The 129,090-nt window shown below is 43.1% G+C and overlaps 7 protein-coding genes and 2 pseudogenes across 7 annotated transcripts in view; 3 read left to right on the top strand and 6 right to left on the bottom strand.

Moving 5' to 3' along the window:
* The window catches only part of LOC139472796 (mucin-5AC-like), a 16,124-nt gene extending 15,970 nt beyond the window's left edge, over nucleotides 1-154 (top strand). Inside the window, exon 10 of the mRNA XM_071255264.1 lies at nucleotides 1-154. This exon is cut by the window's left edge and continues 613 nt beyond it. The gene's annotated coding sequence lies outside the window, so the exon portion shown is untranslated.
* An 11,521-nt stretch (nucleotides 155-11,675) lies between these two features.
* LOC139472791 (fasciclin-2-like) lies at nucleotides 11,676-55,268 on the bottom strand (annotated as a pseudogene).
* On the bottom strand, nucleotides 26,731-27,342 carry LOC139472858 (ATP-dependent RNA helicase glh-2-like). The gene has a single exon (XM_071255326.1). It carries the CDS (start codon nucleotides 27,340-27,342, stop codon nucleotides 26,731-26,733), a length of 612 nt encoding a protein of 203 aa, XP_071111427.1.
* LOC139472882 (uncharacterized) lies at nucleotides 28,927-30,277 on the bottom strand. The gene is made up of 2 exons (XM_071255349.1): nucleotides 29,757-30,277; nucleotides 28,927-29,637 (listed from the first exon to the last, which is right to left on the bottom strand). The coding sequence occupies exons 1-2, from the start codon at nucleotides 30,248-30,250 to the stop codon at nucleotides 29,127-29,129; spliced, it is 1,005 nt and encodes a 334-aa protein (XP_071111450.1). The 5' UTR covers nucleotides 30,251-30,277; the 3' UTR covers nucleotides 28,927-29,126.
* On the bottom strand, nucleotides 38,418-39,649 carry LOC139472706 (uncharacterized; annotated as a pseudogene).
* Nucleotides 55,269-67,548: 12,280 nt separating the features above from the next.
* On the top strand, nucleotides 67,549-67,899 carry LOC139472588 (merozoite surface protein CMZ-8-like). The gene has a single exon (XM_071255051.1). It carries the CDS (start codon nucleotides 67,549-67,551, stop codon nucleotides 67,897-67,899), a length of 351 nt encoding a protein of 116 aa, XP_071111152.1.
* Nucleotides 67,900-89,577: 21,678 nt separating this feature from the next.
* On the bottom strand, nucleotides 89,578-90,034 carry LOC139472589 (caldesmon-like). Its single transcript, XM_071255052.1, has 2 exons — nucleotides 89,814-90,034; nucleotides 89,578-89,749 (listed from the first exon to the last, which is right to left on the bottom strand). Exons 1-2 carry the CDS (start codon nucleotides 90,032-90,034, stop codon nucleotides 89,578-89,580), a joined length of 393 nt encoding a protein of 130 aa, XP_071111153.1.
* A 1,961-nt stretch (nucleotides 90,035-91,995) lies between these two features.
* On the bottom strand, nucleotides 91,996-96,890 carry LOC139472590 (uro-adherence factor A-like). The gene is made up of 12 exons (XM_071255053.1): nucleotides 96,774-96,890; nucleotides 96,058-96,476; nucleotides 95,786-95,954; nucleotides 95,522-95,746; nucleotides 94,954-95,367; nucleotides 94,727-94,839; nucleotides 94,283-94,545; nucleotides 94,044-94,237; nucleotides 93,737-93,928; nucleotides 93,322-93,698; nucleotides 92,673-93,075; nucleotides 91,996-92,463 (listed from the first exon to the last, which is right to left on the bottom strand). Exons 1-12 carry the CDS (start codon nucleotides 96,888-96,890, stop codon nucleotides 91,996-91,998), a joined length of 3,354 nt encoding a protein of 1,117 aa, XP_071111154.1.
* Nucleotides 96,891-104,041: 7,151 nt separating this feature from the next.
* Nucleotides 104,042-107,970, top strand: LOC139472591 (uncharacterized). The gene is made up of 3 exons (XM_071255054.1): nucleotides 104,042-104,800; nucleotides 105,149-107,510; nucleotides 107,879-107,970. Exons 1-3 carry the CDS (start codon nucleotides 104,042-104,044, stop codon nucleotides 107,968-107,970), a joined length of 3,213 nt encoding a protein of 1,070 aa, XP_071111155.1.
* The last annotated feature ends 21,120 nt before the right edge of the window (nucleotides 107,971-129,090 follow it).

A 129,090-nucleotide genomic window follows, 5' to 3' on the forward strand; every position in this document is an offset into this window, starting at 1 on the left:
AACATTTTACCATGAGACACTCCACTTGTACACACTCATTCATTGTCCACAAAATGAGCAAATATGAAGGATTCCTGATGTCACCTGAGACAAAATTAATCTACAGATACAAGATATGATTTCTGTATCATTTTTAGCTATTTTTCTTAGTTCCATTGTCCATGTTACTTTAATATTTCCATGTTATATATTTCCAGATGATGTATATTTGGAAGTATATTTTGTTTATGTAATTTGTCTTATAATCGGATATATTGCTATGTGTAAGTAATGTTAGTGGTTGTTGTAGATATATTTATTCTGTGAGTCTAATGGTATCACTGCGGTTAAAATTATGGCAAGCAGCGAATCCAGCTATCCAAAATGGGTTTGTACTAGAAATAGAGTTATCTACCTTTGTTTATTTGCCCATGAACTTTAGCAGGCTTTATCGTTGGGGAAGTTTCAGGATGGGACAGTTCCTACGGCTTGCTGTATACGTATAAGAGTGACAAGAGTGACCTTGAATAATCATTTTACCAAGTGCAGCTGGATACCTCTTTGTCATCAAGTAAGATCCAAACTCTTTCCTGGATTCCAGAACGACAATAAGCCTCTTTTGCGATATTCAACAGTGACAATAGTCTGAACATTCGTAAGCGCACTAACATATATACTACTACCTATTTTTGTACCTCTTGGATTGTCAGCCTAAAAGTGTGTTTTTAAATGTAATATAATGTTTCTTATATATCCTGTGTGGTCATTTACTGCGTTTACAACTTATTTTTTAGGAACGAGTTTCCAGCTTTTACTCAACGTTCTTACGTGGAGTGAGTGAGTATGGTTTTACGACGCTTTTAACAAAATTCCAGCGGTTTCAAGCAGAGGACACCAGAAATGGGCTTCACACAATGTACCCATGCCAGGATTCGAACCCGGGGCTTAGGCGTGACGAGTGAACGCTTTAACCACTGGGCTACTCGACCGCCCCTTTCAATTTGGAAGTCACCTCGTAAGAGTGTCCACGCATCTACGCCAGCAACTATGAAACCAAGCCCCGTGTTAAAAACGTTATATAGTCAAATTAAAAACTTCCCATTTTTAAAAGTAATCCCATATATGATATACAACGGACATATGTATCGGGGAAGGTAATTTTTAATCATTAATAATCAAAAAAGGATTTTTATTGACGGTGGTTACCATAATTTGTTCCAAGCACCTACGGTATTCGGTAATAACTTCGGGCTTTCCTCCCACATTAAGCTGACACGCCATGATATAACTGGAATACTGTTAAAAGCGGCGTTAAACCAGACTCACTCACTCACTCCCGTCTGCAACATGCCGATGGCACGTTCACGTTGCACATTTGAAAGGCGTGGCATGACAAATGGCCGTAAAGACTTTTGTTTTCTTGTTTTTGTTTTTTTGTCAATGACTGCTTACAAGTATGGCTGAAAAGGCGTGCGGTATTATGGCCACGTGACCAGTTGCACGTGAAAAACCACTTTTGCGACTATAGTGCTGTGCACATGATTTTGATCGGTTCACCTGCACAAAAGCGGGTGCTATCTGAAGACAATACGTGGCCATTACTGTTTAGTTACATAATAAGGGCCCCAAATGATAACTGGCCAAAATGTTAAAATTTTAGGATTGGGAAGTTTTATAATTTGGTTCAGTATAGTTGCTTGTCGGACCCTTAGCTGGAGTTGTATCCGTAACGAAAGTTCTCTTTTCTCCTGTAATTAGTCATACACAACTGTCTTTTTTACCACACTTGCTCAAAAGTTTCTTCATCAGAGTTACAACAGTCAACTTTTAAAAAAGTGTAATGGTAGACGTGAAGGAAATATCCAAATTTGACCCATCAGTGTGTTCGATGCAATTCTCCTGGTTGACCTGTAGCATGTGTTCCTGTGTTTGTTCAGGTGAACAATTGACTTGTCTTTGCATGTGTTTGTGACAGGTGCCACCGGTGGGGCGGGGTATGAGTACTCTCACCTTTTTGTGAAAACCTGGAGTCATCACTATTTGATAGTGAATCATAAACACATATTCATAAAATAGTCAGAATTGTACAATGGAAGACAGATCGTTCTCATGAATATCTGAAGGGTTTTGTCGCTTATATTTAATAAAGAGGGCAGGCATCTACCCAGACAATTCTTGTATAAGAACTGATTCACATTTTAGAAATGAGAATAAAAAGCTACAATCCTTAATCAGAATCTGTTTTTAATCTTTGCAAGAAAAGACATGAAGTGTTTAGTGAGTGAGTGAGTGAGTGAGTTATTATTTAACGTCACATGGGCAATATTTCAGCCATATCGTGACGAGAAGTTACATTTATGATACATTTATGATACATTTATGATACATTTATGAAACATATATTTAGACTGAATAAAAAGCTGTCAACGAAGGACAGTAGAATAACTAGACTATCACAGACTTGATTTAAAACTAGTTGAGAATAGTAAAAGGCAGTAAGCATTAATGAACACCACAATATAAAAATGGGCTAGAAATCGTCAGCAACTGAAGGGAGATCACCATACTTGGGACCATGGGGACTTACAGTACTTTTGCTTCCTACATGGACCCCGGCAGGATTTATATCATCCCTTCAGTCACTGGCGAAAGTGTACCAGTTAAGCCTTAGATTAAAATAACGAAGATACTACGTTTAAAAGCCTAGTGTGCAGAAAAATACCTCGAATGATATGGGACTTACATACCCTCTTAGGGGGACAATGATTTTACGCTACTTCAATCCCCCTCAAGGGTACAGCCACTAACAATCTTTTGCATCAGATCACGGATGTAAGATCTAATGACAGGTTTAAAATCAGTGTATGGGATCAGAAGTGGTGTCACATATTGGTTGAGTGCTGCCTTTGCAGCAGCATCAGCCATTGTGTTACCAATGATACCAACATGGCTTGGTAACCAACGAAAGACGATGTCATATTGGCCAGTAGCAAGATCATTTATTAATTCGAGAATCTGGATTAAAAGTGGATGTTTGGGTAACATATTTTTAATCGCCTGAAGGCATGAAAGTGAATCAGAAAAAATAATAAATTGTTTATGTTTAGATTGATGACTGATATATTTTAGTGCTGTGAAAATGGCATGTGCTTCTGCTGTAAATATGGAACTGTTATCAGGTAATCGTGAAGATATTGTTCTGGATCCAATGACAGTGGCACTAGCAACTGCGCCACCATCCTTGGATCCATCTGTAAATATAGATTTATAAGTGTCGTAAGTGTTTCTTAGTTGAAGTTATTCTTGTTGGTAAATTAATTGGTTAGTATCTGATTTCTTTAGTTTTGTTAATGTCAGGTCTACTTCTGGCTTTACCATCTGCCAAGGAGGAGATGAGAAAAATTTAGTAGGAGCTATATCTTGGAGTTTAATATCAGAAGCTGATTTTATTCTGATTCCGAGTGGTGGAGTGAGAGTTGATTTCTTATTGTAAAGATCCTCGTAGAGAGGATTGTATATGCATTCAAAAGCTGGATTGGACTGATTAGAATATAATTTAGTGATGTATTGTAAAGATAATTTTAAACGGCGTTGTTTAAGAGAAGGCTCATCTGCTTCTACATAGAGACTGTGAATGGGAGACGTTCTAAAGGCTCCAAGGCAAAGCCTCAGACACTGATGATGGATGGTATCGAGTTTTTGTAAGTTACTTTTTCAGGCTCCACCATATATGATGGAGCCATAATCAATTTTTGAACGGATTAGTTACCTGTATAAGTGTAGGAGGGTTGTTTGATCCCCTCCCCACTTTGAATTAGAAACAACTTTCAATAAGTCGAGTGCCTGCAGACATTTAGCTTTTAGGTATTTAATATGTGGGAGGAAAGTTAAATGGTTATCAAAAATAAGTCCCATGAACTTTGCCTCTTTCACCACTTTGATAGGGGTGCCATTTAGAAATAGCTCAGGGTATTCATGCGGTTTATATTTCCTGCAAAAATGTATGTAGTTAGTTTTTGATTTGGAAAATTTAAACCCGTTCTCTAGACACCACTTGTGAATTTTATTGAGACATAATTGTAATTGCCTTTCTATTGTGTGCATATTTTTACCACGACAAGCTATGTTAAAATAATCCACAAAAAGTGAACCATCAACTGAATCAGTTAAAACTTTTGACAAACTGTTAATTTTTATACTGAATAAAGTGACAGACAAAATACTGCCTTGTGGGACACCCTGATCCTGATTATAATGATCAGACAGGGTTGTACCCACTCGGACTTGAAATTGCCTGTCTGTTAAAAACTGTGATATGAAATGAGGCAGACGGCCTCTTAATCCAAAATCATGAAGATCTTTTTAAATACCATGTTTCCATGTTGTATCGTAAGCTTTTTCTAAATCGAAAAACATCGATACAGCATGTTGCCTATTTACAATGTACCACACTAATCAATTATTTACCATGCGTTGCATCGTTTTACAAACACAGCTAGTTAGAGAGATAGGTTGGTAATTTGATGGATCAGAATGATCCTGCCCAGGTTTGGGTATTGGTATAACAATGGCATTATGCCATGAAGGCCGAAACGTCCCTGATGTCCAAATGTCATCGAATATAGTCAACAAAGTTTCAAGGCATGATTCGGGTAAGTTTTTCAGTAGCTGGTAATGAATATTATCAGCGCCTGCTGCTGTATCATGAGCTTGCCCTAAGGCAGTATGTAGCTCATGTAGTGAAAATACCTCATTGTAATCTTCACCATTATCAGATGTAAAATTTACTTTTTTCTTTTCCTGTTGGAGCTGATATTTTTGAAATTCAGGAACGTAATTTGAGGAAGACGAGTGTTGAGACAAAGTTTTCCCAAGTCTATTGGCAATATCAGATTTATCTGTTAGCAAAGTATCGCCATCCTTGAGATGGTTTACTGTAGAATTTGATCCCTTGCCTTTAATCTTTTTTATCATGTTCCATACCTTGGACATAGGGGTACGAGAGTTAATTTTTGAGTCATAATTCTGCCAGGATTGGCGTTTATTTTGTTTGAATAGACGTCTCGCCTGAGCATTTGAAATTTTGACGGTGTTCAAGTTATGGACAGTAGGATGTTTACGGAAGTATTTCTCTGCCTTCTTACGACATTTCCTAGCGTGTTTGCAAGTGTCATCAAACCACGGTTTACGAACACGTGGGTTGATCGAGGACTTAGGTATTGATTCATCAGCAATTTCATTCAGTTGATCTGAGAACAACTGAATTGGGTCAATAACATTCTGAAAAGACGTAGGTTGTAATTTATCTTTGCATAAAGATTGAAATAAAAGCCAATCAGCCTTCACAAAATTCCATCGAGGTGAAGGTGGATCATCAGTGGGATGAATGGGTTTAAGCACCATGGGGAAATGGTCACTCCCACATAGGTCATCGTGGACTGACCATGAGAATTCATTTAACAAAACTGAATCCGTCAAAGACAGATCTAATGATGAATACGTACCAGTTGCAGGGTGTAAGTAGGTGTCCGAGTCATCATTAAAGATGCATAGGTCATTATCAGAAACAAAATCCTCGATTACTTTTCCCTTTTGATTAATGATAGAACCTCCCCATAAAAGATCACCCATGATGAGACAGGGCTTTGGGAGCTGGTCGTATAAGTTTTGGAGATCATTACGCTGAAGATTTGAGGATGGAGGAATGTTTAAGGAGCAAAGTGTGAAGGCAATATGCAGTGAAAGTCTAACTGCAACTGCTTGCATATTCGTGTCAAGCGGAAAAGGACTGTGAACAACTCCCCGCCGCACCAAAATAGAAGCTCCTCCAGTAGCTTTATCTCCCGGAGGAGAGAAGGAATGATACGAACTATACTGCCTTAAATCAAATTTGTCGGTTGTTTTAAGGTACATTTCTTGTAAAGAAATTGCTGATGGACAAATATCCGTTGATAATAATTGCAGTTCGTTAAAATTGTGCCTAAATCCTCGGCAATTCGATTGAATTAGATTCGAATGATTCATGGTGGTTCTACCAGAGATCGTTCACGTAAACGTGAAGAGGAGTCACCACTTTTGTGGTGTGAAGATGGGGTGACATCCATCTCAAGAGGGTCAAAGAAATTATGAACATCTATAGATGTGTCAGTGAGAGTGGGGATCTTAGTTGTGATATTTCTGGTTTGTTTTTTCTTTTGTTTTTTCGCCATTTCAGTTGATGGTTTGTTGGTAGCTGGTATTTCAGGAGTGGGTGTAGATGGGGCCACAACCTGACAGAATGAGTTGTTTGACTGTCACGTGATGTAGTCATAGGCAGCGGGTGTTCAGAATGTGTCCACGTCAAGTCGGTCTGACATTCTATAGATCGACTGGTTGAAGGGCGGCAGCAGCATAAGATTGTTTGGATGAAGGTGTCCGGCTATCATAGAGTTTTTTTGCATCAAAGTAACTGATGTTGTTATGACATTTGATTGTCAAAATGTCTTTTTCACGTGTCCTAAAAGGGCAGGATTTAGATGACGCTACATGTTGACCCTTATAATTTGTACATTTCAGGTCTGCTGTACAGCCTGAACCATCATGATTTTCAACACAACGGTGGCAAACAGTCGGACGATCACATGATTTGGAGCCGTGGCCAAACTTTTGACATTTGTAACATCGGAGTGGATTGGGGACATACACCTCCACTCCGATGTTAACATAGCCTGCCTTAATAGATTGTGGAATTGTTGGAAGAGAAAAGGAGAACAAATAAGTATTTGTTGGAACAATATTTTCACCATCTTTTCTATTGAAACGTTTCACTGATGTGACACTTTGTCCTTTAAGTTCTTCCAAAATGTCTTCTTTTGACATTTCTGCCAGGCAACGAGCTATGTCGCGGATGATCCCCGACTCGAATTCAACGTTCTTTGTTCAGAAACAACAACTTCTGTGTTTGCAAAGCTAGTACATTTTAAAAGATTAATAGCCTGCTGTCTCCATGCACACTCCACCAAAAGAGAGCCGCTCCGGAGCCGTGAAACATTCTTCACCTCGCCACAGATAATTTTAATGGCTTTAGATATGGCAAAAGGATTGATTTTCAAAGGTAGTTGATTACGTGATTCCACTACGATAAACCGAGCCCAAGAATTTGAAGTTTGTGAAATAGAAGCATCGTCATCAGATGAGAAAAACTCAGCTTCCAGACGTCTCTTCTTGTCATTGCGGTTTGAACCAGATATATAGTGAGCCATGATGAAATTAATGTATTTAGCACCCCTGCTCCCCACCCACCATGGAGTGCTACAAAGAGCGATGTTTTCCTGCACCGGATCTCCAAAATGGAAACATCAGGGATACAGAGGTGTTATACTCCAGTAAAAACAACATGAATAGCTGTATTTGTCTAACAAATAAAATGCCAGGCTGGTTCGGCCCATGAAAAGAAATTGAACACATACAGAACTCAGAGGTCGAAAGTACCAGATTGGCCCATGAGCGACCGCCTTCTGGCATAAGACTCTAGGCAAATTATTCAATCCAAAATTGAGAATACACACAAGATATGGACGGCCAAGACCAAAATATACAGTGAAATACAACACATGTGGGCATACACAATATTACACACAGGGCCTGGCATGACCAGCCGATTGATAAGACCGGGCCCATCTTACCACCCGTCTAGGCGAAGTAAGGGTCGAGGTAGTGTGTTGGGCAAAGGAACACAGTTCCAGGAACCAGTGCCCTCAACTAACAGACTCCCGTCCTCCGCCGACACAGGGACGCAACCCACGGCAAACTGGCTGCACACTTTGGTCGCCTCTTACAACCAGCAATGGGGTGCTTTGGAAATATTCTACCCCGGTTCCACACCGGGGAAGAGCTTTTAGCGCTACCCAGCACTCACCACGAGGAGGTTGCTCTTTACGAGTGCCTGAAGAGTTTAGAATTTGAAAAGGCAAGTTGGTAATTAACATGTTCGTGCCGTTGAGTTTGAAATATAAGTACACACTATATCCTCCAGTAGACACAATGTGTTCAGATCTGAGCAGAGGTGGTAGAGTTTCAAGTTGCAAAATTACATTCCACTAACATGCTCTCTGCTCGTCCTATACAAAGAGGGCTAGGATAGTGCATCTTCCAGATAGGTAAGGGGAGATCATAGCGTGAAGCACTAACCAATGTGTGACATTGTAGTCTCTGGTTATGTACATAAGCCTACCACTAGCACTATTGCCAATTCCATTATTCTATCCCATTCTTCGAATCAGATACACGTCGTCCTACAGTGTGGAATGTAGAATCTTAGAATCTTGGGGGGGCGGGGGGGGGGGGGGGGTGAAGGAACCGCTGGTCCTTTGTGGGAAGGAGAGAAAAACACTGATCCTCACAACTGGTGTTCAGCCCTGCCTACACGACACCACCCCATATGGCTCGACCCCCTGCATTGAATTCGTTTCCTGTGTACACAGTGTATGTGTTAACACACATTGTAAAGCTATCAGTTTTCTCTTTAAACTGGCTTAAAGAGAGTCTCATGTAAAGGTTATGGATATGAGGTGAGGTAGGATTCAATGGTCAACGTTGCGTTCAAGGTCATATACTGAAAACTATCGATATTTATCGACACCAGCATTTGAGGGGGTGCTCTTCTCAGATAAGAGCCGTTACAGTATCTCAGCAGCAAAAAGAGTATGACGACGCCATGGGGAACCTTATTTGGATGCGTGTGTGGTTGATAGAGAATCGTTGTTGTTCGAGCATCATGGTGTGGGGTGGAATTGGTCTTGCAAAGAGGGTCGGCCCTGTGGGCTTCCAGAACATCGGTCCTGGGAGAGGCAATGGTGTCACAGCAGCTCGGTACACTGATGAAGTCTTGAGACCACACGCCATACCTCATTGGCACGTCGCCGCATCCACGATTTTCAGCATGATAATGCCCGTGGTCACACTGTGAGAGCAACAAGAGACTTCCTCCAGCAGAATGGCATCTGAACCATGCAGTGGCCTGCCCTCAGTCCCGATTTAAATCTCATTGAGCACTTATGGGACGAGATTCAAAGACAGCTGAATGACATCCGACCAAGGCCGACGACTGCAGCTAAGCTGCTTCAGGCGTTCCTCAGAGTGTGGGCTCAAGTGCCCATAGCCTTCATCAACCGCCTCATTCATTCCATATATTGACGTTGCACGGCAGTCATCAATGCACATTGTGGACACACGACATACTGACTTGTGATGCCATTTTCTCAGAGAATAGTGTTGTGTTTCATTTTAAGAACATTTGACACTTTAATTTCCACTTTGATGATCAGTTTTGCCAAGTTTTATCTGTTTAATATGTCTCAAAGTATGTTTACAGTGTTTGGACAAATAGGGTTTCTTATATATCTATCCATGGTGACGTTTCTTTTGCGGTTTAGTATAATTTCTAACCCGAATCTGTGCGGGGATTTCCATGTTGTCAGAATGGTTGGTTGGTTGGTTTGACGTTTAACGCCGCACTCAGCAATATTCCTGCTAAATGACGGCGGTCTGTGTATAATCGAGTCTGGACCAGACAATCCAGTGATTGACATCATGAGCTTCGATCCACGCAATTGGGATCGATGACATGTATGAACCACCCGTTAGTCGCCTTTTACTTGTGAGAATGGACTCCTCCATGTATGACATATTTGGATAAGACAAGAACGTATGAAGGGCTGTTGTACATGTGGCTTGTCCGCATACGTAAAGATTTGTAACATATTGTACTGATGATTAGACAACAGAAGTGGTTTTGTCATGATGATAAAGGCACCACGTGTCAGCTGTTGCAGAAACGGTGAGACAATCGGGGGATTGTAAATATTCACCATTTCTACAACAGCTGACACGTTTTGTCCTTTTTCCTGTTAATGAAGGACATTTTTATATTCACAGGAAGTATTTGCGATAAGTGGAATGGGACGTCTCCCGTGAAGATCTGGGGTAGAATCTGTCTTCAGCAACCCATGCTTGCTGTAAAAGGCGACTACACTTATAAAAGGCGACTTAGGGGGTCGGGTCGTCAGGCTCGCTGACTTGGTTGATGCATATTACATCCCTATTGCGTAGATCGATGCTCTTGATGTCAATCACTGGATTGTCTGGTCAAGACTCGATTTTTGTACAGACAGCCGTCATATAGCTGGAATATTGCTGAGTGCGGCGTTAAACAACAAACAAACTGGACTTGGACGTGAATTATTTTCCCCACAAAAGGCGCATGTGCTCCGACGTGCCTACTGTTATTCGGGTATCGATCGTACATGAATTCAGTCCTCACTAGTCTAAAAGAACTAGAACATTAAAGTTTCCATAACATTCTATCACCGTCCGCGCTATGCTGTTACGGAAGTTTACACACCACGCTAGTATCTAAATATAGTAACTTACTGACGACAGATCACTGCAGTAGACATCACTGGTCATGTCCAACTAGTCCACAACTCATTTCTGACAAGCTAGTTGTGTCATTGAAACACTTGATTTATTCTTGTCAGAAATATTAAGTCCTGCAGGTTACTCATAATCGCCAGATGCATTTATATATATATATAGATATTAACATCTGTACATCCATTGCACAGACTACGTTCTGTGGAGTAAATCTTCAACATCAACCACGTGTGTATCTGAGGCAAAGTTATCGATATGTGTACATTTACATATACAGTTCTGTAGCTGAATAATGATCACATTTGTGTTGAGAAGAGTCCCCTTTCCTGAAAAGCATTTCATGCCATTGTTATCCCACACTGGTTCTGTCATTCCAAATGCCCAGTTCAAAGGTATCACCACTTCTATCACTTGATAAGAACAAGATATTTTGTCCACTGTTTGCAGTGTCAGGCCAAATTTTCAAAAAAATGTTCCAAGTAATTTCATCAGATGCTAGAAAATTGAAATGTTCCATCTGAACTGATGATTTACATGTTCGCTTCAAGATCACTTTGCTCTTCACTTGGGTGTGCTGGACACTGGATGCCATCTATCAGGTTGTGACTGTATCCGGTTCCGCAACACATGAGATGCAGTATATATTCAGTATGCATGGTACGAGGGGTGACTGAATAGTTCTGTGCCTAACTGTGATGGACTGCATTTATTGAGTTGGTAGCTAATTGTTTTCAACATAATTCTCTCAGAGGTCTGGATACCACTATTGTAGACGGCGGGTTCCTTCAGGAAATGAAAAAAGTCTAATTGTCATTGGTTAGCTAGGGAATGTCAATGGTGGCATGGTAGTGAGATACTTATATACATACCTGGTACTCTCTGTATTCTCTTGTCGCCAATCGCGAATGTTCCTCCGATCTCGGATTAAACCCAGCCACAACACTACACTAAGGGTTTATCAGTTGCCCTGAAGAGAGAAAATACAATGTTGGTAAAAGAGTTGGTAAAAATGTCACCTTCGGGATCAGTCATTTTCCTCCATACAAAGTTTCTTCGGTCATTTGTTTTTTAAAACCTGGTGAGCAGTCAGCTCGCAAAAGCCTAAGCATCTGCTGGAGATCATTTTCGTTAAAAACTCTAGCTAACAGTCAGTCTGAACGGACATCATGGCGTCATAGTGTTTCTAGAGGTGAATGCTGCATTAAACAAGATACAAGCACTGCCAATATGTTCAAGTTCAACTGGGCGGTGTCAAGTCAGAGATTTCATGTTTGCCTTTATTGTCAATGTTGTTCCCAGCCTCCATAAACTAAGACATCCAGCGTCCCAATGAAGAATGCGGTCCAAACTCCTGGGGCAAACACAGGACACAGTACAACTGATAACAATGATACATTGAAAGAAATTAAATATCATAAAGTGAAACGGGTAAAGCATGACAAAGTGAAATGGTTAAAGCATGATATATTGAAACGGACAGGTCATAACATAGTGAAACAGATAAAGCATGATATATTGAAACGGTCAAAACATAACATAGTGAAACAGATAAAGCATGATATATTGAAACGGTCAAAACATAACATAGTGAAACAGATAAAGCATGATATATTGAAACGGACAAAACATAACACAGTGAAACGGATAAAACATGATAAAGTGACACGGATAAAGCATGATATAGCGACACGGGTAGGCATAACATAGTGGAATGGATATGCATGACAGTGAAGTTGATAAAACATGACTTAATGAAACGGATAAAACATGACAACGTGAAGCTGATGAATTATGACACAAAGGAATAGATTAAACATGAGTCAGGGGAACACATAAAACATCACACACTCAAAGTGATAAAACATAATACATTTTCAGCATGTTTTTCGTTAGTACAAATTCCAATTTCCCCCAACTATGTAGATCACCATGTCACGGCATACTTCACTGTTTTGAGTTGCTCTGGTATAACATGACTTACAAGCTGACTTTTTGACAGAACAACATCGCCTCTAATGCATTAATGTGTCTGCATAGTTCGCAAATGTTTCACCGATAAAATAATTATAGATTAAACTCTTTTAGTTGAAATCAAAATATCAAAGGCATACTAACTTTTGATAATTTTTATAAAGTCTTATAGTTTCGCCTGGTGAAAAAAGCACACACTCAAAGTGATAAAACATAATACATTTTCAGCATGTTTTTCGTTAGTACAAATTCCAATTTCCCCCAACTATGTAGATCACCATGTCACGGCATACTTCACTGTTTTGAGTTGCTCTGGTATAACATGACTTACAAGCTGACTTTTTGACAGAACAACATCGCCTCTAATGCATTAATGTGTCTGCATAGTTCGCAAATGTTTCACCGATAAAATAATTATAGATTAAACTCTTTTAGTTGAAATCAAAATATCAAAGGCATACTAACTTTTGATAATTTTTATAAAGTCTTATAGTTTCGCCTGGTGAAAAAAGCAAACGTTCAATATATCAACGCAATTACAGAAAATATCATCCTTGTTGGGCATAAAAATTCTGCTTTGAAATGTCAACATTTTTTTCAAAATATCAAAATGTTGAAGCTCAAAGCCATCGTAATGTTTTGTCTTTGGTGGGAATTGGAATGACTATTGGTTATCCTGCCTAAACGACCTCGTCAGGACCAGTCACACAAGTGGTGAACACCGACAGCATCGATTCATGCCACAGACTACATGTTGTACCAACTGACATTTAATCATCTTTCACAACAAACATCGGGAGTAAAGGACATATACTTATAAACCGTGCAAGGAAAAGATACGAGACATCTTCACTGAGCCAGAAATGAGAATCCTTCATATGTGGAACTTGCTGATAGAGACAGAAGATGTACACATGATATCGAACAAAACAAACAAATAAAGCTTCCCACTTATCATGGGCTCAGAGCCCTTGGACGATAAAGTCCACACACTTGGACTTAGGAAGATCCTGGGGGAAATGGTATATGGAATGGCTAATGACTTAGCATAATTCCAGCAACACGAGCTAGGCAGATGACGTCGCAATACTCCTTTTAATAAGGTAGGGAAGCTTATGGAGGATGTGAAGAGAGACGGTGAGATGAGAGTTCGTCAAGAGACTCCAGAGAGAACTACAGTAAACAGACGAGACAGAAGGGGTACACATGGAGAGACGGGGAGATGAGAGCTTGTCAAGCGACTCCAGAGAGAACTACAGTAAACAGACGAGACAGAAGGGGTACACATGGAGATACGGTGAGATGAGAGCTCGTCAAGCGACTCCAGAGAGAACTACAGCAAACAGACGAGACAGAAGGGATAGCCAGGACATCAGAACACAAGGACATGAACGGTAAGGTTAACACACAGAACTTCTGAGTTTCTGGGACAGGACAGAAACCCGCCAGAGGTGAGACGAGACTGAGCGTGATCGTAGGATGCCTCAGATAGATCGGACAGACTTTATTGATGATTGTAAATATGAGAATAGAACGTCGTTCTTTGCGAATGTATCGGGAATGATGTCGGTACCTCTCTGTTTACATAAACCCATTCTACTTTACCAGCATAACATAAGCATGGATGAATGATATGGACATACGTTTATAGTGCCAGGATTCAAAATTTGGATCAACGAAGCTGAAAAAATTTCGTACTTTGGTAGACTTTTGTGACGATGGTCATATAAGGATTGGGAGAGACATGTATGGCAGAATCTGATTTTTTAGAGCAAAATGATGTCCTTGCATGTCTCGAAGGACACGTGTTATGGGTTCCTTTTCGACAATTTCAACCTAACATAATTTGGATGGATATATTTTTGAATAATTTGGTAAGAGATTACTAGATTTGTGTAGTATAGTGAATATGTGGTGGATAATGTTAATGGCTCCTCTGAGGTGTTTAGTATGTGCCTGTCCGTGAAATTGGCCTCTAAATCCACAAACAGAGAATCATCGGGTGCTGGAAACTTTCTATTCAGGCTATGAATCCAAACACACATAGAACCATGGGGTGCTTGGGACCCACACAGCGTATGCAGTCACTCAGAGAGGCTGGGATGGGGTGATGGGGACCAACTGGGTGTTACCATGAAGACTTTCCCTGGTACTTACACTCAACGATAACGTTGCCATCCTTCTCATCAGTTCCAGCCACATTGGAGGCGGTACATGTGTAGTTGTTGGTGTGCTCTGGTTGCAATCTGGTGAACGTGAGTGTCGCGGCCGTAACTTGAATTGGAGGCTTTACTTCAATGCGTTCTTCAATGGTGAAGACTCTCACTACCTTAATTCAACAAAGTGATATGCACTTCGATGTTAATGGATTTTGACTCTCATGTTCAGTCATTCAGTGCTTGACTAGTTCCAGATTAAATGTGTTCTAGCCCCGACGATTATGTCGAAAACATGGAGTTGGTTCAATACACATAGAAGCAGAACATCCTTACACATGAATACTCGATGACCTGGACCTACAATGAAGGTCGCTAAAAACCTATCCATTCAATGCCATACCATTACACATGTAAGGTTTTCACAATGGTTTGCATAAAAGGGTCTTCCAGAGACAATGTCAAATTACTTTACAAATGACCTTCATTGCGACGTTGGCCTGATACGTAAATCACTAACAACCTGATCCGAACGTGGCCTGCTCTGAGGAAGACACATACCAAATTTCATTGACATGCAGTAAACGCATACTGCCTTAAAGCTTAAATAAATATTTCCTGGGGCCATGACAGATAGGAGGATCTTGATCCTTATCAAAAACATTTCACAGTGGTATAAAGGAGATATATACTAGAAAGACACAAGCAGTAACACTGTAAATATCTGACAGAGGTGTGGGGCCGACTTCCATACAAAATTAATAAAAAAATGAATGAATCATTTTTGCCTGGTTTTGGATTCATTTGTGTGCATTTTGACAGGCTTGGGTCGTCGGCTGCGACGTCAATGGGGTCAAGGTCACAGAGTATCGCCACAACTGCGATTGAGACACGTTTTGTTTAGTGACTTGTCACGTTTCATGCTTCGCCGTGCGGATGGTAGACGTTGTGTTTACAGGCATCGAAGGGAACGTTATGCGCGAAACTGCATACAGGAACTAGACAGATTTGGTGGTGGTAGTGTGATGTTGTGGGCATCAATCTCCTACACTGGCGGAACAGATTTGGTATAAGTTCTGGGAAATCTATCGGCACAACGTTACACGGATGGTATTCTTCAGCCACACGTCCTTCACTTTATGTAACAAGTGAACGTCATTTTCCAACAAGACAGCGCACTATCTTACACGGCAAGACTGACAACAGGCTTTTTGAGGAATCACAACATCCAGGTCCTGCCATGGCCCTCCAGGTCTCCAGACTTAAACCTAAATGAACATATATGGGATGCACTGCATGAACGTCTGCAAGCACATCAGCAGCAACTACAGAACCCCCGACAGTTGGCACAAGCACTGCTGGCAGTGTGGCTGAACATTCCCCCAGGCCACAATTCGGGATCTGTTTGCTTCCCTGGCTGATGATTCCAGTCTGATAAAACTCTAATGATGGCCATACGAGATAATGAGAACAGATAACCTTCACCTTGAAAATCTACTGTTCCATGTGTGTCATATGGAACGTGAGTCAATGACAATGGTACCTGCCTAATTTGAAAAAAATGGATTACCATATTTTGATGATATATATATATAATATAATATGAAATCACTTTTGGGTTTCTTGTTTTGCAGAGTATATATGATATGATCCAAGTCCGGGATAAAAACTTGAAACAACCTTAAAGCTTATTCATTTGCAAAGCCTTGCTTTAATATCCTGAGACAATAACAACACCATCAAGCTAACAACAGGTTTACACTTGAGTCTTTTCGACATGATGTTGTAGTACTTGACTGTCCACTAACAACAACAATTTAACAACTGTATGACTCACCGGACTGTCGAACATGGGGATGTCGGAGCCCTTGACTCTCCATGTGACCATCGGGGCTGGGTCTCCCCTGGCAACACACACAAGTTCCACGGCATTGCCCTCTCGCTCAGTCTTGTTAATGATAGGGTCAATAATAGGTGGCACTGTAAAGAGAACAGCACACGTTGATATCTTGTGACCAAAGTTAAATCAACATGGATAATGTGGGAATTAAAGCGACAAGACCCTTTCCATATCTAATAAAAATATCTGCATAAAGCAGAGTCGATTGTACAATTCCGACTATATCATGAGCATGTGTTTATGAATCACTATCAAATGGTAATGATACCAGGTGTTCGCGAAAAAAGTTTATCCTGTTCCAGTGGTGGCACCCGTCACAAACACATGCAAAGGCAAGTCAATTGTTTGACTAAAAAATACAGGAACATATGGTACAAGTCACAATAGGGAATTGCACGGACATAATTTTGTCACTGATGCGTCAAATATGAATATGTGTCCACATGTCTACAATAAAACTTTTTGATAGGTTTACTCAGGTCTTGAATGTTGTAATGTTGATTAAACAACTCCTGAGCAAGAGTCTCTTGAACTTCTTTGAAATCCTGGCAGAAGGGCATGTTCGATTGTATCTCAAAAGTTGCGAAATGTAAACACTAAAGGCTGGAGCTGCTGGAATATTGCTCGACATGAAGGGAAAGTTGAAGTCATCCCTTGTGGGGAGTGTTTTGACACTCTATGCATAGATCTAAAAATGAAACTGATGAGGCGGTCACACTGGTCTCCTTTATTTCTAGTTCAGGTGGGTAAATCAGAGAAAAGGAATTGGCTATTTGATTGTTATTGAACGATATCAGATCATCGATAATATCTGAAGCTTTAGTTTAACATCTTGGCCAAATTGCCTTGTTTTGACTTTGCCAATCCAAACAGAAATTCCGATTCATTTGCATAAAGAAACAGATCCACAAGAAGGGGAGCACAGTTGGTGTCCATGGGAATGCCTGTATCTTGCCTCAATGTCTTACCCCAAAACTTTACATCGATGTTATCACTGAGGAAGTCAAGCATTTCACATATTGCTTTCTCAGTAAACTTCAGATGGCATTTGCTTTCATTTTTCACAAATTGTCCTTGACCTCTGAATATACATACGGAACTGTATCTGTGTTCACCACGTTTTGTAACATAGGCCCCATGGATCAAGGAATAGAGTATTTCGTTTAGTTTGTCATGTGGGATAGTGGTGTACAAAGCTGAAAAATCAAACGTTTGACAGACTGAAACTTCTTTTCTGAGATTGTTAAAAGTCAAACAAATCCTTTGAGGTTTTGAGAATCCACGTGGCATTAATTCCACACAAATACTGTCTGTGAATATAAAGAAAGTCCTTCCTTGATTGTATTAAGGATTATGGTAAGTCTTTGAGACAGAGCTTTGGTGGTGTACACCCCAGACATACACAAATAATAAGGACGTTGGTTCGTCCATACACTACCCAGACTCTAACAGTTCACGTGGCATTAAAAAAACCCTCTTAGTTTGCCTGACGTACGTGTTTCCCGATTTTAACACTCACCAATGCTGTCGATGAAGACAGACTTGGACACATTTCCACCTTGGTTATGGGCGACACAGGAGTACGTCCCCTCATCGGTGTTCTGGAGGTGCTCGATCATCAGGATCCCTTCGGTTCGATCCACATCATTTAGGGCCGCCATCTTATATCTCTCCCCCGACAGGGTTGTGTTGTCCTGTAATGAGTCGAGGATTAGGCCCCATCTAATACTTATATAATAATTTAATGTGTTTTGTCACACTTCATATCCTGTCTGTAAAGACTAAATCAATTTGCTGACGCACAGCGATATTCCTCATAACCTCTACGATATATAATATTCTTACCTCTGTGTGAATGCATGTGATTTCATATATTACAAAGGGCATGGTTCTGCAAAAACTGGCTCCCACAGGAGATATCGCTTGGGTGAGATCAAGTGATATCTATACTGTATACTTTGCAGACCATTGTGATGTCATTGGTTTCCATGACGTCACAATCAAATGACATCACTAATGGCTCTGCTACTGAAGCTGTTAGCAGTACTTTTTACACTTAAGACCCGGCTTATTACTTTCTACAAACTGAAAAAGTTGGAAGAATGATGTTGGATGATAAATAAAATCTCACCCTCGTGTCTTTTGATACAAAATATATCAACACTCGTTGATAAAAGTGGAAAAAATCCTCGGCAAGCCTCGGAGTTTTACCACCTTTATCAACTCGTGTTGATATATTTGATATCAAAAGACACGAGGGTGATATTCTCTATATAGCATACAATCTGATAACGTTTTGCATGGTCTGACAAGAACGACATTTGGACTTCACAATTCAAGATACAACCAGCGCCAGGTGAATGGGATCCCAAACACAAGTACCCCACCTTCTGGAAGATTAATGATGGGTACGGACTGCCTTTTGCGCTGCAAGTCATCACGAACTTGGTGCCGACAATGGGATCATTCACAATAGCGGGGACTTCCAGAGACAGTGGGGCTGGAATATAGATGCAAGTTAAAAAACTAAGACACTGCTGAGTTGTGTTTCAAGCCACAAAGACCAACTGGTTAATCTTCAGAGGGGGATGAGAGAGGAATGGGATGCAAATCCTAGGACAATTTTTTCAGGACATTTATCCTGTCCAGCACGTATTTCTGTATCTAAAATATACGGCAACAATTTATTATTTGCATACAATGATGATAAAAGGAAAACAAGAAATTCAGGTTTGGGAGTCTGGTCTCCATATTAGTCAGTCGGGAAAGGGAGAATTTTTTTTTTTCCTCTAGAAGAAAAGCTCTGGATAGTTTGTGGCATGTTTCTCGCAGGTCAAAACATTAATCAAAGCATGATAGTTCATGATACGAAAATACTTAAGTGCAGATATAATGGAAATCATGATGATGACACAAACACAGAGAACGTATAAAATAGTTCATCATCTTTACAAACAAATTAAGAATGGACGCAATAATCTCCACAGTGCGTCCCTTTGGACGCAAAAGGGTGGGTTGTTGAAACGATTACAACAATTCATCTATTATTTCTGCTCTCATAAGGAATACAGTCAATGTCTGTACAGGCTACCGTATTCGACGTAATAAGCGTCCAGGGCGCTCTCAAAATTAGAAATAGGCTAGGGGGCTCTTATTAGAATTTCATTTTAGTGAAAGTTGAAAGATAAATTTCGTGGTTTATGCTGACTGCCTGAAATGTTTATATACGGCAGATATATTTTTTCCAGAATTTAATTGCCCATACTTAAGGGTGCATATAACCCACGAGTGCGTATTATACGCGAATAAAAACGTCTTGTGTACATTGATCAATTGGAAGGGTCGCTAATTGTGATTGTTCACTAGCCAATATATTGGCAAATATCGCCGTGGGCGCTTATAAGAGCGGGTTGAATACGGTATGTCAACTTTCCTCTTAAGCCATACCTTTTGATTCCAACAAAGAAAAAAATCCATAACCTGTAGAATGATCATAATGCATCATACAGCCACGAGAAACGCCAATCACTGCAACATTATGTATCAGGTTTCAACTCACGGTAGACCAGTGTCTTGGCAGAGATTTTTGCCTTGGCTCCATAGCCCACGCTGTTGCGAGCCCTCACCCTGATGTTGTATTTAACCTTGGCTCCAAGATAATCGATGAAGAGCTGAGTTTGCAATTCCTCGGAGTTTGCATCTGACGAATACAGAACACATTAGACTGATGAAACATGACAGGGTTAAACAACACTCCATTAGAATTAAATGAAACTATGTCTGTGGAAAAGAGGAAAATATTTTTCTTTGTTTTGGGCTTCACCCTATCTTCATGGAATCAATAAAGTTTCACTTTCTGACAGTTACCTTTCTTTTGATATTGTCCTTAACATCTTCTTCAGCGTGATACACAAGCATGTAGTCTTAACCTTATCTTAAGGCTTCGCCCTATCTTAATGGAATTAATAAGTTTCACTTTCTGACAGATACCCGTCTTTGGATCTTGTCCTTAACATCGTCTTGAGCGTAATACACAATCATGTAGTCTTAACCTCATCTTAAGGCTTCACCTTATTTTAATGGAATTAATCAACTTTTTCACTTACTAACAGGTACCCACATTTTGAACTTGTTCTTAACATCGTCTTGAGCGTAATACACAATCCTGTAGTCAATGATGGGAGGCCCACCAGTTTCTTGACTTTTAGTAATCAGCAGACGGAAGCTCCTGGGGGTCACCATATCAACTGAAATACTCGGGGCCGATGGCTTCACTGAAATTTTAACAGTATCATCAACTAAATGGACAATGTCTGCAATGTCAAAATAATTACTGTCCTGCCTGAGGGAACACACAATCTTGGGGGCTAGGATTTAAGCTAGAGGCAGAATACAGTCTCGCTTCCTGCTTTAGAACATGAATTTTCTACTGCACAATTTTGTTCACAAATCATTTTGCCAGGATATGCAGTATATCAGGTGAACAATTAAGTTTGGTCTGTAAAACCTGAGCCAAAATTACATTTTCCAGCATTTTCTAAAAAAGCCTTTTTTAAATAAATATTAAAAAATATATTCAAGTCTGTTTGAGCTTATTGGACCAACCAGCCTGCTTCAAGTTGATGTCCTTTTCGGACACGCCAAGGTTGTTCTCAGCCACACACGTGAACTTCCCAAATATGGTGTTTTTATTTTCAACACTCACCGAAACCTGAAGGATAAACAATACAATGATGATAGGGGGAGGAGGGAGGAGAGGGTTTGGTCTAGAGCTAAACAACATATAACAAAATATACGTTTTCACAAAAGCTTTGATGTCCTAGGCCTGTAATCGATTCTATTTGGGCAACGTTTAAAGCAAATATTTTTTTAATCACCTTCAGGAGCACATTAAATGTTTCTTAAAACATGGGTATTTGTGTTCACATATACTGCATGCATTGCGCAAAATACAGCTTAGCAGCTTTAGATACAACCCGATAAGAATCAGGTGGAGGATTCTTCACTTCTCATTTGTAAAACCTATCCTTGTGGACGGAAATCAAAGAAAACCGCTGTTGTTTCCTAAGTCCGCTGTGGACCTGGGGACAATGGAACGATGAGACAAGGCATTCCCAAACACCTCCAGAATGCTGATCATCTGATCGTATCTCCGCAACGATCTGATATTAAAGATGGGGCCATCAGTGCTGCAGTGTCAGGGAGTCTTCACATTCGAGGTTGCGCGTCCTGGGAGAAGTCCCATTCGCTGTCTGGGCTGCGTGTAGAAGGGGCACGGGCTCTGATCTGATGATGAGCCTATCCCGCCTGACTGTGTCAGGATCACCAAAACCCTCTTTGCTGCATTTTGTTTAATTTAATATGTAAATAATAACAACATTAATAATAATATACTGCACGGTGATCATGACCAACAACAGGGCTACCCGTATAAATACCTCTAGAATGCTGATCATCTTTCGATTTCCTTGCTTTAAGCTGATACTGAAGAATGGTCCATCGGTGATGATGGCGTCGTTGTACTTCCAAAAGATGACAGCGAGAGGTACAGCATTGGCAACACACGTGATCTCCGACTTGTGGTTTACCCAGCCGTAGATTGACGAGTACGGGGTGTCCGCAAAGTTGGGCTTAACTAAGGCAAACACATATCATTTCAGGACATTGTGGAGATGAAAAACATGTCCACATATATACACCTGGAAAAAATGAAGCACCCCTTGAAAAGTTTAATTAATGTCGCGGGGCGGTCGGGTAGCCTGGTGGTTAAAGCGTTCGCTCGTCACGCCGAAGGCCCGGGTTCGATTCCAGACATGGGTACAATGTGTGAAGCCCATTTCTGGTGTCCCCCGCCGTGATATTGCCGGAATATTGCTAAAAGTGGCGTAAAACCATACTCACTCACTCACTAATTTATGTCGCGCGAACTCGGTTGATATTGGAAGATCCCTTGACCCCCATGAGACAAGATCGCAGCCAACCGAAACACATTTGGAGCGTTGGATGCAAGACAGAGATGTTTGACCCTCAGTAGACAATATACGGGAACTGAAACACGCGTGGCACCGTGAATAGCAGCACCTGCACGAGTAATGCATCAGGCGTCTCACTGGAGTGAGTGAGTACTGTTTTATGCCGCTGTTAGCAATATTCCAGCAATATCACGGCGGGGGACACCAGAAATGGGCTTCACGAATTGTACCTGTGTGGGGAATCGAACCCGGGTCTTCGGCGTGACGAGTGAACGCTTTAAGCACAAGGCTACCCCACCGTCCCACGTTTCACTGGAGGAATGAGGCAGAGGTGGTCATCCGGCACGTGTCCGCTATACTCTCTATTGACATTGGCTTGGGTGTCATTTGTAGCAATTATATACAAACCACAGCTATGTAGGACACCCTGCTGTTTGATAAAAAAAGTCACGTACCAATTTTGACCATAACACATAATGAAATATGGATTGCACTTTCTAAAATGTCAACATTTTTGTCTTTATAATTTATCGACTCTTCCAGCCAATAGTACATCTTTAGGTTTTTATCGGTTTTAGGCAAGCAAAAAGGTTTAAAGATATCATGACCAAATTGTCAGAGGGTGCTCAACTTTTTTCCAGGTGCAAATATTTGTCTACCAATCCATGCAAACAACATACACACACAGTGTACTTAGGCTTAACATATCACACTGAAAGTGGATTGTAAGTGATTGTCTAACCAAGCAATATTTACTGTTTAAGTTTCCTTATACAACTAAAACGGTTAGACCACGCCCACTAAGTGACTGTTTCTTGATTGGCTGACAATAGAATTGGCGTGGCATGTGTTGTATTGGTGTCTACATTTTTGTGAAGCTGATATTGTTGACGCAAATGTTTTGGGGTTAATAGCGATGTAAAGGTTATAAAATGGTGTGCACTTTCTGCATGAATCCGCTACACATGGTGGCGTTTGCTTGGAGTACACAAACAGAAAGACGGGAATTGGTGCTGGGACCAAAGGGGTGTTAACATGACAGCACGATATAGGAGGCATGGCCTACACAGAGTAGGTACAAACAGAAAGACGGGAATTGGTGCTGGGACCAAAGGGGTGTTAACATGACAGCACGATAGAGGAGGCATGGCCTACACAGAGTAGGTACAAACAGAAAGACGGGAATTGGTGCTGGGACCAAAGGGGTGTTAACATGACAGCACGATAGAGGAGGCATGGCCTACACAGAGTAGGTACAAACAGAAAGACGGGAATTGGTGCTGGGACCAAAGGGGTGTTAACATGACAGCACGATAGAGGAGGCATGGCCTACACAGAGTAGGTACAAACAGAAAGACGGGAATTGGTGCTGGGACCAAAGGGGTGTTAACATGACAGCACGATAAAGGAAGCATGGCCTACACAGAGTAGGTACAAACAGAAAGACGGGAATAGGTGCTGGGACCAAAGGGGTGTTAACATGACAGCACGATAGAGGAGGCATGGCCTACACAGAGTAGGTACAAACAGAAAGACGGGAATTGGTGCTGGGACCAAAGGGGTGTTAACATGACAGCACGATAGAGGAGGCATGGCCTACACAGAGTAGGTACAAACAGAAAGACGGGAATTGGTGCTGGGACCAAAGGGGTGTTAACATGACAGCACGATAGAGGAGGCATGGCCTACACACAGTAGGTACAAACAGAAAGACGGGAATAGGTGCTGGGACCAAAGGGGTGTTAACATGACAGCACGATAGAGGAAGCATGGCCTACACAGAGTAGGTACAAACAGAAAGACGGGAATTGGTGCTGGGACCAAAGGGGTGTTAACATGACAGCACGATATAGGAGGCATGGCCTACACATAGTAGGTACAAACAGAAAGACGGGAATTGGTGCTGGGACCAAAGGGGTGTTAACATGACAGCACGATATAGGAGGCATGGCCTACACAGAGTAGGTACAAACAGAAAGACGGGAATTGGTGCTGGGACCAAAGGGGTGTTAACATGACAGCACGATAGAGGAAGCATGGCCTACACAGAGTAGGTACAAACAGAAAGACGGGAATTGGTGCAGGGACCAAAGGGGTGTTAACATGACAGCACGATATAGGAAGCATGGCCTACACACAGTAGGTACAAACAGAAAGACGGACGTAGGTGCTGGGACCAAAGGGGTGTTAACATGACAGCACGATATAGGAGGCATGGCCTACACATAGTAGGTACAAACAGAAAGACGGGAATTGGTGCTGGGACCAAAGGGGTGTTAACATGACAGCACGATATAGGAAGCATGGCCTACACATAGTAGGTACAAACAGAAAGACGGACGTAGTTGCTGGGACCAAAGGGGTGTTAACATGACAGCACGATAGAGGAGGCATGGCCTACACACAGTAGGTACAAACAGAAAGACGGGAATAGGTGCTGGGGACCAAAGGGGTGTTAACATGACAGCACGATAGAGGAGGCATGGCCTACACACAGTAGGTACAAACAGAAAGACGGGAATAGGTGCTGGGGACCAAAGGGGTGTTAACATGACAGCACGATAGAGGAGGCATGGCCTACACAGAGTAGGTACAAACAGAAAGACGGACGTAGGTGCTTGGGACCAAAGGGGTGTTAACATGACAGCACGATAGAGGAGGCATGGCCTACACAAAGTAGGTACAAACAGAAAGACGGGAATTGGTGCTGGGGACCAAAGGGGTGTTAACATGACAGCACGATACAGGAAGCATGGCCTACACATAGTAGGTACAAACAGAAAGACGGGAATTGGTGCTGGGGACCAAAGGGGTGTTAACATGACAGCACGATATAGGAAGCATGGCTTACACATAGTAGGTACAAACAGAAAGACGGGCATGGGTGCTGGGGACCAAAGGGGTGTTAACATGACAGCACGGGACAGGAAGCATGGCCTACACATAGTAGGTACAAACAGAAAGACGGGCATGGGTGCTGGGGACCAAAGGGGTGTTAACATGACAGCACGGGACAGGAAGCATGGCCTACACACAGTAGGTACAAACAGAAAGACGGGCATGGGTGCTGGGGACCAAAGGGGTGTTAACATGACAGCACGATGCAGGAAGCATGGCCTACACACAGTAGGTACAAACAGAAAGACGGGCATGGGTGCTGGGGACCAAAGGGGTGTTAACATGACAGCTCGATACAGGAAGCATGGCCTACAAAGCAGGTACAAACAGAAGGACAAGCAGAGTGACTGGCATGGTTGGGTGGATCATGAAAGCAAGACCTGCTGCTTACACTGAACGACAACGTTGCCATCCTTCTCCACAGTTCCAGCCTCATTGGAGGCGGTACACGTGTAGTTATTGGCGTGCTTTTGTTCCAGTCTGCCGAACTTGAGTTTCACTGTCTTAACCTGAACCAAAGGCAGTTTTTCGTGTTGATATTCAATTGTGATGTCCTACAACAGAAATATACATTGCTTCCTTAATATGAAACTTAACATTATGCTAACAATATTATCAGTATCATGTAGTTTGCAAGTGACGACTGCACGCTCAACTCTCAACTAAATACACAGCAACAACAACAACGAAAGTCCAGCAACTCAAGTGATTGCCTGATTTGGTGGTGCTCGAGCGCTCAACTCACCACTAAAGACAGCTGAAACAATTCAAGTGAGTAGTAAAGTACATCTGTACAGAACCACCTCAGGATTCTGGAACCACTCAGGATTCTGGAACCACTCAGGATTCTGGAACGAAGATGGCGGCACATCCGTTTCCGGTCACGTGACCTGCGCAGTGCATGATGGGTACCTGCGCGTGCCTCCAAGATGGCGTCGCTTCCGTTTCCGGTGGCGTGCGCCTCCAAGAGGGCGTCACTTCCGTGTCCGGTGGCGCACGCCTTCAAGAGGGCGTTGCCTCCGTTTCTGGGGAGAAGGAGGGGGAGGGGGGGGAAACCCGGAGAAGCGCCCGTAAAAGGTGAACGGGATCAAACATCGTTTGTTGCGGTTGTGGTTGTTCTAAACATAGACGGGGTGGCGGTGGTGAAGGGAGGGAGGGAGGGAGGGTGGTGGTGGTGGTGGTGGTGGTGAAGGGAGGGAGGGAGGGAGGAAAGGAGGAGGAGACGGGTTCATGGTGTGGGTTGGAGGGTCATCAAAGCAAAGGAGGAAAGTTGTCTTTCGGGAGAGATGGGTGGCCCTGAAAAGGGCCGTTGGAAAACAAACTGGAAACTGGAAACTGGAAACGACAGGAAACGGCAGGAACACTGGAACACTGGAACACTGGAAAAACTGCAAACGATGGGACACTGGTAAAAAACAGTGGGGTAGCATGGCCCATGCGTTAGTCACTTTGTTCAGATGATCTATCTTCTTCATCCTCTACTTCCATCTCATCCTCGGACTGAAGGTGTCGTCGGCGCTTTGAAGCGTGCTTTCTTGAGAGGCTTCTGACCCGTTTTCTTTTCTCTACAAGAGGTGTGATGCCCGCACGGAGTTGTGCGAGGCATTCATTTAGGTCGAGGACATCGACGTGCACGTCTTCGATGAGATGAACCACTTGTGTCACGGGTGTCACGGGTGTCACGGGTGCCACGGATGCCACGGGTGTCGACGTAGACGGTGTTGCTAACGTTTTCTTTCGACTGGGTTCTGGGCAATCTGCAGCGAAATGACCCAGGGCTTGACAGTTGTAACAGCGGTCCAGGCGATGGGGAGTCTTCTTTTGACTGGGTTCTGGGCAATCTGCAGCGAAATGACCCATGGCTTCACAGTTGTAACAGGGACCCAGGTTCCGATTCTCCTGCTTCTCTTGACTGTTCATCTTCGGACAGACATAGTGACGGTGACCTTGAGTGTCACACTCGAGGCATGTCACTTCAGGGCAGTACAGGTAACTGTGACTGTCGGTCTGGCACTTCATACAACTGTATCGAGCTGACATGATGGATTTCATAGAATGCAGTGTGTGTGTGTGTGTGAGTGGCTTCGCTCTTGTTTTGTTTTTATAGGAGAGCCACTGACACCCTACTTCCTGATTGGTTCCCCAGGCAGCGCCCCCGATTGGATCGTTTCGGTGCCTGGTCTGCACCTCGGTTTTCCAAAACGGACCGACCCCTGTGTTTCTTTTCCATAGGAAATGGATTTTACCATGGGAGAGAAAGCACAACCCCGGTTCGACCATTCAGAGTCCCGCATGACCCGAGCACGGTCTCTGATTGGTCGACAACCCAGGCTTCGGATTGGTCCAATTTCGATCCGGTTTTTTTATCGGGGTGTGCATTTCGATCCTGTTTTGTTTTTCTTCATCCTACAGACCACAGAACACGACTATGGGTTTTTAAAAAAATTTAATCCCCTCGCTCACATGAACCAACACCACAAAACAAAAAGTCACAGGATTAGGGGGGGCGTCCCTGTGATTTTTGTGAACACGAGGGTATGAACGTCTGTACACTTTGAAAAAAGAAACTTTGTCACTTGGGGTGAACAAGACACTCGACTCTTCTCTTCCGTGCTTCTTGGGACACCAAACGTCTGTATTTTTCGTTCACTTCTCCATCAGGACAAAACACACACAAGTATTTTCAGGGGACTTTGGCGTGCTTCAGATGTTCTTTCCAGGGTTAGTCTGTGGCTTCCCATTGGCGGAGTGCCACACCGCAGCAATAACAGGTCACATAGTCACCTTGTCCTGGATAGAAATAGCCAGTCATGGCCATGTCATACGGGGTCTGGGTCATCTGTTTAGGCCACGTTTTAAAAGACCTCAGACGTTCTTGAAATGATTCATAGTGAGGATGAGAAGGATGACACAGGGTGTAAGAAGGAAAAGGTCCCTCCAGAATGTCACTGAGTCGCCACGTGTCGTCCCTAAAGAGGGGACGTTTTCTCGCTTCTTGTTCTCTCGCCTTTTCAGACACCCACTCGGAATCGGTGATGACATCTCGGGAGGATGACATGACATTCATAGAACGTCTTTGCTCCATGATGACGGTGACTTCACTGAAAGAAGGCCTGAGGGTTCGCCTGCTTTTATGAAACTCTCCACCCTACTCCCTTCAACGGAAGGTCATGACCTTAGCTTCCACCTCCTCCACCTCCTCCACCTCATCACGTGACGTCATCCTGTGTTTGGGTTGACGGACACACGGCATGATCCATGACATGATCCATGACATGACATGGTACACGGGGAGGGGTGTGGGGATCGATGCGTACTGGAATGACTGACACCAGGCAGCTGATCTTTCAAGCATGGCCTTTCTCTGTTATCTATTTTTATGTTAATTTTACACTTGGGTGTGCACTGACATGACAGATGCACAGACAGACAGACAGACAGACGGACAGACAACGTAAACGACATCTCAACTCAACCTCTACCATCGGTTCGGCACTCTATTGGAGTTGAGATCAATCAAGACACAAAGAGTCAGTTAAATCAATCACTGTTTAATCATGAAAAAACCAATCACAACCAGATACAATGGAAATACGAAAAGTCAATGGAGGAGGGAGTGCTTTGCATGTCCCTACAACAACCACAACAACAACAATAACGCGACAACGTTTTCCTCTTCCATCTTCAAGCCCATAAGAGGTGGTCCTCCCTCAACCATGTGAGAGGTCCATCCGTTCAACACGTACAGTCTATGGCCTCCCTGAAACAGACATGACACATCACTTGATCACGGTTGCAGCTTACGTGTTGACAAGTTCTTCGAGTGAAGAGGAGGATCACCATAAGATGTGATCCTCAGCAGATGTGATAGGCATGTCATCATATGTCATTATGCTGTCATAGGTCAACATACTACAAGTACAGTCTATGAGCTCCAGACCACAGACATGACACATCACTTGCCCGCTGTTGCAACTGATGTATCTTAGCATGTTGTTGTGTCGGCAAACACGACATCCGCGTTGTAGGGGAGTGAGTTGAGCTTCTCCATAAGGATCCAGGTCAACGTTGTCATCAACATCATCATCATCATCGTCGCAAACCAGGGGCGTACCTGAGGAGTAGACATGAACATCTTCCGGGGATGCTGGTGACCAAGAAGCCTCAAGCAGGGGGAGCGTGTCCAGATCCATGGAAGGGAGAGTGGCCAGCTTGAGCGCTTCATGATCATCACGGTCACCTGTCGCCATCGTCACAGCAGGGGCATTCGGTGAATAGGTGGGCTCCCGAGGGGTTTGTTCCCACCACTGTTCTAGCACGGACTGGGCTGAACTGACATCAGGGGTCCTGTCAATCATAGGACAGAGTCCATTTATCATAGGAATAGGTAGAGTCATCATCAACATCGACATCAACATCAACATCACATCAAGAATGACTGAGACAAAGAAGAGCAGGGTACTTACAGCTGTTCTTGAGGAGAGATCTTCAGAGATAATTTCTTCCGTGATCGTCTTTTTGCAGGCGTTGCAGGTTTCAAAAAGGATGTCCCCATCGTTATGATGTCTGTTGTCGCTGCAGCCGTTGTTGCTGTTGCTGCTGTGGTGGTGGTGGTGGGGACTGGCGCTGTGGTGGTGGTGGTGGTGGGTGTTGCTGCTGCTGTGGGGATCACAACGGCTGTGGGCTTGCTTGTCTTTTTCTTCTGGATCTTCTTTATCGTCTTCTTCAATGTGCCTTTCTCGGGTTCAGTCAGCTTCCTCATCTTTGAACGTATCTGTTTGCACATCAGGTTGTCGCCCTTCGCACGTAACTTGGCGTACGCGTCGTCGGTCTTCATCTTTAAACACAGCAAGTCGTACACTTCACCCCACAGTTCAGCAGTCATGTCACCGTTCCCATCTCCACTGCTTCCTTGGCCACTCATGTCGCTTCGTGTCTTGTCATTCAACCGTTTCGACATGATGTTGTCCGGATGTTCTGTTCGTTGTTGTTGTTGTTGTTGTTGTTGTTTCTTTCCAAGTCTTCACGGAGGTGTGTCAACACTTGATGTTACTCTCTCCAAACACGTGTTTCTTCCAGATAAAACGCCAACAACCAACACAACGTGAGGAACATCAATCAGAGGGGGGCGATGTGGTTGCTTGGTCCGTTCAGTGAAAAGTGATGACCGGAGAGCATCAGTCGTATTAAGAGCCACGGAGGTCCTGCTTTCTGATTGGCCCGTTCCGGTGTCTGGTCTGAGTCTCCATTTTTCCAAACTGGACCGACCCTTGTGTTTCTTTTCCATAGGGTTAGGCTTGTAGCGTGAGAGAGAAAGCACAACCTCGGTTCGACCAATCAGAGCCCACCATGGCTCGAGCACGACCTCTGATTGGTCGACAACCCAGGCTTCGGATTGGTCCGATTTCGATCCGTTTTTTTTTTTTCTGTAGGGGTCCATGTCGATTCAGTTTCGATCCCCTGTCATGAAATTTTTTATAGAAAGTCGTCTCTGTACCCAAAGGGGAGCGTGTCTACAGGTAGGCCTGTGGTTTCGTAGTAGACGACACGTCGCTTGTCGTACACGGTACGATAGTCTTTTCGGGTGGGGCGGGTCACGAGTGCGTTTTCGTGCCGAGGTCCTTTTCGAATGATCTGATGAGGGTAATCCAAACTGATTTTCTCCTCCTCCTCTTTCCCAGACCGTTGTCCCAGTATCAGTCCTTTCATGGTGTCAAAGTTGAGATGGCGTTGGTTTCGGTAATTCAAAGTGAACCCTCGCACTTTGCAGGTCGTGCGCGTTCCATCGGGTCTGGGGTTCATTAACTCATAGCCATAGTTTTTGGGACCTCCTGACACAAACGTCTTGATGGTGTTTCCGTCCAGTTCATCTGTAAACTCACCCAACGAATGACCCAGCTCTGGATTCGCGTCGTGGGGTCGATGAATGTAAATGACGCTGTCCGTGTCAAAGTACAAGACCCTGCGGTCCACCAGGGCAAGGGTCTCGTACAGCTTGAGACGTGCTTGGGCGGTGACCCAAGCAGCGATGGCGACATTGAAATGAGAATGAGGGGTTTGGAATTCTTTCTGCTGGGTATAGGTCACTTCCACCATGTGTTCGTTGACAACAGTCACATCCTCGATGGTATTGCGGTCATCCCTCCACAAGGCAAAGTACTGTACAGGATCGTTCATATAGACGTTCTGACTGTAGTCTATCCGTTGCCCAAACTTGCCCCAGAGCGAATTCAGTTGCATCTTGGCAATCGTGCGACGTCCTGGATTTTTTTCGATGCGGTCCTTGTCCAACCGAATGCCTTCTTTGTCGTACATCTCCTGGATGTAAGCGTCGTGATCTGTACATCCTTCTGGGTATCCGCTGGCTTCGAGCTTCTCCTTGAAATGCCGATCGATGTAAGTGTCAAAGAGTCCCACTTGCTGGGTGCCGGGGTCATGCTGTGCAAAGGTGTCAAAATGCCAAACGTCGTAGATCTGAAGCACCCGGTAGTCATACTTCTTCACAGCTTCCTGGAGTTCTACGGTGGCGTACGTCCCCACGCATGACCTCTCTTCGTCCGTGTGCTCGCAGGGGGAGTCTGACCGGGTATCGGCACACGAACGGCACAAAGGACAGAGCAGTTTGCCACCCGATCTGTAAGGCAGTAGCGGATGGTAGAGTCGTTTCGGGGGTAGGACACGGCATTGGATCAGACCTTTCAGTTCAAACAACGTGTCCACAGGGGGTTGATGGAGAAGGGTCGGGTGTCCCGTGGGAAACGCTCCGGTCTTACAAATGTAGGGATAAAGGGAACGAATATCGATGTACTTGATGGTTTCACCTTCTTGGGCTTCGTAGCATAATCGCGTGGCATTGGTGCGTCCTTCATAGAAGGCGTCGCGAGGGTTGAGCGGCCCAGGGTCGTGACTACAGTGGGATCCCTGCAAGAAAGCACGTAGAGCGGAGTCCTCCCGTTGCATTTTCGTAAACTCGTGCTCCCACAGGGCGACGATCCATTTCACCTCAGGGTGTTGATTCAAGAGACTCAAGCGGTAGTGGGTGTCGGTGTAACGGGCTCCCAACGACGTGCCCAGGACGGGATGCGGTTCTCCACGTTGGGTCTTGTGACAGGTCTTGCACCCATGCCAGAAACAGCCCAGGAATTCGTAGATGGTGCCTGTCGCTGGATCGTACCCATCCACGCTGTACCGATGTTGGCCCTCTCCACAGGTGAACTCTTTTTCACCGCCATTCCTGGCGTGCTGGAGGTGCAGATGGGGGTCCCTTTCCATCAGATAGTGGAGCCAGTGCATACAGGCCTGGGAATAGTTTCTCTTGGGTTGGTAGCCTTGAGGTGGAAGAATGGCGATGGTATTGGGTTTCAGGTCGTGTTTTCGGAAGGATTTCATGGTGAAAGCAGCAGCTGTCATCACTTCCACAAAGGGATCCATGCCCACCGAGTGGATGGCGTTCTGTCGGAAGTCGGCGCATCCCCGTCTCAAAATGTCCACATCGCTCTGGCAGTAAGCTAAAAGTTCTTCTTGTAAGTCGAACAAGGCTCCTTCTTGCACTTTTTGGGTATGCCACTGGAGGAAGGCTGTGCGTTCCGCGGGAGACATGCCATCAGGATCGTACGTGACGGCTGGTGGATAGGGACCTCTGTAGGTCTGATTGACTCTCGTATTGAAAAAGTGTGGAAAGTACCCTTTCTTCATTTCTTTCAACCCAAAGCTCTTGGGAAAGGCTTTCAGGGGGTAAGGGATGAAATTTAAACTGTCTTCGAAACACAACCGTCCCAGGGTCATCTGCAAAATTTATTGGCCATGTCGAATCTTGGTGGGGAGTGTCATCAGGAGGGGGGACAGGCCCTTCAGGATTAAGTGTAAATCATAGGATCGTGCATTGTGGGCCATCACATAAATGCGATCCTCCTTCGGGACTGTATGGCAGGAGGTGTTCTTGTTCTTTGGCTTCTTTGTTTTCTCCACTTCCATGACCTCTTCCACCTCCTCCACCTCCTCCACCTCTTCAAACTCCTGCTGGGATGATGCATGCCGTTGACGTTTGGAAGCGTACTTTCTTGAGGGGGTGCCATCCCGTTTTCTTTTTTTCCCCAGGTGGGCTGTTGTCCCCTTGCGTGTGCTGCCCTCCTCTTCCTCTGGGTTGGGCTTCTTCTTGGGTATTTCAGACAACGTGGTCAACCACACGCACACATCATGTCGCGTGGTGGGTCCTCGAAACATGATCTCACGGCTGGGACCATACCCTTCTTCTCTCCATGGACAGTGTTCGCACAAGTTCTTGCTCACTTCACTGATGCATCGTCCACATCCTAGTTGCACCACACACAAATTTGGAATGTGTTCCCCCGTGTCTTGCATGCATTCAAAATCGTAGAAGACGTATTGGACGTCGTCTTGTACGTGATGTTGTTCCTCTTCCCCCTCCTCCCCCTCCCCCTCCTCCTCCTCATTTTCTTCACGGAGAGGCGTCATGTAACAGCGATGGTCTGGGGTCATGGGTTCTCGGCACACCAAGCAGGGATGTTCTTCGTCGAAGCACTCGTGGTGAACCATGGGGGTCTCCAAGACGCGGACCAGCTGAAAACAGTTCGGGCACCTGTGAATCGATTGACAGGCGCTGGGTTTTCCCTCTGACGGTGACTGGAGATGTCGGGTGTAACACGTTGGATTGGGGAACCAACCTTGACATGTCAAGCAAGGGATCCCGTGCTCTTCCTGGGGTCCGCAATAGCTAGAGTAGAAGCAGCGGTAACAGCGGTATTCCTTGGTGCAGGGATGTTTTTCGGGATGGTCGTAACGTTTGTCGCAGCGTTCGCAGTAATGGACAGAGCCATAAAAGGCGGACATGGAAGTGATGACATCGTAGTGCTGATCATGATGGTATAGATGCAGCACCGTGGCGTCGGGTGATGAGCCTCATCACACTTGTACAACAGTCTCTGACCCACCTCTTGACTGTAGACTTTCAGTTGATAATGCAGGAGGGTCAAGGCCCGTCCCACGCGTGCGAGGTCGTCCAGCCCCCGACAGGGACCTTCAGGCAGGCCAAGGCGTCGAAACAAGGCCCCTGCCCGTATGCCTTGAACGTCGTCGCGATTTGTTCTCGTCAGTCTCATTCGCTGGGCGGTCCATGCTGGGGTCAGAGGGTGAGGCTTGTGGGCATAATGCTGTGACACCACCAGGGCCCGTGCCAAACAGGATTGATCTTCGTTCTTGATCCGTACGATGCACTTTTTGCGTGTTAAAAAAGCTTCGAGTCCAATCACGTTTTTCAGCCGGGGAGCACCACTGCCCGATCCTAGCCTGTCGGGATCTGCGACGTGTACTAAAGTCACATCCATGGTGTCATCGATGTTCAGGTCTTTGTTGGACTGTTGGACTTTTTCCACGGCCTGTAAAATATTTACCCCATGGAGATCTTCAAAACGTCGAAAGGGAATCCGTATGGGAGTGTTCAAAGCGGGATGATCGATACCTAGACCAATACGATCTCCCTTCTGACCTGACATCTGTTCATAAAAGTCATCGATCACCCTGTCAAATAAAGCTGGCAGTTCCATGGGGACGCGTTCCGGTGGTACGGTGTCCAAGTAGTCTGGGTTGAAAGTCAAACGATAGGTATGATTAGCAGTTCTTAACCGTCTGGAGCGGGTGGTATCTTTCCTCTCCAAACGATAGGGCGTACTTTGGTTGCTCGTCATGATAGCGATGTGTGTCTGATGAACGCCTGTACTCTAAGAGGGTCTGAACGTCTGATGGATGGACAACCCTTCCCCAAAACAGGATCGAAATCGGACCAATCCGAAGCCTGGATTGTCGACCAATCAGAAGACAGCATCGACCAATCAGAAGACAGCACCCCACCCGAGTTGTGCTTTCTCTCTCATGGTAAAATCCATTTCCTATGGAAAAGAAACATAAGGGTCGGGTCGTTTTGGAAAACCGAGGTGCAGGCCAGGCACCGGAACGAACCAATCGGTGCGTTGCGTTTTGGACCAACCAGGAAGCAGCCAATTTCGATCCGGTTCTTCCCCCATAAAACAAGAGTGGATTCTAGTGGCCCAGTGTCACTTGTAAAATTGATGTGATAAAATCAAGAATGGCTGAAACAAAGAAGAGTGGTATGACGACGCGTGGCGAAGATGTGGGGATGGATAGTACAGATACTCGTGGATATTGGAGTAAGAGTCATGCCGAGGAGGCGGTGTCACTGCTCAGTCAAACGCCAACGCACTATTATCTACGCTTTGAAAGAAGGCTCGCTTCGTTTGAGACGTGGCCCACGCAAATGTATCAGACTGCTGAAGAGATGGCTCATGCGGGCTTTGTCTACACTCAGGGTGCCGATGGTGTGAGCTGTTTCCAATGTGGTGTGCGGCTGAGACAATGGGCACCCCACGACAATCCTTGGGCGGCACATAACAAGTGGTCCCCAGACTGCGATTACCTCAAGCTAACCGGGCTGGTGAAACACCAGAAGCAACTACAACTACACTATCTCTGCGAAGAGAAACAGAGGTACACGAATGACGTAGCAGAGCCGGCTGCCTAGGAGGACGTTTCCCGTGTCCTGCGTTCCCGTTCAAGTTCCTGTTCAAGTTCCTGTTAATACGGCCCTTTTCAGCGCCACCCATCTCACCCAAAAGACAACTTTCCACCTTTGCTTTACCAACCCATACAACAATCCAAAACAAAGAACCCACATGACATTCCGATTGACATTCCGATTGGCATGGGAGTGACACACACGTACATCACGTAGGCATTCCCACGTTCATGTCTACCTATGAAGGTCCACCTTCCTTTAGCATTCAGACGACCGTCTACCTAAAAAAAAATACCAAGGCTACCCAAGAAGAAAAAAACCGGATCAAAATCGGACCAATCCGAAGCCTGGGTTATCGACCAATCAGAAGCCGCGCTCGGGCCATGGTGTGCTCTGATTGGTCGAACCGCGGTTGTGATTTCTCTCCCATGGTAAAATCCATTTCCTATGGAAAAGAAACACAGGGGTCGGTCCGTTTTGGAAAACCGAGGTGCTGGCCAGGCCCCGGAACGAACCAATCGGGGCTGCGGCCTGGCGAACCAACCAGGAGGCAGGGTGTCAGTGCCTCTCCTATAAAACAAGAGTGGATTCGAGTGGGTCAGTGTCACTTGAAAATTGATTCATCATGATGAGCAGCAGCAACAGCAACAGCAACAGCAACAACTACCACATGAAAGAAAACTGGGATCTAGAGATCGCCAGAGTAACACAACCTTTGCCCGGGTGGAAAGAAGCATCACCACCCCCACCACCACCACCACCATGGTCTCCAGCGTGGCAATGTGCCAGATGTCAAGGGGCCCTGCCCGTCTATGCCCTTGGTACAAGGGTACGGGATGGGACTTTCGAGTGCGTGTACTGCGGCACTGTACTGAAGGACACCTACGTGCGTCGGTTAACGCACACCGGTAGGTGTCCTGTCAGGAGACAGATGAATGTCCACCCGTGCCTTTGCACCATGGCGTGTACATGCATGTAAACATCAAAACGGCCCTTTTCAGGGCCACCCATCTCTCCCGAAAGACAACTTTCCTCCTTTGCTTTGACGACCCTCCAACCCACACCGTGAACCCGTCTCCTCCTCCTTTCCTCCCTCCCTCCCTCCCTTCACCACCACCACCACCACCACCCTATCCCTCCCTCCCTCCCTCCCTCCCTTCACCACCGCCACCCCGTCTATATTTAGAACAACCACAACCACAACAAACGATGTTTGACGCGCTTCTTTCCATGTCGATCCCGTTCACCTTTTACGGGCGCTTCTCCGGGTTTCCCCCCCTCCCCCTCCTTCTCGCCAGAAACGGAGGCAACGCCCTCTTGGAGGCGTGCGCCACCGGACACGGAAGTGACGCCCTCTTGGAGGCGTACGCCACCGGAAACGGAAGCGACGCCATCTTGGAGGCACGCGCAGGTACCCATCATGCACTGCGCAGGTCACGTGACCGGAAACGGATGTGCCGCCATCTTGGTTCCAGAATCCTGAGTGGTTCCAGAATCCTGAGTGGTTCCAGAATCCTGAGGTGGTTCTGTACAGATGTACTTTACTACTCAAGTGATCAACAGCATCAATCTTACAATAGATTTACAACAAATCATGTGGCTGTTGGAAACGGGGAACTGCAGGCACTGACTTTCCACTAGTAACCATGTCTTTTCGACACGATGTTGGAGTACTTGACTTCCCACTAACAACAACAATTTAACAACTTTATGACTCACCGGACTGTCGGAAATGGGGCTGTCGGAGCCCTTGACTCTCCATGTGACCATCGGGGCCGGGTCTCCCTTGGCAACACACACAAGCTCCACAGCATTGCCCTCTGGCTCAGTCTTGTTAATGATAGGCTCAGTTATAGGAGGCACTGTAAGGAGCAGGACACACATCTTAGATGCCAGCTTTTTACCAAAGTGCAGTCATCACGGATAATGTGACAAATTAGCCCGTCGAAATCAGACACACAGATATTATTCTTTATCATTAAGCAATTGGACTGGGCATACATCACCCGACATATCAGATGGTAATCAAGGTGAGTCTCTTCCGGGGTTTTTTTTCAATTGTAACGTGACGTTCAAAGATTTTCTTCATTTATTTCGCATGAAGTATGTGTTTCTATACTTTGTCACTCACCAATGGTGTCGATGAAGACAGACTCGGACACATTTCCACCTTGGTTATGGGCGACACAGGAGTACGTCCCCTCGTCGGTGTTCCGGAGGTGCTCGATCACCAGCATCCCTCGGGTTTCATACGCATCATTTGTGTTGCTGACCTTGTATCTTTCTCCCGATAGAACCATCTCGTCCTGGAATAGAGGAGGCAGGGTTGAGGTCAGGGACATATTGCAACAATGGAATCGTTAGGTCCCAGTACCAGAGGCAGGGTTGAAATCAGAGACAGATTGTAGCACTGGGAGCACTGGGTCCTAATACAGGAGGCAGGGCTGAGGTCAGGGACATGTCGCTCAACGTGTGTTTATTCATGTATGGGAGGCCATAGGCCCATGTACATTTCAGTTATATATAGTAATATACAATTGAGACAATTTACATTGCAAACAATCTTAAGGGTAGAATATTACGACTTGGTACGTAATAATAGGGCTTCCTTCACACACTTAGCTACATTTCTGAGTATACAGTCATTTTTGCTATTTAAGAGATTACTAAAAGTCTTAATACATGGATCGTTATAGAATCTTACAGGAATATACTTTTGTCTTAATGTTGCGTAAACGGACAGACAAACATAAAATGGACTTCGTCCTCAATACAAACATTGTAACATAGCCGACAAAAGCGTTGTGAAGAATCAATATCCTCTCTTCTGCCCAGATTACTCCGTATAGGCAATTCACTTAATCGCAACAGGCACATCATACGTCTATGGTCTCTATTTCTGAAAGCTGTAACATAATATTCCATATCCAATAATATCTTGACGTGTGAATAATACCTTAATTTACGAGACTGTCTAAATAGCTGCAAGAAACACTTAACATCACCAATATTCTGTTCGTACCACACATTACCAAATCCATATATGTCGAGTAAATATTTAACATGAGTTGCCCAAGTAATTCTACCACATTCATCCAGCTTCTTCATTAACAAATAACACTGTCGGGGGTATCTTTCATCATTCATTCTAATCAGTTTACACCAGTATTTAACACACTTCATATGATAATCCACATGCAAACCATTTCTTCCACATTCAGCTAATATTGCCGTACTTGATACATATTTACCAACTCCTAAAACAAATTTACAAAACTTAGTATGAAAAGTTTCGACAATTTGACTACATTTGCAGCCCAAGATCTCAGCACCATAAAGAAGAATGGGCTTTATCTTAATATCAAACAATTTAAATAAAATGTTAACTGTCATATTTACAAAGTGAAATTGCAATTGTTTAATGGCAAACAAAGCCTTATTGGCTTTTATCTTGAGAGTATCAATGCATTTAGTCCAAGACAATCTATTTGAAAACAGAACACCAAGACAACTATAGTAAGTACTAACATTTATACGTTTATCATTCAAAAACCATCGTTCATCATACCTTAAAGTACCACCTCTTCTGAAAACCAAAATTTCGGTTTTAGACATGTTAATTTCAAGTCCCCACTTTTTACAAAAATTGGATAAAATATCAATTTTTCTTTGCAGGCCTATTACTGTGTCATCAAAAATACACAAATCATCTGCATATAGTAAAAGTAATATGTCCATAAACTCCTCTCCAATAAAAATCCCTCGCATATCACTACTTTCTATCATTGACTGTAATTCATGGATAAACATCGTGAACAGAAAAGGACTTAACACGCAGCCCTGTCTTACACCACTCAGTGATTCGAAATAATCTAAAAGAGAGTTATTTGATGTCCTGACAGCACACTGACTCTTAGAGTATAGATCCTTCAAAACCACCAATGAACGACCATGTATTCCATTTTTCATTAATGAATACCACAAGAGATGGGTTCTAATACAGGAGGGAGGGTTGAAGTCAGAGACAGATTGCAGCACTGGGAGTACTGGGTCCTAATAAAGAAAGCAGCGTTGACGTCAGGGACATATAGCAGAGACAGATTGTAGCATTTGGGTGTACTGGGTCTTAATACAGGAGGAAGGGTTGAGGTCAGAAACAGATTGCAACATTGGGAGTATTGGGTCCTAATACAGGAGGAAGGGCCGAGGTCAGAGACATATAGCAACACTGGGAGTATTGGGTCCTAATACAGGAGGCAGGGCCGAGGTCAGAGACGGATTGCAACACTGGGAGTATTGGGTCCTAATACAGGAGGCAGGGTTGAGGTCAGAGACAGATTGCAGCATTGGGAGTATTGGGTCCTAATACTGGAGGCAGGGTTGAGGTCAGAGACAGATTGCAGCATTGGGAGTATTGGGTCCTAATACTGGAGGCAGGGTTGAGGTCAGGAACAAATTGTAGCATTGGGAGTACGGGGTTCTTATACAGAAGGCAGGGCTGAGATCAGAGACAGATTGCAACAATGGAATCATTAGGTCCCAATACAAGAGGCAGGGTTGAAATCAGAGACATATAGCAACATTGGGAGTACTGGGTCCTGATACAGGAGGCAGGGTTGAGGACCCTCTGGCGACTGGCGACATATCTCGCCGGAGTCTCCACGGATAGATAAACACCAGGTACTGGCGACCTATCTCTCCGGAGACCCCACAGATAGATAAACACAAGATTCTGGCTACCTATCTCTCCGGAGACTCCACAGATAGATAAACACGAGATACTGGCGACCTATCTCTCCGGAGACCCCACAGATAGATAAACACGAGATACTGGCGACCTATCTCTCCAGAGACTCCACAGATAGATAAACACGAGATACTGGCGACCTATCTCTCCGGAGACCCCGCAGATAGATAAACACGAGATACTGGCGACCTATCTCTCCGGAGACCCCCCAGATAGATAAACACGAGGTACTGGCGACCTATCTCTCCAGAGTCCCCAAGGGGAGGAACAGGGTCTCACCTTCTTGAAGGTAAATGATGGTCGTGGAGTGCCATCTGCTCCGCAAGTCATCTCGAACCGCTTGCCGACAATGGGCGTACTCAGAGTTGGGAGTCCCTCCATGGAAGGTGGAACTGAAATGTAGAGTTCAGGATAAGAAAAGGTCAATAGGAATCCTCTAAGAGTGAGTTGGGTTCAAAACAACTTTGAACCAAGAGCTCAACAATCATTTTTTTCAGCATGCCCAGTATTTTATCAAAAAAAACGAAATGTCATAAATCAGAATATTTATTATATTGTACATGCTTATCCTGATACAACATCTTGCTGATTCCCCCTCCTCTCTATCCCATAGACGAACCCATTCCATGTGGGGTGATCTCCACCAGGTCAGATGAGAGTTATCTCCCATTGACCCCTTAGAGGGAGCCTTTAAGCTACAGTCACACAGACAAAGCGACCGCGATGCAGCCTCTTGGCGACTGATTTCCCTTGCGACCGCTGAGACCGGTGCAACTGCTTCTGCCTAAATTTGGAATTAGCGTATGATCGCCGATCGATCAGCGATAGGTTTTGCAACTTGTGAGTTATTGATCGGCAACTGTTCACCGCATATACGGCGAAATGTTTGAAACCGGTTGAGACCGATCGGTGACCAGTCAGCGAATCTTCGGTGACTTGTTGCAACTGAACGGGGACTGGTCGGTGACTAGTTGTCGATCGAGTGTGTGAGTGAGTGAGTATGGTTTTACGCCGCATTAAGCAATAGTCCAGCAATATCACTGCGGAGGACACCAGAAATGGGCTTCACACACTGCACCCATGTCGGGAATCGAACCCGGGTCTTCGGCGTGACGAGCGAAAGCTTTAACCACTAGGCTACCTGACTGCCCCAGTTGTTGATCGATCACCGATCTAAACATAATACGTATTAAAGGGGTGCTTTTCTGAATCAAATCATTTCTTTGCAAGTTGTCCAGATGTTAACAGCAGAACAGCAGAACAACAGAAATTGTTCCGTCTGCAAAGAATAAATCGAAATGCTGCAGTTGCTGTCATGATGATCTAGCGAAGAATGAGAAGGACAAGGCGAAATCAGAATTGGTTGATATCATGGATCGCGAGAAGTCCATAAGACCATGATAATATGATGGCAGTTGAAGAGTTGAAGAGAGGAAGTCAGAGCCTGTCAACGTCGGACATTTCTGGCTCTTCTTCCTCATCAGGTATCTTCATCTCCTTTTGTTGAGATATTGATTGTTGGCTCAATTGTAGGAGACCTGTACACTCCAGCAGTTGTCGCTATTGCAGCTTCTACAATTTTTGCTCTTTTGTGTTCCTGCCTTATGGACCATAGTGATGAATGGACATAATTGATGTGAACTCTCTGAGTACTTATGATAACATGATGCTGGAATGCACAAACAGGTCTTCTTCCAGACGGTGACATGTTGCAAACCCAACGGCGAATGATCGACGCACGCTTGGAAACCATGCAACCGATCGACAACTAGTCACCGATGAAGCGCCGGTCGATCACCGCTTCATCACTGATCAATCACCGATAGATCGCCACTAGTTTGCAAAGAGACAACATTTTTGTGTAGATGAAACCGATCCGAAACTGCGATTAAAATAACACCACTTGGGGACCTCTAGGAGACCAATGAAATCTCTGAGCGACCAAATCGGTCGCGGTTAGTCTTTTGTGCATGTTCAAAAGACTGGTTGCGACCGAATGGGTTTAGCGACCGCTCTGAAACCTTGTGGCGACCTCAGTGAAAACTTTCAGAGATTGAAATTTCATTGCGATTGTCAAATATTTTGATTGCCAGGAGGTTGCATCGCGGTCGCATTGTCTGTGTGACTGAGGCTTTAAGGCACAATTTTATGAAGCAGATTTCATCATCCTTTAATGCTTTCACCACCAGTCAACCAGAAGCTTTTACTGCTGTGACACCCAGTTCCCAGAGACTCTTGTGTGACAGATGAAGCCAACATTTATCAAGGGAAAACATCTTTGCTATACTCCATTTGAAAGGGGTATTCTCATTGTTTATACATATGAAGGTTATGTCTGTCACATTATTTGAATAACGCACTTACAACTTAATTAAGTTCGTTGTAAATACAAAAGCTAACACATTCATAATGTCAAGATTAAGAATATAAGAAAATTTCGGCAAATATAAGTTTTCAGAAAATCCTCTTGCCTATTTCTTTTATATTTTTTGTTGTTTACGTAATCCGAAAATTATTCTAAAAAGGATTATAAAAAGTATCTGTCATCACCCACTGCCTGATAACAGCGGCTGTCCGCTCAGTAACATGAAGAAATACCTCTGTTTTCGAAGTTTTTTGTGAATAACAAGACTGGCACATGATACATGGATAGAAAGCTTATTTCCTATTCTACATGATGGTGACAAAGCATGATGTATTTTCGTATCTGTTTCATGCGATTTAATTGGATAAAGATTGGTTTCTAATGATGCTTTCTAACCAAAATCTGCTACAAGATTCGTGATTGGTCAAATTTGAACACGTGACCTAAGAGAGACAATCAAATTACAGCAATGTCTCGTGTGTGATGAATTTCAGATTTTGACGAAACGTTATTTTGAACGTTTGAAGCAGGCAATCGCGATCGATATTTAAAATATGGAATTTCGTGGATGTATCTTGCCATGTTACGACGTGTGACAAAGATTTATCATACATATGTTTTGGAATTAAACGTGGTGTCTGAGCCAAGAATTCAAGGCGACGAAAGGCGGGATGTCATTTGTTTGTTTGTTGTTTAACGTAGCAGTCAGCAGTATTCCAGCCATATGACGGTGGTCTGTAAGTAATCGTGTTTGGACCAGACAATCCAGTGATTGAGAACATGAGCATCGATCCAGGCAATTAGGACCGATGATATGCATCAACCAAGTCAACGAGCTTGAGCGTCCGATCCTGTCTCACGACAAGCATAGTCGCCTTTTATGGCAAGTAAAAGTTGCTGAAGTCCTATTCTACCCCGGATCTTCACGGGCCGAGATGTCATTTGACCTACATCACACGCGTTCGTACGAAAATATGGAAACAATAACTTAGATGTAAGCTAACTTTTATATATATTTTTGTTGATTTTATTTATTATTTTGTATAACACATTTACAGATTTGTTTGATGCGTCTTTATGCAGTTTTTTGACATGTTCAATGTGGGCCATTTGTCGTAGTGCGTATCCGAGAATTTTATTTTCAATAACATTACGGGAAATAGAGAAACCATTTTTAATCTATCGATAAAAAAATTTAAATTGAAATGGAATACATATTTCAGTTATGTAAAATGTAATAAATTTCATAAATAAATAATATGACAGAGAGGTTAATAAAATTATTTACTATTTTGTCATGACTATGGCTTGGTCGGTCTACCGGCCTGCGGTGTCTGGGGACTAGATGCTTCGAGGCCGGTCCACACGCCTACGGTGCCTGGGGACTAGAGGCTTCGTGGCCGGTCCACCCGCCTACGGTGCCTGGGGACTAGAGGCTTCGTGGCCGGTCCACCCGCCTACGGTGTCTGGGGACTAGAGGCTTCGTGGCCGGTCCACGCGCCTACGGTGCCTGGGGACTAGAGGCTTCGTGGCCGGTCCACCCGCCTACGGTGTCTGGCTTTACACAAATTGTGTTGCTTTGCATAATATTGTGTGACCCTTTACGAAACTGTGTGTGTTGATTTGCCTATTATTGTGTGACGCTTTACGGAATTGTGTGTTGCTTTGCATATTACTGTGTGACCCTTTGTGGAATTGTGTTGCTTTGCATATTACTGTGTGACCCTTTACACAATTGTGTGTTGCTTTGCATATTATTGTGTGACCCTTTACACAATTGTGTGTGTTGCTTTGCATATTATTGTGTGACCCTTTACACAATTGTGTGTGTTGCTTTGCATATTATTGTGTGACCCTTTACACAATTGTGTGTTGCTTTGCATATTATTGTGTGACCCTTTACACAACTGTGTGTGTTGCTTTGCATATTATTGTGTGAACCTTTACACAGTTGTGTGTGTTGCTTTGCATATTATTGTGTGACGCTGTGTGCAGTTGTGTAAGTTGCTTTACACAGTTATGTATGTTTGACCTGTCACCTACCTGTCACTGTGACATTGATGTGGAATGACAGAACGTCTCCTGTTTCAATGACAGTGATCACGCAGATGTACACTCCGTTGTCAGCCCTGGTGATGTTCTTGATCTCCAGTCCCTGTGGCAGTAGACGATAGCGCTCACCTGCAGCCAATCACCACGTATACAATGTATAACCAATCTACCTCGTACAGTCTTTCACCAAATCTATATTGAACAACCAATCACGAAATGCAAACTGTACAGTCAATCTACATGGTGTACAACCAGTGGACGATAGCGCTCACCTGCAGCCAATCAACAAGTACGCAATGTATAACCAGTCTCGTACATCTCGTACAGTCTATCACCAAATCTATATTGAACAACTAATCACCAAATAGAAACTGTACAACCAATCTACCTCGTAATGTCAGTTACCAAATCTATATTGTACAGTCAATTACCTATTACCAGTTATCTATACAGTACAATAACATACAATCTTACAGTAATTGAAGAGTAACGATCATGTTGTGCCAGTAAGGCATATCTTCCCCCCGAAGAAATACGCAGGCCTACAATAGTGAAGCCTTATGATCACATTGTGTACTGACCTCTGACCTTTGTGCCGTTGCCAAACGTCCACTGCACAGTGGGTGAGGGGTTGGCCGTGACGGCACAGGCAATCACAGCGTCGGTGTAGATGTTAGGATGCTGGGTGTGGTTGGACAACACATTGATTCCGTCTGTAAGCAGCAGCACATTGATACAATAATTATGACAGAAATAGAGCAATTAAGTGAGTGAGTGAGTGCGTTGTGGTTAACGCTACATTTAACAGTACCCTAAGGGACACAGGTACTAGTCAGCTGGACACGAGGAGCCTCAAGGTATACAGATACTAGTCAGCTGGACACGGGGAGCCTCAAAGTATACAGGTTCTAGTCAGCTGGACACGGTGAGCCTCAATGTATACAGGTACTAGTCAGCTCGACACGGGGAGCCTCAAGGCATACAGGTACTAGTCAGTTGGACACGGTGAGCCTCAATGTATACAGGTACTAGTCAGCTCGACACTGGGAGCCTCAAGGTATACAGGTACTAGTCAGTTGGACATGAGGAGCCTCAAGGTGTACGGGTACTAGTCAGCTGGACACGGGGAGCCTGCAAGGTATACAGATACTAGTCAGCTGGACACGGGGAGCCTCAAGGTATACAGGTACTAGTCAGCTGGACACGGGGAGCCTCAAGGTATACAGGTACTAGTCAGCTGGACACGGGGAGCCTCAAGGTATACAGGTTCTAGTCAGCTGGACACGGGGAGCCTGCAAGGTATACAGGTACTAGTCAGCTGGACACGGGGAGCCTCAAAGTATACAGGTTCTAGTCAGCTGGACACGGGGAGCCTCAAGGTATACAGGTACTAGTCAGCTGGACACGGGCAGCCTCAAAGTATACAGGTTCTAGTCAGCTGGACACGGGGAGCCTCAAGGGACACAGGTACTCATTGTTGACCACTTTGGTGAAATCCAAGAGCACGGCGACCGCCTCCATGGTCTAGTGGTAGAGCGTCCGTCCGGAGAGCGGAAGGTTCGGAGTTCGATCCCTGGCCTCGTCATACCAAAAGACGTTAAGAGATGGTACTTGTTGTTACCCTGTCTGGCGCTCGGCATTAAGGGGATAAAACAAGGACTGGTCGGCTCGGAGTCAGTATGCTGTGTCTGAGTGGGGTTAGCACGCACGCACGCACGCACGCATGCACGCACGCACGCACGCACGCACGCACGCACGCACGCATGCATGCACGCACGCACGCACGCTGCATATCGGGATTTGAACCAACAATCCCAGGTTCCAGGCATGCCAAAGGGACGCAACTCTGCACAGTGAATCGCATCTCAGGGGTTCTACTGCACCAAATCAGAATCAGTCGTTCAACAAGTGATTGGACGATTTTGCGTTAGATTTTTCTTTTTAAATTTATATCCATCCAGTAATCAATACTGATCATATTTTTTCTACTGCGGTCTTTCCTAACATGATGACTTATGCTGAACATATTTTCAAGCAGGTGACATTTAGTCCGGGATTGAGGGTAGGGTGTCCTGAACTCGGAAAAGGAGTTGGCTAAGTTGGTCATTTTTTTTGTTTTTATTGCTGCTTCGGGCCAGACTGTGCACACAGGTACAGGTAGCTGTTGAATGCTCAGTTATTCTTTAACAAAATACAGTAAACTACGGTTATAACGAACACGCTTATAACGAACTGACCGATATAACGAACTTACTTATTAGTCCCGGCTATTTGCTGTATATATGCTGTATATATGCTAATAACAAACTACGGTTATAACGAACTAAAATTAGTGGTCCCTTTGAGTTCGTTATAACCGTAGTTTACTGTATAACATAACTACAGAAGTCTATGGGAAAACACCTGGTTGTGTGTAACTAGAAGACTGGGCAGCTTCAACCAGACTGTTGTACACCCATAGGCTCAGTGCTGACAGACCCAGAGTTATCATCACGATGTGAAAGTACCCGTACCCCCAATCACCGGATCCTGGCGCCTAGGGGAAGCAACAATGCACAGCATGTTGCGGCATCTGAGAAAAACGGGCGAAACTTTTCAACACTTTGAGCAACAGACGCATATTTCAACCAGCAATAGAGCATGTCCAACTCGTAAGGCGCGACAAATACCATAAGGATTAGGCAATACACTGCCTTCAATTGTTGGTCATACTCGCTATGTTTACAATTTTTTAAAGCCAAACTTGTTACGAATATATGATGAAAATCATGTAAAGGTCGTCAGCGCACAACTGAAACATAAAGTTAAGTTTGTCCGGCGATCTCACGTAACAAGCCGTGGAAGTTGGGCAATGATTTCTCTGAATAAAACAGGTCCTCCCAAGCTTGCACCACACGTCAACTATTTACCGTAGAGTTCCAGCCGTATATCATTAGTTATGGTGTTGCCGCCGATCGTGCCTCGACATGTATACACCCCTTCATCTCCATTCTTCAGTGTGTCAAACTGCAGTTCGCTACTGGTGCCCATCTGCAGGGAGAAGATCCTGCAACAACAAGGGGAGGCAACACATTTGAGTTCAGGGATGAGTGGAGGGGATATAAACTGGAGATATCACACAAGCTAATTGGACTTATCACACAGGTTAACTGGATATATCACGCAGGTTAACTGGATATATCACACAAGTTAACTGGATATATCACACAGGTTAACTGGAGATATCACACTGGTTAAATGGTGATATCACATAGGCTAACTGGAGATATCACACAGGTTAACTGTAGATATCACATAAGCTAACTGGAGATATCACACAGGTTAACTGGGGATATCGCATAGTCTAACTGGATATATCCCACAGGTTAACTTGGGATATCACACAGGCTAACTGAACATATCACACAGGTTAACTCAAGATATCACACATGTTAACTGGGGATGTCACACAGGCTAACCGGACATATCGGACAGGTTAAATGAAGATATCACACAGGCTAACTTGGGATATCACACAGGCTAACTGGGGATATCACACAGGTTAACTGGGGATATCACAGAAGCTAACTTTACATATCAGACAGGTTAACTGTGAATATGTATCACATCTGATAACTAGAGATCGCTGAGAAAGGCAATGAAACGGTGAATGCGCAAGTGAGAGGTGACTGTGAGAGGTGACTGTGAGAGGTGACTGTGAGAGGTGACTGTGAGAGGTGACTGTGGGAAGTGACTGTGAGAGGTGAATGCTGTGAGAGGTGACTGTGGGATGTGACTGTGGGAGATGACTGTGGGAGGTGACTGTGAGAGGTGAATGCTGTGAGAGGAGACTGTGAGAGGTGACTGTGAGAGGAGACTGTGAGAGGTGACTGTGAGAGATGACTGTGAGAGGTGACTGTGAGAGGTGACTGTGAGAGGTGACTGTGAAAGGCAAAGGCTGTAAAAGGCAAAGGCTGTGAGTGGTGACTGTGAGAGGTGACTGTGGGAGGTGACTGTGGGAGGTGACTGTGAGAGGTGACTGTGAGAGGTGACTGTGAGAGGTGACTGTGAGAGATGACTGTGAGAGGAGACTGTGAGAGGTGACTGTGAGAGGTGACTGTGAGAGGTGACTGTGAGAGGTGACTGTGAGAGGTGACTGTGAGAGGTGACTGTGAGAGGTGACTGTGAGAGGAGACTGTGAGAGGTGACTGTGAGAGGTGACTGTGAGAGGAGACTGTGAGAGGTGACTGTGAGAGGTGACTGTGAGAGGTGACTGTGAGAGGTGACTGTGAGAGGTGACTGTGAGAGGTGACTGTGAGAGGTGACTGTGAAAGGCAAAGGCTGTAAAAGGCAAAGGCTGTGAGTGGTGACTGTGAGAGGTGACTGTGAGAGATGAAGGCTGTAAACGGTGAACCTACCTTGACATTTTTGCACTATTGTAAGCTCCAATGACGATGTCAGCTGGGTCCAGCCACTCCAAGTTTGCATTTTGATCATCTGCTAACCCATCGACTTCGCAGGTAATTAATAATCCATTTTGGCTTGTTTCATGTCTTATACTCTTATAAGCTGGGAAAATCTAAATTTCTTGGGCATCTGCGAAAAAACATTTGAACACAAACATGGAATAAAGTATGAAGGATAGAGCAGTCAGCTATATTACATTTATAACATGGCCCTGTAATCTGCATGGTCAGCAAGGCGACATTTGTAACGTAGCCCTGTAATCTGCATGGTAGTTATATGACATTTATAACGTGGCCCTGTAATCTGCATGACCAGCTGTATGACATTTATCACGTGGCCCTGTAATCTGCATGGTAGTTGTATGACATTTATCACGTCGCCCTGTAATCTGCATGGTAGTTATATGACATTTATAACTTGGCCCTGTAACCTGCATGGCCAGCTATATCACATTTGTAACATGGCCTGTAACCTGCATGGCCAGTTATATTCCGTTTATAACTTGGCCCTGTAATCTGATAGCCAGCTTTATGACATTTATAACATGGCCCTGTAATCTGCATGACCAGATATATGCCATTTAAAACATGGCCCTGTAATATGCATAACCAGCTGTATGCCATTTATAACTTGGCCCTGTAATCTACTGAGGGGCTGTGTGACATTTATAACATGGCCCTGTAATCTGCATGGCCAGCTGTATGTCATTTATAACATGGCCCAGTAATCTGCATGCTCAGCTGTATGGTATTCATAACGTGGTCCTGTAATCTGCATTGACAGATGAATGGCATTATAACTTGGCCCTGTAAACTGCATGGCTAGCTATATAACATTAATAACATCACCCTGTCATCTGCATGGCCAGCTGTATGCATTCAATAACGTGGCCCTGGAATTTGCTTTGACAGATGTATGCTATTTAAAACATGGCCCTGTAATCTACACGACCGGATGTATGCCATTTATAACATGGCCCTGTAATCTGCATGGCCAGATGTATGACATTTAAAACATGGCCCTGTAATCTGCATCGTCAGCTGTATGACATTTATAACTTAGCCCTGTCTTATGCATGGCCAGCTATATGACATCGATAACCTGGCCCTGCATAGACAGATGTACGACATTTTTTAAAATGGCCCTGTAATATGCATGGCCCGCTGTATGACATTAATACCGTGGCCCTGTAATCTGCATGGCCAGGAGTATGACATTTATAACATGGCCCTGTAATCTGCATGGTCAGCTGTATGACATTTATAACGTGGTCATGTAATCTGAACTGCCAGATATATGACATTTATAACTTGCACCTGTAATCTGCATGGCCAGATATATGCCATTTATAACTTGCACCTGTAATCTGCATGGCCAGCTGTATGCCATTTATAACGTGGTCATGTAATCTGCATGGTCAGCTGTTTGACATTAATAACGTGGTCATGTAATCTGAACTGCCAGATATATGCCATTTATAACTTGCACCTGTAATCTGCATGGCCAGCTGTATGACATTTATTACAGGGCTATGTAATCTACATGGCCAGATGTCTGACATTTAAACCATGGCCCTGTAATCTGCATAGCCAGCTGTACGCCATTTAAACCTGGCCCTGTAATCTGCATCGTCAGCTGTATGACATCAATAACGTGGCCCTGTAATCTGCATGGCCAGATGTATGCTATTTAAAACATGGCCCTGTAATCTGAATGGCCAGCTGTATGCCATATATAACATGGCCCTGTAATCTGCATGGCCAGATGTATGACATTTAAACCTGGCCCTGTAATCTGCATGGCCAGATGTATGACATTTATAACTTGGCCCTGTGATATGCATGGCCAGCTATATGACATCGATAACCTGGTCCTGCATGGCCATATGTACGACATTTTTTTAAAATGGCCATGTAATATGTATAGTCCGCGGTGTGACATTTATAACTTGGCCCTGTAATCTGCATGGCCAGCTGAATGACATTTATAACATGGCCCTGTAATCTGCATGGTCAGATGTATGACATTTAAAACATGGCCCTGTAATCTGCATGGCCAGATGTATGACATTTAAACCTGGCGCTGTATTCTGCATGGCCAGATGTATACTATCTAAACACGGCCTTGTAATCTGCATGGCCAGATGTATGACATTTAAAAGATGGCCCTGTAATCTGCATGGCCAGATGTATGACATCGATAACCTGGCCCTGCATAGCCAGATGTACGACATTTTTTTAAAATTGCCCTGTAATATGCACGATCCGCTGTATGATTTTAACACCGTGGCCATGTAATCTGCATGCCCAGCTGTATGACATTTATAACATGGCCATGTAATCTGCATGGTCTGTTGTATGATGTTAATACCGTGGCCCTGTAATCTGTATGCCCAACTGTATGACATTTATAACATGGCCATGTAATCTGAATGGTCAGCTGTATGACATCAATAACATGGCCATATAATCTGCATGGTCAGCTGTTTGACATCAATAACGTGGCCCTGTAATCTGCATGGCCAGCTGTATGCCATTTAAACATGGCCCTGTAATCTGCATTGCCAGCTGTATGCCATTTAAACATGGCCCTGTAATCTGCATGGCCAGCTGCATGCCATCAATAACGTGGCCCTGTCATCTGCATGGTCAGCTGTATGACATTTATAACATGGCCCTGTCATCTGCATGGTCAGCTGTATGACATTTAAAACATGTCCCTGTGATTTGCATGGCCAGCTGTATGACATTTATAACGTGGCTCTGTAATCTGCATGACCAGCTGTATGACATTTAAGCATGTCCCTGTGATTTGCATGGCCAGCTGTATGACATTTATAACATGGCCCTGTAGTCTGCATGGCCAGCTGTATGACATTTAAAACATGTCCCTGTGATTTGCATGGCCAGCTGTATGACATTTGTAACATGGTCCTGTCTTCTGCATGGCCAGATGTATGCCATTGATAACATGGCCCAGTAATATGCATGACCAGCTGTATGACATTGATAACATGGCCCAGTAATCTGCATGGTCAGCTGCATGACATTTATAACATGGCCCTGTCATCTGTATGGCCAGATATATGCCATTTAAAACATGTTCGTGTGATCGGCATGACCAGATGTATGCTATTTAAAACATGGCCAGCTGTATGCCATCAATAACATGGCCCTGTAATCTGCATGGCCAGATGTAGGACATTTGTAGCTTGGCCCTGTAATCTGCATCGTCAGCTGTATGACATTTATAACAAGGCCCTGTAATCTGCTTGGCCAGCTTTATGATATTTATAACATGGCCCTGCCATCTGCATAGCCAGCTGTATGCCATTTATAACGTGGCCCTATAATATGCATGGCCAGCTGTATGACATTTATAACATGGCCTTGTAATCTGCATGGCCAGCTGTATGACATTGATAACATGTTCGTGTGATCGGCATGGCCAGCTCTATGACATTTAAACCATGGCCATGTAATCTGCATGGCCAGATGTATGCCATTTAAAACATGTCCGTGTGATCGGCATGGCCAGATGTATGCTATTTAAAACATGGCCCTGTAATCTACATGGCCAGCTGTATGCCATTTGTAACTTGGCCCTGTAATCATGACCAGATGTATGCCATTTAAAACATGGAACTGTAATCTGCATGGCCAGCTGTATGCCATTTAAACCTGGCCCTGTAATCTGCGTGTAACCTTGCCTGCAATCTGCATGGCCAGATGTACGACATTTTTAAAATGGCCCTGTAATATGCATGGCATAGATTTGTTAGTCCAGACGGGAATACGTGTGGCCCAGTCGTATAAGGCGCCGCGATTCGCTGTGCAAAGTCGTGTCCCCTGGACACACCAGAAACCTTTGATTGTGGGTTCGAATCCCGGTTCGTCCCGATTATGTTTCTAGGTTTGTCAGCACCATACCCATGCTCGCGGGTTTTACCGAAGTGGTAAACGTCTGAGACATGCATCACTTTGAGCTTTCCTCTGACACGCCGTGATGTGACTGGAATACTTTTTAAAGCGGCGTTAAACCCAACACACTCACTCACACTATAACCGCAAACCATAATGTCTCGGTCATTCAACCGAGGTCATGTTTGTTTGTTTGTTTGTTGTTAGACGGCACACTCATCAACATTCCAGCTCTATGACGGGTGTCTGTAAATAATAGAGTCTGGACCACGTAATCAAGAGATTGACATCGTGAGCATCCACCTACGCAGTTGGGATACGATGAATCAGCGAGCATGACCACCCAATACCTCTTACGTCAAGCATGGGTTGCCGGAGATCAAATCTAATCCACATCTTTCTCAAGTACTGTTATGTTGTTGTGACATAGTCATGTTTGTGTTTAAAGAGACATATACTTGTTTATTACTTGCGACATTTACAAACATGTCACAATAAGGTTCCCATTCAGAAACGTCATACGCATATTATAGAGTAGTGACGTAACTCAACATGTAGCCCGACAAATCTGTCAATTAAGGAAGCAACCATGGATATTCTGGTTGAGGCCAGGGATATAATCGAAAAAACAAAATGACCTAGCAACGTGGAGAAGAAAATAGTTTTGTTTGCTACTTTTGTATAACCATTATCAGCCACAAAATCCAGTGTTGCAAGGTGTTCGTCAGAAGAAAAAAAATTAGTTGTAATCAAAACATTGTCTGGTTTTGCACCCGGCCCTACTCCGACCACTTACTGCAACCGTAAGTTCGACACATCAAAGTTCGACTGTTTGACTGTATGTCAACTCAATAATTAGGTCAACTGTGATGCTCTTTTCCTCGCCATCACATCTTATTGTATTCTGACACTTTAGAAAAACTTCTAACAATAATAGCAATTGGGTACGTTTGGTTTAAGTGAGAGTGAATGTTTTTCAGTTATATCGAAGCGTGTCGTATTTACGAAGAGAAGGAATGTTGCTAACAGTCCAATGTCTAGGACATTCCTGGATGGACGCACATCTGGAGAATAACCAGGACATTACGGAATATCTGTCCCGAGTGATTGAATGGTGATAATCCCTAGTCTTTGCATTCATTTAACAAGACAGGATCTTCTCTAATCCCGAGTTTCGAGAATGTTATTGTATATATTATGCATTGACATTTTAGAGAGAATATGAAGAAAATCAAGTAGGAAATTCCAACCCACAGAGCCACTTTACTGAAGACAGCCTATTGCTCAGATGACTTAATGTATAGTTAACTACGTTTATAACGAATACGCTTATAACGAATGACCGATATAACGAACTTATTTTTTAGTTCCTGCCATTTGTTGTATGTATACTGTATATATATGCTAATAACGAACTACGGTTGCTACGAACTAAAATGGGTGGTCCCTTTGTGTTCGTTATAACCGTAGTTTACTGTAATCAATTTGTGACATCATGAACAACGGATGACGTCATTTTGTATTAATTGTGAACAATGGAGTATTGAGTTGTTATGGCCTCAACTGACCAATCAGCATTGAGAATTGCTACAACGCACATGTGCAAATATCGGAATATGGGTAATATCATTTTTATATGCAATGAATAATGATTTTCTCAAAAGCAACAGAACATTCTTACAGCATCGTGGGATACATGACATGTTAGAGCTAACCCTTCCGACAGGGACCACACACTAATTCACAATACTCACAGCTAATTCCTATGAGCAGCAATGACAACACACAAGGCGTAATAGATAAATCCATTCTGGACACTGTCCTTCCTCAAGCTTGACCAAACAACGTCTCTCAGTAGTCTATTTCCCTCTCTTAGGCACAATAATCATTCATAGCCATCCCAGCTACAAGGAGCAAGTCCTTGATATATTCCTACGCGCTACCAAGCCGCTTGCACTTGTTTCGTTTGGGCAATAAACCGTTACGCGAACTGGTCATGTGATGTAGTTCCACATTCGTGACATCTGTGATGAAATAGCCTGTATGATGTTGCAGAGGTGAAGCGGTCAAGCACAAGGACATGATGTGTGAGGATAAACTCTTTGAACTGAATAAGGGAATTCACCGCTTTTAACGGTATTAGCGGCGTGTCAGCTTAATGTGGGAGGAAAGCCTGAAGTGATGCAGGTCTCAGACATTTACCACTTCGTTGAAACCCACGAACGCGGGTATAGTGCTGACAAACCTAGAAACATAATCGGGGCGAACCGGGATTCCAACCGACAATCATAGGTTTCTGGCGCGCCAAAGGGACGCAATTCTGCACAGCGAATCGCGGCGCCTATGACGACTGGGCCCCCCGTGCCCCCAGTTTTTAGAATAACGGGAGTGTATGATGTTTATATCCCACCGCCCCGTCATCCATCGACGCCACGTAAACTGTCAAAGACGTGGTAATTGTTGGTTCCCTCTAAAATGTAGTATTATTTAAATACTGTTAATGTGTGTCAGACTGTCAGCTGCCTCCTGCCCCAGAAGAGATAGGGGCGTTATACGTACATGGTAGCGATATCCCAGCTATGTCACGAGGTAGACAGACGTTTGGTTTCAATTCATTCAACATTCAGTGAGTTAGTGAGTGGGACGTCATATACGTTTTCATGACGTGGCAACGTACATATGTGGGAGGTACTCGGATGTGGCTAAGGACTTACGTGTTTACCACATCGATATTATTCTGAAAACTAATAAAACATAATCAGGACGAGTCTGGAAATCGAACCCACGACCACAGGGTTCTTGCAAACATAAGGTATTGCAACTCTGCACAGCGACGTGTGTGCCCATAGGAATACAGATATACCACCGTGAACGTAAGTCATCAAACTCATCCTGCATTTCGAACGATTACTGCTATTGAAAGTTCCTGTTCATTGTTTCAATGTGTGCCGAGTTCACACACGGGACGTCTCCTTTGATCTGGTGATAGTCACTTCTCACCGACACTCACAAGCCTCGTCCAAGCACTTCAGTCGCCTACAGTTGAAAGCAGTTACTTCCTCTCCCGTGCTACTCTCTGGAGTGGTAAGAACGCGCCACTCAGTGCACTGGCCTTTGGTGGGAAGCTGACATTTTAAAACAGCCATCCTTGAAAATAAAGATACCTTATCAAAACTATGTTAAAGTACCGTTTTCTTTTGCTAAAATAGTGCGTATACCGTATTCCTTAAATTGCATGAAAAAAGACTGGCTTCATAAATAGTCTAAATGAAATATCAATATTCATAAGAAGTCGATTGCTAAGTCCGACTGGTCTGTCATGCATGCCCTGAAAAAAATATATCCAAAACACCCCATGCAAATCTATACCTTTTGGCAAATCTAGATTACTGTATCTGAAAATGATGAAAGCTCCTGGCTTCTTTTTATCATATTTTATAACTTTAAGTTGATAACATCTGGAAGAATAGAACAAATATTTGAAGTGCCATTATCCTTTAAATTTCTTTTCCGCCTACAGAGATGAGTTAGATGTGATGGAAAGTGGAACAATAGGTCGATCCTGCAAGTTGGATTCAAGTCATTCTAACACTCTGTGTCTGACCGCAAAGTAATATACAGTGAACTACGGTTATGACGAACTCAAAGGGACCACGAATCTTAATTCGTTATAACCGTAGTTTGTTATAAGTATATGTGAGTGAGTGAGTGAGTTGGGTTTAAACACCGCTTTTAACAGTATTCCAGTTATATCAGGGCGTGTCAGCTTAATGTGGGAGGAAAGCCCGAAGTGATGCAGGTCTCAGACGTTTACCATTTCGGTGAAACCCACGAGCACGTGTATGGTGCTGACAAACCTAGAAACCTAGTTCGGGGCGAACCGGGATTCGAACCCACAATCATAGGTTTCTGGCGTGCCCAAGGGACGCAACTCTGCACAGCGAATCGCGGCGCTTTAGACCACTGGGCCATCCGTGCCCTCTAAAAGCATATGTACAACATATATACAACAAATGGTCGGGACCAAGAAATAGGGCGTTATAAACGTTGTCGTTATAACCGCACTTTTATTGTATTGTGTTCTATATAAACCTAGCAGTTCATTGATAAGGTAACAAGGGGTTCAACGTTGCCTTCAAGAATAATGCTCTTATATAGCGACGTGCGAGTGTCCGCACGTGTGTGCGTGCGTGTGTAAGTGCGTGTGTCACTGCTTTTGCTATTCCGGACTAAAGACGGATCATGTGTCTGTTCCAATGAGATACGTAGTTTAACCCGTACTGAATCCGAGCCGACCAATCCTTGTTTCATGGCCTCAGTGCCGTGCAGCAGGCAGGGTAATAATAAGTGCCATGTTTTAACCTCCTCTAGTGTGATGCAGCCGGAGATTGATCAACCAACGTCTTCTAGTGTCACACTTGCATTTTCACGACTTAGTGATGTCTAGATCCGAATAAACGTATCACGTGACCTTTGTGCTCTGTGTACAATCGTAATGTAATAATGACGACAGAAGCACTTGCCGAGCATGTCGTCGCACAAACAAACACATTATTTCAGAAATGTCAACGTAAAACGTGAAACGTAAACCCGGTAAAACATTTCACAAAAGGGGAGTGACGTGTGATGATGATATGACAAAAGTTTATCATTAGGTCTGATTTCCCAAATGTCTCAATATTCATTTGGGATGCTGCGGTATGCATGCGGGAAGCGATGTGTTTTCATTTTGCATATTTCGTGTTAATATGTACTTTGCTATCAATATGAAATGGGCCCCATGAAGATCCGGTTTAGAATAGGTCTTCAGCGACAATGCTTGTCGTAAGAGGCGACTAACGGGATCGGGTGATCAGGCTCGCTGACTTGGTTGATGCCTGATACGTTGAATTAGAAGATAAACATACTGTATTTAGCAAACTTTACGACACAATGGTTTGGTCTTGTCTGGACTATGGTTCGGCAATATGAGGAACGACAGAATATTCGACGACAAACGCTATCCGCTTTTTCCTTGGACTGGGGAAATACGCACCAAATGTTGCAATAAATTTGGGAGGTTGGCAGGATCCCACCTTGTGTCAGATCGTTGGCCACAGTCTCAAGGCACTGGGCCAGACTTGTCAACTCACCAAACAGGAGAGTCACTAAGAAGATATTTTTATGGGCCAGTAAGTTCAAGAAAAACTGGAACTCCAGGGTGACGTCGTGTCTCGAGAGAATAGACCTTGGGCATTTAACATCTACTAGCTCACACATTGAGCCGAGATCCCTTGCAGCGGCAGTAAGAGAAAGACTGATGTCAGAGTATAAAACAAAGAGGTGGGACAAGCTACAGTCAATACAAGGGGCGAGGGGAAGAAATAAACTGAGAACCTACAGGCGTTTCAAACACCATTACGATACAGAAGATAACGTTAAGAAACCACTGAGTCGCTGCCACAGAAGTGCTCTTGCTAAATTTAGATGCTGGGTAGCCCCATTAAAGTTAGAAACTGGCCGCTATTCTAATATTCCAGCAGAAGAGCGATTTTGTTTTAACTGTAGAGACTGTGTGGAGGACGAGATACACGTCTTACTTTTATGCCCACTATATAATGATGTGAGAACAGATCTTCTTAAACGATGTACTTTTACCGATCCGTATTTCAAAGGCTATTCCTACTGTGAGCAATTTACACTACGTCTATCCAGCTGCGATCTCACCTTTTACGTGGCCAAAACCTGCTATGATATTTTATTGAAGCACCGATCTATTTTATATTCATGGTGTATATATTGTATGTATATTAATTTTAGTATACATGTTTGTTTTATGATCATATCGTCTCTCATAAGTCGTTTTACGACTGGACGTAAGTTTTACGCGTGTTTTGATTTCATATGGATATTGTACAAAGTACCTTATTGGTGAGACGCAAACAAATTATTGTCTGTCTGTCTGTCTACTGTGTTTACAATTGAAAACACAGTACGTTTATCTCCATTCTACCATGACTAAATAAAACGCGAACTCTTTGGTGTTAGCAAATATACTGAGTGAAGCGGCATGGGTGTTTTCAGTGGGTTATCGATCTGAATCACGGAATTACCGAACAAAATACGGCGCTGTATATACTCAAGCAGTTTGTTTACACCCTAATACTTCGCTCGAACATATGACAGGTATTGAAAGCATATAAGCACGGCAACTTGGTAAGCTAACATGAGGTGGGCATCCCTAAAGAAAACAAATTCAGTTTTGCAAGGCTTTCGCTCTACATCGCGCGTCACCATTATAACGTCATATCGATCATTGTGATGCAAAAAATATGACGTCACAGTCGTATAGAGAAAAGCGCCAAAATTTCAAGCTCTCTGTTGTCTCCAAAACGTAAATAAATTCCCTTTGTAGATTTCTATCGTGTTTTCTCTACGAAATGTATTGCCACACATCCTTTGAATATTGTCGTAACCGTAACTGTGCATTTTTTGTAACGTGTAATTAAAGATATAATGATTTAAATATACCTACCGACAATGACTGAAAATAGTACTATTCTATGAATATTAGCTTCCACGGTGAAGCGGCCGTCAAACCAGCTGTTTCAATCAGAGAGTGTTTATTGTGATTTAATAGCCTATGATTAACTAATTAGAATCGAGTAATTTCCAAATTCATGGTAGAATTTCTATTACCTGCTTGACGAAAGGTTCTTCCTATCCATTTCCTTCTTCGTCCCCAGGTGCTGAAGGAAAATAACGAGGAAGTGTTTAAATGTTCTGGTTAAATTCTACTAAACGTACAGTATGTATATAAGTATACAAAAATGAGTTAAATATTGAGTGAGTCACGTTTTATTAACGTGTGCATTTTGTTGTAATATTCATGAAATCTTACATTATGATATAAAAGGTTTTAGAAGTTTGGCTAGAAAGGACAAAGTATTCCTGTGATCGCATGATACATCATTTTCCCTTTCAAATGAAACCGATATGTACGGATGTTTGACTAAGGCTTGGGTTGGGCATTTGAAAAAAGCAACAACAAAATACAATCTCTGGAAACATTACCTACTGGCATGGTCGAAACTGATAAACAATTAATTCACATGTTCAGAAGCGTCACTGGCCTGCAATTATCACAGGGTGCATATATAATCTTACAAACCTCCAGTGACATCATCCTAATGTTCTCCAGTCGGGTTGATTTTGTTTGTTTGTTGTTTAACGCCGTACTCAGCAATATTCAAGCTATATGACGGCGGTCTGTAAATAAACATGTCTGGACCAGACAACCCAGTGAGTGACATCATGAGCATCGATCCACGGGAATGGGATGCGATGACATGCATCAACCAAGTCAGCGAGCTTGATCACCCGATCCTCTTTCGACAAGCATAGTCGCCTTTTACGGCAAGCATGGTTTGCTGACGACCTATTCTACCCCGGATCTTCACGGGTCAGTTCGTTATAAGCGTGTTCGTTATAAACGTATTTTCTGCACATTGGAAAATGATTAGTATTCAGGAATGAAGCACTACTTACTGTAAGCACTGTTCAACAACATAATGCACTGCCTTAAGACATTCTACCACCTCCGAATATTACATTGTTTCTGTTGAAATTCAGTAAAAGTTCATTGCATTATACTTTTACAATTATCAGTATTCAGGGATGTAGCACTTGTAATGTAGGCACTGTTCAACAACATAATGCACTGCCTTAAGACATTCTACCACCTCCGAATATTACATTGTTTCTGTTGAAATTCAGTAAAAGTTCATTGCATTATACTTTTACAATTATCAGTATTCAGGGATGTAGCACTTGTAATGTAGGCACTGTTCAACAACATAATGCACTGCCTTAAGACATTCTACCACCTCCGAATATTACATTGTTTCTGTTGAAATTCAGTAAAAGTTCATTGCATTATACTTTTACAATTATCAGTATTCAGGGATGTAGCACTTGTAATGTAGGCACTGTTCAACAACATAATGCACTGCCTTAAGACATTCTACCACCTCCGAATATTACATTGTTTCTGTTGAAATTCAGTAAAAGTTCATTGCATTATACTTTTACAATTATCAGTATTCAGGGATGTAGCACTTGTAATGTAGGCACTGTTCAACAACATAATGCACTGCCTTAAGACATTCTACCTCTTCAGAGAAAGCAACTTTGAACATTGCGAGAATATGCTTTGCTGATAACAGTACATAAAGTGCAAAGTGCAATGCATAATTATGAGACATGTTTACGAAAATGCAAATCATGTTTGTAGTAAGAACTAATCACATTCAACCAACACGAGACAATGCATCAGCAATAGCGTTGCCTTGCATACGCTTGATGTCCAAATTAAATGCTTGCAAAACCTGATTGACATGGTGAGTCAGGGAGACACAAAGCGTAGTTTGAAAGAGGGGTCATCAGCCTCAACATAGAGGCTGTCAACCGGTTCGAAAACCATCAAGACAAAGTCTTAATACTTGATGGTGGATTGAGTCCAGTCGGTTTTTTGCAAGTTCAGTGTAGAGCGGATTAGATATATATATAAGTGAAGGAGGATTATCTGATCTCCTCTTTGAATTTAAAACGACTTTTAACAAATCTAGGACCGTCAGACATTTTGTCTTTAGATATTTGATATGTAGAAAAAAGGAACATGATGGTCGCGAATTAATCCTAAAAAAAATTCTTCTTTTACAATCGTGATTGGAGTACCATCGAAAAAGATTTCGGGGTCTTTATTGGGTTTATAAGGATAACAATGGCGTTGTTTCATATTGGGGGAAGCGTCCTGTTCGGTAAATGGTATCAGGGGCTTGCGCTGGGCCAGTATTGAGCTCATGTAGCTTCACCCTGATCAGAAAAATGTTAATAGTTTTCTTTTCTTGTTGATATTTATATTTCTGAAATTTGGGATTATAATTGGATGATGAAAAATGCTCAGGTCAAGTTTCACCCAACATATTTGCAATGTCAACTTTGTCAGTTAGTAGACCATGGTCGTCTTTAGGATGATGAACACCAGAATATACTTTCCCTTTGATTTTTTGTACCATGTTACACTCATTTGTCAATGGCGTACGGGAATTAATCTTTGATACGAAGCCTTTCCATGACTGTCGCCGATTTTGTTTAAACGTATGTCAGGCCTTGGCACTATTCGTCTTACATTATTTAAATTGTGAACCGTAGAAAGATGGCGAAAGTATTTTTCAGCCTTCCTCCTCCACTTCCTAGACTGTTTGCAATCATCAGTAAACCATGGTTTACGAATGTGGGGTTTAACAGAGGACATAGGGATAGTTACATCAACAATGTTATTGAGTTTGTCTGTTATCAACTGAATAGGATCAGGGACATTGATGAAAATGTCAGGTGTCAATTTGTCAGTTCAAAGTGTTTGAAATAATGGCCAGTTTGCCTTGTTAAAATTCCACCTTGTAACAAGTGGATCATCATTCGGGTTAACAGCTGAAAGTATTGTGGGGAAATGGTCACTTCCACATAGGTCGTTGTGGGCCGACTATTCAAATTCGTTATATACATTTGGATCTGTCAGAATATGTTCCAGTAGGGGGATGTAAACATCTGTCTGATCCATCATTAAATATGCATAAGTTGTGTTTTGAAATTATGTCTTCCAGGATTGTCCCTTTGCTGTTGGTATCAGTTCTTCCCAATCGAGGGTTATGTCCATTTAGGTCACCCGTGATGATACCGGGTCTTAGGGGTTGATTAAACAAATCCTGAAGATCAGACTGCTGACTTGGAAACAAGGGTGAAATGTATAAGGAGCAAAGTGTGAAAGTTATATGTAAGAAAGACGGACAGCAACAGCTTGAAGGTTGCATTTAAGAGGGATGGGGCAATGGCTGACGTCCTGCCTCACCAAAATAGAAGCGCCACCTGTGGCTTTGTCACCTGGAGGTGAAAACGAATAGTACGAATTGTACTGACGAAAATCAAATGTATCTGTATTTTTCAGGTATGTTTCTTGTAAGCTAAACGCTGATAGTTTAAAATATTGTGATAATAATTGTAGATGAATAAAATTCTTCCCATGTCCTCTGCAATGGCATTGTATTAAATTAGTAGCCCCGCTCATGGAGGTTAAAGTGAGGCACGTGAGTGGAGGGGGCATGCCCATGTACTGGGAGGGAAGGAGTGACCTCCATGTACAATAGTTCAAAAGGATTATGAACCGCTACAGGGCACGCAACAGGAGAAGGCTCCTCCAAGTGCTGGAGTGCCCTGACCTTTCTCCTCATTTGCTTTTTTGTTGTTGTATTTTTATAGATGGGCTTCGACCTGAACTGTTTCAATTTCTTTTGTCGTGTCTGGTTAAGTTTATTGAATGGTAAAAAGATTGCAGATTCTGTCTGAGATGAGGATGTCAGTGTTGCTGGTTTACTTTGTGACACCTGTGTTGCTTCATCAATGATGATCTGGTCTTCAATGATCCAAGAGATCTCAGTTTGACAGTGAGTGGATGTCTTGGTGCTTTTGTTGGTCAGAGAAGAGACTGTTGTTGAAGAGACTGTGGCTTAAGAGACTGCGGCTGAATATGACATCTTGGAATGTGTCTGAGAGGGTAGAAGTAGCTTTTTGGCATCAGAGTATGAGATGTTGTTTGTATGCTTGATTTTAGTATCTTAGATCCATGAAGGAAACTTGGGCAGAATTTGGAAGAAGAATTGGACAAAAGAACTTCTTTTTGAAAAAATATGTTTTCAACCAATATTTTGAACTAGTCAAGGCTATGTGTTTTTTAATGTTGAACTTTAGTAATGTTTATTACATTTATAATACCTGTGACCCCTTACAAGAATAGTCTAAGATAGCGGCGGTTTGCAACCTATGTCGGTCCACATTACAAGAGAGAGTCGTTTTCAAGGTACTCTTGTTGTCATGGTAGAATGGAGATAAACCTACAATTTGATGTTGTCCATCAGTGGAGTAGATACCTCTTTTTAATACACTGAAAACCATGTGTTAAGCGCACGTTTCCAAATTAAAATAAGAGGCATATACTCTACAGTGGGGCTACTGTATTATTTTCGTTATTGTAGAACAAAGTTTGCTTTGGAATGATCAACCAGAGATTTAAGCAGCAATGTAAAGATCTGCCTGGTGATATAGAATAACTGTCATGACAACACATACATGATGCGGAAGACATATATGTCCTTCTATTGTACAGTTTGTTACCGGAATTCGAATGATTATTTCATAGAGTTATGTATCTTAAAATTATCTTTAAAATTCTTTTTCTTCACAGCGTATCAGCTCGAAAGAGGGAGTAAAGCGCGAAGTTTTGCCGGTCTTAGGCGTTTACCAACGAGCAAATTAGGAAAATAATCAAGGCAAACCTAGAATACGAACCAACTGTCATAGGTATTCCGCCAAATTGCATCACTTTAGACAACAACTCTATCCCCACACCTATGCCACGCGTACCCACACCCCTACCAATAAAACATCTTCCCGGGGAAAGGGAGTTATGTGACTACAAAACTTCAGTTTCCACCCTTGCCGAACTAAGTTGGAATTTCGTTGCTCAATCGTAGCGCCACCAGTAGCTATTACCAGTTATGTCCCTTCTATGTCACACCTATTGACCAATCAGAGTCCAACTCCCTTATCACTTGCATTTTCTTCAAACAAAATAAGGTCTTACCTCGCAAAGTACATCAAATCATTTGAGCACCATGATTAAAAACAAGACAAGATATTGAAAATATCTGTCGATGGTACACATATTTTGCAAATCCTGTACTCGAAATAAATCTGCACGTTAGAATCAATGTAACCAGATGTCTTGTTTGCAATGCGATGCGTGGACTCGTTAGTCCAGCCAAAATAAAACTCCAGAAATTTGGCCTATTTCGTAAAGGGTGGAAACTGGACTTTTATAGCCAGTTAACTCCCTTGCCCCAGAAGATGACCTTCCCCTATCCATCCTCAACCAGACTCCAACCCCTACTCCTAAAACAATTAACAGTGCAATCGTGTGTTCCTAGCTTATTTCGACATTAAAACATGATACATTACAGATTTGAAAGACAATTGGACCATAACTGAGATTTCACAACCTCCCAATACAATTATGTCGTTGACTTGGAGCCCCTCATTTGTTAATGATTTCTACAGTCTCAGTAAAGGGTGGAGCACTTTCTTGATTGAACGTTACTCACTCAAAGGAGAAAAAGGGCCAATGGGATAAGGTGATTATAAATAAAACCAAGAGTTATTGGAAAAGTATTGGCACAGGTCTTTGTTGGACATACAATGAGATGTCCTGCATATATGTATTCGGAACGGTAATTGCATTTGATACATACCCATGTATTTTGCGTTCTAACCGGGAATTCAAGTCCACACCATCTTGTGTTGGCGAGGGAAGAGGACATATCACAGAATGTATCACCGCATTTTTGCTCTTCTAGTTGTTGTCAATACACTGACAATACTACTGGAAATATCACATTCAGGTTTATAAAGTGATGCAATTTGGCGGTATACCTATGACAGTTGGTTCGTATTCTAGGTTAGCCTTGATTATTTTCCTAATTTGCTCGTTGGTAAATGCCTAAGACCGAAAAAATTTCGCGCTTTACTCGCTCTTTCGAGCGGATACACTGTGAAGAAAAAGGAAATTTTAAAGATAATTTTAAGATACATAACTCTATGAAATAATCATTCGAATTCCGGTAACAAACTGTATAATAGAAGGACATATATATCTTCCGCATCATGTATGTGTTGTCATGACAGTTATTCTATATCACCAGGCAGATCTTTACATTGCTGCTTAAATTTCTGGTTGATAATTCCAAAGCAAACTTTGTTCTACAATAACGAAAATAATACAGTAGTCCCACTGTAGAGTATATGCCTCTTATTTTAATTTGGAAACGTGAGCTTAAACTCCCAATCACTGACCCAAAACTCCCTATCACTGGCCTACCACCTCCCATCACTGACCCACCACATCTCCTCACTGGTCCACTACTTCTCATCACTGGCCCATCACTCCCCATCACTGACCCTCAACATCTCATCACTGACCCTCAACTCCCCATCACTGGCCTACCACCTCCCATCACTGACCCACCACATCTCCTCACTGGTCCACTACTTCTCATCACTGGCCCATCACTCCCCATCACTGACCCTCAACATCTCATCACTGACCCACATCTCCCCATCACTGACTCATCTCTCCCGATCACTGACCCACAACTCCCGATCACTGACCCACCACTCCTCATCACTGACCCACCACTTCTCCATCACCTCCCATCACTGACCTTCCACTTCTCAGCACTGGCCCACCACTCCCCATCACTGGCCCAACCCTCCCCATCACTGACCTACCACTCCTCATCACTGACCCACCACTTCTCATCACTGACCCACCACCTCCCATCACTGACCTTCCACTTCTCAGCACTGGCCCACCACTCCCCATCACTGGCCCAACCCTCCCCATCACTGACCCACCACTCCTCATCACTGACCCACAAGTCCCAATCACTGACCCACTCCCCATTACTGACCCACCACTCCCCATTAATGACCCACAACTCCAAATCACTGACTCACCACTCCCAATCAATAACCCACAACTACCCATCACTGGCCCAACCCTCCCCATCACTGACCCACCACTCCTCATCACTGACCCACAAGTCCCAATCACTGACCCACCACTCCCCATTACAGACCCACCACTCCCCATTAATGACCCACAACTCCCCATTAATGACCCACAACTCCAAATCACTGACTCACCACTCCCCATCAATAACCCACAACTCCCCATCACTGAGCAACAACTCACAATCACTGACCCACAACTCCCCATCACTGGCCCACAACTCCTCATCACTGACCCACCACTCCTCATCACTGGCCCACAACATCTCATCACTGACCCACATCTCCCCATCACTGACTCATCTCTCCCGATCACTGACCCACAACTCTCCATCACTGACCCACAACTCCCCATCTATGACTCACCACTCCACATCAATGACCCACCACTCCCCGAGACTGACCCACCACTCCTCATCAAAGAGCCACCACTCCTTACAATGAACCACGCCTCCCAATTACTGACTCACCACTCTCCATCAATGACCCACAACTCCCCATCACTGATCCACAACTCCCAATGACTGGCCCACCACTTGTCATCACTGGCCCATCACTCCCAATCACTGACCCACCACTTCTCATCACTCGCCCACCCCTCCCCATCACTGACCCACAACTACCCATCACGGACCCACAACTCCCAATCACTGGCCCACCACTCCCCATCACTGGCCCACAACTGTCAATCAGTGACTCACCAATTCCCATCCATGACCCACAACGCCCTATCACTGGCCCACCACTCCCCATCCATGACCCTCTTATGACCAAACGCTACCCATCACTGACCCATCTCTCCCCATCACTGGCCCACCACTCCTCATCATTGACCCACAACTCCCCATCACTGACCCACAACTCCCCATAAATGGCCCACCACTCCTCATCACTGACCCACAACTCCGGATCGCTAGCCCACCACTCCCAATCACTGACCCACCACTCCTCATCACTGACCTACAACTCCCCATTACTGGACAAACACTCCCCATCACTGAACCACCACTCCTCAAGACTGATACACCACTCCCCATAATTTACTCACCTCTCCCGATCACTGACCTACCACTCCCCATCAATGACCCACAAGTCCCCATCAATGACTCATCTCTCCCAATCACTGACCCATCACTCCTCATCACTGAACCACAACTCCCCATCACTGATTCACCACTCCATATCACTGACTCACCACTCAATATCACTGACCCACAACTCCCCATTTATAACTCACCACTCCACATCGATGACCCACCACTCCCTACAATGACCCACAATTCCCGATCAATGACTCATCTCTCCCCATCAGTGGCCCACCACTCCTCATTACTTACCCACCACTTCCAATCACTGACCAACAACTCCCAATCACTGGCCAACCACTCCTCATCACTGACCCAACACTCACTATCACTGGTCAAGCACTCCTCATCACCGGCCCAACCCTCCCAATCACTGACCCGCCACTCGCCATCACTGGCCCACCACTCCCCATCACTGACCCACCACTCCTCATTACTTACCCACCACTTCCAATCACTGACCAACAACTCCTCATTACTGACCCAACACTCCCTATCACTGGTCAAGCACTCCTCCTCTCTTGCCCAACCCTCCCCATCACTGACCCGCCACTTCCCATCACTGGCCACCACTGCCCATCACTGACCCACCAATCCTCATCACTGACCCACCACTACTCATCAATGACCCACCACTTCCCATAACTGACCAACAACTCCCAATCACTGGCCAACCACTCCTCATCACTAACCCAAAACTCCCTATCACTGGTCAAGCACTCCTCATCACTGGCCCAACCCTCCCCATCACTGACCCGCCGCTCCCCATCACTGGCCCACCACTCCCCGTCAATGACCCACCTCTCCCCACTATTGACCAACAACTCCCAATCAATGACCCACAACTCCAAATCACTGACTCACCAACTCCCATCAATGACCCACAACTCCCCATCACTGATCAACAACTCCCCATCACTGGCCCACCACTTCTCATCACTGACCCACCACTTCTCATCACTGGCCCACCACTCCCCATCACTGAGCCTCAACTCCCCATCACTGACTCATCTCTCCTAATCACTGGCCCACCATTCCTCATCACTGACCCACAACTCTCCATCACTGACCCTCAACTCCCCATCACTGACCCACCACTTCTCATCACTGGCCCACCACTTCTCATCACTGACCCACCACTTCTCATCACTGGCCCACCACTCTCCATCACTGACCCTCAACTCCCCATCACTGACCCACCACTTCTCATCACTGACCCACCACTCCTCATCACTGACCCACAACTCCCCATCACTGACCCACCACTTCTCATCACTGACCCACCACTTCTCATCACTGACCCACCACTCCTCATCACTGACCCACAACTCCCCATCACTGACCCACCACTTTCCATCACTGACCCACCACTCCCCATAACTGACCCACAACTCTCCATCACTGATCCACCACTCCCCATAACTGACCTACAACTCTCCATCACTGACCCACCACTCCCCATAACTGACCTACAACTCCCCATCACTGACCCACAACTCCCCATCACTGACCTACAACTCCCCATCACTGACCCACAACTCCCTATCACTGGCCCACAACTCCCCATCACTGACCCACCACTCCTAATCACTGACCCACAACTCCCCATCACTGACCCACCACTTCTCATCACTGACCCACCACTCCCCATCACTGACCCACCACCCCTAATCACTGACCCACAACTCTTCATCACTGATCCACCACTTCTCATCACTGACCCACAACTCCCCATCACTGACCCACCACTCCCCATAACTGACCTACAACTCCCCATCACTGACCCACCACTCCCCATCACTGACCTACAACTCCCCATCACTGACCCACAACTCCCTATCACTGGCCCACAACTCCCCATCACTGACCCACCACTCCTAATCACTGACCCACAACTCCCCATCACTGACCCACCACTCCTAATCACTGACCCACAACTCCCCAACACTGATCCACCACTTCTCATCACTGACCCACAACTCCCCAACACTGACCCACAACTCTCCATCACTGACCCACCACTCCCCATCACTGACCCACCACTCCTCATCACTGACCCACAACTCCCCATCACTGACCCACCACTCCCCATCACTGACCCACCACTCCCCATCACTGACCCACAACTCCCCATCACTGACCCACCACTTCTCATCACTGACCCACCACTCCTCATCACTGACCCACAACTCTCCATCACTGACCCACCACTCCCCATAACTGACCCACAACTCTCCATCACTGACCCACCACTACCCATAACTGACCTACAACTCCCCATCACTGACCTACCACTCCCCATCACTGACCCACCACTCCCCATAACTGACCCACAACTCTCCATCACTGACCCACCACTCTCCATAACTGACCTACACCTCCCCATCACTGACCCACCACTCCCCATCACTGACCCACCGCTCCCCATCACTGACCCACCACTTCTCATCACTGACCCACAACTCCCCAACACTGATCCACCACTCCCCATTACTGACCCACAACTTCTCATCACTGACCCACCACTGCTCATCACTGACCCACAACTCTCCATCACTGACCCACCACTTGTCATCACTGACCCACCACTCCCAATCACTGACCCACTACTCCTCATCACTGACCCACAACTCTCCATCACTGACCCACCACTTCTCATCACTGATCCACCACTTCTCATCACTGACCCACAACTCTCCATCACTGACTCACCGCTTCTCATCACTGACCCACCACTCCTCATCACTGACCCACAACTCTCCATCACTGACCCACCACTCCCCATAACTGACCTACCACTCCCAATCAGTGACTCACCAATCCCCATCAATGACCCACCACTCGCCGTCAATGACCCACAACTCCTAATCACTGACCCACTACTCCACATCACTGACCCACAACTCCCAATCACTGGCCCACAACTGCCAATCACTGACCCACAACTTCCCATAAATGGCCCACCACTCCTCATCAAAGACCCACTACTCCAGATCACTGGTCCACCACTCCCAATCACTGACCCACCACTCCTCATCACTTACCCACCACTCCTCATCACTGACCCACCACTCCTCATCACTTACCCACCACTCCTCATCACTGACCCACCACTCCCCATCACTGGCCCACGACACCCAATCACTAACCCACCACTCCCCATGACTGGCCCACCACTCCCAATCACTGACCCACCACACCTCATCAGTTACCCATCACTTCTCATCAGTGGCCCACCACTTCTCATCACTGGCCCACCACTCCTCATCATTGGCCCACCACTCCCAATCACTGACTCACCACTCCTCATCACTGACCCACAACTCCCTATCACTGACCCACCACTCCTCATGACTGGCCCACCACTTCTCATCACTGATCCACAACGCCCTATCACTGACCCACAACTCACTATCACTGACCCACAACTCCTCATCACTGACTCACAACATTAATTCAGTTCAGTCATTGCACATGTGTAGCCACAAGGGGGCGTCATGGTCAGTACCTGGTCACACCACCTCTTGCAGCCGTCACTGCTCGACACCTCCTTTGCACAGATTGCACAAGTCGACGAATCTTTCGTTGGGAGTTCTTCGCTTTTGCTCCTGTAAGGCGTTGGCGAGTTGTGTGTGGGGACGCTAGTGACGTTGACGGACACGTTGATCAAGTTCATCCAACAAATGTTCAATCGGGTTGAGATCAGGCGATTTGGACGGCCATGGAAGGACATTGATGTTCTCACTAACAAGGAAATTAACTGTTGCACGTGCTGTGTGGGGCCGAGCGTTGTCATGTTGGAACAAAATTGGGAGGAGGTGAGGAGGTGAGGACGCAGAATTTGGTCCATGTATCGATTTGTTGTAAGATTGCCCTGGACAACCACTAACTGTGATCTACCCGTGTAGGATATTGCTCCCCACACCATGACACTCCCTCCACCAAATCGGTCCACCTGTCGAACGCAGTTCGGCGCAAAACGTTCATGTCGATGTCGGTATACACGTTGTCTTCCATCCCGTCGTTGAAGAAGAAAACGTGACTCACCGCTGAACCAAACGCGTCGCCAGTTCCTGAGATCCCCTGCATGTACTCTGTTGCACCACCGGACATGTCGTTGTCGGTGTAGGCGTCGCAAGACAGATCCAACTTTTGGTCGTCTCGCTCGAATTCCCACTTCCCTCAGACGATTTCTGATGGTTTGGTCAGAAATTCTTCGCATACCAGGCACTTGCTCTGCAGTGTCCGTTGCTGTAGCAAATCGATTCGAAGGTGATGTAACCGGATGTACCGATCCTGAGCAGGGGTGGTCACTCTTGGTCTTCCACTTCTGGGATGATCTTGAGTCGAATTAGTGCGGGTATATCGATCCCATAGTCGAGATATGGTGCTTTGGTGAACGTTGAAGTGTCTTGTAACGGCAGAATGGGACTACCCTGCTTCCAAACGTCCAATGGCGATATTTCGGTCAGCTGCAGTTAATCTTGGCATTTTTCGATCTCCGTTCACGTCACGGTCTTTTATAGTCAGTGTCTCTACCCTTGTTTCCAACACTTTACACGTGCATTGTGCTGAAAACTTTTTCTGAAAGCAATTTCGTTGCACCCTTTGCATTTATCCTGATAAACGTTTACAAAAAACATTTTGAGATGTGTTTGCGCGTAATGCACAACAAACATGACATGATTAACGGGAATCAAACATAAGAATTGTCTTAATGACGATTGCAGGGAAAAACAATCGATTTTGAATTCTCAAAACATCTTTGAGTTTCTTTTTTTTGAAGAGTGTATATTGAGGCTCCTAGTATTAATTAAAAAATGTCTTGTTTTGCATCAGTAGCTGAAGAATGAAGAAATATCTAGCCTCAAAACAAAATACCTCAAACGAAATTAATATGGTCGGTACCTTAGGATGTATAGCGTGAGTTCATTTTAAAGAGACCAACTTGCTGGGTACATGACTACGTTCTAGTTTCATGAACCCCATGGGTGGGGCGTTGGGTGAGCCTTGAGGTGGTTAAAAGCGTTTGCACGCCACGTCGTAGGCCCTGTTTCGATGACCCACATGGGTACAACCCGTTAAGATCCGCGTTAGAATTGGTCTTCAGCAACCCATGCTTGCCTCATAAGGCGACTGTGCTTGTCATAAGGGCCGACATACGGGATCGGGTGGTCGGGCTCTCTGACCTGGATGATACGTGTCATCACTGTATCCCAGTTGCGTAGATCGATGCTCATGATGTCAGTCACTGGATTATGTGGTCCGCCGTCACATTGCTCGAATTTTGCTGAGTGCGGCGTTAAACAACTAACAAACAAACCCGCATGGGTACAATGTGTGAAGCCCATTTCTGGTGTCCCCCGCAGTGATATTGCCAGAATATTGCTAAAAGAGGCTTAAAACCGAACTCACTCACTCAGAAGATATGGCGAAAAGGGGGAACAAGCTGGAGTTGCGGAAAGGTGCTAGGATTAATTATCAGTTTTTTGATGATATATACAAAGATACTGCCACATGCACAAAGCTCTGTAGTTCACCTGTTTTTTCTGGAATATTTAATAAAATAATAAAACTATTTATAAACAAAATTAACACGAAAATGCCGAATTTATTGACAAAAGTTTCAATACATCAAAACAACATGCATATTCCAGAGACACCCATACTGGGATTATAGACAGTAATGTTGCGCCCTGTACGCACAACAATCATGAATGGACGCACAGAGTATCCTTTTGACACACAGGAATATGGATGCTGGAATGATTTTTTTAGGTGAAAAACTGACTTGCCTTTGCATGTGTTTGTTACGGGTGCCACCGGTGGGGCAGGATACGATCACCTTTTCACGAACACCTGGTATCATTACTGTTTCATAGGGGTTCATGAACACATGATCATAGGAGTCGGACTCGCACATTGGAATCTGCTTTAGCAGAGAATTCTTATGAATATATAAAGGGTTCTGTCGCTTTTATCTATTACTGATACGTAAAGGCTAAACGTCGTATGGTTTGTTTGTTTGTTTGTTGTTTAACGCCACACTCAGCAATATTCCAGCTACATGAGGGCGGTCTGTAAGTTATCGAGTCTTGACCAGACAACCCAGTGTTTGACATCATGAGCATCGATCCACGCAATTGAGATACGACGACATGCATCAACCAAGTCAGCGAGCTTGACCATCCGATCACGTTAGTCGCCATTTACGCCAAGCATGGGTTGCTGAAGACCTATTCTACCCCGGATGCAGATAGATTGGTATGTGATGTGGGCCTTCCGTTAGATGGTTGGTTGGATGGATGGTTGGCTGGTTTGATGGTTGGCTGGTTGTTGTTTAACGCAACACTCAGCAATATTCCAGCTATATGACGGCGGTCTGTAAGTAATCGTGTCTGGACCAGACAATCCAGTGTTTGACATCATGAGCATCGATCCACGCAATTGAGATACGACGACATGCATCAATCCGATCACGTTAGTCGCCTCTTACGACAAGCCTAGTCGCCATTTACGGCAAGAATGGGTTGCCAAAGACCTATTCTACCCGGATGCAGATAGATTGTTAGGTGATATGGGCCTTCCGTTAGTTGGTTGGTTGGATGGATGGTTGGATGGTTGGCTGGTTGTTGTTTAACGCTACACTCAACAATATTCCAGCTGTATGACGGCGGCCTGTACATAATTGAATCTTGACCAGACAATCCAGTGATCGATGCTGAGATCACGAAGTACGCTGACACGCAATGAACCAAGTTTTCGAGTCTGACCCTCCGATCCATTTGGTCGACTGTAAGACCACCATAGGTAACTGGGGACCTATTCTAACCCGGAAACCACGGGGCGTTGAGAGTGCTTGGGTCAAAGGGGAAGAAACAACTTCAGATGTATGGTGATTATGGTTAGCAATGCTACATGCAACAATGTTTGGGTGTTTTTGTGGAAAGATATGGATGTATATGTATGTATACTGTTGACGACATGTATATGTTTTTTTGCCGGTGTGAAAGTCTTCACAAGAGGTTTTTCCATAGAGTTCACAAACACGCATCATGTGTGCATGGTGATTATTGTTCACATAAGGGTGTCTCTTTGAGTTAGAGACGGAATATTTTTCTCTGAATCCTTCAAAACATAACTATGACTTAGATGCATGTATAATGCTTGTTGTTTAACAGCGCACTCCAATATTCAAACAATGTGATGGCAGCAAGAATATGAATAAGTTTGGACCAGACAAACCATTGATTGATATTGTGAGCAATCGTCAGCCATGAAGCCGGGTATGATGACACACAATCAGTCACGTCATCCAAATCTATTTGGTCACCTCCTAAAGGACAAACTTGTGCACTTAAAGGGCCCGGGAAGTGTACACGCCAAAATCACTTCCTTTTTTTTTGCTCAGAAAGTATCGGTCATCTTTCTGACAGTGAAAGTAGGAAACCAACAATAAGTTTGAAAATGCCCTTGTTATGCCTCATAGGCCTTCGTTTTCCGAGCCAAACCATTCGTGACCAACTCGTGTTATTCCGGGGCAAGCGAAAGGGGCGAGTGGTGACGAATGGAGCCAAACAGGCCTGAGTAGGGGGTATATATTTTTATTACCCACGTGGTGAAGATACAGGTGGTAAGATACTGAATCCGTACGTCACACGTGTGTCGTACAAGGTTGACCTTGTTTTATTCGTTTTGATTGGATAACCGTGACCTCTGTCACACCGGGACTACTTTTTTCATTCATAAAAAATCGCGAGACGTCATTCATTTTGCGATTACAAGGCAGGACTGAAGAAATTCATGAGAACGAGAGATATTTACAAACACTTTATTAAACCAAACAAGATAGTCACACGCAAATTCGGTTTGCATTCAATATAAGTTATGCATAGAGCTCCTACAGACGTATAATCGAGCTAGATCTATAAATCGATTTACAATGTACGACTGCCGATCGAGCCCGTCCCTTGAGCGTGACGCACCCGACTTTTTTTCGCAACTTTCAATTTGATTTAACGTAAAAGGATAAGCGTGGTGAAATGAAGTCTGTTTAAACTATCTGGACAGATATCTAGACTTACTTGGGATGATCCGGTTGTGCAATCAGTGTCCCCTTTGAAGCGTATTTTGTGGCGCTGTTTCGGTAGGTGTTGTTCATGAATGAACGAACACGACAGCACGACCAGATCACTTAAAGTTCACAGTTCCGATAAAAATCATTCGAAAACTCCGTGGAAGTGTGCCTGACTTCTGATTTTGTGGCCCCAAACATCCCAAATGTGAACAGTAACATTCCCTATCTCTAGCGTAAAACGCTGTGAGTGGATCGCGGTTGTCTTTTCTTATTCCGGTGGCGACCTTGCCCTTCGATCATTCGAAGCTGTCACTGACATGCAAGCAGACTTGAGTTTGTTGATTTTCACGTCTTCAGTAAAGGGTGGTACAGTTAACAAGAATGTCTTTGGCGAACAGTCTGATTTCCCTCTTCCAAAATGGTACGGACATGATATAAATTCAGCTGATAGATCAAGGAAACCGAACCATTTTGATTGCACAGACAGGACCCCGGCAGTGTGACCGACTGTTGGTCCGACATTCAAAGCGCGGCGCTAATGTGACATTTCACCTATTCTTATGGGTGTCCTGCGTACTAACAACATGGCGCTTGAATTACCATAAGTTGAAGACTTTCTTCCAAAAGGATCTTGAGCGTCGGTGCTGGTTTGTTTGCAAACAGAACAGCAGGCGCATGTTGTTAATGCATATGCATAAACATGTCAACAATGCTATATTTGGTCATATATCAATATTCATGCACAACCAGATTTTGCAACCGGTTTCAGTTTGGCCTGTCAACGAACGAAAGTTGTTATGTATTTACACTTAAATATATATTTAACGTGGGTAATAAATAAAATACCACACTCATTCTCGTTAGATACCATTTTTACGAACTTCGTGAACTTTCTATGGTATATCTGACCTCGCTTTCGCTCGGTCAGATACCATAGAAAGTCCACTCATTTCGTAAAAATGGTATCTAACGAGAATGAGTGTAGTATTCTCTATACATTTACTGACCAATATCGAGTCCATCACTCGTCACCACTCGCCCCTTTCCGTAACCTGCTATTCGGCTTTTCTCGGAATAACACTAGTTGGTCACGAATGTTGAGTTCCTGTGCTTCGTAGCAGTATTGCTGCGGTCACGTGACTTTGTAGATAGTTTAAATTATCAACGTAAATAATACAACTCTTTTTCTTTCTGTGACATTTTTAAAAAGGCATTCCGTGGCGGTATAATACATGTCAATTAGGAGTTCAATTATGACAGTTCTTCAATTCCAAATCTAGTCACACACGTTGATGAATTGGGCAGAAAACCTCCTCTGAATTTCATCAGTTTTCTGGCCGAATCCAACTACAATTTGACCACACAATGCGTCACTGTCAGCTGTCCCAGAACCAAGGCGACAGAGTTCAAGTACAGGTGGTATATGGCGTCATCATCGCCAGTTCTGACGTCATAAGTTTCAAGACGTCTGTGACGTCAATTAAGAATTGACCTTCACTTTGTGTCAAACAAGGTGAGCGCCAACAACAACATGTAGATCATGCAAGCACTGGCTTAATTGTGTCCCTTTAATCTATCGCAAAATCACAAGGAGATTTGAAGGCATCCCAAACTCACTGTATCATTCCACAGAGTAAAGTCTTTTCCCAACACCAGTGGTCACGAATGGACAAGCCACAATTTATATATTTGCGCCCATAGCCTAGCAACAATTAAATTTACTATGTCCTATTCCTTACGCGAACATATCACTGTGTTTCAATAGGTCAACCCATGCTTGCCCTAAAAGGCGACAATGCTTGTCGTGAGAGGCGACCAACGGGATCGGATTGTCAGGCTCGCTGACCTGGTTCATGCATCCCATAGATCTTAACTGCGTGGATCGAGGCTCATGATATCAATCACTGGAATGGCTGGTCCAAACCTTCCAACATGTTTGGGTAAACCTTAGAAATTTAATACAATTATTGCTAGGAGTCAGGCTTAAAATTACTGAAACCAATTACTTACTTACTTACTTACTTTCTTACTTTGAAGATTTAACGAGCGCTTTCCGACTGATGCGTTTACCAGCCACGTGAAACCAATTAATACATTCCAGCTCAAATACTTTACAGAGAAATGGCAAAGTACATTTAAATATTGCGTACAATATTTTTAAATATTATTTACATCTAACGCATAGTTTTGCAATTGCTGTTTTCGAATCTATCAATAGTATATGTGTTTGTGGTTTAGGCATCATTTGCGTATTTACAAAACCTGAAATATTATACAACATATAATATTGAATTTTAGACCCCAGTGAAAACGTTTGCTGGTGGTGAATGGGGTGAATTTTCCCGAGGTCTAGGGTCCGCTGTCCTATGGTACCTGTGTGGTAATGCCAGCTTTCCAAATCCTGAGGCAAAGGAATACAACATTGTTGGAAACTAAGCAGAAACCCAGACATTCAAAGATGAATTCTCATTCACTCTCAACAGTAAAACCTTTTTGTTTTCTCATGGCCAATGACGCAGGAAATATTGACCCGGAAGTAGTCATAACGCCACCCATTCCATTTGTCGACTCCGCTTTCCTGGACCCACATGGCTATACAAAGACGACATGGCACAAAACCATGGCCCACGTTCTTCCACGTGGCACATCATTGCAATCCATCACTCAAGATGTCAACACCAAACCCTAGAGGCACCAAGTCTGTATCTGGTATGTATTTTCAAAGGGCACTGCCCCCCCCACAATCGACCAATCGTATTCGTCTGTATCCCCAAGTAGTTTAAACCTTGCGTCCGTCTTCACACGCAGCGCGTTTATTGTTGCTTTACAAGAAGCTTTCTTTAAAAAAATCTATAAATAAAAAAATTAAGAATTTTAAAAACATTATAATCCAGGAAAGAATATATAAGAAACCACCAACGGTACTTTTCTGGACACGGCGGGGATTTCTTGGTATTTCCCATATATGGTCATGTTGTACTATCGTCCGCTGTTGACCCTTTCCACTTTCAGCCATAACCAAAGCTTCCTTTTCAAACACAAATTACTTACAAATATCTTAAATTCAGCTTTCTTTCATTCCAGTCTATTCTTTCTTTTCTTTTTTCTTTATTTTGTTAAATTTGTAGAAATAATTTTGTTTCTCCTTGTCATTTTTATTTTCTGCATGTGTGTTGTGTATTTGTTTCTTTTTTTTCTTGCGTTTGGGCGATTTTGCCGTTCAATGCAGCTTCAACACTCTTTGAAACAAGTCACACATATTATAACACTTCTTCTACTCTTTTGGGACGCTTTATTTCTTTAAATCTATCTTCACATGTGTTCTCTTTTTCTGTAAAACAAATTAATGCAAACTTGAGTTTGTCTTCTATATTTTCTGTGTGACCGTTATTACTTTTTAGTTGTGACCGTTTTGACTTTACCTTTCGAGGCCGTTTTGACTACAACTCCTTGTAGACTCGCCGATCGTTACGAAAGAATTTTTTTTATAAAACCCTTGAACTTATCAGCAGACATAATTCATCACAGCCTTTTGAGCCATCATTTTTTCATAATTTCCAGTGTGTTTTAGATTTAATTTATACGGGACAATATATAAAAAAATAATTAAATCGGACCCCACCCTTTTTCTATTAGCGGTATTCAGCTTTTACATTACTACGCAGTTACTTCCCTTTAGACATGTTTCGCAAACACGATCGAATTTACTAAAGTATATTTTTTTTAAGAATCCAGCATAAATCCTTGCAATTTGAAGCAGTATATGTAAGTATGTTGTATGGGAGAACATATTTATGACATTGGGGTATTTTGTGCACTATAAATTTCGCGATGACAAACTATGATATGTGTTTAAAGTTTAACAAAAAACTTCGTCCGACTGAACCATTGCAGTTTTTTCACATTGTCAATGTCACGTGTCTGTGACTAAAACATGTTTATTATCATTAAAGAACATATTTTCAACGTAGTTAGGAGGAACACTTATGATGTTATGTGTAACAACAAATAACTCAATTTATGTTTTAATTAATGTAAAGTACAGTGTGCTTGTATGAAATATTGGACAGCAATGATTCATGGGGGATGGGGTGGGGAAGATAGGGTGATTGGAATAATCATTCCACCCCATGCTATATTTAATGTATATATTTGTGTTATATTTACTGCATTTATATATAAAATTGATTTGATTTGATTGTGGCAATTTTCATTTTAGTAATGGTTTATTTCTCTCTTCCCTGTGATAAGACTGACATTAAAGGGGCACTGATCTAACGCAATTCCCCGGGACTGGTTGTTGCCTTTGTTATTGTTTTTTCCCAGTGAGTACCCGGATGTAGAGCAGAAATCTAGACTAGCTCGCGACCTCTGTTGCGCCATTCGTAAGCGCATTAGTCACTTTTATGGATACCGGTAGTAATAAGAGCGTATGGTCACATTGATCAACAAAATGAAATACAGTTTTCGAGATAATAAGGAAATGTAGGTATCTTTGTGGGTAGCATCGGTAATGGTGACGAAGTTTTGATAAGTCACTTGCTTGGTAACTTTGCGATTTTCGTTTACACTATTTTGACTTGCAACACAAAGTAAATATTTCATCTGAGCATTGCTTTTTTTATAGTGTGTATATTTTTTTACTGTCAAAATGTGTAACATGTTTATTAAACGTATAAATATTCAGTTATTTTACAAAGTGACTGAAAAACATTTCTATCTGTATTATTATGATAACGAATTCCAAACATTTTGATGTTTAGTGTCATCACCAAGAGACTGAAAATGTTACGTTGAAAAGTACATTTCTATGTTGTTTGGCTTCTAATCCTACATAATAATCTGTTGTGATGTTTGTAGGCCCTTTTGATCGTCTTAATCAATCTGGACAGATTTTTTTAGTCAAAATGACTGAAATATTTACACATTTTATAAATTGCCTGAGAGAATCACATTTTACAAATTGACGGTAATCTATACACGCTTACAAAGGAAATGACCTGTGAAAACAACGTCTATCGCGCATTGAAGAATTTCCCAACCAAGACGTAGAGAAACAAGAACGAATCGGTTCAAATGAAGGAAAACAAAATGCAAATACCATAATTACAACTTACCAAATTTATGTGTATAAATAGGCAGCTTCCTTGTTCGAGGAATGTATCCGTGAATATCCACACAAAGGAATAATGTCCCACTCATCTGCAGCTATACAAAATAACTTATTCGATGTCACGTGTCTCTGTAACTATCAAATATTCTAAAAGATATATATCGTTTCGGGATTTTATAACCAGTGTTCGTTTCTCAACTGATCACTTGGATTGTTTCAGGTGTTTCACATAGGTGTCAAGTCTCAAGGGTTGGCTGAGAAAGGCCACGTGACAACTATTTTCATTACGTCCACGGTTCCTAAAAAATCCACTGAATTTGATAACAATGAGCAACCAATCAACGTATTATCAGTTAACACTTTGAACAAAGTATGTTGTTTTTACATCGGCACTTCACACCATGATATGAGTGTATTCCCTTTGTTTTAGTAAACCTAGACATGTAAACACTCACTTTTGACATATCCACTGTGCAAGATAACAGTGATTAATCAATCAACGTATTTTCTGTTAATCCTTTGATGACTAGGATCGATCCGTTGATTTACCTAAAAAAGTAAATCAACTGATCATTCATCTCTTGCTGGTCTGCCACGTGCATATTACATAACACACATTTCACCTGACTTCAAACCTGGATTTAGATTGAATAATTACCCCAGACACAATAAATGCCAAATGAGAACCTTTGTCAGGTAATCTAAGTGGTGCTACCACTAATTGTACCTGTAATAAATTCATTAACTGAGCATCAAGTGAATGACGACAAATACACAAGTGTAGGGTTATACGAGAAAACGTGGATGACAACAAGGGAGTAGTAATCGTATTATCGACGCAATCCGAAATCCGAAAATGCTTTCACTGCACGTATACTTTTTTTTAGTATTAAACTATAACCATCTAGGGTATTTCCAAATGACGACTTCCGATGAGCTCCGCCGTTCTTTTTGTCTGTTTGTTTAGGCTGAAGAAATGAATTAACATGCGCCCTTTGTGGAATCTTTATAGATCACATTTAACCAATCAGTGTTTATTCAAAAATTCGTAAAAAAAATATTGCCTCCAGCCTCCAAGTTTATTTAGCTGTCCTTGCAGACAGTAGCCCAGTCTCTGGTCACGCTCAGTTGCGTTGCGTATCATCCGGGTACTCACGTGGGAAAAAACAATAACAAAGGCAACAACCAGTCCGGGGAATGGCGTTAGATCAGTGCCCCTTTAATGTTGTTTCCACATTAGAATTAGGCCTACCTTTAGAATACAGTACCACAAACTTTTCAAACACGTGATCATACCCTATGACGTAATTTGTAGTAGTTTGTTGCCAGTCACACCGGCGAAACAATGCCCTGTGACGTCAGGGGTCATCGAGTGTGCATAAGCTCCTCCCAGTGATCTATCATCTCTACACGAAATGTCATTGAATACGCCAAGCGCTGTGGAGAGTTTTGAATATTTGTTTACTGAATATAGCCTGCGGCGGCGCATGTTATAGCAAGCGCTAGTTTACGAAAGCACTTTTATTTTTTATATATTTTTTATTTCGTTTTTCTCGTAATTCAAGTGGCTAAAAGGGTTATAAATGGGAATAGTTCCGTAAAGTCATAGGAATGACTAGGTATATTTGCACTTTGTTTCACAGCGTGGACGTAGCTCAGTCAGTTAGCTGTCAGGCTAACAATCCGAAGGTCGCGGGTTCCCGTCCGACGGATTCTCACTAAAACTGGTTGCTTGTCTTGTGACATGTGACCTACGACAGAGATCGTTCTCACGAGAAGTTGTGGTACTGTATCCCAAAGGTGCTCCCAGAATTATATTCACTGCGAAAATTCAAATCAGAACCACACATTAATGAAATAAGAGACCTGTCAAACAGTTGCTTCAAAACATGCAACTTGAAAAAGACTCATTCAGCCAAAATTGGGTGTACATCGAATGTGTATCCTGAACACCACCAGCAGAAGTTAATTGATACTTACAGAAAATTGAGAGATTGTGAATCTGTAACATCAACATACATGTATTCTCAATGTTTGTCAGAAAATAATAAAGTTGCACAGGGGCTTCATGATCATTTTGAGTGTGAACTTTGTGAGCGAAAAAACTTCTTCAAGAGAAACATTGATGTAAAGGCATCCCAAAAAAGACTAAAATATTCACTCATTACGGGATAAATGACTTTGATAGGTGTTGAGAATTAACTGTTACTTGAATGAAAGGGGGGTAACTCTTCTATCTATCTGTTACAGTTGGCATATTCACTCACCTTAAAAAAATACAAAATCAGATTTTAGATCCGGAATAATGCAATTAATATTTTCATTAAATATGTTTTCACCTCAGTACACAAAAAGAATTAGTTTGAATAATGATAAAGCATTGTTTTAAGAATAATGGAAGACTCTGCACACACAAGTCCATGGTCCACCACTGTATGGAGCTCAGGGGCGTCTGCTACACCAAAATATGATATTTCCTTACAACTATCAATGAATGACTTGGTCGTCCTTACAGTTTCTACTGCACTAAATCAGAATTGTTTCTACTGCGGTTTTTCAGCCTTCAGTGCAGATCGAGAGTCATCGGCAGGCTGTGAATGGATGATATTGTGTAAAAAAATTATGTTTTTTAAATGTACATCCATCCTGTAATTAAAACTGAACACATTTTCCAATATTTGGTGCTGACTTTTTCAACAAGATGACTTTTGCTTTATGTGAGCACAGCTATTTTCAAGTAGGTGAGATTTGGTGCGAAACTGGGGGTGGTGTGTTCAGCTTCCTGTACTCGGATAAGGAGCTGGCTAACCTAGCCAAAAATTTGTGTTTTTATTGCAGCTTAATACCAGACTGTGCATATATACTCAACAACAAAAGTTCTTGTGACACCAATATTTTAGTGTTTTTTCAAACAAGTAAAGTTTGGTTTTCAATATTGTAGTACATGTATGGAATTGGTATTGGTATGCTTGAAGCAGGATCGAGTCAATGTGATGTTGCAAGACAATTTAACGTCCACAGAAACACCATTTGGTGTTTATGGCAACGTTGGCAACATACGAATGCTGTCAGAGACCATCCTCGGAGTGGCAGGCCACGCGTAACCAATAATCGACGAGACAACTGGATTCGAACAACACACCTACGAAATAGATTCCAGCCAGCAACAGTGACTGCAGGAAGCATCCCTGGCCTTCGACGAATATCTTCACAAGCAGTATGTCGTCGCCTCAGATGTGTAGGGATTGTCGCCAGAAGACCAGCCAGACGTCACATTTTGACAGGAAACCACCGTCATGCACGTCTACAGAGGTGCAGACAGCGTCTACGCTGGACGGCCATGCAGTTAGGACAAGTTCTATTCACTGACAAGTCTCGTTTTCACCTCAGCCACAGCAATGGACGGATTCGAGTGTACAGACGTCGAGGTGAACGTTACGTCAATCATTGTGTCATGTAAGAAGATCGGTTCGGGGGCGGCAGCGTTATGGTATGCGGTGGGATAACAGCAAGACAGAGGACCCGTTTGATAGTGGTAGAGGGAAATCTCAATGGACAGCGCTACTGCGACGAGATCATCGGCCCTGTTGTTATACGCTTGTGTCGTCATGGCACAGGCATTACCTTTCAACATGACAACGCCTGGCCTCATTTTGCTCGACTTGTTCAGGATTCTCTTCAACAAAACAACGTGAATGTCATCCCCTGGCCGGCTCGCTCCCCTGATCTCTCACCAATCGAGCACATCTTGGATGAAATGGATCGGCGCTTTCAACGTCAATTGCATGTTCCACAGACACTCCAGGAACTTCGAAACATGCTCCAACAGATATGGACAGATATCCCACAGGACTTTGTGCGACGCCTGGTCCATTCCATGAGACGAAGATGTGTTGCTTGCATCGCAACCAGAGGGGGACACACACCCTATTGATTTGTAAATTAACATTTTGGCATGTTCATGTTTTTTATGAAATCATGCATTTTCTGAAATCATTATGGCAAATTAAACCATTTGAACACTTACAGGAGTCTTTTATCTGTTGCAAACCGAAATTGTTTCAGATTTGGTAAAAACATAACTTTGCATTAAATCTTATTCAATGTCACAGGAGCTTTTGTTGTTCAGTATGATATGTGGTGAGTTGTCATGACTGCTAAATTTACAAGGCTAATAGTATAATAATAGCCAAAAACTTTGTTATACCTGTCAGTTCGTTATAAGCGTGTTCGTATTAATATGACACTATTGCCCTCATCAAATTGTTGTTGGCAGTGAGGGCACGGGTGGCCCATTCGTCTAAGGCCCCTCAAATTCGCTGTGCAGAGTTGCGTCCCTCGGACCCCCCAGAAACAAGATTGTAGATTCGAATCCTGGTTCACCCCAATTATGTTTCTAGGTATATCAGCACCATACCCGTGCTTGTGGGTTTCACCGAAGTGGTAAAAGTCTAAGACCTGCATCACTTTGGGTTTTCCTCCCACAAAAAGCTGACACGCCGTGATATAACTGGAATACTGTTCAAAGTGGTGTTACACCCACTCACTCACTCACTCACTCACTTGTTGGCAGTGTGAAGGCCCCAACATGATAATGTGTGTGGTATGTGCAAGTGACCGTCGATGTACATTTAATGGGAAGCTTGTGGGTGATACATACAATGCATACATTTCAAGGTGTAATATGCAATTCACGTGTCACATTTACGAGGAGTTGCTGTCATAGCTCGTCACATTTAGCGTTTCTCTGTTCTGGATTACTGCAATGACATTGCTGCCACAACATACCGACTGCCACAGAATCTCCTTGGAGAGAAGGGGGGGGCGCATTGCTGTATTTGAGCACAGAAATAGACTCTCTTTGTCTTGGAGATCATCCTGCTCTAATTATGAACATTCTCATATAAGCTGAAGGACTTTCGGATGCCATTATGAATCAAACCGAGAATCAAACCATTGAATACTTAAAGGTGAAAATTGAAACAGCTTGGAAGTTGACACCTGTGGAGATCCAGGTTACTATAGGTCTTCAGCAACCTGGCTTGTAAGAGCCAACAGGATCAGGTGGTCAGGCTCACTGACTTGGTTGTTGCATGTCATCGTATCCCAGTTGCGTAGAATGATGCTCATGATGTTAATCACTTGATTGTCTGGTTCTGGCCTCGATTATTTACAGACTGCCTTCATATAGTCATTGCTTTCTTCACAGATTCTATTGACATTTATGGTAGTGTGTACAAAACTGTGCACAGGGCTTGTAGTGGGTGTCTTTATGGCTTGCGAAAAAGTGGCATGTTTTTAATTATTGTGGAATGGTGTTGACATTCCAGCAGGCTGTTTTTCCCATTTTGCAACATGTTTACTGTCATACATCGAGGAGGCTAATGTTGAGAATAGGGGTAGTGGTACTACAGCCAGTTTTAATCTACAAGACACGATGTGTGTCTCTTCACTTCCGTTTCTTCAGTCTTCTTTGAGCTTGTACACTGGTGTTTTCTGTTAGTTAAGACATTTAGGTTGAAGGCCAGGGTTTGACTCCCCTCGTTAGTACATACAACGTACATACATCTGTTCCTGCCTGTTGTCAGACTCTGTACCATCAAGGACATTGGTTCCTGCCTGTTGTCAGACTCTGTACCATCAAGGACATCGGTTCCTGCCTGTTGTCAGACTCTGTACCATCAAGGACATCGGTTCCTGCCTGTTGTCAGACTCTGTACCATGAAGGACATCGGTTCCTGCCTGTTGTCAGACTCTGTACCATGAAGGGCATCGGTTCCTGTCTGTTGTCAGACTCTGTACCATGAAGGACATCGGTTCCTGCCTGTTGTCAGACTCTGTACCATGAAGGACATCGGTTCCTGCCTGTTGTCAGACTCTGTACCATCAAGGACATCGGTTCCTGCCTGTTGTCAGACTCTGTACCATGAAGGACATGGGTTCCTGCCTGTTGTCAGACTCTGTACCATGAAGGACATCGGTTCCTGCCTGTTGTCAGACTCTGTACCATGAAGGACATCGGTTCCTGCCTGTTGTAAGACTCTGTACCATGAAGGACATCGGTTCCTGTCTGTTGTAAGACTATGAACCATCAAGGACATTGGTTCCTGTCTGTTGTCAGACTCTGTACCATGAAGGACATCGGTTCCTGCCTGTTGTAAGACTATGAACCATCAAGGACATTGGTTCCTGTCTGTTGTCAGACTCTGTACCATGAAGGACATCGGTTCCTGTCTGTTGTCAGACTCTGTACCATCAAGGACATCGGTTCCTGTCTGTTGTAAGACTATGAACCATCAAGGACATCGGTTCCTGTCTGTTGTCAGACTCTGTACCATGAAGGACATCGGTTCCTGCCTGTTGTCAGACTCTGTACCATCAAGGACATCGGTTCCTGCCTGTTGTCAGACTCTGTACCATGAAGGACATTGGTTCCTGTCTGTTGTCAGACTCTGTACCATGAAGGACATTGGTTCCTGCCTGTTGTCAGACTCTGTACCATGAAGGACATTGGTTCCTGCCTGTTGTCAGACTCTGTACCATGAAGGACATTGGTTCCTGTCTGTTGTCAGACTCTGTACCATGAAGGACATTGGTTCCTGTCTGTTGTCAGACTCTGTACCATGAAGGACATTGGTTCCTGCCTGTTGTCAGACTCTGTACCATGAAGGACATTGGTTCCTGCCTGTTGTCAGACTCTGTACCATGAAGGACATTGGTTCCTGTCTGTTGTAAGACTATGAACCATCAAGGACATCGGTTCCTGCCTGTTGTCAGACTCTGTACCATGAAGGACATTGGTTCCTGTCTGTTGTCAGACTATGAACCATCAAGGACATTGGTTCCTACCTGTTGTCAGACTCTGTACCATGAAGGACATTGGTTCCTGTCTGTTGTCAGACTCTGTACCATCAAGGACATTGGTTCATGCCTGTTGTCAGACTCTGTACCATCAAGGACATTGGTTCCTGCCTGTTGTCAGACCCTGTACCACCAAGGACATCTGTTCCTGCCTGTTGTCACTCTGTACCATCAAAGACATCTGTTCCTGCCTGTTGTCAGATTCTGTACCATCAAGGACATTAGTTCTTGTGTGTTGTCAGACTCTGTATCTTGAAGGACATTTGTTCCTGTCTGTTGTCAGACTCTGTACCACCAAGGACACCTGTTCCTGCCTGTTGACAGACTCTGTACCATCAAAGAAATCTGTTCCTGCCTGTTGTCAGACTCTGTACCACCAAAGAAACCTGTTCCTGCCTGTTGTCAGACTCTGTACCATCAAAGACATCTGTTCCTGCCTGTTGTCAGATTCTGTACCATCAAGGACATCAGTTCCTGTCTGTTGTCAGACTCTGTACCATCAAAGACATCTGTTCCTGCCTGTTGTCAGATTCTGTACCATCAAGGACATCAGTTCCTGTCTGTTTTCAGAATAGAGACCGAAAAGGACATTAGTTCCTGCATGTTGTCAGACTCTGTACCATCAATGACAGCTGTTCCTGTCTGTTGTCAGACTCTGTACCAGCAAGGACATTAGTTCCTGTCTGTAGTCAGATGTGAAACCGAAAAGAACATTGGTTCCTGCCTGTTGTCAGACTCTGTACCATCAATGACATCTGTTCCTGCCTGTTGTCAGACTCTGTACCATCAATGACATCTGTTCCTGTCTGTTGTCAGACTCTGTACCAGCAAGGACATTAGTTCCTGTCTGTAGTCAGATGTAAAACCGAAAAGAACATTGGTTCCTGCCTGCTGTCAGACTCTGTACCATCAAGGACATTGGTTCCTGCCTGTTGTAAGACTCTGTACCTTCAAAAACATTGGTTCCTGCCTGTTGTCAGACTCTGTACCACCAAAGACACCTGTTCCTGCATGTTGTCAGACTCTGTACCATCAATGACATCTGTTCCTGTCTGTTGTCAGACTCTGTACCATCAAGGACATTAGTTCCTGTCTGTTGTCAGAATCGAGACCGAAAAGAACATTGGTTCCTGCCTGTTGTAAGACTCTGTACCACCGAAGATATCTGTTCCTGCCTGTTGTCACTCTGTATCATCAAGGACATCTGTTCCTGCCTGTTGTCAGACTCTGTACAATCAAGGACATTGGTCATGTCTGTTGTCAGACTCTGTACCATCAAGGACATTGGTTCCTGCCTGCTGTAAGACTCTGTACCACCGAAGATATCTGTTCCCGCCTGTTGTCAGACTCTGTACTAGCCTCTCATCTTCAGCCTTCACCTTCTCTCCTTCTCTAGCCTCTCATCTTCAGCCTTCACCTTCTCTCCATCACTAACCTCTCATCTTCAGCCTTCACCTTCTCTCCATCACTAGCCCCCTCATCTTCAGCCTTCACCTTCTCTCCATCACTAGCCCCCTCGTCTTCAGCCTTCACCTTCTCTCCTTCACTAGCCCCCTCGTCTTTAGCCTTCACCTTCTCTCTATCACTAGCCCCTCATCTTCAGCCTTCAACTTCTCTCCTTCACTAGCCCCCTCATCTTCAGCCTTCACCTTCTCTCCATCACTAGCCTCTCATCTTCAGCCTTCACCTTATCTCCACCACTAGCCTCATCATCCTCAGCCTTCACCTTCTCTCCTTCATTAGCCCCCTCATCTTCAGCCTTCACCTTCTCTCTATCACAAGCCTCCTCATCTTCAGCCTTCATCTTCTCTCCTTCACTAGCCCCCTCATCTTCAGCCTTCACCTTCTCTCTAACCACAAGCCTCCTCATCTTCAGCCTTCACCTTCTATCACAAGCCTCCTCATCTTCAGCCTTCATCTTCTCTCCTTCACTAGTCTCTCATCTTCAGCCTTCATCTTCTCGCCATCACTAGCCCCCTCATCTTCAGCCTTCACCTTCTCTCTATCACAAGCCTCCTAATCTTCAGCCTTCACCTTCTCTCTAACCACAAGCCTCCTCATCTTCAGCCTTCACCTTCTATCACAAGCCTCCTCATCTTCAGCCTTCATCTTCTCTCCTTCACTAGTCTCTCATCTTCAGCCTTCATCTTCTCTCCATCACTAGCCCCCTCATCTTCAGCCTTCACCTTCTCTCTATCACAAGCCTCCTAATCTTCAGCCTTCACCTTCTCTCTAACCACAAGCCTCCTCATCTTCAGCCTTCACCTTCTATCACATGCCTCCTCATCTTCAGCCTTCATCTTCTCTCCTTCACTAGTCTCTAATCTTCAGCCTTCACCTTCTATCACAAGCCTCCTCATCTTCAGCCTTCACCTTCTCTCCATCACTAGCCCACTCATCTTCAGCCTTCACCTTCTCTCCTTCACTAGCCCCCTCATCTTCAGCCTTCACCTTCTCTCTAACCACAAGCCTCCTCATCTTCAGCCTTCACCTTCTATCACAAGCCTCCTCATCTTCAGCCTTCATCTTCTCTCCTTCACTAGTCTCTCATCTTGAGCCTTCACCTTCTCTCCATCAGTAGCCCCCTCATCTTCAGCCTTCACCTTCTCTCTATCACAAGCCTCCTAATCTTCAGCCTTCACATTCTCACTAACCACAAGCCTCCTCATCTTCAGCCTTCACCTTCTATCACAAGCCTCCTCATCTTCAGCCTTCAACTTCTCTCTAACCACAAGCCTCCTCATCTTCAGCCTTCACCTTCTATCACAAGCCTCCTCATCTTCAGCCTTCATCTTCTCTCCTTCACTAGTTTCTCAACTTCAGCCTTCACCTTCTCTTTATCACAAGCCCCCTCATCTTCAGCCTTCACCTTCTCTCTATCACAAGCCTCTCATCTTCAGCCTTCACCTTCTCTCTAACCACAAGCCTCCTCATCTTCAGCCTTCACCTTCTATCACAAGCCTCCTCATCTTCAGCCTTCATCTTCTCTCCTTCACTAGTCTCTCATCTTCAGCCTTCATCTTCTCTCCATCACTAGCCCCCTCATCTTCAGGCTTCACCTTCTCTCTATCACAAGCCTCCTAATCTTCAGCCTTCACCTTCTCTCTAACCACAAGCCTCCTCATCTTCAGCCTTCACCTTCTATCACATGCCTCCTCATCTTCAGCCTTCATCTTCAGCCTTCATCTTCTCTCCTTCACTAGTCTCTAATCTTCAGCCTTCACCTTCTCTCCATCACTAGCCCCCTCATCTTCAGCCTTCACCTTCTCTCCATCACTAGCCCACTCATCTTCAGCCTTCACCTTCTCTCCTTCACTAGCCCCCTCATCTTCAGCCTTCACCTTCTCTCTAACCACAAGCCTCCTCATCTTCAGCCTTCACCTTCTATCACAAGCCTCCTCATCTTCAGCCTTCAACTTCTCTCTAACCACAAGCCTCCTCATCTTCAGCCTTCACCTTCTATCACAAGCCTCCTCATCTTCAGCCTTCATCTTCTCTCCTTCACTAGTGTCTCATCTTGAGCCTTCACCTTCTCTCCATCACTAGCCCCCTCATCTTCAGCCTTCACCTTCTCTCCATCACTAGCCTCCTAATCTTCAGCCTTCACCTTCTCTCTAACCACAAGCCTCCTCATCTTCAGCCTTCACCTTCTACCACAAGCCCCCTCATCTTCAGCCTTCACCTTCTCTCCACCACAAGCCTCCTCATCTTCAGCCTTCACCTTCTCTCTATCACTAGCCTCATCTTCAGCCTTCACCTTCTCTCCATCACTAGCCTCCTCATCTTCAGCCTTCACCTTCTCTCCATCACTAATCCCCTCATCTTCAGCCTTCACCTTCTCTCCTTCGCTAGCCTCCTCATCTTCAGCCTTGACCTCTCTATCACTAGCCTCCTCATCTTCAGCCTTCTTCTTCTCTTTTCTTCACTAGCCTCCTCATCTTCAGCCTTCACCTTCTTTCTATCACTAGCCTCCCCATCTTCAGTCTTCACCTTCCCTCCATCACTAGCCTCCTCATCTTCAGCCTTCACCTTTTCTCCATCACTAGCCCCCTCATCTTCAGCCTTCACCTTCTCTCCATCACTAGCCTCCTCATCTTCAGCCTTCACCTTCTTTCTATCACTAGCCTCCCCATCTTCAGCCTTCACCTTCTCTCCCTCACTAGCCCCCTCATCTTCAACCTTCACCTTCTCTCTATCACTAGCCTCATCTTCAGCCTTCACCTTTTCTCCATCACTAGCCCCCTCGTCTTCAGCCTTCACCTTTTCTCTATCACTAGCCCCCTCGTCTTCAGCCTTCACCTTCTCTCTATCACTAGCCGCTAATCTTCAGCCTTCACCTTCTCTCTATCACTAGCCCTCTCATCTTCAGCCTTCACCTTCTCTCCTTCACTAGCCCCCTCATCTTCAGCCTTCACCTTCTCTCCTTCACTAGCCTCCTCATCTTCAGCCTTCACCTTCTCTCCTTCACTAGCCTCCTCATCTTCAGCCTCCTCATCTTCAGCCTTCACCTTCTCTCCTTCACTAGCCTCATCTTCAGCCTTCACCTTCTCTCCATCACTAGCCTCCTCATCTTCAGCCTTCTCCTTCTTTCTATCACTAGCCTCATCTTCAGCCTTCACCTTCTCTCTATCACTAGCCTCATCTTCAGCCTTCACCTTCTTTCTATCACTAGCCTCATCTTCAGCCTTCACCTTCTCTCCTTCGCTAGCCTCCTCATCTTCAGACTTCTCCTTCTCTCCATCACTAGCCCCCTCATCTTCAGCCTTCACCTTCTCTCCTTCACTAGCCTCCTCATCTTCAGCCTTCACTTTTTCTCCATCACTAGCCCCCTCATCTTTTGCCTTCACCTTCTCTCCATCACTAGCCCCCTCATCTTCAGCCTTCACCTTCTCTCCATCACTAGTCTCTAATCTTCAGCCTTCACCTTCTCTCCATCACTAGCCCCCTCATCTTCAGCCTTCACCTTCTCTCCTTCACTAGCCCCCTCATCTTTAGCCTTCACCTTCTCTCTATCACTAGCCCCCTCATCTTCAGCCTTCACCTTCTCTCCTTCACTAGCCCCCTCATCTTCAGCCTTCACCTTATCTCCATCACTAGCCCCCTCATCTTCAGCCTTCACCTTCTCTCCATCACTAGCCTCTAATCTTCAGCCTTCACCTTCTCTCCTTCACTAGCCTCTCATCTTCAGCCTTCACCTTCTCTCCTTCACTAGCCCCCTCATCTTCAGCTTTCACCTTTTCTCCATCACTAGCCTCATCTTCATTCTTCACCTTTTTTCCATCACTGGCCTCTTCATCTTCTCTCTTCACTTTCTCTCTATCTCTAACAGCATCTTCAGCCTTCACCTTCTCTCCTTCACTGGCCTCTTCATCTTCTCTCTTCACTTTCTCTCTATCTCTAACAGCATCTTCAGCCTTCACCTTCTCTCCTTCACTGGCCTCTTCATCTTCTCTCTTCACTTTCTCTCTATCTCTAACAGCATCTTCAGCCTTCACCTTCTCTCCCTCACTAGCCCCCTCATCTTCAGCCTTCACCTTCTCTCTATCACTAGCCGCTAATCTTCAGCCTTCACCTTCTCTCTATCACTAGCCCCCTCGTCTTCAGCCTTCACCTTCTCTCTATCACTAGCCCCCTCGTCTTCAGCCTTCACCTTCTCTCTATCACTAGCCCCCTCGTCTTCAGCCTTCACCTTCTCTCTATCACTAGCCTCATCTTCAGCCTTCACCTTCTCTCCATCACTAGCCCCCTCATCTTCAGCCTTCACCTTCTCTCTATCACTAGCCGCTAATCTTCAGCCTTCACCTTCTCTCTATCACTAGCCCCCTCGTCTTCAGCCTTCACCTTCTCTCTATCAGTAGCCGCTAATCTTCAGCCTTCACCTTCTCTCCTTCACTAGCCCCCTCATCTTCAGCCTTCACCTTTTCTCCTTCACTAGCCTCCTCATCTTCAGCCTCCTCATCTTCAGCCTCCTCATCTTCAGCCTTCACCTTCTCTCCTTCACTAGCCCCCTCATCTTTAGCCTTCACCTTCTCTCTATCACTAGCCCCCTCATCTTCAGCCTTCACCTTCTCTCCTTCACTAGCCCCCTCATCTTCAGCCTTCACCTTCTCTCCTTCACTAGCCTCCTCATCTTCAGCCTTCACCTTCTCTCCTTCACTAGCCCCCTCATCTTCAGCCTTCACCTTTTCTCCTTCACTAGCCTCCTCATCTTCAGCCTCCTCATCTTCAGCCTCCTCATCTTCAGCCTTCACCTTCTCTCCTTCACTAGCCTCCTCATCTTCAGCCTTCACCTTTTCTCCTTTACTAGCCTCCTCATCTTCAGCCTTCACCTTCTCTCCTTCACTAGCCTCCTCATCTTCAGGCTTCACCTTCTTTCCATCACTATAGTTTCCTCATCTTCAGCCTTCACCTTCTCTCCATCACTAGCCTCCTCGTTTTTAGCCTTCACCTTCTCTCCATCACTAGCCTCATCTTCAGCCTTCACCTTCTCTCCATCACTAGCCTCCTCATCTTCAGCCTACACCTTCTCTCCATCACTAGCCTCCTCATCTTCAGCCTTCACCTTCTCTCCATCACTAGCCTCTCATCTTCAGCCTTCACCTTCTCTCTATCACTAGCCCTATCTTCAGCCTTCACCTTCTCTCCATCACTAGCCTCCTCATCTTCAGCCTTCACCTTCTCTCCATCACTAGCCTCATCTTCAGCCTTCACCTTCTCTCCATCACTAGCCTCCTCATCTTCAGCCTTCACCTTCTCTCCATCACTAGCCCCCTCATCTTCAGCCTTCACCTTCTCTCTATCACTAGCCTCATCTTCAGCCTTCACCTTCTCTCCATCACTAGCCTCCTCATCTTCAGCCTTCTCCTTCTTTCTATCACTAGCCTCATCTTCAGCCTTCACCTTCTCTCTATCACTAGCCTTATCTTCAGCCCTCACCTTCTTTCTATCACTAGCCTCATCTTCAGCATTCACCTTCTCTCCTTCGCTAGCCTCCTCATCTTCAGACTTCTTCTTCTCTCCATCACTAGCCTCATCTTCAGCCTTCACTTTCTCTCCATCACTAGCCTCCTCATCTTCAGCCTTCACCCTCTCTCTATCACTAGCCTCCTCATCTTCAGCCTTCACCTTCTCTCCATCACTAGCCTCCTCATCTTCAGCCTTCACCTTCTCTCCCTCACTAGCCCCCTCATCTTCAGCCTTCACCTTCTCTCTATCACTAGCCGCCAATCTTCAGCCTTCACCTTCTCTCTATCACTAGCCCCCTCGTCTTCAGCCTTCACCTTCTCTCTATCACTAGCCCCCTCGTCTTCAGCCTTCACCTTCTCTCTATCACTAGCCGCTAATCTTCAGCCTTCACCTTCTCTCTATCACTAGCCCTCTCATCTTCAGCCTTCACCTTCTCTCCTTCACTAGCCCCCTCATCTTCAGCCTTCACCTTCTCTCCTTCACTAGCCTCCTCATCTTCAGCCTTCACCTTCTCTCCTTCACTAGCCCCCTCATCTTCAGCCTTCACCTTTTCTCCTTCACTAGCCTCCTCATCTTCAGCCTCCTCATCTTCAGCCTCCTCATCTTCAGCCTTCACCTTCTCTCCTTCACTAGCCTCCTCATCTTCAGCCTTCACCTTCTCTCCATCACTAGCCTCCTCATCTTCAGCCTTCACCTTCTCTCCATCACTAGCCCCCTCATCTTTAGCCTTCACCTTTTCTCCTTTACTAGCCTCCTCATCTTCAGCCTTCACCTTCTCTCCTTCACTAGCCTCCTCATCTTCAGGCTTCACCTTCTTTCCATCACTATAGTTTCCTCATCTTCAGCCTTCACCTTCTCTCCATCACTAGCCTCCTCGTTTTTAGCCTTCACCTTCTCTCCATCACTAGCCTCATCTTCAGCCTTCACCTTCTCTCCTTCACTAGCCTCTCATCTTCAGCCTTCACCTTCTCTCCTTCACTAGCCCCCTCATCTTCAGCTTTCACCTTTTCTCCATCACTAGCCTCATCTTCATTCTTCACCTTTTTTCCATCACTAGCCTCTTCATCTTCACTCTTCACTTTCACTCTATCACTAGCCTCATCTTCAGCCTTCACCTTTTCTCCATCACTAGCCTTTTCATCTTCACTCTTCACTTTCTCTTTATCTCTAACAGCATCTTCAGCCTTCACCTTCTCTCCTTCACTGGCCTCTTCATCTTCTCTCTTCACTTTCTCTCTATCTCTAACAGCATCTTCAGCCTTCACTTTCTCTCCATCACTAGCCTCATCTTCAGCCTTCACCTTTTCTCCATCACTAGCCTCTTCATCTTCACTTTCTCTCAATCTCTAACAGCATCTTCAGCCTTTACCTTCTCTCCTTCACTAACCACGTTTGGGGTAGATTGTGTATAGTGGTCTGTTCAAAACATTGGCCAAAGTGTGAATTTGCCAGATTCCCATAAAAAGACTTGTCCCTCTTCACTTTGAGGGTTTTGAGTCGAAATATGCTTTGGATTATGTTGTCTGTGAGACAAGTCAGAATACTGAGCATAATGACGTGGCAAGTTATGTCTCTTTACACTGACATCCTTCCTTTATGCCTTGAGACGGGAAATTTCCATCAAGTTCAGAGACTACTCTCACTGTCATTCCTGCTGCTCTGTCAATTGTCCCAAAAGCAAGTACACTGCCACATGATGGTGAGCAGCTACCATTTGATAACATAGTACAAGGATACAGCTCACCATTTGTCATTGCCATGGTTAATTTAGTTGTACAGTTCCACTCTGAAATTCCACTTTGGAGTTGCTTTGTATTCCAGTCAAGCACACATTGCTATTCAGTAAACCTTCATGAAATCAGCATTAGTCCCACCCCCCGCGAGATTCCTAAACACATATCTTTCGGAGCCCACACTAACTTAGAAGTCAAACCCTATATAAAACAGGTCAAACAATGTTCCAACTGCCTCAAATATAATCACACAGCCTCCGAATGCACATTTAAAAAAACTAAATGTAAAAAAGGCGCACAAACAGACTGCACAGGCACATGCACACCCTGGTGCATCTACTGCAAATCCATCAAACACACCTTACTTTCAAACCAATGCCCACACAGACACACCCTCACCCAGCAGGCCAACAAACACATTAACATAGAAACGGCCAAAATCCAAACACGAAAATTTGCATCACCCGCATCAAAACCACTTCTCCCTACACCACACCCAAACACCATCTCTCAAACAAACACCACACCCATAACCGCAAGCTCTGTCTGAGGAGTAGTATAGGCAATGATGGTTCTGGCTCACTTCCACTGGAGCTGGATTCATATACCTATACCACCACTACAGGAGGAATTTTTTATGCCAAAATGACTATGCAATTCAACAATAGTCATGAGATTAAACTAAATTGGCTCTAGCTCACCACCACCTGGAGTCTATGATATAAATTTTTATAGGTAATGATGGTTCTGGCTCACTTCCACTGGAGCTGGATTCATATACCTATACTGCTACTACAGATGGAATTTTTTATGCCAAAATGATTATGCGATTCAACGATAGTCATGAGATTAAACTAAATTGACTCCAGCTCACCAATACCTGGTTTGGATATTGCTTTAGATGCTTTAGATGAGTCTAAATGGTAATAAAAATATTCTTCATTATTTTTATCGATAAAGCAATATTCAACATTTTTATTAAGTTCTTCGTTCATTTTACTAGGAGACCAGACTATATAACTACACTCTTCTTGTAAATTGATAAGAAACAATTGATTACCGTATTTGGTTGGTTTGACATCACTGATATAATAAAACCCTTGTGATAATTCTCTCCATTGAATAGCTTTCTCCATTATTATATATTTATGTAAGCATTTGTCTAAATGTAATCACACGATAGTAAGCAATCTATTTTTAATCTCCAACCAGTTCTTTGGTTTTGGCACGGAATAATTGACACGCTTGTTGCCTCCCCTGTTCTATGAACTTTTTTTTCTCGTCTTCGCTAATACCATTGGTCTTACGAGATTTTGATCGAATATCCTGCTTCATTGCGCTGTATTTGGTGAGTTCTGACAGCACTAAACGAAACTCATCATCGGATATCTTACAATCGGCCATTGCTGTCGAAATATGATCCTCAATGCTGTTCAACTTTGCTTCGGCGAGTATTCGAATACTTTCGTGTTTTAATGCTTTCTTTTGCAACCTACGAGAAATGAATTTTATCGCTATTCCTGCCAGTCCCGAGACTCCGGCGGTTATTTCCATGCCGAGCACGATAGGCGCGGCGATTATAGTTGATAGTAAACCGACACCGGCTACACCGAGTCCCATGCCAGCCACTACAAGAGCGGTGTCAACTCCGTCCAGAGCAGTCACGGCTCTGCGATACTTTTTATACAATCCAAGTCTCAACTCCCTATCCTTTTCTATTCGATGTTTTATGTCGCTTATTTGATGTAATCGAAATCCGTCAACAGTTTCCATCTTTTCAATTGCTTCATCGAGCGCCGGATATAAACTCATAGTGTATATTACGAATATATAATAGTCTTTAATTGGTCTTGCTTAAATGTTTTGATAGTATACATCAACCTTATCAAATGTATATTATACGGTAAGAATATCTTAGAAAGAGAAATTCTGTCACTTTTAATAATTTGAACCCCCTCGAGGGTTGCAACGGGTGATGCTCCGACATGAATAATACTGCAACGTTGACGCTCGTGTTTCTTGAGCCATTTAATCGATAGACCTGGTAATATTTCGAAGGCATCTACCGGTGCATCTCCGAACAAGACTTCAATAATAAGCGTAGAAATATTAGGTATTGCACTCAAGTTAACTTTAATATCATCGAATTCTGTAACCAAATTTAAACTAACATTTTGGATTGCCGGACGACTATATAACATATGACCTGGTTTTTCTGGCAGGGGAGTGACTAACACACTTTTTCGTTTTGACGGGATATAGGCCGCGAGTACGATGCCACTATTTATTATCTTAGTTAAATTATGTACCTTACCCATCATCACATAAGGTGGGGTAATGACGATATTCAGCAGCCACTTGATGTTTGCTTCGACCATAGTCGTTGTTGTAAATGATATTGTACGGAGTGGTTTTAAGGAGTCTACTAACGTCGACATCGCTTAAATCTTCTAGATTACCCGTGAATGTGACTTCTTTCAGCTTGTATACATTATCGTGTAAGTGTAAAGCGTATAACTTACCATTGGTACCGGGTTTACCGAATCCTTCCGTGTCTCCGAGATCGGAAAGCGCAATTGTATTACATTGGCATATCGTTCCAGGGCCTGATGCATCAACCATTATTTATAATATGGAGTGTTACACTTAAGTATCCTATATGTACAGGTTGGTGTTTTACATCTAATACAGAAATTTTAAGGTCTGAAATAATACCCCGCTTCAATTTTGTATATTGTAATGTTGAGAAAGATTCCGTTCTACCGCTATTATATTTTTCATCTTTCACTGGAACACTTCTGAGTAGAGTTGAAGGACTTTCTTGTTGAATATTATCCGTTGTACTGATTTTATCAAGATGGATGCACAACTCTTTATAGGGAACTAAATCGGATAAACTGAGTCCCTGATCTGATGTCTTGAGTAATGTTATTTCTCCTCTCCATCCAAGTGTGTATGCTAAGTTCTCGTAAAGCTTTACATCCTTTTTTCCAGCGTTTAAAATCAGTAACCCATTTGACTCATTTTGTGTGAGACTAATTCCATTAGGCTTAAAAAATTCATCATTGAGTGAGCATACGCTGTAATACCCATCAGGTATAATGTATTTTTGACCATTTATTTCTGTCTCATTATTATAACCCCTTGTAGCATTTATATTGGTCCACTGTTGGTAATACGTTACATCGCATAGAGCGACTTCGAGTTGTCCATCCGAGTTATCGATAGTACGAAGCAGTTGAATAGACTGACTATTTGTTATTCCCAGGAGTGTAACATACATATCAAATATACAATGATACTATATCATAACTTAAATATGGAATCAACCATTATTTAAAATATGGAGTGTTATACTTAAGTATCCTATATGTACAGGTTGGTGTTTTACATCTAATACCGGTGTTGTATTTTTCATCTTTCACTGGAACACTTCTGAGCAGAGTTGAAGGACTTTCTAGTTGAATATTATCCGTCGTGCTTATTTTATCAAGTTGGATGCACAACTCTTTATAGGGAACTAAATCGGGTAATGCATATACAGTAATTTTTGCGTTGGGTGGTAATGTTTCTGACTGTCCAAATCCAAGTGTAATTGCTAAGTTCTCACCAATAATTATACCTGTTTCTTCAGTGTATATATTCATTATCCCATTCGCCTCATTTTGTATGAGACTAACTCCATTAGGCTTAAAAATTTCATCATTGAGTGAGCTTACGCTGTAATACCCATCAGGTATAATAGTGTTGCCTCTAACATATTCGTTTTCAATTAACCTTATCTTATTATTACCTCTCGCAGCAATTATATTGGTCCACCGTGGGTAATATGTTACATCACAGATAGCTACTTCGAGTTGTCCATCCGAGTTTTCGATAGTACGAAGCAGTTCAATAGACTGACCATTGAATATACAATGATACTATATCATAACTTAAATATGAAATCGAGATACATTACTAATCAATCGATTTTAGTAACTGCCTCTGGTGCTGAATTTTTGGTTAAATTCCCTGATATCTTTGAAAAGTACAGGGTCACGGTAACTAGCGATAAAATGGTGCACGATTGGTTTCACAATCCGATGCAATTTTGGCAGAATCAGTTAAACTTTGCCGTATGGTGTGCCACAACGGGATGTGGCGTATCTCTTTACGCTCCAGGATTTGAACTGAATAAGTCTGTTATGTCATTTCACGTGTACTATCAGATTAGACGTATACTTAAAGAAATTAGTGCCCCATTACCGCAGGATCGAGCGTGGAATTCCACAAATAATAATTATGATAGGTCCACGTATGAGCGTATTTGTCAGGAATTTAATGTTTCTACGAGTAAAGATTGGCGTCTGAGTAGAGTTAACCATGGTCTAGGTATTCCATACGCTGGTGCACACTCTGTTAAAGAAGTCAGCGATGATTTACTGAAAAGGGGTCGGCTCCTTCCGAGCTTTGCTCTCTCAAGTAACGAGTGGAGAGATGATCGTATGAACTTTAAGGGTGGTGTTGCTTTCACCATCCAAAAGGTTGAGCAACCACCTGGAGACGCTTGGAATGAATTTCTTAATGATAAAACGGAAAATAATTTTACTAACCCAGGATTTGTAAGAGTTAATGAATCGATAAGAATTTATGTATGGGCAATTCTCGAAACGCAATCGCAAACACGAACGTCCATTATCTGTTCTGGGACGGCGCTCGATGCGCAAAAACAGTTTGTCTCAAACGTGGAGGACGCCATTAATTCACCAGTTAAAATACCATCGTCTATAAAGCGTTTTCAAGATGCATTACAGTACGCTCAATCCAAAGTGGACTTTGTTTATGCACCGGGACTATACATGTGTCCGAGTAATATGGAACTTAAGATCGGTCAAGTGATAGGCTATAATAATAAAATTGTTATCGCTACCGATCAACAAAAACCAGGTATAAATTCAGATATGAACGTCAAATTAATAACGCAAACGATCACGGGTGAAAAGGGAATAGTCAAGCCACAAACACCACATGTTTCACAAACATCTACTGATGCACAAGTGTCACCGCATATTGCGGCTAAAAATCGACAACATATCGATGAAAAAACAGCGCTTGTAGTGGGTGGAGTCTCGGTTGGTTTACTCATGATTTGGTGGTTAAATAGTTCTTAGCGAATACGTACAATAGCCCTGCAATTGCTACGATCAGCCCCCACAAGTTTTGACTAAGCCAAGTGGTGGTCTTAGCTAATAAATTCAATAGCCAGGAAACTATACTCCCTATTATACCGGGAAGTGCGGCCGCGGCTTTCTCAGCTAGCTTTCCCAGTGCTGAACCTAATGCTTTTAAATGCTTTTTTATCCACTCTTTTATCCCGTTTTTATCGTTAGGCGGTGATCCGCCGCTACCACCTGTGCCACCACCTGTTAACGTGAGAGTCAAAGTAAATATAATAAATTCCAACGCGGTTAAAATACTGGCAATTGTTAGTCCCTGTTCTCTGAACAATGTTTTAATTTTATCGGCCAGTGTAGTATCATCGTTGAGGACTTGATCGATAGTTTCTCGAATACGACTGATTTGCGAACGAAGTGCCTTTCTAATACTGGAAGCTGCTTCGAGGCGGGCCGATCTTTCCTCTTCTAGGTTACGCAATCTTTCCGCTATGCGGCGTCTACTGAACTCATCGCCCGCCTGTTCGAGTTTTGTTTTCTCGTAAGCTATATGCTTGTCGATTTCGGATAGCTTGGCTGTATTATTGATGAGTTCTCCCCGCAAAGTTTGCATTGCCTTGTCAAGACCTCGTAATTCCCGAATACTGAACTCTGAATGTGGTACACTGGCCGTGGAATTATCGTAATAGGTATCTAAGATTTCTCCGAGTCCGTTCGAGGCCACCATCGAGGCTGCTTCCAAATCATCTGTATTAACGAGTTCTTTCCTCATAGTCTGAAGAGCCTTAGTAGTCTTCGCGGAAAGTTTTTCTCGTCCGTATTCTACAAAACCTAATTTATCACGAACAAACTCGCGGCTATGTCTGCTGGCTATAGTAGACAAGGCTAGGGGCTTACGAGAACTATAATGCATAAGATCAATATGCGGAGAGTCACGCACTCGCAATGTTGACAATAAGTAGAATCATTTTTCGTTTTAATTTAAGCTGCTACTGAATAGCAATTTATGTTTTTCCGTAACTTTCAAGAATTACTTCCCCTTAGTGTCACCTGCGGTCCAACACAGTTGGAAACATGAAGAAACTCGGTTGAAGGTAAACACATGTATGACGTGCTATGAGACGCATGAAGCAAAAACACAAACACAATTTCATGTATCCAAGTGATGGCGTAGCAGGAATAAACTTTTGAAACGAATGACTTTAATTCTTTATGTTCTCTCACGAACATAAAGTTTCCAACTGTGTAATGCAGTGATCGAAAACTGAACACTATTTACGAAACACGTGTTTTGGAAGATTGTAGTTCGCCATGTCAGACGACGATTCTGTGAACACAAACAGGGATGAATTGAAGCATGTCCGTCGTGGACATGCAGCCCATGTTACTGCTTTGTGTAATAGAGCTTCAAGTGAAATGACAGCCGGTCGTTCCAAACGAAAACTCGGGCAAACACTTGAACAGTTAGAAGCGGCAATAAAATCGTTCACTATTGCACACAAACGTTATATTGACTCGCTTGACACTGAACAAACTCGGTATGAAGAAGAGTGGTTTAATAACAGATTTGATGTGGCAAACGATGTTATTCACCACATAGCAGTGTATTTAACTCAAACCAGTGTTAAAAGTGTATCAGTTGCTTCCACATCTAACACACAAGTTACTGAAAACAGTACAGCAATGAAAAGTGAGCAAGTAAAGTTAAAAGTTGTTCATGCTGAGGAAAATGCAAAACTAGTTTCCCAAATTGCTGACTTACAAGCGGAAAAGGCGAGACAAGAGGCAAGACATCTTAAAGAAGTGGCCGATCTTGAACATCGTATGTACCAAACTATGCTGAACCACAATGAAAATCAAGCTGATCTGCTTGCAACTAAACACGACAGTAAAGCGTACATACAGCAGTGGCTGGATCATACTGATTTAAAACACACAAGTCATTTTAATCCTCATGCAAAGCCATTCTACCAAGAACCCATGACACAACAACTACCACAGTCAAGACTTGAACAAGTGCACATGAAACAGCAGTCTATTGATTTGTGGATAGACGAATTAATCATCGGACAAGAAACCACACCAGTGTTCCTGGATGCACATGAGAATTTGTCACATACACTGATAAAACTTGAAAGTGAACGTGATCTACCAAAGATCGACTTGCCAGTGTTTAATGGTGAAGCTCTTACCTGGCCACGATTTGTTGAGCAATTTTATGTGCAGATACACTGCAGACCTGCCATTACAGACACCAGACGCATGGACATACTTCAATCGCATGTTGATGGTGAAGCCAAACGACTTATTCAAGGACTTGGTTACAGTGGAAGAAACTATGCTTTGGCACTCAAGGAGCTGAAAGCTTCATTCGGTCATAGAATAAAAGTATGCAGAGCTTTCATTGATAGCGTGGCCTCAGGAGCACAAGTACCTAGTCATGATCCATCTGCATTGCGTAGACTCTATGTTGCTGTTCGTGACTGTATTGCGACATTGCAGCAACTGAATTACCTGTCTGACCTTAACAGCTCTGACATTGTGTTGAAAGTTACAAGGCGCCTTCCCATCGACAAAGTAACCCGGTGGAATGAGTTTGTTAGAAACATTGTTTCTTTCAGAGACCCGAACCTCACTGATCTGCAGAACTGGTTGAGAGATCGTGTTGAAGCAGACTTCAACCCATATGCCATCCCGATTTTGAGTGAGCCATCACGTGAAGACACAAACAAACGTCGCAAGAATGACACACGGTACACCAAGCCTCAAGAGAAGCGGATTGTCAGAAAGCAATCAACAAAACCACCAACAATCATTGACAATGTAGATACAACACCAAAACAGGCAAAAGCGCCATGTGCATTGTGTGGTGAGTCTCATTACCTGTACAGGTGTCCTATTTTCGCAAACCAGACTGCATCTGAGAGAAGGGACATAATTGTCGATCACAGTTTGTGCTTCAACTGTCTTAAACCATCACATCGAGCAAACAAATGTTTCTCTACTGTGACTTGCCAAGAGAAACATTGTGGTAAAAAACATCACACACTACTTCACAATGTTTTTTCTGAGCCACTGGTGGTTTATAATAAGAAACTGCAGTCATCCAGAGCAAAAGTGTATTTGCAGATTGTTCCTGTTCATGCTTTTGGTCCAAATGGCAGAATAATCAAGACTTTTGCCTTGTTAGACTCAGGAAGTGATGTCACCCTTATTCATAAGGATCTGGTAAAAGATTTAGGTCTCCATGGAGATAGAAGAAAGCTCAAGGTTAAAACATACAACAGTGTTTCAACTGAAAACTCCCTTAAGGTATCACTTGATATTGAATCAGCTAGTGATCTTGATGCACAGAGAATCCATTTGAAAGAAGCTTGGGCAGTTGATACTAATGCCTTTGATTGCCTTCCTCAGCGCATCAGTGATGAATGGGAACACCTCAAAGACTTGCAATTGCCTGATATTGAACCCACCCAGGTCAACATGTTGATTGGTGTTGATGTCCCTGAAGCACACCTTCAACTTGACATGATACAAGGACTTGAAAATCAACCCGTTGCAGTCAAAACCCTGCTGGGGTGGACAGTCATGGGAATAGCCCACAGTGATGATGAACTGTATCATGAAACTCAAGCTAGAATTAACCTCACAATTACTCGTGATCAACATTTGAGTGATCAGCTTGAAGACTTCTGGAAAACAGAATCTTTTGGCATTTCACACAACAAGACAAAGCCCTATTCAACTGAAGATGAAAAGGCACAATACATCCTTGAAACAACGACTCAACTTATTGAAGGACACTATCAAATTGGCATGCTGTGGCGTGATAAATCATCATTGCCAAACAACTTGAAAGCAGCTCAAAGAAGACTCAAAATCTTAACCAAGCGCATTGTGAGAGACTCTGAATTTGGTGTTCTTTATAGCAAAACTCTCAACGATTATGTGTCAAAGGATCAAGCAGAGAAACTCTTGGCTCAAGAAATTGACAATTCATCATGTCGGACCTGGTACTTACCTCATCACGGTGTGATGAATCCTAATAAGCCAGGGAAGGTGAGAGTTGTGTTCGACGCTGCGGCTTCATACTTGGGCACATCTCTGAATGACAAATTAATGACTGGTCCTGATCTCGTCAACAGTTTGTTTGGCATTCTCCAGCGATTCAGACTTTTTGAAGTTGCGATAGCTGCTGATATAGAAGGTATGTACCATCAAGTGGGGGTCCCTAAAGAGGACTCTGAAGCACTCAGATTTCTATGGAAATCAGATCTCAAGACTCCTGGTCCTCCGGATGTGTACAGGATGAAAGTACATGTGTTTGGAGCAGCTGACTCATCCTCTTGTGCAAACTACGCTGTGAAGCGCACAGCTAAGGACAATGCTGACCTATTTGAGCAATCAGTGATCGATACAGCCCTCAATGATTTCTATGTTGATGATCTTTTAAAATCAGTTGAGACTGAAACTACTGCAGTGCAGCTGATCCAAGACATTACATACCTCATGAAAATGGGTGGATTTCACCTCCACAAGTGGATTTCGAATTCAGAAGTTGTGATGAAATCAATTCCTGAAAGTGAAAGAGCTGTTAGCTCAAAGAGTCTTGATCTTAATGAAATATCCACTATCAGAGCCCTTGGACTAAAATGGAATATTGTCTCCGACACTTTTGTGTTTGATCCAAGAATTCACAACAGTGCCAGAACAAAGAGAGGTTTGATAAGCATGGTGAGCTCCATCTTTGATCCTTGTGGGTATTTGGCTCCATACACAGTTCGCGCAAAGTGTCTCATACAAGACTTATGGAAGCTAGGTCTTGATTGGGATGATGACTTACCACTAGAAATTCAATCAAGATGGAATGGCTGGCTGGAAGAAATTCAAGACTTGTCATCATTCAACCTGTGCAGGCATCACCAGGGCTTTTCATCAAAATCTAGTCTCATTGAAGTTCATCTGTTCGCGGATGCCTCCGAGAAAAGCTTTGGAGCATGTGCATACATGCGCTACAAATCTTACCCTGACCAGGATGAAGTGACTTGTTCATTCCTGGCTGCAAAGACGCGTGTGTCCCCCCTAAAGCCTGCATTGACAATTCCAAGGCTGGAACTGCAAGGTGCAGTATTAGCGGTTAGACTTTGGCTTTCTCTCAAAGAAGAATTGATGGTCCCTGTCCAGAGAATTCAGTTTTGGACTGACTCAAATACAGTGTTACAATATTTGAACAATTCCAACAAGCGATTCAAGCCTTTCGTCGCTAACAGGATAGCAGAAATCCACGATTCCACAAAACCTCAACAATGGCGTCATGTCCCATCAGATATCAATCCGGCTGATCACTGTACTCGCGGACTTCAAGCAAAACAGCACACAGAAACACATCCATGGCTACGGGGTCCAGAGTTCTTATGGAAAAGTGAAGACACATGGCCAAAACTGTCAAACCCTGTGGATATGCTCAGTGATGATCTTGAAGTGAAGAAGAGTATGTTCAAGACCACTAGAAATGCATCATCTGAAATCAATCTGAATCAAAGACATTTGACTGAACCACAAATCACAAATTTGTTGAATCCAGCTGAATATTCTACATGGCAAAGACTGTGTCGCATTTCAGCTTGGGTTCTCAGAGCAGCCAGAAACTTTCTGTCGAAACTCAGGCATCTTGACCTCAAACCTGTAACATGAAAGTCTGACAATGAGTGAATGTGAGGAAGCGTTGCTCGCCTGGGTTCAAGAAGCACAAAAGGATGCATTTCAAGGTGAGATTTATTGTGCTCAATCCGGAAACGAAATATCTCCAAAATCATCTCTGATAACACTATCACCATTCTATGATGGACGACATCTCAGAGTGGGAGGACGACTTCGAAAAGCTACTATTCCAAGAGAAGCGAAGTATCAACTCCTCCTTCCAGATTATCACCCAGTCACACAGCTACTGATGAATAAAACTCATAAGGAAAATGCTCACTGTGGTACTGAACACATTATAGCTACAGTAAGACAGCGATTCTGGCCTCTTCATGCAAGAAAGTTAGCAAAGCGTGCTGTCAGAAGTTGTCAAGAGTGTAGGAAGCGTTCCGTGAATCCAGTTGCACCCAAGATGGCAGACCTTCCATCATGTCGTGTAAGCCTTACCGATGGAGTATTCTCTCATACTGGAGTGGACTACTTTGGCCCGATTTTGGTAAAGTTCAAGCGAAGCACAATGAAAAGGTGGGGATGTTTGTTTACTTGTCTGTCTGTAAGGGCAGTACATATTGAGGTTGCTGATTCATTGGAAACAGATGATTTTCTTCTCGCCCTCAGAAACTTTATCGGGCGTCGTGGAAACCCTCAACATTTGTATAGCGATAATGGTACAAACTTTCATGGAGCAGACAACGAACTCCGTCAGTGCCTTCACAATCTCAAACAAGCCAAAATCAGTGACTTCCTGTGTGTGCGAGGTATTCAGTGGCACTTTAATCCACCGCTTAGTCCGCACTTTGGTGGTGCATGGGAACGACTGGTGAGATCTGTAAAAACAGCCTTAAATTGTGTTTTGAAAGGAACCCTTGTTCATGAATCTGTGCTTCGCACATCTCTGATTGAAGTCGAAGCAATGCTGAACAGTCGACCTTTGACTTACAACAGTGCAAACCCAAACGACTTCACCGCCTTGACACCGAACCATTTTTTGCTCGGCAGATCTAACCCATTCCAACCAGTTGATGTGTTCCAGGACAAAGAGATGTGCAGCAGAAAAAGATGGCGCCAAGCCCAAGTCCTTGCAGATCATCTGAATCGCCGATGGATGAGAGAGTATTTACCTAACTTGACAGTAAGGCATCGCTGGAGAGTTGGTGGTTGCAGAATATCGGTCGGTGATCTTGTTCTGATAGTTGATGACTCTAAACCCAGAGGTCAGTGGGAAATGGGAAGAATAATTGACATTCTGCCTGGTGATGATAGTGAAGTGAGAACTGTGAGAGTGAAAACTCCCAAGGGTGAATACACAAGACCTGCTGTGAAAGTGTGTGTTCTTGAATAGACAGTGTAGATGTGATCTCCAATCATCTATCATTGACTTACCTGTTTATCAGGTACATAGACTGTGACGTTTAACTCTGTCAGGTGGGGTGGGGTTTTGTTGACAATAAGTAGAATCATTTTTCGTTTTAATTTAAGCTGCTACTGAATAGCAATTTATGTTTTTCCGTAACTTTCAAGAATTACTTCCCCTTAGTGTCACCTGCGGTCCAACACAGTTGGAAACATGAAGAAACTCGGTTGAAGGTAAACACATGTATGACGTGCTATGAGACGCATGAAGCAAAAACACAAACACAATTTCATGTATCCAAGTGATGGCGTAGCAGGAATAATCTTTTGAAAAGAATGACTTTAATTCTTTATGTTCTCTCACGAACACGCAATGTTCCTTTACTATCTATCGTAAACTTTGAATAGTCACGACCTATTGGGATAACATAATTTTTATCTTTTTCTTTTAAGGCATCATAATAATCATCGACGGTTGATTTTAATATTTCATCGTTAAGACTACTTAACCTGGTTTCATCACTATCTTCGATTGGATTCTGGTTATCAAAGTCATCAAAGGTATCTAGTTCAAAATCACCCATTTTTATATTAAACATATGGTTATATAATTTCAATATAACAATGTCTTCGCAATACGGACGCAAGTTAAACCCACAACGTAGACTTTGAGATCCATTAGGGGTCAAAGCAATTCGTCAGTCTGTTACTATAACTAATAACCCTAGTACCATCGATCAGAATCAAACGCTTCTGGTTCGCTTTCCTAATCTCGGCGCACACGATGTGTTAGTTCTGTCCGACTAGCATTTACGATTAGTTTGACTTCTACCGACGTTAACAGGGAGCCCGTTCAGAACTTAGGTCGTGCTATCGTTAAGAAAATTGCTATTAAAATTAGCGGTAATGAGGTTTTGAGTATCGACGATAGCGATGTATACTATTGTTACATGGATCTCTGGAGAATGGATAAAGAGCGGGAAAACTTACAGTACCAAGATATTTGTAATAAGAACACATTGAGACTGCGCGTAGATGCTTCTAGTGGTGATGGTACTGTCGTAAAAGATCAGGCCGTTGCCGACGCATTAGGTAACCGATTCTATGTTCCCCTAGACTTTGAATTACTAGATTCCCACATGCCCTTTTATCAAGCATCCCTAGGCGATAGGTTAGAATACGAACTCACTTTTAATGACTACGGTAGAGTAATCAGAGCAGCTGAAGATGCTAGCTATTCCATTGACAATATCTTGCTCGAGTACGATATGATAACGGATCCCGAATTAGCCAGACAAATTCGTAACCAGTATTCGGGAAGTTTAGCCATTTTGTACGATCGCGTGCTGCGACACCGAAAGATCACGAGGGACAAAAAAGATACGATGTGGAATATCAATCTAAACGTCCCCACGAGGTCGTTGAAGGGTATTTTAATGTTGTTCGAGGACCCCTCCGATGCGTTTAAAAGAAATACCGAGAAGTTCTACAATCCCAAGATTACGAAAGTAGAATTGACTATCGAGGGCGTTCCTAATCAACTATATAGCCAAGGAATGCTAGCGTATCACCAGTGGGATGAGATTAAAAAACTTCCTTCTATAAAACGCTCCCCGGAAGTTAACGCGGTCGTGAAAGATCTGTCTCTCGGGAGTGTATCGATGGGTGAATACCTCACCACGAAGTATGCGCTATGGCTCGACATACGAACAACGGACGATGACCAATTACACGGCAGTGGGAGGAGAATAGAAAATGCTAGCCACGGTGCCACCATACAGATAACGAAGCTCCAGGAATCAGCTGGTAAATTAAACATATATTTGTACGTGATTATGGATGCGCAACTTAATATACAGAATGGGAGATTCGTGCAAGCAATCTATTAATAATCTTTTACCTAAAGATCCGCACTGTGCTATCATATGCGGGCAAACGGGCTGCGGAAAAACAGCTTTTATTCCAGATATTTTACAAAGTCATTATCGGGACGTTTTCGATCATATTATTATTCTGTGCCCGACTATAAGCGTTAATAAAACATACTTATCGAGAGATTGGGTAATGAATGACGACGGGGTACACAGAGTCGATCCGGGTGATCGTTTACAAGACTGTCTTCGAGTATGTCACGAAAAATACAAAGGAGAATCAACCCTTTTCGTAATAGACGACTGCAGCGCGAGTAAAGAACTCACAAAAAAGAAAGATATGCTTTCGTATTTAGCATTCTCCGGTCGGCATACTCAACATAGCGTTTGGGCACTTACTCAAAAATACAACTCTGTCCTGAAAGATCTCAGAGAGCAGACCAAATGGGTAGCGCTGTTTCATTGCAAAGACAGAGATTCATTCGAGGAATGTTTACGCGAAAATGACGTCATTTATACCAAGGGTGAACGAGATAAAGTCAGAAAAGTGTTAGCGGCAACGAAGCACTGTAAACTCGTATTAAAAACCGATCAACCAGCTGCTTATGCAATCGCTTAGCAAAATGTAGCAAATTATAGCAAAATTATAGCAAAATTATAGCAAAAATATAGCAAAATGTAGCAAATTGAACATTAGCGGTTAATATGACATAAAATGTGGTTCGAAATCCTCATTCTTTCGCAACAGTTCATTATTACGGGATGTATTGGATATGTCATATTCCATTATGTGAGACTTAAATATCTCCTTAGGTATTACATTATGGAATGCGACGAACTCATTGAACAAATGCTCAAAGAGTCTGATGTACATCAACATGCTGAAGTAGTAACAGATAAACATAGAGAAAGACTCGCGGCTTTGGTAGCCGGTGGAAAATGTTCCCAATATTTGGGAGAAAATGATACCATTGAAAAAATTGATAACATGACCGACGAAGAGATTAAAAAACTGTACGCGCGTTACGAGTCTAGACTGGGAGCTACCATGACTAAAACGATAGGGTCGTCTATATTACAACTATACACAGTCGTAGCTAGTACGTTTCTCCCCATCCCGGCAGAACATCGCATGTATTTATGCGAATCTCTAGAGAAAGACCCATTCATCGAACACGCTATAAGCTCAGTGAGCTGTGAGTTTTAGCATAGATTCGGAATGTTTTTAGCTCCGTTCACCACAGCTTTAATAACGGCTAGGTATTGTCAATTTAAACATACGTGCCCACTAAATAATATAAAGAACGAAGTTCAAATAAATAATGGAGACTCAACAGATTGCGGAAACACAACAGGTGACACCACAACAGATTGCGCAACCACAACAGATTGCGGACACCAAACAACAAGTGAATGAGGAACCACCACAAGTGAATGAGAAAATACTAAAACCCAGAGTTACTAAGAACCCCCCAAAAATAGCTGCAGGAAGAAAGGGAGGGCTGGCGCGCAAAGCAAAATTAATAAATAATTCAAATCCAATTAAAACATGGGCACTAGTAGGAGTTGCTGGTATAGCGGCTGTATGGTTCTTTTATAAGACCGGAGAAGAGAAAACGTCACCCCCGCCGCAACAAGAAGTTCAATTAGAGGTTAGTCCTCATATAATGCTATAAGAAGCATGACTACTCCAGTTACAGACGGTAAAATGTTGGTAAACGCGACGTATCATTCAGCGGTGGTCACCGGCTTGGCCATTGGCTATGCCCGTATGGCTAAAATGATTACTAAAGCCACACCTCCCAAGCTAGATTTTAATGGATTTGATATAGGTATGATGGTTCTGGATATTGGATTAGCAATGGCAACGAAGGATATGCTCATCAAACAAGGACTTATCCCGGAAGACATAATGAAGTAATTAAACATTTGAATATTTATATTCATATAAAGATTTGAATATATTATATTCATATAAATATGGCAACAATTGCGATGATGGTCGGTGGAGCTATTGTTAATGCTCTAGCTTTTTCGGGGAGTAATTATTTATTTTCCAGTATGAGAGAATCAAACGCTAAAGAAGTTGAAGAGGAGCGTAAACGACATAACAAAGCTTTAGAACAACTCCAAGTAGCCCAGTCACAATATGCGCGGCAGAGAATTAAGAGATTAGACTTTATTCATGAAAAACTGCTTAAGGAAGGACATTCAATTCAAACGTTTAAGGATGTCGAATCTGACATGCACGAATACTACCTCGTTTATGGGAAAAAACTCGACCCAATACCGATACCAACAATGAGTCAGTTTTATACACCGTCAGAGGAACAAAAGAACCGCGAGGTCGCATTTGTGATTATGGGGTTATCTGCTCTATTGATTTTCAGCTATTCACTAGTGTAGATGTGATTTGCATTTAGACAAATGATATGATAGATGTATATACCGTGAATAACTGCAAGTTTACACTCATGGGGAAGACGACTCTATGTAATAGACGCTGTGTTGATATATACTGCGGTATACACAATTATTACATCAAGCGTGGACACATAAACTATACGTGTTCTGAATGCGGGATAGGGGTCAAAGGTCGTTATTGTTTATGTAAGAAACACGGTGCTGATCGGGTCAGGAATCAGATTATTTATGCTAGGAAGAGAGATTACATCAATGAGAGGAATAGGTTGGGGAGAATACGTATTTAGATATATGAAAACAACCAATTAGTCATTTGTCTCATTTTGCATATACCATTCAACCACAATGGTTTTTGTCAGAGAGTTGAAGGCTATGGCAAAGCAACGTGGTCTACGTGGATATTCTCGTATGAGAAAAGCTGAATTGATTACCTTACTCGGTTTGGAATACAACAGACCACCCCAGACTGTTAGAGAACTCAAAGCTCGAGCGAGAAACAGTGGGCTGAGAGGTTATTCTCGAATGAGAAGAGCTGAATTGATCGCTTTACTAGATAATAATAATGATGATGATGTTGAGAATGTTGATGTTGAGAATAAACAACAAGAATTAATATTTGTACCCACATCCGCCGTTGTTGGTAAATATCTAAGAGGTTGGAAGATGGATATTAATTCCAACATGGATGTTAACGATATTAAGCCCATCATATCGAGTAAAATTAACGAGGAGTTAGATGATTTACATAGTATAAAATACCAGCTGACTATTAAAATGTCATTGAGTAAAAGTAACGCAGACGATAGCGTCGAATATACCGAACCATATTTCCGAAGCAATCAAGAAGTTATAACCAAATCCGATACTATAAACGCATCATTAGATACATTAATTCAGAGGATACAGGAAACTTTAGAACGCTAGACTAACAGAGGTTCGGGTTGGGGTGTGGATAAAATCGATAGTTTATATTTAGATATAGCGAATTATATGCCCTTCAAAGGTGGATCTTATATAGATTTACCCCCATATTATAAGAAGAAAAAAGCCATAATTAACGTAAAAAATAAATCCGATGATTGTTTAAGAATGATGATAAGATCTGCATTGTTCCCCGTAGACAAGAATCCAGATAGACCTTCTAGCTATCCCCAAAACGATGGACTCAACTTCGATGGTATAGACGAACCTACACCAATATCACAAATTGATAAGGTGGAAAAGCAAAATAATTTAGCTATAAATGTTTTCGGACATTCTAAAGGAATTGTTGTACACAGGATAAGCTCCGCTCCGGAACATATTCCCAGAATCAATTCATTTCTGATCGAAAAAGATGGTAAATATCATTATACGTGGATAAAGAGTTTAAACAGGGTGCTATACGATCAAACAAAACATGCTAGAAAGAAATATTTCTGCGAAAGATGCCTGCATGGGTACAGCAGACAAGATCTATTAGAAGGGCATAAAGAAGACTGTAGAGGTGTTGGACAGAATGCTATCAGGATCGATATGCCTAAAGAGGGAAAAAATATATTAAAATTTGAACACTATTGTAATCAAATGCCAGTACCGTACGTAATTTACGCCGACTTCGAAGCGCTTATCAAGCCCATAGAAAATACCAACCACGATAATAATCAAAGTAGTAGTTTTACGTACAAAACTCAAGAACATATTCCTTGTGTGTTTGGATATATAGTTGTAAGGTATGATGGGAAAACAAACACTCCCGTGATTTACAGAGGTCCCGATGCAGCGGGAAAGTTCCTAGAATATTTACAAAATGAAGATAGAATAATCAGGGAAAAATTATCGTGTAAGAAACCCATGCGTATGACGATAGATGATTGGAGGGCGCACAAGAAGTCAACGAGTTGTCACGTTTGTAATAAACCCCTGGATGGGGATTCCGTAAGAGATCATTGTCACGTCACGGGTAATTATTGGGGAGCCGCTCATAACGAGTGTAACTTGAAACTAAAAATGAATGCTCAAACAATACCCATCCCCGTTGTGTTTCATAACCTTAGAGGATATGATTCACATCTCATTATGCAAGCTACCTCAAAGACCGACGGCGGTTTAACGTGCATTCCTAACAATATGGAAAAATACATATCATTCTCGTTGACTAAACCTATACATTATAGGGACAAGGATGGGAAATCTAGAATAAAGCAAAGTAATGGGCTTAGATTCATAGACTTCATCTACCCTGGACAATTTAGCTAATGCGAACAATCCCGATGACTTCGCGATAACAAATCAATATACCGATAAGATAACTCGTCATTTGCTGCTGAGAAAAGGTGTATATCCTTACGAATATATGGATGATTGGTCTAGATTCGAAAAAAATGAATTACCACCCCTCGAATCATTCTATAGTAACTTAACAGAATCTAGAATAACAGATGCCGATTATGAACACGCTCAGACGGTCTGGGATAAATTAGGTTGTAAGAATGTAGGTGATTATCACGATCTGTACTTGAAAACCGATGTACTGTTACTCGCCGATATATTCGAGATATTTAGAAAGACGTGTTTAAAACAATACGGCTTGGACCCGGCATGGTACTATTCCAGTCCCGGACTATCGTGGGATGCATTGTTGAAGAAGACCGGCGTAGAACTAAAACTACTCACAGATTACGATATGCACTTGTTTATTGAGAAAGGATTAAGAGGGGGTATATCGATGGCGGCGAAAAGGTATTCTGAGGCTAATAATAAATTAGTGGAAGGATACGATCCGAGTAAACCCGACACGCACATATTATATCTCGACGCTAACAATTTGTACGGATGGGCTATGAGTCAACCTTTACCCACGGGTGGTTTTGAGTGGGTCAATGATATCGATGTGAATAATATCAATGAGAATAAAGGGTACATACTAGAAGTTGACTTGGAATATCTGAGTTCCTTACATAAAGACCATAACAGTTATCCGCTAGCTCCCGAAAGATTAATGGTTAATAAAGACTGGATGTCGGAATATCAACGCTCCTTGATGAGTAATAGTAGGTTAGCTAACGTAGAAAAACTCGTACCAAATTTGATGGATAAGACAAAATATATAGTTCACTACAGAAATCTCCAGTTATATCTATCGTTAGGTATGAAACTTAAGAAAATACACAGAGTTCTAAAGTTTGATCAAAGCCCTTGGATGGAGCCCTATATAAGGTTGAACACAACACAGATTTAAGAAAGATAGCTACCAGCGATTTCGAACAGAATCTATATAAGCTCATGAATAACTCGGTATTCGGTAAAACTATTGAGAATCTAAGGAAGCGTGTTGATGTTAAATTAGTCAGATCTAATGAGGAAGAAAGACTCAGGAAACTTATAGCCAGTCCGGCTTTTAACAGAAGCAAGATATTCGATAACGACTTAGCCGCGTTGCATATGCAGAAAAGTAATATAAAATTCAACAGACCAGTGTACGTCGGTATGAGTATTCTCGACTTGTCAAAACACTTAATGTATGACTTTTATTACAACAAACTTAAGAAGCATATGAGTATTCTCGACTTGTCAAAACACTTAATGTATGACTTTTATTACAACGAACTTAAGAAGCAATACGGCGATAGATGCGAGGTGTTATATACCGACACAGATTCTTTGTTGATGGAAATACAAACCGAGGATGTGTATAAAGATATGGCAGAAAAAATAGATATGTACGACACGAGCGATTACCCAAAAGATAATCCACTGCACAGTGTTGTAAATAAAAAGGTGTTAGGTAAGATGAAGGATGAATGTGCTGGGACTCCTATAGCGGAGTATGTAGGATTAAGACCTAAGATGTATTCTATAAAAAGGTCCGATAATGGAGAGATAAGAAAAGCCAAGGGTGTTAAGAAGTATGTTGTAAAAAAGCATATCAAACACGAACAGTATAAAGAAGCATTATTCAACGGTAGAACGTTCAAACACGAGATGAACTCTTTAAGAAGTTACGATCATAGGATATATGGATTAAGAATGAACAAGACATCATTATCCCCCTTAGATACAAAGAGATGGATTGATAATGATGGTGTAACTACCTATGCTTATGGTTATGGTGGTAATACTGTACCGTCGGGAACTATGAACAACTCTTCTCGTACAAATGCCCTACCCGGTCCATCTTGAAGATAATAAAGAATAGGCTCTCCTTCTTTCGTAACAAATCGACTAATGTTATACGTCTTATGGGATCGGTTGCGCGACGTAGGCCTCCTTCGAGTTCACCGGGCTGGTATAAATATCTTACCCTTACTCTATCCGGAAGTTTTAGTTCTTTGCCTCTCCTCGGTGCTGAAGATTCGGAAGTCACAGATTTCATTTTAATCGCATCGGATGGTTTCTTCCCTATTAATCTCGTCACTTCATTATTCAGCGCTGATACAACGGCTGATAATCGTGTCACCCATTCGGTTGATCTCAATCGCTTGGATTTCATTTCAATCCCATACTGATAGCCAAACAAACGTTCCGCTAATGTCCTGTTAAATCTTTCAACAATGGCTTGACTACGGTGGGCCTCTCTTTCACCACGGACGATTTTGACGTTGTGCTTTGTTTAAAGTTTAGTTATCGATCCCATAAACTCGCGACCGGGATCTACTTGAAATAGCTTAGGCCATTTTAGCGGTCCGCGTTTATATATGCGACTCAGTGCATTAGCTACTTCTGTTGAATCTTTCGAGGTTAATGGCTCAGCCTCTTTGTATCGACTAGCCACATCCACTACTGTTAAAGCGTATTTATACGTTTTGCGTTTTACCTTATCGTGGGGAAGAAACAAGAGGTCAGCCTGATGAACTTCATTCGTTGTAGAAATATCAAACTTCTTCCTCGGTATATAACGCGGTGCCGGTAAATATATTTGCCACAACGCTTGTTTCTTTAACCAATCCTTGGCCACATCTTTAGATACCTTAGCCGCGGTGGCTAATTTTTTTATTGCTCCTACACCTTTCCAATATCCTCGTGGGCTATAGTAAATTTTATTCATTATTAATTAATATTGATGTTTCGTTTAATACATCTCATGACTATCGTTGAATCGCATAATCATTTTGGCATAAAAAATTCCTCCTGTAGTGGTGGTATAGGTATATGAATCCAGCTCCAGTGGAAGTGAGCCAGAACCATCATTACCTATAAAAATTTATATCATAGACTCCAGGTGGTGGTGAGCTAGAGCCAATTTAGTTTAATCTCATGACTATCGTTGAATTGCATAGTCATTTTGGCATAAAAAATTCCTCCTGTAGTGGTGGTATAGGTATATGAATCCAGCTCCAGTGGAAGTGAGCCAGAACCATCATTACCTATACTACTTGAGGCGATGACATAGAAACCACACCCACCTCACACACACATGCAGCCACACAACCACCCACCAACTCTCCCATACCTCACATAGCCACAACATCAACACCCGCATGCAAAACAAACCACAAAAAAACCACCACAACACGACCCTCACCCAAACACTCTACAGCCCACAAGGCAACAACATTCCCCCACATGCGAGCACAACAAAAAAACACAAACACTAAATCCACAGCTACGCCCACCCCGCAAGCCCAAACACCGCAAGCCGCCCCTATGGAAACCCAAACAGCTAAATCTAACTTAACTGATGAAGAAGAGTACTCAACAACAGAAGAAACAATCAAAGCTACTCCAACTAAAACAAATGGAACTACCTTCAAAAACCTAAATAGTCTCACTTTACTCCTAGCTTACATGCATAGTCAAACCTCACCAAACGCAAGCATGGAATCCTTCCACAATGTAGCATTCAATCTAAACTTAACCAATCTCCACTTCTTCCTCTTTAACCTCTACCTAAATGAACTCACCAAGTGAAATAAAACTAAAACCAAAATTACCAAACACCTGACCCCAACAATGGAACAACGGACTCACCTCCCGTGGCCATGAACTAAAAGCTAAATTTAAACGAGATAAAGGCTCACATATTGCTTGTATTCAGGAAACTAAATTCTCCAAAAAATCCAAATTCACACTACCGAACTATAACTCAGTTAGAACAGATAGAGCTAAACCAAAAACAGGTAGAGCCGCAGGAGGACTGATTATATACGTCAGGGAAGATATAATCTACAAAGAAATAAATATAGACACGCCAAACCTTGAAGCTAACGGCATTCAAATCACATTAGATAACAAAAAGATAAACATCATTAATATATACCACTGGGTAGAACAAAAAGTCCAAACTGAGGATCCAAATAAGCAACAAATCTACTATATTCCTAGGAGACTTTAATGCTCACCATCCTACATGGAGCATAAATGATAAAATAGATAATCATGGCAAATTAATCTCCGAATGGATAGAAACAAACGACCTAGTACTCCTCAATAACAACCAACCCACGAGGTACGATAAGATTAACAAAAAAATGTCGGCTATCGACCTAACTATATGCACCGCAGATCTAGCCCAAAGTACTCAATGGGAAGTACACAATGTCCCACTAGGTAGTGATCACTTCCCCATAAACATAACCATAGGAGATACAAACGTACCAATACAAACAGAAAATCAAGAACCAAAATTCTGTTATAACCGAGCTAACTGGGACCAATTTCAAGTGATCTGCAATCAGGCTAACTTAAACGAATTAGAAAATAATGATCCAGGAATCTACTGTAAAAACCTAACAGATTACATAATAAAAGCAGCCAAAACCTCCATCCCCTTTAAAACAACTAAAACAGGCAAACCTGCAGTACCATGGTGGAACGAGGAAATAGAACAAACTAGACGTTAACGCAAATCGGCCTTCAATAAAGCCAAACGTGACTCTAAGCATCTAAAAATAGCTCACGAACTAAACCACCAAGTTCAATGTCTAGTCAAAATATCTAAAACCAGAAACTGGAAAAAAATCTGTGAAGAAATAAATAACCGTACAGACGCCAGAACGGTCTGGCGCAAAATCCACATCATTAGAGGCTTAAAACGTCATAAAAAAACACCTAACATTAATAATTCAACAAACTCCGCTGAAAAGGCAAATAACCTCGCCAACCACTTTTCGGACGTAAGCAGCAACAACAACTTTAGCCAAAAATTTCAAGATAAACTTAAAACAGAAAACAAATACACCAAAGAACGAAATAATGACAACCTAGAAATAAACCACCCTTATACAATGGCGGAGCTACTCTACGTCATCCAAAACAGGAAAAAGGGCACAGCCCCAGTATTGGACCTAACTTCCTACCAAATAATTAAAAAACTCCCCCCTAAACTACTCCAGGCACTACTTAAACTATACAATCTCATCTATCAAAACGGACAAGTACCTACTCCCTGGAAACAGGCCTTAGTCATACCAATCCCTAAACCTAATAAACCAGCTAATCAGGCTAACTCCTATAGATCAATTTCCTTAACTTCAAACTTATGTAAAGTAATGGAATCTATGGCTAAAAACAGACTACTACATTACCTAACTCAAAATAACATCATAAACCCAGATCAAAGTGGTTTCACTCCTGGCCGCTCAACCTTAGATAACCTCGCCCGTTTAGAGCAGGACATTAAAACAGGCCAACTCAGCAAACAATATACTACAGGCATCTTCTTAGACTTCTCCAAAGCTTTCCACATGGTATGGCGCGACAGACTAATACAAAAACTACAAAAAATAGGACTCAAAGGTCAAATAATAAACTACATCCAGGACTTCCTAAACAATCGTAAAGTAACTGTGGGTATAGACCAAACGCTATCGGACCAATGTCCCCGAAAAAATGGCACTCCCCAGGGCAGTATCCTCAGCCCCACACTCTTCAATATAATGATAAATGATCTATTCGAGGGCCTATCCCCTAAAGTAAACACATCAAAATTCGCGGATGATGGAGCCCTCTGGATCCGCACTAAACGCATTAAAATGGCCCAAAATTTACTCCAAAAATCTCTAAATAAAATACAACAATGGGCTGACAAATGGGGCTTCTCCCTTAACTCAGATAAAACTACAGGAGTAGTATTCAAACATAAAAACATGAAACCTGCCTACCCAATCCTCCAGCTAAACAACCAAACAATCAAATGCCAAAAACAAACCAAATTCTTAGGACTCATTTTCGATCAACACCTCACCTGGGAGGCTCACGTCCAAAACCTAAAAACTAGATGCAGCAAAGACCTTAACACACTAAGATTTCTCACCTGCTCTAACTGGGGAGCCTCCAAAGATACCCTCCTCTCAGTCTATACAGCACTAATTAGATCAAAACTAGACTACGGCTGCGCCATATACAATACCCTAAACAACTCTCTAACTAAAAAACTTGACTCAATACAATACCAAGCCCTTAAACTTATTACACGCACCCAACATGGCACCTCCTACACCTCACTTCAGGCCCTTACAGGGGAAATGCCACTAAATCTACGCAGGGAACATCTAAGCCTTAATTTCTGGGCCGCGTCCCAAACAAACCCTCTCATCCAAAACTTAATAAACCAAAACATTAGCCCAAGAAACCAAGCTCTAGCAAACACCCCTTACTCACCCCAATATCCCAAAGAATAACTAACTACCTCAATGAACACCAAACTCAAAATCTTGATCAAAACTGCAAAAAATCAAATATCTTCACCCCTAAACTCAAAATACCCAAAATAGACACAACGCTAGCTAACCAAATTCATAAATAAACCGACCCAAACATAGCTAAAACCACCACACTTGCATACATACACGAAAATTGGCCAAATTGGTGTCACATTTACACTGACGGATCTTCAGACCCGATCTCCAACCACACAGGCTTCGGAGTCCATACCACACAACCAGTTATATCCACACAATCTTACCGACTCCCTAACAACCAATCTATATTCACGGGCGAACTTATGGGCATGGCCTCAGCCCTGCATAACCAACAATCTAAAAACAACAATAAAATCCTAATTCTCACCGACTCCCTTAGTGGACTACAAGCCCTCCAAAACAAAAATACCAAAAAACGACCTAAATTAATAAAACAAATACTTAAAAGCTCCGACAACCTAACAAAAGCAGGCAAACAAATAACCTTCTTGTGGATCCCCGCCCACGTAGGAATTTACGGAAACGAAAGCACCGATAAAGCAGCTAAATTATATCTCAAAATACCAGAAATAAGCCTAAACCTACCCACCTCAAAATCAGAAACAAACAAACAAAAAATAACAAAAAAAAGCATTATCAATATCAAAACACAAATAGCCAAATCAAAAAAGTGCTTAGAAAACCACTAGCCAAACCTAAAATCCTACACCCCTCTAAAACAATTGACAGAATAATTACAGAACTCCAAACAGGACACACGAACCTAAATAACCACCTAAAAAAACTTAAAAGACACACCACAGGCAACTGCCTCCACTGCAAACAGCCCGAAACCACAGAACACGCACTCATCCACTGCACACACTACCAAACACACAGAACCACACTACAAACCACCCTCAATCTAAATAAGGTTCCAACTCTAGATGAAATACTAAACCCTCAAAATAAACTAGAAAACTTCAAGGCCCTAGGCGTATTCCTAATCAAAACAGACCTAATTAAGCACATCTAAAAACTAATTAATCTACCAATCCAAAATCCAATAAACATGCAAACACCCACCTCACCCGGCTCCCTTAGTTCCCTCCTCCACCCACCTCGGCATTTATTCCAAATTTAAAATTCCAAAAATTCAATATAAGCAACCCCTAAAAGCTCCCACTTTCACCCTTTTCGGAATACACTAAATGGTCCGACCAGGCCCGTTTGCGAAATACGCTACAGTCGGAAAGCGCGCGGTAAATCTCCTATATCAGTCAGTCAGTCAGTCTTGATGCTACCAAGGCAGCCCTTGAGATTATCAGACAGTTTGGCTGGACACAAACTGATGTCTCCCTTGTAGCACACTATGTGTCAGACACAGACTTTGACCACTCTGTGCAGATGCATATCAATGCATAAAGAACATTGGGTAGATGATTCAATAATGTCACGCAAGTCAAAGTTGGGTTTCACTGTATTTAGAAACAGACGATGGATCCAACAACTTTATAACAGTAATTATGATTAATTTAAACTTTGCCAGACCAATATTGTGGCAGATTTGCATGTTATTGTTAATCTTCATTAAGTTAATTTTCAAAAAATATGATAATGAGTCATGAATATTTGAGTTCAGATCAGAACATACAGGGTGTGTGTGTGTGGGGTAGTGTCAGAAATGAATGAGAACATACCGGTAATACATGACCGGCCCCTTTAATGTAATATACATAGTTTTTAGTTGATGGTTCAGGTTGTACTTTTCAGTTCAATTTCTTATCACTGTCTATGATGGATTACCAATTCACGGTAGATATTAAATATCCATAATAACTTAGATAAATACTTCAACAGTCTCATCCTAATTTGTCAAAATTTGAATTTCAATATAGCCCAATAATGAATTTGGAGAGAATATCTATTGTCTGAATTCCTAATGTACTTTCTTTAGTATTTGGTGTGCTAGGGTAGCCTAGTGGGTAAAACAGTCTCTGAAACCAGCATTCAATTCACCACATGGGTACAATGTGTGAAGCCCATAGCTGGAATATTGCTAACAAGCTGCATGAAACTATACCAACTCACTCGCTCATTATGTTGTATTTTGTGATCACTTACATGACCTGTGTTTTGATTATTTTGAATAGTTCTGTTTTTAGGTATAAGAACCTATGTTACTTAGTTTTGCATTGTCTTGTTTACCCTTCCTTACATTTTGATGCAAATATTCAAGCAAAATTCAGGTGAACCTTGTGGCGCTTAAGGTATTGTTTTAGAAGACCGGATACATTTTTGTATTTTCTGAACACTTTTCTGTTTGCAATGGCTTATTTACTTGTTCAAAGATTGGTTAAATATCAGTTGCAAGATAAATTGTCAATACCTCACTGTTCGAGAAAACAACTTTAAAATTTGTAAATATGTTTGTGTTTCATCATTTTTGAATAACCAGTTTCTAAAGATGTTATGAATTGTTTCAGGTACCTGGATTTCACAATCTGACACCAGCTACATCTAAGAAGATCTTGCTCACACAATTCAGACAAGGGACTCGCCGGATGATGAACAATCCTCCCGATAACAACCAACAGATTCACCTCAGAAAGTGATGATTCTGAATCTATAATGCCACATCAGTGTGACTGTAGGTGGTTTTATTATGATACTAATGAAGTCTGAATGAATTTATGCCAAAGCACTGTGACTATGTCCAGGTTGTGTACACCGATGCTGACTATACAAATCTGAATGACTTTTGTGGTTTACTGCAGAAACATAATTGACGTTAGCTGAGATTTGACTAATTTGTTCATTTAGAAAATGGCATTGAAGCGTCTGTTCTGTAAGGCCTTGCAAACACCACTGGTTACTTGATGCTCTTCTTGCTTGATCAAATTTCAATTTGTGATATGTACCAATGAAATGCCATATAATCAATAAATAAGATTTTTTCAAAAAACATTATTTGTTTTGCTTCATTAGCATAAAGAAATATAATACTGATCAGCCATAACATAGATGCTGAACTAATATGAAATGTACTAATGCCCTGAATGTTTTCCTACTATAAATACAGCTCACTTAACAAAAGTTGTAGATCCACGTTAGTAGACAAATGACATTGATATTTTTTTCTGTACTTTATTTAGGTGTTTTCTATGGATGCCATTAGTCTTATGCACCAATTTGGGACAATTGTATTCTGTTTCATATTCCCATGAAACTACACTGTCCAGATATAACAAGTACTGATACCGTTCCAAACTAATCTTTTAATCTCACCAGGGCCAAATGCCAAAGCACATAGCCAATGACTTTCCATTTTTTCTGAGTGAGAATGCTGTTTTGCCACTTTTAGCAATATTGCAACAATATCATGGACACCTGCAATAAGCTTCACACATTTGTACCCATGTCGCGAAACAACTTGTGAACAATGCATGCCCACCTATCCCAGTTTGAGGAGGATATTTACAACTAAAATAACACAGAATATTACAACAGCTATCTGTAATGCACAGGCTTACATTATTTACCAGAAACAAGACATGAAGAAAATTTGCATCCGGAAACCTTCCAGATGCCTTCAGCAACCTTCAAATTGCTTGGTGTTTTCAACATTAATTTTTTTATGTGTTTCACACTTAAGTGAACAAAATGCACCCCCCAAATTTTGATATTTTTTTTGGAAGGTTTCCGGAAGGTATGCGGGCCGGATCCAAAATGGGAAGGTATCCGGAAGGTTTCCGAAAGACGGAAACCTACACTTTTTTTGCTGTGTCACTGACCCATCTCTCTCCATAACTGAACCACCACTCCCCATCTCTGACCGACCACTTCCAATCACTGACCCACCACTTCCAATCACTGACCCACCACTCCCCATCACTGACCCACCACTTCCCATCACTGACCCATCACTTCCAATCACTGACGCACCACTCCCCATCACTGACCCACCACTCCCAATCACTGACCCACCACTCTCCATCACTGACCCATCAGTCTCCATCACTGACCCACCACTCCCCATCACTCCCCATCACCGACCCACCTCTCCCCATCACTGACCCATGACTCATCATCACTGACCCACGACTCCTCATCACTGACCCACCACATCCCATCACTCATCCATCACTGACGCACCACTCCCCATCACTGGCCCACCACTCCCCATAACTGACCCACAGCTCCCAATGACTGACTCATCACTCCTCATCACTGACACACCATTTCCCATCACTGTTCCACCAGTCCCCATCACTGGCCCACCACTCTCAATAGTTGACCAACCACTTCCCATCACTAACCAATTACACCCCATGACTGACCCACCACTCCCCATGACTGACTCACCTCTCCCCATCAGTGACCCATAAGTCCCCATCACTGACCCACCACTCCTCATCTCTGACCCACCACTCCCTATCAATGACCCACCACTCCCCATAACTGACCAACAACTCCACATCACTGACCCACAACTCCCCATCACTGACCCACAACTCCTCATCACTGAACCACAACTCCCCATCACTGACCCACCACTCCCCATCACTGACCCACAACTCCTCATCACTGACCCACCACTCCCCATCACTGACCCACAACTCCCCATCACTGACCCACCGCTCCTCATCACTGACCCACCACTCCCCATCACTGACCCATCACTCCCCATCACTGACCCACCACTCCCCATCACTGACCCACCACTCCTCACCACTGACCCACCACTCCTCATCACTGACCCACCACTCCTCATCACTGACCCACCACTCCCCATCACTGACCCACCACTCCCCATCACTGACCCACCACTCCCCATCACTGACCCACCACTCCCCATCACTGACCCACCAGTCCCCATCACTGATGCACCACTCCCCATCACTGACCCACAACTCCCCATAACTGACCCACCACTCCTCATCACTGACCCACCACTCCTCATCACTGACCCACCACTCCCCATCACTGACCCACAACTCCCTATCACTGACCCACCACTCCCCATCACTGACCCACCACTCCCCATCACTGACCCACCACTCCTCATCACTGACCCACAAATCCTTATCACTGACCGACGACTCCCCAGCACCAACTGATCTCTCCCCATCACTGACTCAGCACTCCACATCACTTACCCGACCCCGACACTTCCCATCACTGGCCCCCAACTCTCTATCACTGAGGGGGATATAGAAATGGGCTCCGTCCGTGTGTGCGTATGTGCGTGCGTGTGTGCGTGTGTGCGTCCCGAAATCGTTTCCGGATCGTAACTCAAAAACCGTTAAATAACTTCTTACAACATGTTTACCAGACACATACTGAACTGGTGCCTTCTGCTATTAAGGAGTTTTATATATCTTTATGTTTTACGTTTCCATGGCAACAAGTTGGACTTAGGTTCTATAAGGGTGCTGTTCGTTTCCGGAGCGTAACTCAAAAACATTTTAATACTTTCTTAAAAAACTTTGCATGTCTACTAGGCACATACTAAACTGGTGCCTTTTGCTATTTAGGAATTTTATAAATGTTTATTTTTTACGTTTCCATGGCAACAAGTTGGACTTAGGTTCTATAAGGGTGCTGTTCGTTTCCGGACCGTAACTCAAAAACCGTTAAATAATTTCTTACAAAACTTTGCATGTTTACCAGGCACATACTGAACTGGTGCTATTTGATATTAAGGATTTTTATAAATGTTTATTTTAGAATTTCCATTGCAGCTATTTTGACATGGCCTAAGATAAATGTTTGGTCAGTTACCTGGTTTGGGATCATAACGTGTTAAAATGGCGGGGGATATAGATGACTTCGTCGACTATACGCTTGTTTTGTGATTGGAATGCAATTTTCTCTTTGCTATCGCTGGCACCATTCTAAGCTCCCCACTGTGATAGGTGACCACAACCATGCTTGGAGTTCAACTCGCAACCGACTGACCATTTTGTTTATAAGCAAGTGACGACTTCCGTGACGCAGAATATACACTTACCCCAGCTAATAATTATTGCTTTGTCAATTTGAATTCTATTTCGAATCAACTATCATATCATACAATAAACGACAATTAAAAAACACAGGAACATTCAACATTCAAAGGAGGTACATTATAAGAATTTTATTTAAAAAACAAGTGTATTATAATGATATGGAAACAATATGAGAATTGAGCAACACTATGGTAATGTTGTACATACATGTACAAGGAATTTGTTTGTAATTGTTGATATGTTAACAGATCTTGGAAGTTGTTTCTGGATAACTGTTGGTAAACTTATTAAGAATCTGCCCCTTTCAACAGAGTGTACCAAATTCTTTATCATGATTGGGGATTATTTGTGATTCTCTTTCTTGATTGTATTATGTAAGACAGTGCGTAATGTTAACGTTGTTCATCTTCTGAGACATCACATGTTTCACAGAGACGATGTTCAAATGGGGTTGGTGTTTTTGTATATCTACAATTGTTTCAATTTTTAGTTTGTGATTACTTAAACGAAGTTTTGAGAAAAGTGACCTATGGCCTTTGTTTTTACAATATGTAAGATAATTCTCAATATTTATAGATAACGTGACCAAACTGTATGTTCCTAACTTGCTGCTAGATAAATGGGAGTCCATTAATGATTGCGTGAATTTTTACATTTGAACTGACGTATATTTAGAGTGGATCCATTTCATTTTTTGTGTTTACTATTTTAAAAGTTTGCTTTATTTAACCCAACCAACATTTTGACCAGAAATATTGATATTTGCTGCAAAAGCAAGCTTTAGAATGACATTTGTTGTTATCTATATAGGATTTTTTTTATTGGTACTAATAGTGGGTATATATCAAGTTTTGCCAGACAGGCCCAGTTTTCTTGCCTGGGTTTTCTTTGTGCTGACCAATTAAAGACACTGTTTCTTTTATTGTGCTTTCCAAAGAAGTACATTAATAACAACCAATTTGTACTTAACACAAATTCTCTCCTCCCATAGCTTACACTTCCTTCCTCTGCACATAACATTATATGGCGGGGAGCTATTGATGCTCTGTAGCAATCTCTACTTGTTGGTACAGTAGGAATGTAAGGGGCAAGTTTGGTGATTTTATTAAACT

Source organism: Haliotis cracherodii, unplaced genomic scaffold (assembly GCF_022045235.1).
Source record: "Haliotis cracherodii isolate W230 unplaced genomic scaffold, xgHalCrac1.p SCAF_25, whole genome shotgun sequence".
NCBI lineage: Eukaryota > Metazoa > Mollusca > Gastropoda > Lepetellida > Haliotidae > Haliotis > Haliotis cracherodii.

Excerpts from the sequence above, each read along its gene's own strand:
- LOC139472882 (XM_071255349.1), bottom strand. The coding sequence starts at position 30,250 with ATGTCGAAACGGTTGAATGACAAGACACGAAGCGACATGAGTGGCCAA. Across the intron at positions 29,638-29,756 it reads ATCTCTCCTCAAGAACAGCT|GACCCCTGATGTCAGTTCAG; the intron begins GTAAGTACCCTG and ends TATGATTGACAG.
- LOC139472589 (XM_071255052.1), bottom strand. The coding sequence starts at position 90,034 with ATGAGGAGGCTTGTGGTTAGAGAGAAGGTGAAGGCTGAAGATGAGGGG. Across the intron at positions 89,750-89,813 it reads AGGCTAGTGATGGAGAGAAG|TGATAGAGAGAAGGTGAAGG; the intron begins GTGAAGGCTGAA and ends ATGAGGGGCTAG.
- LOC139472590 (XM_071255053.1), bottom strand. The coding sequence starts at position 96,890 with ATGGCAATGACAAATGGTGAGCTGTATCCTTGTACTATGTTATCAAAT. Across the intron at positions 96,477-96,773 it reads ACAGAGCAGCAGGAATGACA|AGATTGAGAGAAAGTGAAGA; the intron begins GTGAGAGTAGTC and ends AGATGCTGTTAG. Across the intron at positions 92,464-92,672 it reads AGGCTAGTGAAGGAGAGAAG|GTGAAGGCTGAAGACGAGGG; the intron begins GTGAAGGCTGAA and ends GATAGAGAGAAG.
- LOC139472591 (XM_071255054.1), top strand. The coding sequence starts at position 104,042 with ATGAAACAGCAGTCTATTGATTTGTGGATAGACGAATTAATCATCGGA. Across the intron at positions 104,801-105,148 it reads AGCCTCAAGAGAAGCGGATT|ATTGTTCCTGTTCATGCTTT; the intron begins GTCAGAAAGCAA and ends GTGTATTTGCAG. Across the intron at positions 107,511-107,878 it reads TGATCTTGAAGTGAAGAAGA|AGTGGGAGGACGACTTCGAA; the intron begins GTATGTTCAAGA and ends ACGACATCTCAG.
- LOC139472858 (XM_071255326.1), bottom strand. The coding sequence starts at position 27,342 with ATGAAATCCATCATGTCAGCTCGATACAGTTGTATGAAGTGCCAGACC.
- LOC139472588 (XM_071255051.1), top strand. The coding sequence starts at position 67,549 with ATGACTGGCCCACCACTTGTCATCACTGGCCCATCACTCCCAATCACT.